Source organism: Arachis ipaensis, chromosome B2 (genome assembly GCF_059453495.1).
Source record: "Arachis ipaensis isolate K30076 ecotype BB chromosome B2, ASM5945349v1, whole genome shotgun sequence".
Classification (NCBI taxonomy): Eukaryota; Viridiplantae; Streptophyta; class Magnoliopsida; order Fabales; family Fabaceae; genus Arachis; species Arachis ipaensis.
This window is the reverse complement of record NC_142437.1, coordinates 116,591,217-116,729,739: the sequence shown is the minus strand read 5'-3', so window position 1 is coordinate 116,729,739 and position 138,523 is coordinate 116,591,217. Positions and strand designations below refer to the sequence as shown.

Genomic DNA, 138,523 nt, shown 5'->3' with positions numbered 1-138,523 from the left:
GTTCAGGTAATACCAATACAGGTGCAGTAGTCAACTTGTGCTTCAATGCCTGGAAACTCTCTTCACATTCCGGAGTCCAGATAAAAGGCGTATCCTTCCTAGTCAATTTAGTTAAAGGTAAGGCGAGCTGTGAAAATCCCTTAATAAATCTGCGATAATACCCCGCCAAACCTAAGAAACTCCTGATCTCTGTCACTGAAGTTGGTCGCTCCCAATTCATCACTGCTTCCACCTTAGCAGGATCCACAGCTATTCCCTGCTTACTCACCACGTGGCTGAGAAACTTCACTTCACTCTTCCAGAACTCACATTTAGATAACTTAGCATATAACTTCCTGTCTCTCAGAATTTGCAGCACAGTTCGCAAGTGTTCAGCATGTTCCTCTTCAGACTTAGAATAAACAAGAATGTCATCAATGAAGACAATAACAAACTTGTCCAGATACGGTCGGAAAATCCTGTTCATATAATCCATAAATACTGCCGGGGCATTAGTTAACCCAAAAGACATCACTGTATACTCATAATGATCATAACGTGTCCTGAAAGCAGTTTTCGGAATATCCTCGTCTCTAACCCTTATCTGATGATACCCAGATCGTAGGTCAATCTTAGAAAACACACCGACACCCTGTAACTGATCCATTAGATCATCGATTCTAGGCAACGGATATTTATTCTTCACAGTGATCTTATTCAATTGCCGATAATCGACACACAGCCGCATACTCCCATCCTTCTTCTTCACCAGTAACACTGGCGCTCCCCACGGAGAAACACTTGGTCGGATAAAATGCTTACCCAACAGATCTTCCAGCTGAGCCTTCAGTTCAGTCATTTCTAAAGGTGACATCCTATAAGGAGTAATTGAAATTGGACCGGATCCAGGTACCAACTCAATTGCAAATTCAACCTCTCGGTTAGGTGGGAATTCATTAATATCATCTGGAAACACATCTGGAAATTCACATACAACCGAAATCTTCTCTAAACTCTGATCATCACCTGATACTCCCGCAGTTAATAACATAATACCCTGACATTCAGTTCCAGAACAGTTTACTATCATAGAATTCAAATAGTAACTATTCACCACAACTGGTGCTTCTGACCCTTCCGGCATAAACTGTACTGACTTTTCAGAACAATCAAGTAAAACATGATTCTTGGATAACCAATCCAATCCCAAAATGAGATCAAGACCAGTCATAGGCAAACAAATCAAATTATGCACAAATTCACGATGTTGTACTCGAAAGGGAACTTGTGGACATCCTATCCTGGTCACCATAGCTTCATGAGTAGCATTATATACTTTCAAATCATAACCTAAAACCACCATTCTCAATCCTAATTCATGGGCCTTTTCAAATGCAATAAATGAATGACTTGCTCCTGAATCAAATAAAGCATTTAAAATTTTACCAGCCATTTCACAATTACCTCTAATCAGTGTCTCAGATCCCTCAGCACCTATGGTAGAAGTGGTGTATACTCTCCCTGGCTGCTGCACCTTACCAGTCTCATACTTCTTCTTCTCCGGGCATTTGGTGGCCATATTCCCGGGCTGTCCACAAGAATAGCATACTCCAAGTCCGAATCTGCACGGAACTCCAGGGTGATACCTTCCGCACTTCTGACAATTCAGATCTTGCTGTGGCTACTTCCCAAACCTTTTTCCTTGACTAGCATTGGTATTCGGCCTTATGTAATTACCTTGACCCTGAGTCTGCTGCGGAACAAAACCTCCACGCTTGAAATTCCTACCTCTCGGAGAAAAATTCCTCCCTGAAGGCCTCTGAAAAGGCACCCTCAAACTCCCTTTCTCTGCTGCCGCCTTCCTCACACAATCCTCAGCCACCCTACTCTTATTTACCAATTCAGAAAATACCCTGATCTCCATTGGGGCAACGAAGCTCAGAATATCGCTTCGAAGACCTCCCTCATATTTAATACACTTCCATTCAGTAAAATCTTCAGGCGCACCTTGATAGATACGAGAAAAGCGACATAACTCCTCAAATTTGCTGGTATACTCAGCAACAGTCATATGTCCCTGCTTTAACTGCATTAATTCAAGTTCCTTGGCATTTCTAGCTGAATTAGGAAAGTACTTCTTATAGAACTCTGTCCGGAAAACCTCCCAAGGAATCGTAGCACCATCAGGCTGCAGGATACATCGTGTTCCCTGCCACCAATACTGAGCTTCACCTTGCAACTGATAAGTTCCAAATTCAACCCATTGCTCTTCAGGAACTTGTTGTGCCTGTAATGCCCTTTCCATAGCCTGAATCCAATTATCTGTATCAGTGGGATTTGAGGTTCCTCTGAAGGTCGGAGGGTGAACTTTCAGAAATGTAGCAAGTGTCATAAGACCATCCTCATCATTATTATTCCCATGATTACCCTGATTTATCTGATTACCCAATGCCTCAGCTGTTGCCTGCATAGCTGCAGCCATATTTTCCAGGGCAGCCATAAAGTCTACTGGATCAGTCCCTATGGGGACAGGAGTAACGGTGCTTGTCCTACCTCTACCTCGCCCGCGACCGCGTCCGCGAGTCGACATCTGGTCCCTATACACACCAAACAAGTGATATTAAGTTGATCAGTCTCAATATCGCAGGTCTAATGCTTTAAGTTCCAAATGCATGCTCACAAACGTTTATGCCATATATATCAATCATATATCCTAATAGCACATAAACACATATACAGAGAATGCACAGAAGCACAATCAGTCCGTCTTTCAGGCTCTATAGGAACGAACTGCTCTGATACCATAATGTAACACCCTACCACACTAAGCTTTACGCTTAAGTCGTAAAACGAAGGTGGTGTGGTATTACGACCTCTAAAATAAAATGAGTACATATAATATCAGAAGAATTATAATATGCTAGGAGCCTTGAAGGAAAGGGGAAAATAAAAAAAATCGCACAATAAAGGCGCAACGCTCAAGGAACGAGTTAACTCACGTGATAAGAAAACCATAACTATCAAACATAAGATAATAGAAGTAGGAGTAGAATACCAAAGATACAAAATAACAAGCTCCTAACTCAGCCTGCGAAGTCAAGACTGGCCGGAGAATATTTACACATATATACATACATATCCAAAACCCAAAAGTACATATACACAATCCTGCCTCTCCATAAACCTCTAAGAGGATCAAAAAGAATAAGTCATGCGGAGAGAAAGCTAAGTACATATATATACATCATAGCATAACAAAATATCCCAGTAACCACTCCGCTTCAAGAGTCCAGACGCCTAACGGGATGCCTCTCGACCTGCATCTGAAAAACAACAACATAGTATAGAATGAGAACCGGAGGTTCTCAGTATGGTAAAGGTGCCGCACACATAATATATAAGGTCCTGGGAATGCCAGAGGCAATCCTAGAACGCCGACACTCAGATTATAGAGCTTAAAGTATTAAACAGAAGCCATAAAAGGTGGTTTCCTAAAAAAATATTTAATCCTAACTTAACTTAACCTTAAATCTAAGTCCTATACTGCCATTCCTCCATACCTCCAACTCCATCATGCATTTTCACAGACAAATAGACAGATAAAAGCAAACACAAGAAGGTTACAACTACTGCAGGTAACAAATACACATTTATCATGGCAAATACAGATAGGCACTGTAACACCCTACTACACAGTGTTTTATGCTTAAGTCATAGAACAGAGGTAGTGTGGTATTACAGACCTTTAATAGTAAGGATATACATATAATACTGAAAGAAATAATATACTAGGAGCCTTGAAACAGAGCGGGTAAACAAAAATCGCAAAATAAAAAGCGCAACGCTCAAGGAATAGGATTACTTGCGTGCTAAGAAACCTAATAGGAACATGATAAAACAATAAACGAAGGGATAAAGAAAAGCCAAGGAACAACATAACTAGCCTCTGACTCAGCCTGCGAAGCTAAGGCTGGCCGGAGGATACATATATACATATAAACATACATAAGTGTCCCCAAAATATACCAAAATACCAAAGTAAACTCCTATCTCTCCCTCAACCTCTAAGAGGAGCAGCATACATAAGTTACTTGGAGAGTAAGCTACACATATACATACATATATACAAATAGAAACCAAAATATACCCAAGGACTACTTCGCTTTCCAGAATCCAGACGCCTAGCGAGGAGCCTCTCGACCTGCATCTGAGAAACAACAATACAATATGGAATGAGAACCGGAGGTTCTCAGCATGGTAAAAGTGCCACGCGTATAAGAAATACGGTCCTGAGAATGCCATAGGCAATCCTAGAACTCCGTTATTCAATTAACCAACTTAAGTACTAAACAGAAGCCATAAACAGGGGTAGGTATTCTAAATCTGCCTAACTTACTCAAGTTCAAGCTTAACCTAACATCAAACCATTTCCTCCGTTTTCTCCATCCTTTCATCATTCAGAATGTAACAGAAACAAGCAACCAAACAAGTTCACGCACAAGTAATGATCAAATAGTACAAATAACAAGTATAACAAATAGCAGGTAATATATATCAATTAGGCATACCCAAAAAAATGCATAGCAATCAATACAAACAAATGCATATGATGCATGCCTGTCCTATGGCTGATGGGGCCCATCTGTCGGTTATCCAGCCAACCCGACAAGTCCGAAAACCTTAGACTGTCCCCCGTCGCGCATCCCCAAGAGTCTATGCATAGAGTTCACATTCAATCATCATATAATCACTCAATGGGGGCTATCCATACCCGGGAATTTATACGTGCCCGGTCACCCTTACGACGTAGGGTCAACAGAGTATCGAGATTCAACCTGGAACACGTGGTGGCGAGCCACGGCTCTTACCCAGGGAACTCGTATCTCAGATAGCATTATTCATAAGCCATTTCATAGTCATAATCATTATTTAATCATTCATCAAGCCATGGCATATTAACTCCTTTTATTAACAACCTCCCTTTCACATTTTTCATCGTCATTCCCTTATAATTCAACTTGATTACCCTTTCCGGGTCCTGACCAAACTTTTTATCAAACTCTTCTCATCCTTCTTAATATCGAATAATCTTAAAATCAACCCAACTCTAACATTAAATCAATCACATCACACGAGGATTGAACTTTAACTTCTCGAACTCATGACTATCACTAAGACATCCTCGACACTCTATTTTCTTTTCTATTTTTAATATAGCAAATGAACTCGGAATTGCACAAACTTTATGTCCAGGCGTTCATATTGAAATAAGCTTTCTAACAAACTAAATATCATAATTTTCTGATTTTTCTAGCCTCAGGAATAAAGGAAAAACCGTGACTGCTCTGCAGTGCATAAAACCAGAAAAACAGCAGCAGCATGTGATATTCAAAATTCAATATAAAATCCAAGTTAAATCCAATGACTTTGAAAATTAATGTAGTTAAAATTTACTCATCCAGGTTTCTTTCTCAATTGGTTCTGAGTCAATACCATTTTTAATGAAAAAGTTACATTACCTGGAAGTTAAGTAAAAATGAGACAAAATCTGTTTTAAAAACCAACAAGCTTAGTACCTTTCAATTGGAATAACTTTTATTACAAAACTCCAATTAAGCTAAATTTTGATTTGAGAACCCCTAGCTCATCTAAAAACAAGTGTGTCTTGGTTGCAACCCAATTTCTATTTAATTCTAAGAGTTACAAGCATTGGAAGTTGATGCATAGCTTGCTGAAATCTGTTTCTTTTTAGTTTTGACCACCAATATTCAAAAATTCACAGCTCCCAATCCTCAACTCTTAAAATTCTGAAATTTTAGAGAACTAAAGAAAGTTAATCAAATTTTATAACAAAATTGGTTTCGCTCCAAGACTCAACTCGTAAAAGTCGCAGCAAGACAAACAAGTTGCTGCCTGTTTGATCTTTTCTGCTGCTGGACAGATTTAACAACCTAACTTTAAAAATTTGCCATAAATTGTATATTTAACAAAAAAGTCCCAAAATTTCCAGTTTAGTTCCTTATATTCCCAAGTTTAGCCCAAACTTGGTCTCATGCAATTCCGATCATTACATAATTAGTTACAGCATATACAATACCACCACAACACAACTCTACATCCTTATTAACAAACACCAATTCTAATCCATCATAAATAAATATAAGAGCACACTATTAATAGCTTTCACACCTCATAATTCTAATATATAAATTCACTAACAAATCTATTCTAACAACATTACAAGGCTAATCATTAAATACAACAAACAATCCAACTTATTCTATGGTTCCTCTAACCTGAGTTTTCACAACACCGTAAATATTAAACGTGCGAAACTTAAACCATACCTTGGCCGATCACTTAATTCACCCAAGGCAGCTTCTCAACATAAAATCACAGCCCCTCCAAGCTCAATCAAACAGCCCCAAAGCAAGCCTTGTCACCAACAAAGCTCCAAGTAATCCAAATTCAAGTTCAATGCATAAACACCCTCTTAAACTACACCTAATACACATATATATGTTCCAATTCAGTTCTCTATTACCAAAAACAAGATTGAGCTAGGGTTAGGGTGTTCTTACCATACCCATATGCTCAATAGCTTGAGCCCACAAGTTCCGGAATCTAACTTGAACCTAGAACACAAAAATTAGACAAGATTCACTATAGGTTTTCAAGTTTACCAAAGAAAGAGGGATAGAGATTCTGAACTCAATAGAAGGCTTACCAGAGAAATTGTTTGGATAGAAAGGTAGAGCTCGACGCGCTGAGCGCGTGGCCGCGAACGGTGCGGCAATCGGAGCCCGGATGAGGAAGTTATGGTAGTTGGAAGGAATGGTGAGGGTTAGGTTTCTTCTCTTCTCCCCCTTGCTGTGTTTTTCGTTGCTGTGGTGAAATGGAGAAGATGAAGCTGCTGCTTCATTTATGTTAGGGGCCCGGTTGAACCCATGGGTCCGGTTTGGGCCCCGGTTCAACCGGTTCGGCCCTTCCGGTCCGATTTTGGGCCAAATTATCGAAATTGGTATCAAAATTTTCGTTTCGACGAGCTCTATCCTATTTCAATATTAGTTTTGTATTTTTAACTTTCCTAATTAAAATTCAATATATTAACTAATAATTTACCGATTTTAGCGGGGTTTACATCCTACCCACCTAATTAGGAATTTTGTCCTCAAAATTCAGAGGGAGTTACCTGAAAAGAGGTGTGGGTAGTCCTTTCGCATCTCTGATTCAAGCTCCCAGGTATGTTCTTCAATACCTGCCCGACTCCAAGCTACTTTCACCAAAGAAACTTCCTTTCCGCGGAGACGTTTGGTGCTGGTATCATCAATCCTAACCGGAGTTACTGGAAGCGTCAGGTCTTCTCTCACTTGGACTGATTCCGGTTCTAGGACATGACTAGGATCAAAAGTGTATTTACGAAGCTGCGATACATGGAACACGTCATGCAGGTTCGAAAGATGTGGTGGTAACGCGATCCTATACGCCACTGGTCCAATTCTCTTCAGGATTTCAAACGGTCCAATGTAACGGGGATTTAACTTCTTGGTTTTGATGGACCTCCCTATTCCAGTGGTTGGAGTAACCTTCAAGAAGACGTACTCTCCTTCCTCAAATTCTAGAGGCTTCCGTCTTCGGTCTGCATAGCTCTTCTGACGGCTTTGAGCTTCAAGCATTCGACTCCGAATTCTCTTTATTTGCTCAGTGGTTTCACTTACCATTTCAGGTCCTATCAAGCTCTTTTCTCCTGCTTCGTACCAACATAATGGAGACTGGCATTTTCTTCCATACAAAGCCTCATATGGAGCCATTCCAATACTTGCATGATAGCTATTGTTATAAGCAAATTCTACCAAAGGCATATATCGATCCCAGCTCGCCGGTTGATCCAAAACACAAGCTCTTAACATGTCTTCCAAGGTTTGGATTGTTCTTTCTGATTGGCCATCCGTCTGAGGATGATAGGCAGTGCTTAAGCTCAATTGAGTGCCAAAAGCTCGTTGAAATGCACCCCAGAACCGTGATGTAAAGCGAGGATCTCTATCCGATACAATGGTGGAAGGTACGCCATGTAACCTCACAATCTCCTTTATATATAAGCGCGCCAACTCCTCCATAGAACAACTTATCCGAATAGGCAGAAAATGAGCTGATTTGGTCAATCGGTCTATAACCACCCAAATAGCATCACAACCGGTCCGAGTCCTTGGTAAGCCCAAAACAAAATCCATAGCAATGCTCTCCCATTTCCACTGTGGAATCTCCAAAGGTTGAAGGGTTCCTGCTGGCTTTTGGTGTTCGATCTTAACTTTCTGACAAGTTAGGCATTTAGAAACATGTAACGCCACATCATTTTTCATTCCTGGCCACCAGAACATCGTTTTTAAGTCTTGGTACATCTTAGTGCTTCCAGGATGAATGGAGAACCCGCTCTTATGAGCTTCCTTCAATATGTTATGTCGCAAATCCCCAACATCTGGCACAATTATCCGGCCCTTGAACCTCCACAATCCATCTCTATCTTCTGACACTCTCCATTGCTTGCCTTTCTCAATCGCCGGCAAAATCTTATACAATTCTTGGTCGTTCTGATGAGCCTTTATCAGTTCAGCCTTGAATTCGCTTGAGATCTGTAATTGGCTTAAGCATAAAGTCCCAAACTCTTCTCTGATTCCCAATTTCAATCCTTCGAAGGCTCTCAACAACTCTTCCTCTCTCAGCATCATCCAAGCAGCACATAGGGATTTTCTACTCAAGGCATCCGCCACTACATTCGCCTTTCCCGGATGATAGTTTAGCTCGAAGTCATAATCCTTCAGAAGTTCCATCCACCTCCTCTGACGCATATTCAATTCTTTTTGTTCAAACAGGTACTTCAGACTCTTATGGTCCGAGAAGACTTGAAATTTCACTCCATAGAGATAATGCCTCCAAATCTTCAAGGCAAAGACAACGGCTGCAAGTTCCAAATCATGAGTCGGATAGTTTCTTTCATGAGGTCTTAATTGACGTGAGGCATAAGCTACAACCTTATGATGCTGCATCAACACGCATCCTAAACCTTTCAAGGATGCATCACAGTACACCTCGAATGGTTCTCTCGGCTCAGGCAACACTAGTACAGGGGCGGTAGTCAATATCTGCTTTAAGGCAAGGAAACTCTCCTCACACTCGGGAGTCCACACAAAAGGAACATCCTTCCTGGTCAGCTTCGTTAAGGGTAAAGAGAGCTGTGAAAACCCTTTAATGAACCTTCGATAATAACCCGCCAAGCCTAAGAAACTCCTGATTTCCGTCACTGAAGTTGGCCGCTCCCAATTCATCACCGCCTCAACCTTAGCGGGATCCACTGCTATTCCTTGTTTACTTACCACATGGCCAAGAAATTTCACCTCAGACTTCCAGAACTCACACTTGGATAGCTTGGCATACAACTTCCTATCCTTCAGAATTTGTAGCACTGTTCGCAAGTGTTCAGCATGCTCATCCTCAGTCTTAGAATAGATAAGAATGTCGTCAATAAACACAACAACAAACTTATCCAGATATGGATGGAAAATTCTGTTCATGTAATCCATGAATATCGCCGGAGCGTTAGTTAGTCCGAAGGACATCACGGTATATTCATAGTGGCCATAGCGCGTTCTGAAGGCAGTCTTTGGGATATCCTCATCTCTAACCCTTATCTGGTGGTATCCGGATCGTAGATCAATCTTGGAGAACACGCCAGCTCCCTGTAATTGGTCCATCAGGTCATCAATCCTTGGCAGCGGATATTTATTCTTCACTGTAACCTTATTCAGCTGCCTATAGTCAACACATAAGCGCATGGTTCCATCTTTCTTCTTCACCAATAATACTGGCGCACCCCACGGAGATACACTTGGTCGGATAAAATTCTTACCCAACAGATCCTCCAGTTGAGACTTCAATTCGGCCATTTCTAGAGGCGACATCCTGTAAGGAGCACTCGAGATTGGTCCGGCCCCAGGTACTAAATCAATAGCAAACTCAACTTCCCGTTTCGGTGGAAATTCATCAATATCATCAGGGAACACCTCCGGAAACTCACACACAACTGGGATTTGTTCCAAATCTTGATCATCACCCGAAACACCCGCAGCTAGCAACAATATCCCCTGACATTCAGCCCCAGAACAGTTCACCATCATGGAATTCAAGTAGTAGTTATTCACTACAACCGGCCCTTCAGTGTCTTCAGGCATGAAATACACTGTTTTCGCCGAGCAATCTAATAGAACGCGGTTCTTGGATAACCAGTCCAATCCCAGAATGAGATCAAGACCAGTCATCGTCAAACAAATTAAGTTATGCACGAAATCACGCCCTTGTACTCGAAAAGGAACTTGGGGGCACCCTAATCTAGTCACCATAGCCTCGTGGGTAGCATTATATACCTTTAAATCATACCCCAGTACTACTATTTTCAATCCTAGCTTATCAGCCTTCTCAAATGCAATAAAAGTATGTGAAGCTCCAGAATCAAACAAAGCATTCAAAGTTTTACCCGCCATCTCACATTTACCTCGGATCAATGCCTCTGACCCCTCAGCGCCTATAGAAGAAGTAGTGTATACCCTTCCTGGTTGCTGCACCCTGCCTGTCTCATATCTCTTCTTCTCGGGGCAACCACTAGCCAAGTGTCCCGGCTGCCCACAGGAGTAACAGACTCCAGTCCCAAACCTACATTGTCCTGAATGATACTTTCCACATCTGTGGCAACTCATATCCTGCTGTGGCTGCTTACCCTGTCTCCTTCCCTGATTAGCATTGGTATTAGGCCTCCTGGAGTTGCCTTGCCCCTGATTATTCTGAGGAACAAAGCTACCACGCTTGAACTGTCTGCCTCTGGGTGCAAAATTTCTCCCTGTGGTCCTCTGGAATGGCATCCTCATACCCCCTTTTTCTGCTGCAGCCCTTCTAACACAATCCTCTGCCACCCTGCTCCTATTTACCAACTCAGAAAACACCCGAATCTGCATAGGCGCCACAAAGCTCTGAATGTCACTCCTAAGGCCTCCTTCATACTTTATGCATTTCCACTCAGCAAAGTCCTCAGGAGCTCCCTGACAGATGCGTGAGAAGCGGCACAATTCCTCAAACTTACTGGTATACTCAGTGATGGTCATCTGTCCCTGTTTAAGCTGAAGGAGTTCGAGTTCTCTGGCATTTCTAACTGAAGTGGGGAAATATTTTTTATAGAATTCATCTCGGAACAACTCCCAAGATATCACAATCCCATCAGGTTGCAAAATGCGCCTCATGCCCTGCCACCAGTGCTGAGCTTCACCATGCAACTGATAGGTCCCAAACTCAACCCACTGCTCATCCGGAACCTGTTGAGCCTGTAATGCTCGCTCAATGGCCTGTATCCAATTATCAGCATCAGTCGGATTCGAGGTCCCTCTGAAAGTTGGAGGGTGAACCTTCAGGAAGGAATGCAGTGACATAGGACCATTCTCACCATTATTGCCATTATTTCCATTATTAATTTGATTTCCCAGGGCTTCAGCTGTTGCTTGCATTGCTGCTGCCATATTGCCTAATGCAGCCATGAAGTCTATAGGATTAGGAGTGTTTCCTGATGCCTCAGGCATGGCATTGCCTATTCGGCCTCTACCTCGCCCGCGTCCGCGTCCGCGAGTAGACATCTGGTCCCTATACACACCAAACAGGTGATATCAAGTTGATCAGTCTCAATATCGCAAGTTCAGTGCTTTAAGTCCCAAATGCATGCTCAGGAACGTTTATGCCACATACATCAATTAGATATCCTAATAGCACATAAACACATACACAGAGAATGCACAAAAGCACAATCAGTCCGTCCTCAGGCTCTATAGGAACGAACAGCTCTGATACCATAATGTAACACCCTACTACACAGTGTTTTATGCTTAAGTCATAGAACAGAGGTAGTGTGGTATTACAGACCTTTAATAGTAAGGATATACATATAATACTGAAAGAAATAATATACTAGGAGCCTTGAAACAGAGCGGGTAAACAAAAATCGCAAAATAAAAAGCGCAACGCTCAAGGAATAGGATTACTTGCGTGCTAAGAAACCTAATAGGAACATGATAAAACAATAAACGAAGGGATAAAGAAAAGCCAAGGAACAACATAACTAGCCTCTGACTCAGCCTGCGAAGCTAAGGCTGGCCGGAGGATACATATATACATATAAACATACATAAGTGTCCCCAAAATATACCAAAATACCAAAGTAAACTCCTATCTCTCCCTCAACCTCTAAGAGGAGCAGCATACATAAGTTACTTGGAGAGTAAGCTACACATATACATACATATATACAAATAGAAACCAAAATATACCCAAGGACTACTTCGCTTTCCAGAATCCAGACGCCTAGCGAGGAGCCTCTCGACCTGCATCTGAGAAACAACAATACAATATGGAATGAGAACCGGAGGTTCTCAGCATGGTAAAAGTGCCACGCGTATAAGAAATACGGTCCTGAGAATGCCATAGGCAATCCTAGAACTCCGTTATTCAATTAACCAACTTAAGTACTAAACAGAAGCCATAAACAGGGGTAGGTATTCTAAATCTGCCTAACTTACTCAAGTTCAAGCTTAACCTAACATCAAACCATTTCCTCCGTTTTCTCCATCCTTTCATCATTCAGAATGTAACAGAAACAAGCAACCAAACAAGTTCACGCACAAGTAATGATCAAATAGTACAAATAACAAGTATAACAAATAGCAGGTAATATATATCAATTAGGCATACCCAAAAAAATGCATAGCAATCAATACAAACAAATGCATATGATGCATGCCTGTCCTATGGCTGATGGGGCCCATCTGTCGGTTATCCAGCCAACCCGACAAGTCCGAAAACCTTAGACTGTCCCCCGTCGCGCATCCCCAAGAGTCTATGCATAGAGTTCACATTCAATCATCATATAATCACTCAATGGGGGCTATCCATACCCGGGAATTTATACGTGCCCGGTCACCCTTACGACGTAGGGTCAACAGAGTATCGAGATTCAACCTGGAACACGTGGTGGCGAGCCACGGCTCTTACCCAGGGAACTCGTATCTCAGATAGCATTATTCATAAGCCATTTCATAGTCATAATCATTATTTAATCATTCATCAAGCCATGGCATATTAACTCCTTTTATTAACAACCTCCCTTTCACATTTTTCATCGTCATTCCCTTATAATTCAACTTGATTACCCTTTCCGGGTCCTGACCAAACTTTTTATCAAACTCTTCTCATCCTTCTTAATATCGAATAATCTTAAAATCAACCCAACTCTAACATTAAATCAATCACATCACACGAGGATTGAACTTTAACTTCTCGAACTCATGACTATCACTAAGACATCCTCGACACTCTATTTTCTTTTCTATTTTTAATATAGCAAATGAACTCGGAATTGCACAAACTTTATGTCCAGGCGTTCATATTGAAATAAGCTTTCTAACAAACTAAATATCATAATTTTCTGATTTTTCTAGCCTCAGGAATAAAGGAAAAACCGTGACTGCTCTGCAGTGCATAAAACCAGAAAAACAGCAGCAGCATGTGATATTCAAAATTCAATATAAAATCCAAGTTAAATCCAATGACTTTGAAAATTAATGTAGTTAAAATTTACTCATCCAGGTTTCTTTCTCAATTGGTTCTGAGTCAATACCATTTTTAATGAAAAAGTTACATTACCTGGAAGTTAAGTAAAAATGAGACAAAATCTGTTTTAAAAACCAACAAGCTTAGTACCTTTCAATTGGAATAACTTTTATTACAAAACTCCAATTAAGCTAAATTTTGATTTGAGAACCCCTAGCTCATCTAAAAACAAGTGTGTCTTGGTTGCAACCCAATTTCTATTTAATTCTAAGAGTTACAAGCATTGGAAGTTGATGCATAGCTTGCTGAAATCTGTTTCTTTTTAGTTTTGACCACCAATATTCAAAAATTCACAGCTCCCAATCCTCAACTCTTAAAATTCTGAAATTTTAGAGAACTAAAGAAAGTTAATCAAATTTTATAACAAAATTGGTTTCGCTCCAAGACTCAACTCGTAAAAGTCGCAGCAAGACAAACAAGTTGCTGCCTGTTTGATCTTTTCTGCTGCTGGACAGATTTAACAACCTAACTTTAAAAATTTGCCATAAATTGTATATTTAACAAAAAAGTCCCAAAATTTCCAGTTTAGTTCCTTATATTCCCAAGTTTAGCCCAAACTTGGTCTCATGCAATTCCGATCATTACATAATTAGTTACAGCATATACAATACCACCACAACACAACTCTACATCCTTATTAACAAACACCAATTCTAATCCATCATAAATAAATATAAGAGCACACTATTAATAGCTTTCACACCTCATAATTCTAATATATAAATTCACTAACAAATCTATTCTAACAACATTACAAGGCTAATCATTAAATACAACAAACAATCCAACTTATTCTATGGTTCCTCTAACCTGAGTTTTCACAACACCGTAAATATTAAACGTGCGAAACTTAAACCATACCTTGGCCGATCACTTAATTCACCCAAGGCAGCTTCTCAACATAAAATCACAGCCCCTCCAAGCTCAATCAAACAGCCCCAAAGCAAGCCTTGTCACCAACAAAGCTCCAAGTAATCCAAATTCAAGTTCAATGCATAAACACCCTCTTAAACTACACCTAATACACATATATATGTTCCAATTCAGTTCTCTATTACCAAAAACAAGATTGAGCTAGGGTTAGGGTGTTCTTACCATACCCATATGCTCAATAGCTTGAGCCCACAAGTTCCGGAATCTAACTTGAACCTAGAACACAAAAATTAGACAAGATTCACTATAGGTTTTCAAGTTTACCAAAGAAAGAGGGATAGAGATTCTGAACTCAATAGAAGGCTTACCAGAGAAATTGTTTGGATAGAAAGGTAGAGCTCGACGCGCTGAGCGCGTGGCCGCGAACGGTGCGGCAATCGGAGCCCGGATGAGGAAGTTATGGTAGTTGGAAGGAATGGTGAGGGTTAGGTTTCTTCTCTTCTCCCCCTTGCTGTGTTTTTCGTTGCTGTGGTGAAATGGAGAAGATGAAGCTGCTGCTTCATTTATGTTAGGGGCCCGGTTGAACCCATGGGTCCGGTTTGGGCCCCGGTTCAACCGGTTCGGCCCTTCCGGTCCGATTTTGGGCCAAATTATCGAAATTGGTATCAAAATTTTCGTTTCGACGAGCTCTATCCTATTTCAATATTAGTTTTGTATTTTTAACTTTCCTAATTAAAATTCAATATATTAACTAATAATTTACCGATTTTAGCGGGGTTTACAGGCACTCCCAATTAGAGCACAAGCAAGTAATTCAAGTAATATGCATATGATGCATGCCTGTCCTATGGATGATGAGACTCATCTGTCGGTTATCCAGCTAACCCGACAAGTCTGAATTGTACTTAGACTGTCCCCCGACGTGCATCCCCAAGAGTCTATGCATAGTTTTTTCTCAAATAGTCAATAATACTCAATGGGGGTAATATTCCCGGGAATTTATATAGTGCCCGGTCACACACTTACGTCGTAGGATCAACAGAGTATCGAGTTTTTAACCTGGTACACGTGGTGGCAACCCACGGCACTTAATCCAGGGAATCTCGTATCTCAGATTATTCAAATTCATAAGCCATATAAATAATTCAATTATAATTCATCAACATCAACATCATTCTCAATCGCATTTCATTCATCATCATACATCAATCATATTCAATCCTTATCCTTCATTATCACACCTCCCATTCCGTCCATCAATAATTCCAATTCAAAACATAACTCATTCTTTTCTAAATGAATCAAACTTAAAACATGCTCATTTTCTTAATAACTCTAAATCAAACCATATAACCTTTGAATCTAAATCTTTTTAAATAATCATATAAACAAAATCTCTAATCTCTAATTTTTATAAAATTTTGGTAGCATCTCCTCTAAAACTCGGACTTTGCCACCCTGTTCGGGTCCAAACCTGCATTCTTTTCAATTCAACATTCTCTTCCTCATTATCATAAAAATCTCCACAAAAAATCTACCTCAGATCAACAATTAAACTCATACAATATTCAAATCCAACAACCAAAATTCAACTAAGAGTCATAGTTCACAAATCCTAGACTTTTAACACAAAATACCTCAAATCAATAATTCACCGAATCATTAATTAATCAACAAGCACCAAACCAACCATGTTCATCAACAATAACATTCAACTATAATTCTCTCCAAATTAACATAACAACATTCACCATCCAAAATTAATAACTAATTACCCAATAAACTTCAACCAATTATATTCATTAACAAATTACTAAATATTAAACATACACCTGCATTCCAACTTATCCTATGGTCATCTAGCCTAAGTTTTCACAGAACATTATATATTAAATGCAAGAAACCTAAACCATACCTTAGCCGATTCCCAAGTATTATTCCAAGAAAATTTTCCTAAAAGAACACAGCCCTCAAAACCTCAACTAATCCGCTTCCTCCAAGTTCCAGTATTCACAATTTCAAGCTCCAATTATTTATTTTCAACCTAATACACATTCATAACACATATATACCCAATTTAATACTCAAAGCTCAAATTTAATGAAATTAAAATAAAATTATCGTATCCTCACCTTACCCAAGCTTCACATAAGCAAGAGTGAACGTTTTTCTCAAGCTAATTGGATCCTAAAACATCAAAAATCAAAGAAACTCAACCTTCCCATTCAAAAATCCGAAAATTGGGGGAAAAGAGGGCTGAGAGTGATTAAACAAGTTACCAGTGAAATTGTTCCGGTAGAAATGTAGAGCTCGACGCGGTGGACGCGTGGCCGCAAACGGTGCGGCAATCGGAGCTCGGACGGAGAAGTTACGGGGGTTGGAAGGTTACCGTAAGGGTTCGGGAGTATTTTCTTCTCCCTGTGGCTTTTCACGCTGCAGCTGGTGAAATGAAGAAGAAGAGGCTTTCGGGCTCATTTAAAGTGTGGGTCCGGTTGGACCGACAGCCCGATTCGGCCCCGGTTCAACCGGTTCGGCCCGTTCGGTCCAATTTTGGACCATTTTTTCGAAATTGGTGTCAAAATTCTCGTTTCGATGAGCTCTATCCTAATTTAATATAATATTCACATTTCTAATCCTCCTTATTAAAAACTAATTTATTAACTAATTATCTACTAATTTAACCGGGGTTTACACTCTTCAACTCACGTGTTTATCATTCAGAGCAATATATGATATGTTATCCATTAAGCATTTATAGACCATGGTGTTATCATTATGCATAAATAAAAAAAATCCGTAATTAAGCTTAAGTCATTTACCTATTTGTGTGGTATATTGTAGTGTGAAATTACTTTCAATTTGTGTTGTGCAATGATATTATGGTTTAATTTAAGCTTTTATTTTAGAATTGTGTTATAATTTTATCTCATCATTTTCTCTTAGATATTAAGTTGTTGTATTTTTATTTATTATTATTGAAGCGGATGTGATATAAAATTTGTAAAAAAAAAAAACTCACATTCAATTTATTTTATTGTAGTCTTCTATTTATTTTTATTTTTTTATTCATTTTATTTTCTTTTTAAATATCATATAATTTATTATAATTTATACCAATTAATTAATTATAATTCATAATATCAGTTAGTTTAATTCATTAATTTATTATATACATGATAAAATAGATCATTTGTTACTTATACATTTATTTTTTTTTAAATCTAAATCTGAATAATTATATTTTCAGTTTTTGTTATGAATAAAATATTATTAGTAATGAATAATAATTAACGACTGATACTTTTAATCAAAGTGTTTGGATGATTTTTATATTTATTAATATTAATTATTGATTATTTTTTCATACATAAATTATATTATAATTTTATGTTAGTTCATAATTGATTAATGATTAATGTTCATGAAGCTATGTTACTCTAAATTTTATATTTTATAAATATTTTATTTAAATATAATTTTTTTACTCTAAATGAATATTTTATCAAATACTAATTAAAGTCATTCTTCCCTTTATTTTTACTAATCTATAATCTATTATCTAACTATTATATAAAATTAAAATCGTATTAATAAATTTAATATTAAAATTAATTTGGCTTTTTATTATTTAGAGTATTTTTCAGTCAATAATTTTATACTCTTTACTTTTTTTTTCAGTTTCATTTTGAATTTTAATTAGTACTCAAAGGTAGTGAAATTCTATTGATACTAAAATAAAGTTACAAAAGGGTCCATAGGGTGAATAAATAAAATAATGTGATACCCACGTTACAACATCCAAATAAAACAACTTAGGATCTAAAATGTTTATCTTTCTCTTTCTCGCCGTCTATTATATTATCTATTCTATCTATTCTATTATATGAAAATCGAATTTTTACCTTTAGTGATAGAATCAACGTAGTGTGCTTCTGCTTTATTTTGTTTAACTCATTAAAGACAATTCATTATGATGAATTAATCATATCAACTAATTGATTTGAATAGATATTTAAGTATCACATAATTTAAAATTATGTATATTAATTATTTGTTTTAATTTTATGATATATAAATTTAAGGAATAAATTAAAATAAGATAATTTATTACTTATTTAAATTGAATACAACAAATATAAATTAATTTAGTTAAAAATTTACTATTTTCTAATCTTCTATACATAAAAATGACAAAATAAAATTATAAAAATAATTTTTTTATCACTTTTGCTATTTTAATTTTATTTTCTTTGCTTTTTTATGTATAATTTTATTTTATATTAACTTTGTGTATTTAATAATAAAATATACTCATATTAATTCTATCATATAATATATTTTTCTCCTATATTAATCGAAAAATTTTAATAGTTATCAACTACATCTAATAAAATGACTGAGAAGTGAGAACTACAAGAAGTTAAACCCAAGTTTAAAATGCTGAAACAAAGAAAAGACAACAGTGGATATATGATTAGAGAAAAATGTATAATAATGATAAAATATACTAAAACTGAATTTTTTTCCAACTAATAAAAGTGAGGTGTTAATTCCTCATGAATTCATTTTTTCTCTAAAATAAAATCACTATTTTTTTCTAAATTTATTTTAGAAAAATATATTTATTATAATTATATTACAATTAACATTTAACGAATAATGCATGATTATACTAATTTAGAGAAATATTTTTATTATAATTATATAAAATCAATATTTAATACATTATCAACTAATAAAAGTGAGGTGTCAATTCCTCATGAATTCATTTTTCCTCCAAAATGAAAGCACTATTCTCTCTTCTAAATTTATTTTAGAAAAATATCTTTATTAATAATTATATTAAAATATTACAATTAGCATTTAATAAATAATGCATAATTATAATAATTTAGAAAAATAAAATAAAGTCCAATAATTTATCTTCCGACTGCACATGTTTGTAAAATAACCTTTAAGAAGGAGTCATGTATAGTAAATACGGTCGATGATTGTAAAATTGTATACTAACATTGATATAATATTATTTCATGTATATATTTTGCAGGCATCAAAGAAAAGTGTTGAGTTGTTTTTTAGTAGATTTAAATTATTTATTATTTATTAGAGAATTTTGTACATTAGAATTCTCTAATAATTTATTATTTATTTTGAGCTAATTTTGATATGTTCTTACTTGACAGTAAAACAACATATAAAAATTTGTTGGTGGGTCTAAGTATTATTAAGTTATTTATGGTCACATTGTGTATATATGTTTGATTTATTGAAGAAAATAGATTACTAAAACCAATTAATAACTATTTTAGAGTTAATATATTTAACACTAGCTTAAGAAAAAACAAATAATACATAACATGTTATATTTTTATTAATTAAATTATTATAATTTAAATTAATCTTAACAAAATAATTTAAAATTATAATTTCAATCTTATTACGTGCATGGCACGGGTTAATACACTTGTTCTATTATATAAAAATCAAATTTCTGCACTTAATGATGGAGCTGACGTGGCATGTTCTGGAGAGTGTTTCCTGATTTAATTATTTTAACTCATTTAATTCAATTTATTACAATGACTTAATTATATCAACTAGTTGATTTGATTAGATATTTAAATATTAATATAATTTATATTACTTAATTAATTATACTACATTAATTGTAATTCGTTATATTAGTGAATTGGTTTTTTCATTTATGAAGTCTAAAATAAAATAAAAAAATTTATTGTTTATTCTAATTAAATTCATTAAATTTAATTATATATTATATATGAATTAACGTTAATTTATAAATTATTTTACATTATAATATTCAATCAAATAAATTATAAATTACTTTAAATTATATACGAATGGAAAAATGGATTTAAATGTGGTTTATATAGTATAGATAGTATTAAATTAAAAACAATGCATTTTTAAGTGTTTTGGTATGACTTAATTATATCAGCTAATTGATTTGATTAGATATTTAAATATGAATGTAATTTATTATAGTATATAATACATTATTAATTTTACTACATTAATTGTAATCCCTTATATTAGTTAATTGGTTTATTCATTTATAAAGTATGAAATAAAATAAATAATTTATTGTTTATTCTAATTGAATTCATTAAATTTAATTATATTATATATAAATTAAAGATAATTTATAAATCACCTTATTTCCTTAGTCTTTTATATTCATGAATGGTTAAATTTTAAGTTTTATATTTCCGTAAGTAAAAGTAATATAAAGCAAAACTTTCTTTATTCTAAAACGGAATTATTATATGTATTATTAACTAATATCATCGTTAGATTTGATTTATTAAAAATATAAAATAATTTTATATAACAAATTATTAATTAAGCTCATTCTAAAACGTAAGCAAAATAAATTAATTTTTTAAACGGCCCAATGTGGATCTATAATTTATACAACAATCAAACAAAGCAAAGACTTTGTGAATGGTGATAAAAAGGGAATAAAAAAGTAGGGTCCACATCATGTCGACTTGCTTGCCTCCATTGTATCTTAATAAAATATGGACCTACGGAGACTAATCCCGATTACAAGTTGGACAGATAGAAAACCTATCCGGATCTCATACAATTAATTTCAACCCGCACCCAAAGTCCTCTTTTAGTCTTTTTGGGTCTTCTCTCTCCCAGCAAGCAAGCAAGCATATACGCCAGCAATGGAGAATGGCGGCTTGGCACTGGTAACTTCAGAACAGCGAAGACGAGAAGACTGGTTGCTCATACGACAACGGGATGATGACGGGGTTGTGCCGGCGAGGAGGTCGACGACGATCGGAGATGCTAGGGTGACCAGAGAGGTTAGATAGTGGATTGGCAATAAGAGACTTTCACGGATGTTGTGTCGTTCAGATCGCCGTCTCATTAGAATGCTCTCTATCTGTAACTGATGGAGGTGAGCTGCTGCAAGGAAGGCATGAATTCAAATCTTATTTTCATACCTTTTTTTTTACTCAGTACATTTTGATTTGTCATTATTTATGATTTAGAATAAGTGTTTTATTTTCAACTCAAATCTTTTTTCGTTTTTTAAATCATCAAGACAGATTTTTTCTTCTTTTGAATTATGGAGGATATGTGATTTTTGATGCACTCCAATTTTAAAATGATTTACTCAAAAATATACCTCTTCTTAGTTGCTATAAAATTCTAAAAGGTGTGGTCCTACAATCTTACCATACGTACTTGCTAGAATTTACGTTTGTTTTTATTTTTTTTACTAGAGAAAAAATGGTTAGGCAATATGATTTGTTGGAGATGATTGCACCGCCAAAAGAATATTGGAAGATTCATGTCAAAGTAACCAGACTTTGGTCTTTACCGAGATTCAAAGACTCCAAATCCATTAGCTCCATTGAAATGGTGTTAATGAATGAGCAGGTACTTCTAATTTTATTCATACACATAATTATTTCTTTGTTTTCATACACTTAGTCCCACATTTGTATGATCCTCACCCTCATAATTGTCATAATTTCAACCTCAACAGTTTTTGCTTTTCTTGGGACTATTCATTTAAAAATAGAATAAAAACAAAATCCAGTTCTGTATTTTCCTGCAAAAAAATATAAGCTTTTCATCATAAAAAAAAGATTCTGCAGTCAAAAACAAATTTAATATATAGCTCATATTGTATTTGGCCAATAAAAAGAGGGGTTTGGACATTTTTAGCAAGATTTTCATACGCAGTTATATAAAATTATAAATTTTAACTTGCAAAGACATGCACTAATGCCAAGATACATAATCACTAAATAATGCAGATTGGATATAAGAGTTTATGCCGACCAAAAACAACAAAGTTTGAGTCACTCTTGCTTTCACATCCTACAAAAAGCATAATGTATATCTTTGATAAAAAATAATACGCACATCACAACAAAATTGAGAATCAGATTATTTCTTCTTTGTTTATTATTCTCATCTTAAAGACTTAAATTTCCTAATTCCATATGGGTGACAACTAACAAGAGAGGTTTGTATTAGAAAAGTTTGTGCCAAGCATCTCCAGGTAGTGTTGACTATTGGAAACCAAGCAGTATAGCCTCCACTGATTTAACATTCAAAATTCTAGACTAAATCAATCACATTAAACAAAGATGTATATGGAGAGAAAAAAAGAGAGAAACATAATAAGAGCATGACTAACACATATGCATGTTTGTCATTAATCATAACCCTTTTTCTAAATAAGACTTAATTCTCATGCATGATTGTCATCATAATAATTGAAATCGCATAGCCTAATCCATTTAGCAACTTAAAAGTGGGGTTTTAACCAAGATTTTTGCAGCAAATACCGAAGAATATTACCAACGACTTCTCTTGAATACTCAAAGAGGATGTATGAATTTTTGAGATATAAGAACAGTAGGAGGAACAATTTATGCTACGTATAGAGATACATGCTTCACCCTTAGACTCTTGCAAGATGACAGAGAATTCATGGATGCAATTAAGGAAGCAAGCTCATGGGTCTCAGGATCATATGTTAGGAGGTTATTTGTCATTCTATTAACATCCAACAATATCTCAAGACCAGAACATGTCTGAAATAGATGTTAGCATGAACTCTCAGATGATATTTTGTATCAACAGAGAACCATGATGAACATGAGGGGTGAGTTTTTATTAATTGCAATTATAAAAGTTCTTCATTATTGATCATTTTTAGTTTGATTAAATTTTTATAGTATCGTATAATATGTAGAGTTAACTATGTCAGATGATGAGATTAAGCAGTTATGCTTAATGGATATAGACAAGATCTTACATTCCTATGATAAAACCTTGAAAGACTATCCTCCTATGCCTTTAGCAACTGAAGTTTGTAGTTCTTTGTTAACCGAAAGGGTTATCAGGGAAGAGCTAAACTTTAATAGGGATTATTTAAAGAAAAACGCCTCAGACATGTTAGCCATCGCAACACCTGAGTAGAAATATGCATTCGATAAAATTGTTACAGCTATATATTGTGATGAAAGGGCTTTTTCTTTGTATATGATCATGAGAGTACTGGGAAAACATTTCTCTAGAACCTTATGTCTGTTGAGATTCGCTCAAGGGGTGATATTGTGTTAAACATTGCTTCAAGTGGTATTGCATCTTTACTTCTTCCCAATGGAAGAACGATACACTCAAGGTTCAAAATACCATTGAATATAACTGAGGATTCTGTATGTAACATCAAACCTGGTTCCCCTCAAACAATTCTGATGTTGAAAGCCAAACTTATAATTTGGGATGAGACTCCAATGGTTAGTAGGTATTGCTATGAAGCGCTTGCTAAATACTTGGGTGATATCATGAGATTTTCTCTAACATATAACAAAGATTTGCTCTTTAGAGGAAAAGTGGTTGTACTAGGTGGAGACTTTAAACAATTTCTTCCTGTCATTCTACGAGGATCGAGACAAGATATCTTAACCGTGAATTCGTCTTACCTTTAAAAGTTTTGTCAGGTGCTCAAACTAACAAAAAACATGAGACTCTCTGTAGGGACGACTGCTTCAGATCAAGATGAGACAGAGCAATTTGGTGAGTGGTTATTGAAAGTTGGTGATGGTCTAATAGGTAACAATATGGATGGTGAATCTGAGATATGTCTTCCAGAAGATATTATTATTCCTTCTTCGGACCAGATATTTGATGAGTTGGTTCATTTTTCTTATCCAAATATTTTGGATAACATGTCCTGAAAGAATTTTTTCAAAGCAATAACTATACTGGCTCCCACGCTGGACATTGTTAAAGCTGTCAACAACCATCTGATGGCTATCATTCCTGGAAGAAAAAAATTATATCTCAGTTCAGATTCGATTTGTATGGATGAAGGGAATATGGAGAGCCAACTAGATCTCTATAGTCCTGAACTGAATAGCATAAATTGCTCTGGTTTGTCTCCACATAAATTAATACTTAAGGTTGGTTTTCTTGTGATGTTACTGAGGAATATTGACTAATCCAGTGGTCTTTGTAATGGTACAAAGCTACAAGTTAGGAAGTTTGGAAATCATGTCATAGAATGTGAAGTCTTAATGGGTAACAATGTTGCTCATATTGCTTTGATTCTAAGAATGAATATGGTACTAACAAATGAAACCATCCCAGTTAGATTCCAACGAAAACAGTTTCCAACCATGACAATTAATAAATCTCAAGGAAAAACTTTATCTCATGTTAGATTGTACTTGCCCAAACCAGTTTTTACACACGACCAACTATATATAGCACTTTCAAGAATTAAGAGTAAGAGAAGTTTAAAAATTTTACTTATAAATCACGTAGGAATGTCTGCAAATTCAACTATTAATATTGTTTATAGAGAAGTCTTTAAAAAAATAGAATTCTAAAGTAAATATTTTAATTTTATTTTAAATTCTGTATCAATGTATAATTATTTTACTTTAAAAAAGTATAAAATGATTATTACTCACTTTTTTAAGTTAAACTTTGATTTTGATCATAATTTTATAAATTTTTTAAAATAATAATTATTGTGTTTTTTTTTTAATATCTAATCATATAATTTTTATTTTATTTTTATAAATTTTTCCGTACTCAGCACGGTTCATACACAGTTGTAACTAAAATAAGTAACCAATTGTTAAGAAAAACTTACTGTCAAGGTTTAATGCCACACAAGCACATAAGAGGCCAAAAAGCAAAATTCTCTAAATGCACTTGTGTCGAAAATCAAATCATGATGCGATATATATAGTAAAAAAGAAGAGAATATTAATTTGCGGAAAATAACATCACTTATCAACAAGAGGTATATGCATAACAACTATCCAGAGCTTATTGATTCTTTACAAAATTAGCTCAAACCTGCTAATAATGGGTTTAAGTACATTGTACTACTCATCAATACAATTATTAAGGAGCTTATGTATCAGGGCAGATGATGAATTGTATTCTTTACATATAACACCAGTATGTAACTAATTTGAATTTATTAATATCGTCATCAAATATATATATATACCAAGTGGTGGGAGGTAAAGTTTGTATAAGGTAAAAAAATAAATAAGATAAAACTTGGGTGCCTTTGACATGAGGACATACACTAGCTAGGTCACTAGCTATCTATAAGTTTAGGGATACAAAAGTATAGCCAAACTGTTTTAACCTCCTGCCAGCAATCTTCATAGATAATTACTTATTTACTTATATCCCGAGACCATTCAGTGTAGGAATATCCTCTAACAATAGCTTCAGTTTCTGTAACATTTCACCACAATTAGAAAAATGAAAATTAACCAACAAGAGAACCCAAGGAGACACCAAATAAATATGAAAGATAAATGTTTTGTAAACAACTATTTTTTATGACTGCACCCAAAAAGAACTGTAAAATGTTAAGTTTGTAATACAATGTAACCACAAAAATGAAAAATCGTTATATAAAACGCAAAAAACACATCTTGTTTTTGGATTTATGTCACTATTACATAAAAGTAAAACTGGTTATTTACATAGGAGTTTCGAATATGAAATATCCTCCTTCTATTTAGCGGCTTAAGTAAGCCATTAACGTTAGCAAGTGAAGGTCAATTCTATAAAAGTTGCTAGAAAGAGGAAATCAAAGTCATAAACGTTAAAAAGATACCCCCTCCATTTTAAAAATTGATTAATTTTTCAATAAATCACCATGTAAAATTTGTGGGTTAGTTTGAAAGGCCATATACAATTGTATGTTCCACTCTTTACTTGTGTACAGATTTTATTTGTATTACTCTATTTCAAAAATATAGTACCTAAGAGTGATATTATAATCAAGTTATTGACCGTTGTCTATATAAATAAATTAATGTTAGAATAATTTGTATTTTCAAATAAAAGGAATATATAAATTAAGCCATATTTATATTATTATGTTCTAATTTACTAAATAGTTTGAAGATAAAAATATAATGTACACCTCAAAAAGTAACCTCTACATTTTTATTCTTTTTAACATTTAGATGTAGATGTAGGATTTATTTGAAAAGAAATATATATTAGTAAGAGAAGTGTGTAGAGAAAAAAAAAAATCCTTGAGAAGGAAAGAATTTCTACAAAATTCACACAATAGTCTTTCACTTCATTTTATTGATAACACATACACATTAAATGATACCCTTTAAAGATTGGACTTATTTGGGGAGCTTCTAAAAAAATATCATTTTTTAAGTTATCTTTTTTTAAAAGATTTTATAGAAAAGTAAAATAATTTTATGTTTGGATAACTCATGTAAAAAATTTTTTTATTTATCAATTATATTTGGATATAACCATATAAAAGTACTTTTTTGTTTATTTATTACGTGAAAAATATTTTTTTTTAAAAAAAAGATCTTTTAAAAAAAGAATATAAATGGTAGCTTTTCAAAAAAAATATTTTTTATTTTTTTAATATTTTTATTTTTATTATTAAAAATTTACCAAACATACTAAAAAATAAAAAAAGATTTTTTTTATGAACTTAATGACACCCAACCAAGCATAAGTGATTAAAGCTCTTGAGCAATTACACTATGTGGGAGAATTTGCAGAAAGTGATTAAGAAGGGTTATTATTACCGTAAGATATTGTGGAGGATCATCCATGCAAGAAGTACCTAAGATTATTTCTCTTTTGAGTTTTGTTGTCAACTTGTGGCAAACTCGTAGCTGAAAATTAACAGAATAGTTTCATTAGCTGATATTGCAAAATTGCAAAATCCCATAGATATTTACAGAAGTACCCGATCGTATTCTACCTCAGATCGAGTAGCTCCACCAATCATAAACACAAAGATTCGCTTTCCCATCTTCTTGAAATCAGCACCGCCGGTGTTCTTCAAAGTGGAGTCACTATAAAAGAAACAGGAAAGCTATAAGTTGAGGGTTGATACAAATTCATATCAAAGTACAATTCATTTTCTTTAAATAAACAAATTTGTGTTAAGGGTATGCTAGGAGGTGAAAAGAGGGAAATGAAAGGCTTCACGAGTAAAATGCAGTTTACTTTAATATTTTAAATCATTTTCTTTCCCTTTTTTTTTTTCTCGTATCTTAGCTAACAAAAATATCTTGCTCTCATTCTATGCAATGAGATTAATATTTCTCTATATTTAATTTAACTTTTTATGTTGATTAAATAATAGATTAAGAAAAAATAAACAATACTTAAACATCAATTTTAAGATAATAATTACAATTTCACTCAAATATATAGCTGTTATTACAAAATATCTTGTGAATTTTCTGTCCACTTTCATGTCACTCATTACAAACTACAAATTGTTTCTATATGATGCTAACATATTTGTTTGTCAAGAGGATCGGAACGATTCAATTATTTCTTTTTATAAAAGGAAAAATATATTACTCGAATTTTGTTCCTTGCGCTACAATGATGATCTAAATCTAGTTTATTTGAAAAAGAAAAGCGTATATAATTTGCTCAATACAATTGCTTTCTCTTTTACTTTTTGTTTCTATATTTTCTGCTATGATACACGTTAAATGGGTTTGATATTATTTTTAGGAGGAGAATTGATGCTTTTCATAAGTATAAACTAAGATATTTGTTCTGCTTGGCAAACTTAAAACCTAACGAACCCAGATGTTAGCAAATATTTTTTTTGGGAAAAAATTTGTTGGAAACGTAAGTGGCTTGCCTTTTGCCATTTTTTTCAAACAATGTTGGCCACCAAATAAAGGAAAATTCAAAGAAAGTTAGGCATCGTACTTAGAAGAAATTTGGCACTTTAAGTTGGTGATAGCTGGCGTTATAGTACTTGTTTTGAAGCCTATAAAAAGAGGCCTTTGGTGCATGAGTTAAGGGCATCAAAACAGTATCAATAATAAAAGCTTTTTGTGGTTTTAGTGTGATATTTTATAGTAAGTGTAATATTGTAAAGAGTGTGAAATATAAAATCATATTATTGTGAGGAATAAATACTGAATTATAGGTAGACTCTCTAGTACTCATTAGTACTTATAACAAGTGGTACCAGAGTCACTTAGTCTTAAGATAAAGTTCCATCTTAGTATGCTCTACGGTTATAGCACTGTCTTATTTTTTACGTCAGAAAAAGAGTTGTTCTTTGTTATTAGAGAATTATTTTTGGTTTCATATCCAAGATGTTGGTACCAAAATTTGAAAGAGAGAAATTTGACCGTTCAAATGATTTAAGCTTATGAAAGTTGAAGATGGAGTCTCTACTTGGCCATTACGGTATAGTAAATGCACTACAAGGTGAAAGTAAATTGCCAGCGTTGTTTTCTGAAAAAAAGAAAGAAAGAGGCAATGGCTAAAGCAGAGAGTATTATACGACTAAGTTTTGCAGACAATGTCTTGTAAGAGGTTATGAAAGAAACAACTGTTGATTCCTTATGGAAGGCTTTAGAGAATAAATATTCTATAAAGACCTCATCCAACAAGTTGTATCAACAGAAACAGTTGTACACCTTCAAGTATACTGGAAACAAGATGATCCCAGAGCATATAGATGACTCCAACAAAATGATATCCAATGTTGGAACATCCGGAGTAACAGTAGAAGATGTTTATCAAGCTATAATCCTATTGACGTCACTACCTTCCTCGTGCGATAATTTCTGTGATATCATGCTAGATGATAGATTCGAAATCACAGTGCAAAATGTCAAAGATGCACTGATGACAAAAAAACATCAGAAATTAATATCTGGATCCACGGTTAAATCACCCGCAGATGGATTATTTGTGACAAGAGGATGTAGTAAAGAAAGAGGATCTACAAGCTCGAGTAAGAGAGGATCAAAGTCTAGGAAGCACAAGTATGTTAAGTGCTTCCATTACCAGTAGCCAAAATACATTAGAAGAAATTGTCCATAAAGGACGAAGAAATTAGGAAATTCTGCCAACTTAATAATTGAGAGTTTTGATGACAGTGACACTGGTTTCTCTCTAACCATATTTACTGGCAACTACAGAGACGAGTAGATTATGGATTCTGGAACATCTTTTCACATGACACCTAGCAAAGATCTTTTTACTTCCTACAAAAATAGGAAAGAATGGGAGATAACAGACTAATTCTAGTTATAGATGAAGGAGAGGTACGAATCGGATCAGAAGATGGTAAAAGAACTAGATAGAAATCTGATTTCCTTGAGTGTCTTTGTCAAAAAAAATTACAAATTCACTTATGAAGGTGATTTTTTGAAGGTATTGAACGGCTCAATGGCGGTGATCAAAGAAAAGCTTCATGGTGGGATCTATCTTTTGCAAAAGAGCACAGTTAGTGAAAATGTTGTTGTCGTATCCTTAGAGAAAGGTGATAATGATGCTACACGACTGTGGCATATGAGACTTGGTCATATGAGTGAGAAAGAAATGTCTATACTTGTTAGCAAAGACTTGCTGAAAGGATTAGAAGAGTTGTAAACTTGGTTTTTGTGAAAACTATGTCTTTGAAAAATAGAAACGAGTAAAGTTCAACTCTGGTAAACATAATAACAAAGGGATATTGGAGTGTGTCCACTCAAACGTTTGGGGTCCTGCCCCAATCAACTCACTAGGTGGAGCTCATTATTTTCTCACATTGATCGATGATTATTCCAGAAAGGTCTAGGTTTTTTTCTTGAAGAAAAAAGATAAAGTGTTTGGCAAATTCAAGCAATGGAAGGCCATGGTTGAGAAGCAAACTGGACGGCTAGTTAAGAGATTAAGAACCGACAATGGTAGAGGATTTTGCAGTCAAGAATTTGCAGAGTTCTCCAGAAATACTAATATAGTGACGCACCATACTGTACATCACAGCAGAATGGAGTTGCAGAGCGTATGAGTAGAACACTTCTAGAACGTGCACGATGCATCAAAAAGAGGGATTGAATCTCTTCACAAAGATCAGATGTGGAAGTTGGTGGAACTTCCAAAGGGAAAAAAAGGGGATTAGATGCAAATGGGTCTTCAAAAGAAAGAAAGGTATTCCAGGTATTAAACCTCCCAGGTCCAAGGCAAGACTAGTAGCAAAATGCTATATTCAGAAGGAGGGTATCCACTTCAATTAAATATTCTCTCATGTTGCTAAAAATAGCTCTGTTCGAGGCATATTAGCTACTGTAAGTACGTTTGACTTATAGTTTGAACGGTTTGATGTAAAACGACTTTCTTACATGGTAAGTTAGAGGTAACAATCTACATGAGTCCGCTAGAAGGATTTATAGATCTTGAGAAAAAAGATAATGTTTTCTTGGTGAAGAAGTCATTGTACAATTTGAAGCAATCCCCTAAACAATGGAACAAGAGGTTTGATGCTTTTATGATTAGTATTGGTTATAACAGAAATCAATATGATAATTGCATCTACTCTAAGGAACTTCTAGATAGTTCACGAATTTATCTGTTGTTGTGTTTTGATGATATGCTAATTGCAGTAAATGATAAAGCTGAAATTAGTATGTGGAAAGCTCAGTTGGAAAAGGAATTCAAGATGAAGGATTGGTACAGTAAAAAAAAATTCTGCGAATGGAGATTCATAGGGAGAGGCATTGTGGTAGGTTGTGTTTAACACAACATAGTTACATTACAAAAGTACTACAACGCTTCAATATGGATCAAGTTAAACCAATTGGAACTCCGTTAGCTACCCATTTTAAGTTATCCTCAAAAGAATGTCTGAAAACAAGGAGGAAGTGAAGCTTATGTCTCGTATATCATACTCTAGTATTATTAGCAATCTCATGTATGTCATGGTATGCATTAGACCAGATATTTCACAAATAGTAAACGTAATCAGCAGATTTATGAGCAATCCTATAAAAGATACACTGGGAAGCTATGAAATGGATTATGAGATACTTGAGAGGCTCGACGAATGTATGTTTGGTGTTTGATGGTCAGAAGAACCGTGAAATTGTTGGCTATATTGATTCTAATTATGCAGGCGATTCAGATAAAAAGGAGGTCATTAACATCTTATATCTTTGCAGTCCTTGGATGTATAACTGAAGTTGGAAGGCGATGTTGCAGTCTACAGTTATATTATCTACAACTGAAGCTGAGTATATGGCATTGACTGAGGCTGTAAAAAAGGTATTTGGTTGTCTGGTCTTTTGGATAGTTTTGGATTGAATCAAGTAGTAGTACCAATTGTATATTGCAATAGTCAAAATGCTATTCACTTTGCTAAGAATTCAGTTTATCATGAAAGGACTAAGAATATTGACGTCTGGCTTCATTTTATCAGAGAAAGTATAAATACTGACGTTGTTATTATTCAAAAAATAACTACAGCTGAGAACTTAACAGACATGATGACTAAAAGTTTGTCTATTGACAAATTTAAACATTGTTTAAACTTAGTCAATGTTTGTAGAAGTTGAAAACTGTTGCAAAATGTAAGTCAAGGTGGAGATTGTTGGAAACGTAAGTGGATTGCCTTTTGTCACTTTCTTCATACAATGTTAGACACCGTATTTAGAAAAAAATTGGCACTTCTGTTAGTGATAGCTGGCACTTTAGTACTTGTTTTGGAGACTATAAAAGGCGGCCTTTGGTGCATGAGTTAAGGGCACCAAGACACAAGCAATAAAAAATTAAAGCTTCTTGTGGTTTTCTTTGTGTGATTTTTTATAGTAAGTAAAATATTGTAATGAGTGTATAATATAAAATAAAAATATTGTGAAGAATAAATATTGGATCTTAGTTAAATTTTTTAGTATTCCAGAAAAGTGTCTACTATGATCACACTATATTGTAACTATGATTAAATATAGTAAATATTTTTTAAATTTGGCCCGTGATTTTTCACTCGATAATTTTGGAGTTTTCCATGTTAAATTAAGAGTGTTATTTTGTTGCTGACATAGTACTATTTTATTGTTCACTGTACGAGTGCTATTTACTATATAGTCCTATCTACCTATACGGTTACCCTGTACAAAGTTACCGCACTTATAATTTTAGTTGTATTTACTCGTGATACTCTATATCAAACCCTTTCACTCACACTCATAGTATGTAATATGCTAGAGGTGTGCCTAACTCTGATTATCCATAACAAAAATAAGCTATCCTTACTAAACACAAGGGAAGAATTTCATGTCACCTTGAATATCCATCGTCTGATCCTCGACGTGCCCAGTTTGCGGTCCTCCTTGATTTGGGTCCGCCAGTAGTTGCAGCTGCCGCGGTGCGTTGGTTGGTTCCAACAGGAGCCTGTTTGGGAACAGGGGCTGGTTCATTTTTGCATGAATAATCACTCTTTGATAACTGCCCCTTATTGAGATCTTCAATGATCTCCTGCCAAACGCAGTACAATCTATACTTCAATTTTACATTGATCATATAACGTAAAGAACATTTGAATGAAGATGGCATTGAAGTATTTATTAGGAAAATATAAAGATTTCATGGCTCACATTAATTGGTCATTCGAGGATAAATGCCACCATTATGATAAGGAAGTTTACATTCGGTGATAACATAAATGCATGCATAAAACGTAGCTTAGGAAGCCTCATCTACGATTACATTTTCATATGCCACAGAATCTTTGTGCTTTCATTGGTATAAATGGCACTATATATATGAGAAGAGAATACAAATATGAGAAAACTAGTTTTGTCCAGATTTCAAGTGTGATACTCATTATGGTGCGCAACAGATAATTAACCAATACATTTGGTAATAAGAGTGTAAGACAGAGATGAAAATTAATTATGTCAACATCTATGTAACATAATTATGAAATTTAACTAAATTAACATGCAAAGTACTTGGAGTAACGGTGTTTTATAGTTTTATCATCATGATAGGAAAATTAATTTGGCAAAAGTTATTTAATTATTATTAGAATCGAATGATTTTAATTTAATTCTAAAAATCAATCTTTTATCTACACTTAAAATGTGAAATTTGGTTAACATGATATACAGGAGTGGGCTAATGACAAGAATAAAATAACAAAAGACTTAGATATCATACAAAAATTGAAGGATGTTATTTAACCGTAAGAATTATTATCCAAGATTTACCTAAAGTTATCAACATGTAATCTCTAGTGACGGAGTTTTCTAGTAAATAATCATAAATGGAAAACAATCAGGGAGAGCTCTCATGATATTTAGTCATACCTCTATCATGGGAAAAAATCGAACTAGTTGCCATGTTTCTTCTTCCTCGTCAGAACGATCTTTTCGTGCTGCTTGTTTTGTCTATGCAATACAAAAAGTTTACACATTGATCGTGAAGAGATTTTATTACAACATGGAATGCAAGGGAGCATTCTCTAATGAAAATATTAGTTTCATCCAGAAACATTTTAAAGCCGAATAATTGTCTCTTCACAAGCATAAAATGACTACTCCATTCATCCGAAAATAATAACTCAGATGTATATAATTTTTTCATTAATCAATGCGAGAGTTATTCTTCAACCTAGGGAGTAAACAAAATTACCTTTTGATTACTGAATTTGAGTGAGAAACCACTGCTGCTGGTAGTCGACTTCTTGTTTGCTGATCCCGCAAGTAATTGCACATTACTAATCACTTTCATGTCATCAGGTGATAATTTTGCCAACTGATTACAAACACAAATCAACCATTTAATGACATTTGATAGCCTGAACTTCTATATATAAGTTATATACAGTTATACACTTTTGTCAAAAAAAATTCTGTAGGGCATGTATATGGTAACTTCTTCCGTTTGACTTACAAAAATTACAGGTTGATAAATTCACACTGCCTGGAAAACCAGAACGGTCCACAAAAATAAAACATATCAGACTTCAAAATCTGATTTAATTTATTCACTTGGTATTTTTCATCTTGGTCTTGACAAATTTCATTTATATACCAAGAAAACTAATGATGTGACATCCAGAGGTAACCTATTCTTTTTGGTGTCTTAGACAACTTAGCTGGGTTTATGTAAGAGCAAGTCATAGATAAGTGTGTGAAAGTGAAATGATTTCCTGAGTTCTAAAAATGTGACATGAACATGTAGCAGGTCAAAGCTAGGCTCCCGCACATGAAAGTTCAATTCCATGATGAATTTTATCCACTAAACTTCAGACGGACATTTATCTGATCATAGTACTGAACGTCTTGTATTATAACCTTCGGAGGTATGCATAGAAAGAAGGATTTTCATGCTTATTATTAGGAAGTTATATCCATAACTTCCGTATAAGTAAGATTGGAGTTGAAGAATAATGAAAGAAGCATATTTTCACAGGACCTGCATTAGTTTTGTGGCTTTATCACCCTCGAACTTATCAGGATAGACAATTGCATAAATCATCAACAAGCGCAATTTATATTCCGGGCTTAGATCCTGCATGTGGTGCAAAATGTAAATAAAAGAAACTAAGGAAGTGTACATTATTGTATGTTAAGCAACAAATGATGTTGAGCCTTCAGTAAAAGACCTGCTTTTTTAGAAGATAGTTGATAACTTCCTTTGCTCCAGCATCCCCAAATACAAGATCTTGCTCTAATTGTCCTAGATCTCGAAGCTCATTTTCTCTTATAATTGTATTGATCTTTCCAGCTATCTGCATTGAATTTATCAAGAACAATTGTCCGTGTAAAGAAATATTTCTCTTATAAAAGTTCAATTCCCATTTATTAATAGCATAAAACTCAATGCATCAAAATTAAACCCAGCTAATTAGTAACCTTTATCATCATCTTGGAATAATCATGTAATCTTTTGCTTATGTCGTCTAACACTACGCTCAGCATGGATTTTCATAGAGGGTGTCCTTTGAGTCCTCTAAACACTACTGTTATAATTAAAGCTATACCCAAATATTGTTTCTAAGCAGTTCTCATAAAATTAAATAAAAATAGAAAGTTAAAATAGAAGATGGTAAAAAAATAACCTCCACATGGAGCGAAATCTTTTCCATTTGCTCAGTGTACTGAGGCAAGGCTTGAACCATTTTTTGCAAGTCACGTGTAGATAATTCATTACCATCTCTGCAGAGAATGAAATTTATACTTACTTAAGTATGTGGCACTAGCTTCATGTTTAAAAGAAATAGTCAAATAATTAAGTGAAAATGATAGAAGGAGAAAACTAATGAAAGCTTATAAGAGAAGGTTTGATATGTAACTTTATTGATGCCTCTAAAAAGACTATAATGTAATTCCGAGGCCTGCAATCCCCCTTTTTCCGAGCAAAAAATAGTTTACCCATGTACCTCTAACCAGAGGAATACCGATTCAATTCATTTGAACTATAATTCGTCAGAAGCTGGTTATCTTGAATTGTGACTTGAGAGAACTAAATTAAGGTTTTGCATGTCTTTAATATCCCAATATCACTGAAACTCCAGACCCGTATAAATTTCCAGTGCTTAAGTCTAAATCTGCATTATCTAATTAGTAATAATAGGAATAATTACTTTATGTATATATATTAGGCTGATCCACACATTCATCACCATTGGATTGGGTGTTTCAGCAGTTAAACCCAATGATAATTAATTATGAGTTCATGACTTATCCAATTTAAAATAAAAACACGTTTAACATTTCTCTAATTAATTCTTGTACTGTCGAAGGATTAACCATTAAAGGCGGATTCAGTAATATTTGTAATTACCTATGCTAACTTTCGTCATATAATCCTATCAATTGATAACTTTCACACAGAAGATAACGTTTAATGAAGTTGAGCTGGAAGACAGAATCAAATGAATGATGGCAATAAGGACCTTAGTTTGACCTTGTATTTTATGAATTGGCCAAAATTTACTATAAAGTATAAATGAAGGAGAAAGGTGTGAGTGCAAACCTTCCATGGAGTTGGGCAGCTTTGTTCTTTTGCACGAAGTTGGTAAACTTGTCATGCAATCTTTCACTAGCCTGAAATTTTAGTTTGTAAAAGAGTATTGGTACTTCACGTATTAACTATATTTGCGTGTAAGCTGATAACAGTGAACAAAAAAACATACATCTGCTATATGTGTATTGCGAAGTTCAGCCCAGACTGAATCATTTTCATCTAAAATGAACTCTTTTGTCTCAGGTGGGCCTCCTGATTTGCTGGGAATCTAAAACAAAATATAAATAGTAAAATGGACGCCAATAAGATACATATATGTCAATATTTAGAAATTATAATATGTGAATTCAATTAAAATTAATATTATATATAAAGTTTAGTAAAATAAATAACATAAACAATAAACTTTTCATTAGAAGAAAGACATATTAACCTCACTATTTTAATATAAACATAACTTATTATAAATACAACTAAATGTATTTAATTATTGGTTGATTGTATTATATCAATTAATTTATTTAAGTCTGAACTTTGGAAATTAGTATAAAAAGTAATAAAATATAATTAAGAGTATAACAAAATATTGCTATCAAATGTCCAACAGCAAAATGTAAAAACTTGTGTAAGGGAGGAAGCGGAGAGGAAAATTATACCTCTTGAACATATTTATTTCCATCCAAAGTCAACAAATCATGGCACATAGCATCATACGTCCATTCATGAATGACAGGAGCAATCTGTGAATGTTTTTCCGAAACATACATTTGTCAAACAGTGAGAAGCGTTCACAGCAAAGTTTTTAGAATTTTGTAGCACTTTTTTTTTTACATTTCTCACATGTATATTTTTCCCTTTTTAGTATTAAAAGTTAAGCTGCTCATAATATGTAATCTTGCTCATATTTTTAACCTGGTCTATGGACCTATCAACAATGATAAGGTCGCAGGTTTCGCTTTGTGGAAAGTTGGGAATAGTTGTTTTATATTTAGTAATCAAGTCCCAAACAGCATCTGCTAGCTTGGTAGGTACTAAATCACGATCTGTTGGTGTATAATCATCAGTTGCCTTTACAGAGCGATACCTCACATGTGGAAACTCCTAACATGATGGGAAACATTAGGATAGTATAATTAGATCAACCGTAATATGCTTGAACTGAAACTACGAGAACAGGTAAAATTGAAGAAGCTGAAAATAACAAAAGACAAGTAATTAATCCATTATAACCTCGATCTAAGTTCGTCACAAATACAGAATGGGACATGCGAAAGTAATACCTTCATTGAAGCGAAAACTGTAGCTAGTCGAGTTGCCATACTGTTCAAGCATGCATTGAATTTGCGAGTATTCTCCATCTTGCCATAAAGTTCTTGCAATGCTGTCTCATGATCGGTGATAAACGCCTGCGCGATATAGATCTCCGTTGATAAATAATTCCTTTATTGCATACTCAGAACATATTGTCAAAATGTCAAGAAAAATTTCTGTTTAAAAATAAATTAATATAATAACTAGTGTCAATCACACTAGTAGTACCAGTATATAATAACGTAATTACTATATAAATTATCAGAAAAATACTCTACTGCAGTGGTTTGCATCCTATTATTCTTTGTGTCTGATCTCTCTTTTCCTCAATGAAAAACTCTAAGTCTTAACATTTATAGGACATAAGGACATCAAAAAAACCATATAGTTAATTATTTTGGGTTATCTTTTGGACATACTGTACAAGAAATTTTGGAGAATCAAAGCAGGCTTAGAGTATAGTATATATTCTCCTAAATATAAATTTATTTTCCATGTATCAAGGACATAAATATCTTGTTAGGTAATATTATAAAAGCTCAATTCAATCGGAACAGAGCTATATAGTACATCATGTAATTCAAGCAATATGCATGCTCCCATGCACTGAACTGAAGCATGAACAGTTCTATCATTCCATACCTGACTATCAATAGGAAAATATTCCAAATTCATCTGAAAAATAAAACGATAAAAGAAAAGAACAGTTTTAGTAATTTGATGAAGAATATACCTTGATAGCTTAAAACAAGGGAAATAAAATCCTTACCTCTCTCAAGGCACCTATGCGGGGTAAAACACTTGTATCACACTTGATATGGTTTACAAGTTCCTTAGGGATTGGGTGACTGAAAAATACATACGCTCTGGAAAAGAAAATGGATTGGAAAAAGAAGAAGAAAAATTAAGAAAATAAAGGGAAAAATTAAAACAATTAGTTTGATTCTGATTAAGCTCATAAGTACAATATTTAAAAATTGGAAAAAGTAGAATTCTCCTCATACTTTCTGTATAGGGGCTCCCTTCCAGACATGTCAGACAAGAACATGACCACACTGCGTGCTAGCAAAAGAGATGTTTAATATGGATAAAAAATATGCATGTGAAAATGAAAGATATAACAGAAAAAAATATTGTTAAATATTTAAAATATAGAAAAAGTTACCAGCACTTTGCAAGTTTCAAATACTGATACTATAGCAGATAATTATATATGTTCAAAATTGTAAATGAAAGATCTAGTTTAATAGAAATTATAAATTTATATTTATTAGTCTATTTCTATGTTGTGCTTGTTTTCAGAGTATGTTTGGATGTTGTTTACTGAGGAGAAGAATGGCCAGCAGAGAAATCATAAAAAACTAATATACTATATATAGTTGAAATTGGTGATAAGATAGACACGAATACAAACTCCAATACACATTTACAAGTGGGGAATTTGCAAAATGAATACCAGAAAATGTAACATTATGTTATAATCGAAAACTAGTCCTTCAAGAATTAAAAAATAATTTCATTTTATTATATGATTCTTATAATACTACCTTTTGGCAACTCAAGAAAAAAAAAATCTAACTAAGACTAAATTACTTCTCTTTTGTAGGCTGGATGAAATAAACAGCATCCATAGATGGTAATGGCTGCCTTCTCCGAAAAAGGTCTTCCACCACTGCAATGAGATGTCGATAGTTTATATAATACCATATTTTGACAGTAACCAGAAAGCAAAATGTTGCACTATATTCTATATATAGTTGACTCAATGAATATTTGAAGAAAACTTCAAGGAAAATGAAAAGCAGAAAGCTAAGAAATTGAACAACTAAAGTTCAAATGAGCTTAACAAACATGGCTTAATGCTTGAAAAATATTAACGCAGATGATCTCAGCGTGCAGACTAGAATTAAGTGTATCATGTTTGATTTCTTGAAATTCTTGAAATTAAAGTGGCATTTGGTATCAATGGCATGTTTTTGCTTGTGCCATCGATCCGAGTAACTGAGTACTAAATAAGAAAAGCAAGAAAAAAGTACACTCAAAAAAGGCTATATATTATAAGGGTTCTTACAAGAAACGTCTTGGTCTGTGATATCCGCCATTTTGCATGAATGTGACATTACTTTAACTGTGACCTTGTCCATTATGAGCACCTGCCAGAATTAGAAAAAAAAAAACAAATGGTTAAAATCTGCTATCAACTTGAATTTAGATCAGAATTGAAGATATGCAAATATAAAATGTTAAGACACACCTTCCATGCTTTCGAATCCCCTGACTTTGCTGATCTAAGCATTTCATACAATAACCCTATGAGCATCCAGAACAACCATGAATAAGTTACGGAAGTAAAGCTAATTCATGGACATCTTGAATATACCCTTTTACATAGATTTAAATGATTTGATTAAATATTTAAAAGAATCTCCTATTAATTATTAGATTTTCCTATAGGTCACATATATGGAATACTATGTTCTGTCTTCTTCATCGGTGAACAAATTCCTTCCACAGCCAAGTTATAAGAAGATATTTCGCATGCATAATACTGTGTATTCTATTTTGAGCTTAGCATGAAAAATATGATTTCAGATGTAAATCATCTAATATTCCTTCCCAGGAATTTTTCTACACTTAAATCCTGCAAACATTTCAACAGGAAAAGCATATACCTGTTCATTTTCTAGAAAAAATTGAAAAATGAAGCATCCAGAAATTCAATAAATTCGCTCGGAGGAAAAAGAAAACTATCCGAATTCGAATTCTAGATCAAATGCATAGGAAATGAATAAATCTAGAATTCTAAGTGAGGATGCTCCGATACTGAGCTCTGCCTGGAGAAAGATTTGTCATATAAAGAGAAACTGGTCATCGAAGCTTCACAGCTAGCTAGCAAGGCAGAACCATAATGCATCTACGATATATTTTCTGAGCTAACATTTCTCGAAAAACAAACATAAACAAAAGAGGACAAGGAAAAATAAACTAAGTGAGAGACAGAAGGAAATGGATCTCACGATCGTGGCTGATTTGCTTGAACGGTTTGTACTCGGGCGTGTTGCTGTTAGATGTCTCCGAATCCGAAAGCGACATTGTTGTTTGCAGAAGCTGGTTGCGATTATCAGCTCCGGATGCAGATTCGAGAATCGACAATGGCGAAGAGAGATAGAGAGAGAAAGAGAAAGAGAGGAGAGAGAAAGTCGTTGGAACCGTTGAGGGAGAAAGAACGAGAGCGCTGAGAAAGTCCTTATAAGTGTGTGAGAGTTGGGGGGTGTGAACGTGTGATTTGGAACTCGAGTTTCGGTTACGTTTTTGCGCGCGTTGAGTCGAGCCAAATCCACTTTTATACTTGGTTTCATAATCATTGGTAATGGCTGTAATGGCTGTAATGCCCATTCTCCAATCTATTATATGATTTTTTTTTTCCTTTTTTTTTTCAATAAACTCAATGGATTTAATTTTGACACATTAATTTTTTTATATTATCATTTTTATGTTTTTGATAATTCTTTAAGTAGTTCATTAGATTCACTGATTATATTAGTGAGAATTTTTTTTTTTTTGTGCTTATGATAATTTATTATTAAATATCTATGTAAAACTTTTTTTGCTCTGAATATATTTTATGATTTTAGCTACTGTTTTCTTTTGTTTTGGTATTATGAGTTTAACTTTTTTATTTAACCAGGATATTTTCCTTCGAACATATATACTTACTAATTACTACTAACTTTTTTGGTTGATAGGTAGATACCTCAATGATTGGAATAACAAGCCCAAATTCTTATACTAAAACAAAGATTAAATTCTATACACACTTAATTAAATTAAAATATTATTGACGTGACATAGATGCATACACTTTTTAAGAAGTGCAATAGTTATTTAAAAAAATAAATAATGATCGTTTCTGAGAAAAATTGTCAATTATACTAAAATTAATTTAATTAGATTAATATTTAGGGAAAACTATTTTAGAATGTAAAAGAAATTAATTAAATTAAGGACAATAGTGTAAAAGGATTCGTAATTGAGTGTTTAGATAAGTAAAATAAATATTACTATATTAGGATCATATTACTCAGTTTTTTAATTCAAATTGATTAAATTTGTTAATTTATTTTCTAGTCTCTTGTGGACGTTGTGGTCAAGAATCTCTCTTAAATTCTTATAGCTTTATTAATCTCCTAGCTATAACTTACGCGAATAAAACATTATGTTTTTATGAAACTGTTAGTCGAAAAATATTTTCCATTAAGGTGAGTTAGTTTGAAGTAGTGAAGAGGTCGATTGAGGTGATTGACGGTTATCGAAAAGATGCACGTGCGGGCATCGGATGAAAGTACTCGACACGGATTCGATTTTAAGCACTCTATCAAATTGAACGAGAGAAATACACTCAAGTACACTCACATTTTCAGCGAATTCTTGAGTTTGCATTCGAGTTTAATTTCTATAGGGTCCTTCCATTGTCTTTAAATTCCATTTACATTTTCTATAAACTTTACTTTTCTTGTCAAATTTATGTTTCAAGCAACAATTTAAATTTCAAATGCAATTTATATTCTAGTATCTTTAATTTTCATGTCAAAAGCCCTTTGACCTAGTCGAAGGTATCTTTACCGCTTTCTTTTAATTTCAACGCAATCTTTTCCATTTCAGTCAATTCAATTTTTGAATTGCTTGTTTTTAACTTCTTTTCCCTTTTTACAAATTTTTATTTATTTGTTATTTTAATATTCATCTAATCGAAGAAGTTTTAATGCATTTATAGAAAACTGATACCTGCAAAAGAAGAGATCATTAGAATCAAACCATTATCGATTTGCTAAAAATTGACAAAACAAAAACTTACATAACAACTACATAAATTGCATATTTTTTTAAGTGTATTATAAATCAACATATAATTTAAATGGTAATACTAAAAGAGCCACGGGCTCTTTTTCCCTCATTTCCTCAATTACGCAGCTGAGCTCCAGGGAGAGGAAAGGAACGCCGAACCTTTACGGCAAAGTTCCAAATCCCGTAACTCCTCTACGTTTCTACTGGAACAATTTCATAGGTAACTCATTATTTTATACTCAGCCTTCATTTTCCCCAATTTTCGAGTTTTGAGAAGGGGTGTTGAATTTCTTTGATTTTTGATGTTTTAGGATCCAATTAGCTTGAGGAAAACGTTCATTCTTGCTTATGTGAAACTTGGGTAAGGTGAGGATACGATAATTTTATTTTAATTTCATTAAATTTGAGCTTTGAGTATTAAATTGGGTATATATGTGTTATGAATGTGTATTAGGTTGAAAATAAATAATTGGAGCTTGAAATTGTGAATACTGGAACTTGGAGGAAGCGGATTAGTTGAAGTTTTGAGGGCTGTGTTCTTTTAGGAAAATTTTCTTGGAATAATACTTGGGAATCGGCTAAGGTATGGTTTAGGTTTCTTGCATTTAATATATAATGTTCTGTGAAAACTTATGCTAGATGACCATAGGATAAGTTGGAATGCAGGTGTATATTTAATATTTAGTAATTTGTCGATAAATATAATTGGTTGAAGTTTATTGGATAATTAGTTATTAATTTTGGATGTTGAATGTTATTGTTGATGAACATGGTTGGTTTGGTGCTTGTTGATTAATTAATGATTCGATGAATTATTGATTTGAGGTATTTTGTGTTAAAAGCCTAGGATTTGTGAACTATGACTCTTAGTTGAATTTTGGTTGTTGGATTTGAATATTGTATGAGTTTAATTGTTGATCTGAGGTAGATTTTTTGTGGAGATTGTTATGATAATGAGGAAGGAAATGTTGAATTGAAAAGAATGCAGGTCTGGACTCGAATAGGGTGGCAAAGTCCGAGTTTTAGAGGAGATGCTGCCGAAATTTTATAAAAATTAGAGATTAGAGATTTTGTTTATATGATTATTTAAAAAGATTTAGATTCAAAGGTTATATGGTTTGATTTAGAGTTATTAAGAAAATGAGCATGCTTTAAGTTTGATTCATTTAGAAAAGAATGAATTATATTTTGAATTGGAACTATTGATGGACGGAATGGGAGGTGTGATAATGAAGGATAAGGATTGAATATGATTGATATATGATGATGAATGAAATGCGATTGAGAATGATGTTGATGTTGATGAATTATAATTGAATTATTTATATGGCTTATGAATTTGAATAATCTGAGATATGAGATTCCCTGGATTAAGTGCCGTGGCTTGCCACCACGTGTACCAGGTTGAAAACTCGATACTCTGTTGATCCTACGACGTAAGTGTGTGACCGGGCACTATATAAATTCCCGGGAATGTTACCCCCATTGAGTATTATTGATTATTTGAGAGAAAAACTATGCATAGACTCTTGGGGATGCACGTCGGGGGACAGTCTAAGTACAATTTAGACTTGTCGGGTTGGCTGGATAACCGACAGATGATCCTCATCAGCCATAGGACAGGCATGTATCATATGCATATTACTTGAATTACTTGCTTGTGCTCTAATTGGGTGTGCCTAACTGTATTTGCCATGCTAAATGTGTATTTGTTACCTGCAATAGTTGTAATTTTCTTGTGTTTGCCTTTATCTGTCTATCTGTCTGTGAAATGCATGATGGAGTTGGAGGTATGGAGGAATGGCAAAAATGGGATTTAGATTTAAGGTTAAGTTAAGTTAGGTCTAAATATCCTTAGTAAACCACCTTTTATGACTTCTGTTTAATACTTTAAGCTCTATAATTTGAGTGTCGGCGTTCTAGGATTGCCTCTGGCATTCCCAGGACCTTATATATTATGTGTGTGGCACCTTTACCATACTGAGAACCTCCGGTTCTCATTCCATACTATGTTGTTGTTTTTCAGATGCAGGTCGAGAGGCATCTCGTTAGGCGTCTGGACTCTTGAAGCGGAGTGGTTACTGGGATATTTTGTTATGCTATGATGTATATATATGTACTTAGCTTTCTCTCCGCATGACTAATTCTTTTTGATCCTCTTAGAGGTTTATGGAGAGGCAGGATTGTGTATATGTACTTTTGGGTTTTGGATATGTATGTATATATGTGTAAATATTCTCCGGCCAGTCTTGACTTCGCAGGCTGAGTCAGGAGCTTGTTATTTTGTATCTTTGGCACTCTATTCCTACTTCTGTTATCTTATGTTTGATAGTTATGGTTTTCTTAGCACGCAAGTTAACTCGTTCCTTGAACGTTGCGCTTTTATCTCGCGATTTTTATTTCTCCTATTCTTCAAGGCTCCTAGCATATTATAATTCTTCTGCTATTATATGTACTCATTCTATTTTAGAGGTCGTAATACCACACCACTTCTGTTTTACAGTTTAAGCGTAAAGCTTAGTGTGATAGGGTGTTACAAAAAGCATTGTGTTGCATTTGATTAAGAAAATGCTAATAATATGTTTAAACGATATTTTTTAAAGGTGGTTGTAGATAAAAAAATGTTGTAGTGTTATTGTCATAGAATAAGAAGACATTAGAGACAATTTATTTAATTTCTTCCTAGTATTGGAATTTAGTTTCACTTATTTTTCTTCAATCAACTAATAATCATCTTACAAAACACACCCTTAATTATTATTTTTTTAATTAATTCCGTAGTACTTAAGAGTTAAGATAACCCTTTTCCTTGCAGCACTGAATGGCTTCCTCAAATGTTTCCTCTGTCCCATACTTGAACTCAAATCCAGCGTCAATTAATTTCTGTGAGTTCAAATGTGGTACATTCTCACCCTTAATTTCCTTTATCGACCTAGAGAGATTGCAAAATGAAACTCTTAGGCATTAACTCATATAAACAATATAAAAAAAATATCAATATATTTTTTTTTAAGGACAATAAATACTTACTCTGGTGAAGGTATTTTAAATTCAGGGTGCTTTGAACGAATAATTTCAGCTATCTCTTCTAGAGTTACACTGCATGGTGAGCAATTGTATCTCCCTTTTGGATTTTGATGTTGAAGCAGAAAAATGTGTGCCCTTGCCAAGTCATCTACATGTGCTATTGGGAAACGAAGAAGAGTACCAAGTTGATCCAGGTTATCACGGCCTACACAATTAGCATCAATTTCCCTTTATCTATTAAGAACCTTACTAGATAAGTACACATATTTTTTTCATCATTTGAGAAAATCAACTTCAAAAAGATACAGAATGGGTAAAATTTAGATGAATTCGACATCAGTCAACCTATTAAGATTAGAACATATTAAGAACACTCGTAAAGTATATATAGATAGAGACCTGCTACACATACAAGCCTTTTTGGCTTACAAGCTATACAAGTTGCTTCAAGTTCAAGAAAAAAACACGCGCCCCTTCCACAACAGGTTCACTCTTCCTCTTCTTCCTCAATCAAAACGTAAACCATCAAGATTCAACGGACATTCGAAACAAACTATTACGATTCTGCAGAAACGTTCCAACTTCTCGCGAAGAGTAGAAGAAATCAAGAAGAAAAGATACAAATCTCCATCAAAATCACCAGAAAAAAGGAAGAAACATTATTCAAGGTACTGTTTTACTGTTCTTCTAGGTTTTTCTTCTAGATTGTCTCTGTCATGTGCCTCATCTTTAACCAGCAAAACATTAAAAGATTTCAGGAAGAAATATACTGCCTCCCCCTGTTTTGGGTGTATTTCTTAAATCCTTTGGGTGCATTTCTGTAATCCTTTGGGTGTATTTCTATAACCGTTTGGGTGTATTTCTATATCCTTTCTGTAACCGTTTGAGTGTATTTCTGTAATTGTTTGGATGTATTTATGTAATTGTTTGGGTGTATTTCTGAAGTTCCATTATCTTCAAAACGATTTCAAAGCTTGATTTCAGAAACCATGAAAATCGAAAAAAAGGAAGCAAAGAGACACAAAGGAGATCCAACAAATTTGGCAAAAAACTCGAAAAAAGAAACGAAATCTTTTGAAAAATGGAAGTTATATATTTGTGCATTAATTGATTTAAATTGATTTAAAATTCTATTAAAAAGGCACGTAACATAAGCAGCGTTTAATGGGTGAGTTTCGTTCAGACTTGTAAAGCTTGTAAATGCAAAACACTTGTATGTAGAGATTAATCCATATAGATAACGAGTTATAGGGAGAGAAAAATGCACACTGAGGTTAACATACTCTCTAGAAATTAGAAAACTTACCAAATAAAAGAGCCAGAGAGATGTGAACAGAATCAGGGAGTTTAGAACAAATGAAGGGTCCAAGAACCAAAGGAGGGATCAAAGACACAACTTCTAACCCATGTTGTTCTCCAAATTCAAGTGCTGCCTTCTCTGCCAGTGTCTTTGAAACACTGTTAAACCATAGAAATGGCTTTGTGTCACGAAGAAAATCAACATCACTCCAATAACTCTCATCCATTATTTCATGCTCCCTTGTGCGGTTATTATGGATCACAGCAGAGCCACTTGAGGTGTAAACAACTCTTTTAACAGTCTTAGAATTCAAACATGATTTTAGGATTCCCAAGACACCATCAACATTTGTTTTGATTATTGATTCTTGGGTTTGGTTTGATTGGGAAGAATAATTATTATCAATTGTTGGGCTAGAGGTTGCTGTGTGGAACACCCCAATGCATCCTTCAATTGCTGCATTGAAACTCTCTGGATTGTTGAGGTCAGCATTGAAAATTTGTAGCCTTTGAGGTGCACCAGGTAGATTTGTGAGGAAGGTAACATCTTTCTTGCTATTAGCTATAATTATTGACACAAAATAGAACAAAATTAAGTATATGTTGTGCTACAGAAATTGTTGCAAGAAAGTGAGAAATCTAACAAGTAATAATAGCCAAAGTGTGCTATGCAAAGTTAGAACAAAATAAAGAATACAAGCTAAGCTCCCTAACCAAACTAATCTATACACTACTAATGCACAATACTCATTTAAAAAAATGCTAAAATAAAAAAATCTCTCAAATTATTTTTTTGCTAAAAATAATATTATTAATTTATCAAATAAATTAGCCAGTGAGGTATAGTTCAAATGGCATAGTCTTCTTATATTCACTTAGAGGTTACAGGTTCGAATTTCACTCTTAACTTTAAAAAAAATTAAATGACAAAAATACTTTTAAAATATTTAAAAACATGCTAAAAATATCAAATATAAAGAAGAGATTAAGAATATTTTTGTCAACGAGTAAATAGTTCGAAGATATTTTGTGTGTTTTACTCTTTGAAAGGGTATCTCAAAACCATATTTCACCATTGAAACAGAGGGGTAACCCTAGTCACCTAACTAAATGGAAAATTTATATGAATTTCATTTGGGTATAGACACACTGTAAATAAAAATGATTGAGACAATCAGGGGGGAAAAATACTAGTGAATCCCATATTTTTTGTGGTGAAAATTGTAGATACCTAAATGAGATTTAAATAGCATTTTTTCATAAAAAATAGCATACTATTCTAAATTTAAAAAAATGAAAATAAAAAATCCTACCTGGACTTGATCTAATGGTAGTATTAACAGAGTAACCTTCATGAAGGAGTCTCTTGATGATAACTGAAGCAATGAATCCCGTACCTCCTGTAACACATACCCTTCCCTTCCTACCTTCCATTGATACAAAGAACTCCTTTCTTCTATTCTATATACTACGATATGCTTCTAAATATGATAGTTTCAATTCGCTTGATGATGGACTCTGAAATCAGAAACCTGCTTCTTCTTGTATATATTACATACAAAATTGAATTCTTAAAATTTACTTATTCAACTTTTCTATAAACTAGTATTTGTTTCTTATTTTTATTAACCAAATGGTAGTAATGTTTGTGGGTTAGGTGGAAAAGCTCTCGGCTAATTATATATGTTATCATCAAGTTTGCATCTCTAAACAAATACAAATAGACTTAGACTTAGTCTTTTAGGTTTGAATGTGAATTCTTTGTATAGAATTCTTTTTCTTAATCTTATGTTAAGATTTATTTATTTTAATAACAAAAATTAAAATTTGAACTTTTAGATCATATAATTTAATAATACTCCAGTATTATAAAATTATTTATTCAAAAATTTTGAAGTGATATGTAGATATATATAAATAGTTATAATTTATTTCTAACACATATATACTTGTTCGTAAAAAAAAAATAATTTAAAAACTTCAATAATTTTATTTAATTTTTTATGTACGATCTTAAAAGTTGTTGTCCGTATCGAAGGTATTAAAAGCGGTAGAATTCATAATAATAACCCAAAAATAAATATTAAATATTGTTCTTGTTATGATGCGTATGAATATATGATTAAAAAAATACTTATTTACAGACAAGTGATATAATCTAATTATGATGACGAAATTAACCTAATATCAAACTAAATATACATAAAATTACTTCTAGATGTACCTAAATACTATATTATTATTGTTATTATTATTATTATTATTATTATTATTATTATTATTAGTAGGATTAATTACGAATTTATTTTTAAGGTTTTTTTTTTATTTAAGTTCGTTTCTAAGGTTTAATTTTATTTTAAAATTATCCTTTTTCTAATTTTTAAACAAAAATACCTTTTGCATAGAAGCATGCTTTCTCTCATTTTTTCATAAATCCACCATTTTTACACCTTCAACTTTCAGAAATTTAAAATTTAAATAATTTTAAACAAGAACTGAACATATATACAATTAACAAGAAGATCAGAAGAATAAGAAGAATTAACAACAACAAAAATAACAAAATACTGACAGAGGTTGAAGAAGAATAATTAGCAACAAAAAAAATTATAGAAATTGAAAAAGAAGAATCAGCAACAACAAAAACAAGTATTGGCATGAGTATCGTCGAATTTAGTGTCGAACTGTACCGACGTATTTACTATCGGGTTTTCTGACGAAAAGGAGGAGAAATTCGTCGTTATAAAAGATTACCATCGAAAAAGGTTTTCCGCCTTTAAAGCTTATGGTAATTATTGGCGCGAAAATAGAACTCATCGACACCAATGTTACTGTCGGTATATACTGCCAGTATAACGGTTTAATGAAACGCGTCGTTTTGGTAATTTATTCTCGGAAAAATCTGCCAATAAAATTGGGATAAAATTCAAATGCGAATCTCTTCCCCCTCACTTGTATGAATGCTGTCTCTCTCTTCTCGTCTTCTCTCTCCCTCGCCATCGAATTATCACCGTCGCCACTGCCGGAAGCTCGTCGTCCTCGTTGCCACCGCCTGGAGCACCCGCTAGTGTCGCCGCTATACGTCGTCGTCGATTCTGCTGCTGTCACTGTTTTTGCCGCATCCTCTGCGTGGTTGGTGTTCACGTCTTCGTCACTGCCACCTCTATCACCACCATGTTAAAGAGACCTTGTAACCACTATCAGATTTATTATTGTTGGAATGGTTATTTTATTTTTGATATTAATTTGTGAGTTTAGCATTTTGTTAGGATTTTTGTTAAATCAATGGTGAAATATATTTAATGAAGTGTGTGATTAGGAGTTGTTATGTTAATTTAATGGATGTAAAAATTAAATAATGTTAGAGTAGATTAAGCAATGTGAGATTAAGAGTTCTTCAGTTGTTGGAAGATTTTAGTTGAGTTTAGTGAATGAGTTTCTTTCAATTGTATTAAACTTATGTCCCTTATTTTTGTCATGCCTCTTGTTAGTTCAGTAAAATTAGAATTAGATTCTAATTAATTAAAATAATGAGTTTTACTTATTATTTTAAGTTAGTTTTTGAATGAGTTTCAGCTTGCGAATTTAATACGTTATCCTTTTTATTAGGACGGTGCTATTTTCTCTGAGATAAGTTGGAGTTTGCTCTTCCTTTATTGTTTGTGCAGTAATATTCTAGGTTGGTTTTCTATCTCTGAATATAATGAGTTGTTTAAATTTTATGTTGGACGTACTTTTTCTAAGATATAGTTTTAGGACAGAAGTAGGAGAAGGTTGCGTAGTGATGCCTTCTCGAAACCCTTGCTTGTTGAAAAATGTGGAGTTATAAGAGGTTGTGCATAGGATTTGATGTTTTATTGAATAAGTGTATGTTATAATTTATACATGCATCTGTTTTCTCTGTGAAAACTGTTATACTTATTTAATAAATATATCTGAATTAAGGAGAAGTTCTGCAGAATTATCGTTTAAATTGTTTAAAATATATTTAATTTGTCAGAAAATGATAATTATATTTTGCAGGAGATTCTAATTATAGGATACACTCTGCCAAATTTTCTAAAAATTTTAATAAGTAGTGTTGTTGGTTGAATTTTAGGGTGTGTGTTGCAATATGATCCCAAGTCATCGTCTACGAATGTATGATAGGGGGTAACGGTGGAAGGAGTTTAAAACCTAAATTCTTTGAGGGTGTTGACGTATTTGTAGCGCATGTCGTTAGCATGGAATCGTTTAGGTCTGAAGGGGTATTTAGGTATCCATATCATAAGAGTCGCCTGACTAAGTGGTTAGGACTTGTGGACATAATGTTTTACCTCTATCGTAATGGGTTCAAAGATGGATATTGGATATGGACAAAATACAAAAAAGTGGACAAGTAGGAAATTAACCAGTCTGTCTCGAATTTGAATAGGTCCGATAGTCGATCGACAAAGGTTCAGGTGGTGAGAGAACTAAACATGAAAGAAATAAATTTGGAGGTTAACTAAGAGAGATAAATGAGATGGTGTTTGATGCAACAGGTGTTACAGAATTGGAAGAGATTGAACAAGAGCCTAACCCAGAGACAAAGAGATTTTATCATCTATTAAAATCTGCTGCAAAACCTTTGTTCGATGGGTGCATTCATTCGAGGTTGTCTGCAAGTGTTAGAATGATGAGTATTAAGTCGGAGTCAAATCATATCCACGAGTCTTTTGATAAGTGGACCACCCTGTCAGGACCAATGGCATCTCCAAAAACCACTACGAAGCAAAGAAGTTAGTTTCAAAATTAGGTCTAAATTCGGTGAAAATTGATTGTTGTTTAAATTGTTGTATGATGTATTATAAAAGGGATACAGACCTAACTGGATGTAGATTTTGTAGATCACCAAGGTTCCAAGTCGAGAGAGAATAGAGTGGTAAATGCTAGTTAAAGAGAGTTCCAATGAAATGGATGCACTACTTGCCCTTAATCCCTAGGCTGAAACGATTGTATGCGTCGATGAGTTCAGCCCCTCACATGACCTGACATAGTAATAACAAGAGAGATGATGGAATCATGACGCATCTATCACACGGAGAAGTTTGGAAGCATTTTGATTGGATTCATCCTACATTTGCGAGCGAGCCTAGAAACATTAGACTAGCATTGTGCTCTGATGGGTCCGCACCGAATTTCAATTTTGGTAATGCACTCTTGCTGGCCTGTGGTAGTGACACCTTATAACCTGAGTCCAGAAATTTGCATAAAGGAACCATACATGTTCCTAACTTGCATCATACCTGGTCCCAGCAATCCAAAGGCCAAAATAGATGTCTTCATGCAGCCCTTGGTGGATGAGTTAAAGGAATTATGGATCCATGGTGTAAAAACTTATAATATTGCAACCAAGACAAACTTCCAACTATATGCTACGTTGATATGGACCATTAACAACTTTCCTGCATGTGAGATGTTGTCAGGTTGGTCCATTCAAGGCAGAATGACATGTCCTATTTGTATGGAGGATACAAAAATATTTTGGTTGACGAATAGCAATAAGAATTCGTGGTTTGATTGTCATCGAAGATTCCTCAATATGGATCACCCTTTTCGGCACAACAAGGACTTGTTCAAAAAGAATAAAACTGAATAAGAAAAGGCACCTGTGAAGTTGGGTGATAGGCAAGTTTTGCATCATGTTAGTAGAATCCCAAGGATCGTCGATAACGGGGCAGGTTTGAGACCTCCGAGATATGGCAGGGAGCATAATTGGACTAAACAGAGTATATTTTGGAGTTGTCTTATTAGAAAGACAACTTGGTTCGACATTGTCTTGATGTGACGCACATTAAAAAAAACGTGTTTGATAATATCATGCACACAGTAATGGACGATGAGCAAACAAAGGATAACGATAAGACTAGGTTAAACTTGATGGACATTTGCAGGCGGCCAGATCTAAACTTAAAAAGACTTGAGAACGGGCAATGGGCTAAACCAAAGTCGGTATTCTCTCTAAGGAAGGACTAGAGATAAAATGTTAGTAAGTGGATAAGAGGATTCAGGTTTTCTAATGGTTACGCCTCTAACTTGAACAGGTGTGCAAACGTCTCACAGGGTAAACTTGCTGGGTTGAAGAATCATGATTGTCACGTCTTCATAGAGTCTTTGCTTCCTATCACGTTCAGAGAACTTCCAACCAACATTTGGAAACCCCTCACAAAAATAAGTGAGTTCTTTAGGGAGTTATGTTACAAAACTTAGCATTAATGATCTCACAGTTATGGACAAAAATATTTCCATCATACTTTATAAGTTAGAGAGGATATTCCCTCATTCACCTACCGTACAAAGTAATACTATGTGGGAAAATCTCCAATTTAGATGGATGTGCCCATTTGAGAGAATGATTGGTTTCATTCAAGTGCACTGCAAAGAACAGAGCTCGGATTGAAGGCAGCATCTGCGAAGCATTCCTAACTAAGGAAACATCTGCATTTTACTCATTTTATTTTCAGCCTCATATTGAATCACGTAGAATAAGGGTTAGAAAGAACGATGAGAGGGGAGAATCCTCGTCATGTGGAACAACATGCCCAATCTTTGCTTTGAAAGGAGTTGCAATGGGTGGGCAATGACTACTGGTTAGAGTAAAAGAAAATTGATGCTGCACATCTGCATGTGTTGTTTAACTGTGACCAAATTTCAGCTACCTCATATGAGGTTTTTAAGTATCCCTAAATATTGCAATTAGTAAGATATTAACTTCTTAATCTAATCAAAAAATTTTTAGCCTATTCTATCATATAGATTATTCCAAGAGATAAATCCTGATACCTCGTTGAACAATTTTTAACATTGATTCAGAGAATACATCAGTGTACATCTAACTGACACAACAGATTGAGAACTAGTTGCACTTAGTTAGGGCCCAATGAATAAGGGCACTAGCTATCCGATATACAATGTTAATGGATATTGGTTCCATTCTTTACAGTGGTTGATTAGAAAGAAAACAAATAATACCAAAATTTGGGTTTGTGGGGATTTAGGTAGTGGTCATTCTGATTAGTTTGGTGTATTGCATAACATAATCCAATTAGAGTATTTCTGTCGCACTACGTACAAGGTGTGCGTGTTTAAATGTGAATAGTACGATCCAAGTTCGCGACAAGGAATACGAAAGTGCAAGGACTACGATATCACTGAAGTTAATGTAACCAGGAAATATAGGCACTACGATCATTTTTTTATACCTCCAAATGCACGACAAATATATACTATTTGCCTTATCCGCGTTCATGCAAGTCTAGTTGGGTAGTTGTGGTTAAGACTGAATCAGAGGCTGCATTAAGTTTGATAATGAGACAAATGGTCAAGAACCTTACCAGATTGATAACCCAACTCCTTCAAAATTCAAAAATGGTGGTTGATACTGGTGATCTGATCACTCTTAGGTCGGCTGTTATAGATGATGACATCATTGACCTTGGAATAGATGACGACGCACTACCACCAGAGGACGACGATCTTCAACAAGAAGATGGGGTCGATGGTGACGAAGAAGAGGAAGACGAGTTCGATGATTAGAAAACTACCTCGGAAGAGGAGGATAGTGAACCAGACGAAGAAGATGATGAATCTGAATAGGGTTAATGTAAATATAGTTCTATCATATGTATTTCTTTATCAAAATTTGTGAAGAATGTAATATAATAAGTATTGTTTTAGATATTTCAACTACCATCATTCCATATTTTTAATTTGTATATTTGATATTTCACATCAGATTTAAAGCACTATTTCAATTATTAATTATCAGGGTACATTATAGATGGACAGAAAAAGATTATTAAAAAAAATAAAAAAACTACCGTTGGTACCAGCCAATTTTCCAAAAAAAAAGTTAAACAAATATTTATGTCGATATTACCGTCGGATTAATCTACCGGCAAGATGGCGCGAAGCCATATGTGATGGTGCCAATGTTACCGGCGAAAAATTTTTGCCGGTAACATTCAACAGATTTTGTTTTCTTGATAACTATATTCTATCGCTAAATCCGATACAAATTACTGTCAGACGCATGAATCCGACAGTAATTTTGTTACCGGCAATCTATTCCGTCGGATAAATACCGACGCAAATTCGACGGTAATTCCGATGGTACTCGACGTTTTTCCTGTAGTAAAGTAACAACAGAAATCATTACAAGAGACTTAGAGCACAGCGATGAAAGGCTGAAAAACAGAGCCTGAGGAGCACGAAGGGGGGCGACCACCGCCGTGAGCACTGCTGGCGGCAACGCGATGAGAAGAGGACAATGAAGACAAGGCGATGAGCACGACGGAAGAAGACCACAATAGACGATCAGCTGAAGAAGAAGGGAACAGTGGATGCCGCCGTTGTACCCTCGTCCTTAGCTTCTTCCTCTTTTAGCTTCCCTAGCCTCGTCCTTTGATTCTTCATTGATTTATAACCCTTCTCTTTCTCAACCTCTCTCCTCGCTTCTTCTTTCAACAATGACGGCGACAATAACACATTGGCTCGCTTACATCGCTTTCTGTTTTCTCATTCTTTATTTTCTCTTCTGTATCCTTTCCTGCTTCTCTCTCTTTCTGTTCTATCTTTTTTTTGAAGTTTTGTGTGTGAGAGAAGAAAATGGGTTAGAGAAGAAAAGAGTATTTTTATATAAAAAAAATGATATTAAAATTAAATTAAATTTTAAAGATGAATTTAAATAAAAAAATTTTAAAAACAAATTTAATATTCAAATTAAATTAAATTATATAAATCATAATCATACTTAACCGTATAAGATAATGATTCGATCAATTAATTAAACCATATTGAGTACGAATTATAATTCTAAAATAATTTTGTGAGAATTTAAAAGACAAATAACATTTCTCATTTATATTATATACATAATACGCAACGTTTAGCTACTAAACTACGGTTTTTTTTATGTGCAATATAAAAATACATATTTGTATATCTATAAATATCTATAAAAAACATAAAATGTATATCTAGAAAAAACATTTTTTTTTGTGACTTTTTAGGGCTTAATCATTTTGAATGCTTAATTGTTTTTATAATTTTTTCGAAGGGAGCTTGGTAGTCTTAAAATCTTAATAAGGAACAAAAAAGGGTTCTTTCCAAACACTAAAGACGGTTGATGTGCTGCAAATGATGACACTGCACCTATAATCTTCAAAAGCTAGGTGTCATGTACGTGGCATTACTACACGCTATATAGCAGATATATTACTAGAAGCAATTCTTTGATACAAACATTTACATAATTAACACTGATTCATTCCCCTACAAAGTACAAACTAAGAAAGAAAGCAAATGCAGTTGCAAAAGCATGTACAAGAAAAAAAAAAGAATCGATAATGTCGATCAACGGCCAAAATTCTTTTTTTTTTTCCTTCTCATTTTTTCTCATGATACCGTTATTTGTGAAGCGAACTTCAAATGAATTTGTTAAATTGTGTAATTTACATTTTCAGAATGCAGAATAGGACAAGGAGAGAAGAGGAGAGTTTCTGATCACATGAAGAGTGTATTTTTTTCTCTTAAATCTAGGTACATCATTTTTTAATCCAATCCTTTTTCATCACTACGTTCTTTCTTCATTTGGAATATGAAACTCCCCATTCTTCAAATTCAACTACTTTCATATATATTTGATCTTTTTTTTTTTTGATATAGATTGGAATGCTCTCTGTAACATCCTAACTTTTTGAATCAAGTCATTTTTTTAATAACTAATTAATTAATTAAAATGATAATGATTTAAGATTTGAATTTAAAATTTAAACATATAAAAGCACTAGTGGTAGTAAATCTCTAACCGACAGTAAACAACCTTTTTAAAACATAGTCATAACTAATTCTACATTTATTAGATTTAAATGATATTTTGTTATATGAAAAGATAAGAATACTAGCTCTATTTCTTAAGTTCAGTATAAAATCAAATTCAAATTAAATTGGGTAGATAAATCGGTTACGAGTTCAGAGTAGAAAATCGCGCTCTTATCAGCCAGCCTGATATACTAACAGTATTTCGGAAATATCTCAAACTGTGGTTATCCGATTGACTTCGTTTAAAATTCGTTTTAAAGCTAATTCAATTCTCTATAAATTTGTCTCTAATAGCTAATTCTAAATTCCAAACGTAGAAAAAGTTATAGGGCTCACAAAGTGACGATTCAGATTGAAGATTTCACCTAAATGCCTCCTAACATAATCTGCACATACTTGAGAGCTATTTGATCATTCATTTCTCATTCTATTCCCTTTTTCTATACAAAAAATTCTAGTATACACAAAGTCTAGCCATGAAACAAGTCTCTCTTCACTAACAAACCGCATCTATTTGCATCATCGGAATACCTAGCGGAACTTCACTCGAGGTAGGGGGTTTTGTGCTAATTTTTATATGTCATATCTTAAATGTTTTTGAACATATATGTTAGCATTGCACGTCATGATATAATGTCTCTTTTCTTCATACGCATTATGCATTATAATAACAATCTTATGTGCATTAAAGAATTGAGAGAATGATCCTTCGGTAAGGGAAGGTAACCCCAAAGACAAGATAATCGAGATGATCCTTCAGTAAGGGAAGGTGATCGGCAAACTTTTGAGAACCTTCGATAAGGGAAGGAAACTCCCATCAATTTTATATAATAAGATATCTTTGTTGATATAACTCTCTTCTTGTGTATGTCTAAATAACCTTGATTGTAAATTGAACTGAGGGAATGATCCTTTGGTAAGGGAAGGTGACCCCCAAAGACAAGATATCGATATGATCCTTCGGTAAGGGAAGGTGATCGCCAAAACGTTTGGGATAAGAACCTTCGGTAAGGGAAGGGGACTCCCACCTTTTATACCGGTTTGAGCTCAATAGCTTTCATAAAAGCTACGAGAAAAAGTAATGAAAAGTGTGATCATGATTGTTCTTCTTTTATCTTTTTTTATTTATGATTATGTTTATTATTGCATTCAAAGATCCTTCTTTTTTTCAAAGTTCCTTTTTGTATGATGTATAATATTGTTTAAAGATCTTTATTTTATTCAGATCTATTCTGTTTGACTTATCTATGGCAATGTTACTATTCTTCTCTTATTTATTATTTATTTTGTCTTGCTTTATGGCCTATGAGAATATCATACCAAGGTTCATGAGTTTACATTTATATGTTTTAAACACTATAGGCATTTTGTATGCATCACACATGTCATAGCATAAGTAAATGAGAAGCATCTAAAAGTCACACCACTCCGACTAACAAGGACTTTTGAAAATAATAATTGAATAACATTGCATTATCACTGTTTTTATATTAAAACTCGGAGTGGCTGGGGATGGATACGACGACACCATATAGATAAACTACTGAGAAACTTTTGTTTCTCACCCCTCTCTCCATACCATCTTCAGGAATGATGCAGTACGAAGTAATACAGTTGAGGTGAAAAGACAAGTGCACTAGTGGGAGCAAGCTATCGAGGACGTAGATACAAAACATTAAACGTTTACCTTAAGAAGGAAGAATATGCGATTGTTTTGGCCATAGTTAAACAAATTAAGAGAATTAGGATTTCCTATGTGTCTTGTTTTATCCTTATTGACTGATTGCAATTGTAACTATTATGTTTCCTTTTTTATTTGGTATGAGTAAAGCTTGTCATTGTTGTGCCTTCATGGTTTAGCACACCGGTTTTTCATGTTAGTATTTTCAAATCCACTTATATTTTTCAACTAGTAACTATTCTAATAAAAACTAATTATTCAATATTTTTATCTATAAATTATTTTATATAAATATTTCACATTTATTTTAAAAGAAAAATTTCGCAAAGTCTTTGAATATCAGCTATTAAATATAATTCAAATAAAGCTTAATTCAGTTTAAAAGTATTAGGGTGTTACACTCTCAAAGAGATTGGAAGTTGGAGAACCAAAGAAAAGTTCGAAAATACATCCTCACCAAGCAGCCTCCCTGATTTCTAAAAGGTAATAGTTTGCTGTCCTGGTTGTTTATAAGTTTTGAAGTTGTATTTTCTAAATTAGGGTTTAGGGTTTTTAGGGTTTAAATATATATTTAACTATGATAGTAATGTTATTGATGATTGATTAATCTAATGGTAGTATGGCTTCTTTCGAAGACAATTGAATTTTTTTTATAATTCATTAGTTTTTTTTTCATTTATTTAAAGATATAGATGAATTTGATAAATTGGTAACTTGGTCTTTCGGAATGCAGAATGCGACACAGAGAGAAGAGAAGGAGAGTTTCCCCGTTCGCATGAAGAGTTTTTTTCCCCTAAATCCAGATACGACCAATTTTTAATCCAATCTTTTTCATCACTACGTTCTTTCTTCATTTGGAATCCTTTTGTTTTTATCTTTTTCTTTTTTTGATATAGATTAGTACGTTGTCAAAGAGATTGGAAGTTGAAGGACCAAAGAAGAGTTTGAAAATACATTCTCGCTCGCCAAGCAGCCTCCTTGATTTTTAAATAATGTAATATATAAAAATAGTTTGTTGTCCTTGTTACGTATAGTTTTTGAAGTTATATTTTCCAAATTTCCCTTCATGGAAAGAATTAGAATATGAAGCGATAATAATTTTGGGATTATTGGGTTTGATATTATCTACATGGATGATTACGGACGATATAGTAGTGCATGTAGAATTAAACAAATTGTAAACGCACTTTCATTTTTTCCTTTCCTTGTTCTGATAACGGAATACGGAGAGAAGAGAGTTTTCTTTGCTTTAAAGAAAAGTATTGATCTCCATTATTTAGGGTGTAGTTTTATATTCAACACTGAAAAAGTATGTAACCGTCAAATGGAAGAACTAGGAAATGGGAATTCTTGAGTAATAGTGAAGAATGTACAATAATAGTGGCAAAGATGATAATGAAGAATGTGCTGAATGAGAGTTTTTGGAGTGATGTGGATTACCTTAGCTTCAAAGATTGATGGTTGGTACTATTCTGTTTCTAAGACGCTCGCAGAAAAAGAGCAGTGCTTGAATTTGGGAAAGAGAAGGGATTGTGTCATGGCCGAAAATGAACCATCACCGGCGCTCAAGGAAATAGTTCCATAACAAGCCTATCAGACTCAAATATAATTTAAATAAGAAAATTACAAATATTTTAAAATAAATTTTCAGTTTTTAAAATGAATAATTACATATTTTTAATAAAAAGTAAAATAAGTAAATATGAATGGATCCTGCCTGTGACATATGGAGCATATGACGTTTAAGAACTCAACAAAAATGAAGACCAATTGCAGATCATTACTCTTGAATAGAAGGCTCACACATTCAAGTATTTGTTCCTGAAAAATATTTTTAGAAAATGGAATGAGTTTTGCAACTCAGTGACTAGACAATACATCTATAATCCACATGAGACCATATAAACATTATCATAAAAATAATTTTAGTTAAAAAATAATAATTTATATGAATATGTGAATCAATAAGGGAGTTCTCATACAGAAATCAAATCAAAATAACTAATAATAAAATTCTAATTAAAATAGATATTAAAAAGTTCAATTAGTATTTCAAATACATGTTCATCAATAATTCTCAACAAAATAATAAAATTCTTGTCTAACAATAATTGTCATAACAAAATAGTAATTAATATTTATCAAAAAGATGTCATAGATTGACCAAATACAAGCTAAAACTAATTAATATTTTGCAATTTCGGATTGATGGCTAAACTTCAATGGCAAGGTGATTTCCATCAATATAAGAGACATTAGTGGAAGAATGGTAATAGAGGTATCTGCAGGTCGCTTCTGTTAATACAACATAGTAACATCAGGAAGGATCAAAGTAGACAAAGGAACAAGCTGAAACTGACCACACCAATGCTTCAAATTGCAGTTGTGGTTATTGTGCAATGTGGCACCTGCATGATGCAGTCCACAATTTAAAACCTTGAATCAAATCACAATCCAGTAAATACAGGTTTTGGCATAGAAGAGGTAAAAGATAATAGAGAGCAGTATAATTAACTAACAACAATGGAGGATACAAACATTTATTCCACTCGAAGCATGGAAAATGTAACTACTGCATAGATAATAGATATAATTTTCTTTTATCAAAATGAAATCTGAAACTTGCTATATATGCAAGGTTGCTCAATATAAAATATATAAAAAAAATATTAAAAAAATACTTTTATATTTTAAAAGAAATATTAATAATTCTTTTATTATTCTAAAAGAAATATTAATAATTACTTTCTCCATATATTGAAATTTTAAATAGCATCAATGTGATTCTTTTATGTATGTTATAAACACACTCCAATAAAAACAAGATTAGCATTTCAAATTTAATATTAATATCTGTATTCATAAGATCGTTTCTTTGAGAATTCATGCATCTATCATTTAAGCTTAAGTTCTAATTATTTTACATTACAAAATTTGTGTATAGTTTGTATTTGTTTAAAAAGCTAACGACCTGAGTAACATTTACATACATATACAAGTCAGTCATCAGCAAGATTTTCTTGATTAATTAAAAAAAAAAAAAACTTGAAGTGTTACTTAAATCAAAATTTGTGGTTCAAATTTACTCAATCTCAAATGAATTGAATAGCCGATTATCAATGTTTTTATATTAAAGTAGTTTCACAGTTAAATTGGAAAGAAAAAATGTCATTGTTACACCTTAGCTGTTATGGTCCTACATTTAATATGAAAATTTGATCGGCTAAGTTTATCCAAAACATACAATATTAAAAAAAATAAATAATAGAAGAAAATCAAGAAGTGAAAGAATGTACAAAAATCCAAGTAGGTGTATTGATATAAGCAAAAGGAATATAACAAGAAGGTTTGACATGTGTGGTAAAATCTTTTGGCAGCTTGTTAATGAAGAAACTGCTGCAAAAGAAAAAAGAAATTAAAAAAAGAGGGAATATTAATTTAGGATTGTTGAAAAGAGTTTCAAGAAGATAAGAGAGGCTCATAAAAAATCTGAAACAAAATAATACAACACAACATGCTTCCCATCTCAGAATTATGTTTATTGTTTACTTGTGCACCATCTGTCCTTTCCTCAAATTATCTGAAAATCTCACTATTTTCAGCTCTTTTTAATTTTAATTTTAATTTTTTAATTAAACAATCAGTATTTTGTTACATAAAAAAGTGCAAAAGAATAACATAAACATATAAAAGTAAATAAGTATAAGATAGAAATATCTTACGAGGTCATGCTGCAACAATTTGTTATATATGCACAATTTGCACTTAGTGTTCACCAAAGATCCGTAAATATTTTTTTATTAATCTCCTTCAAAAAAAAAACAGAGATTAGTGTAACAGAAATAAATAAAAATACACACAATAAAATGACCATAACGACTTTTATATATATTCTCTCTTTGATGGTTGAGGAAATTATTAGAAGCATATATGTGTCAAACACTTTATGCTCGCCAGAGAGTTTAATTTCATGTCACATGGATGGGATTTGAAGATAGCATTCATTCATTCATATCTTTTCAAAATTATATTAAACCTTAGCTTGTTAATAAACATTAGAGTAATTTCAAAATTATATCCCATGTCTGTATCATGGCTGAGAGAAAAAGAAGACAGCGACCACTATTTCTGACTTGAAAAAGGTACCTACCTAATTATCCCATCACTTACTCAATTTCAACCTACCTATTCCTATAATTCATTTTATTACTCCTCCTCTTCGCCTAAATCAAATAAGATATATATATATATATATATCACTGTTAATTGTTTTACCGAAATTGGAAACAAAGAGAACCAAACTGCACTAAAAATTTTAATCAATATAGCTGCTTGTTCATTTGGAAGCAAGATCATAAAATATACTTGATCCTGTTATCTTAAGCTCTCAGCATTGAACGAATCTAAATCTTTTACTATACTATACGAGATCTTAGTTGTTTTATATAATCATTGATTACTTTCCCTTTACCGATTACATTCTCACCTTGTAGTGATGTGTTTCTCGGGAATGATCGATGATTTTTAGTTATTTTGTAAGCCTCCGAGAGAATTGCCACTGTAGCTTGTGCAGCAGAATATGCAACCTCTGATCCAACCAAAGCTGACAGAAAAGCAGCCTGCAAATTTGAATAAGACACGTTAGACAGTTAAATAGAGATTCTAAAGAAATTATTTTGTGAAGCACATAGGCAATTCAATACTGGCAGAAAATTAGTAAATGTTATTTAAGTTAATCATCATCCCCCTCCTTCACAAGCTCCCTCCCCTGGCCATAACCCTCCATATACTCCAATAGTCCACCAGGAACACCAAGATCATCACCTTCTCCATATGTACCAACACCAATTTCTCAACCACCTTATCATACTCCAACTCCACCACAGGCTCCTTCCCCTGCTCATAACAACCATGACCTAATCCTCCATATGTTCCATCACCAATTTCTCAAGCTCCTTCGCCTGCTACCCACAACAACCATCACCCAAACCCTCCAAAAATACCATCACCACTTTCCCACCCTCCCTATAGTGCTGCTGCTCCAACACCAACATCATCACAACCACCATACAATACTTCCCCTGTTTAATATAAGAAACTACTCATTTGTACTTAGAGAAAAACAAAAGATAAAAGAAAGAGTAACCAATGACTGAGACAATATAACAAACAGAAAGAGCGCAAAGCTGAATAACAAGCTTAGTGATAAATATAACAAACATAAGGCATAAAGAACAAATATAAAGTGAAATAATTCTCAAAAATTCAAATTCAAAGTAACAACAGGAATGCTATTTGCGTGACCTAAACTTGTCAATGGGAAGGATATGTAAGCAGGTGCTAAAATAGAGCAGAAAAAAGAACGGTAGAATCATCAATACCTACAGAAGAATGCCAAAAACGAGAATCTCACCAAAAACACGAGCAGTGATAATCGAACAGTGACTGGTGGTGATGAACGCGAGCAGAGAGGATCGAAGCTCGACGAAAAGAGAAGTAGAGGATCGAAGCTCAACAAGCAGATGATCGAATCTCAACGAGTAGAGAATCGAAACTCAACGAGGAGAGGAGCAGAGGATCGAAGCATATTGACGAGCAGAGAAGATCGAAGCACATGATCACGAGAAGAAAAAATCGAAGCTCATTAGCAAGCAGAGATTGAGATCGAATCTCAATAAAGAAACGCGCGTCATCATCGAATGGATTGAAGAACAACAGAGGAACGAAACATTTGGAATGGATTGAGGATTTTGTGATTTTGTTAGGGTTGTGGTTTTAGGAACGAAACATTTTGGAATGGATTGGGGTTTTCTTCTCCCTCTTTTTCTCTTTCTCTGCACAATATAGTTTATTTTTGTTTTTTAAAAAATATTAAAAAATTTTAAGCAACACTTGAAATGTGAAGTCTAAAATAAATCTAAAGGCAACTTTTAAAAAAAGTAATATATTATTTTTATAATAGTTGTTTTTGTATATTTAATATAGCAACATTTGATAAGTGTAATATATAAATATTATAAATGTTGTTTGTTTAATTTATTAAAGCAACGTTTTTTATATGTTTTTTAAATTGATCAAAAATAACACTTATTAACAAGGTGTTGTATTAGCTTTATTTTTTTGCAATAAATTTTAAGTGATGCTTTTAACCACTTTAGACAACACTTTTTAAGAGTTATTTATCGCACATGTTGCAATAGCTCAAAAATATTGTAGTGACTTCATCAAAAATATATATGGTCTCATGTATAGTTTCGAAAGTATAAACTTCATAAAAATGAATTATTCAATTTTAATAAATCAATTATTCTAATCAATTTTAAATCGTTCTAGACAAATATAGTGATTATAATTCAAAGATCATAATAGATATATGTCAAAATAATTATAGATGCATAATCAAACAATTATAAATGTAAAGCCTACTCACAACAAGGTCCTAAGGGACCAAAGAGGCCGAACTCGGGTGCCAAATTAAAAGTGTACAAAAGAGCGCGGAACTTGAACTGGGACAGTGCAGCAACTTCAATTCTTACGATAGCAACAATGGCCATGACACCAGCCAAAGGCAGTATATTCAAATTGAATGAAAGACAAATACAAATATAGTTCTGAAAATCCAAAACAGAATAGAGGCAAAAAATAAATCAGAATAAGAGCAAGACAGAGAAACGAAATGGCGGCAGCGATAAGGTGAAATTGGAACAGATCAAGGGAAGAAACTAGACCAGAACAGTGGCAAGACAGTGTTGCCGGCAAGTTTGGAAGTTGTAGCATTTTTTCCGGCAACAGTAAAAGCTACACTGGAGAAGCAAAACAGCAGTGGCATTAGATCCTCTCCTCCAGCAGTGGCATCAGTAACTCCGACGAAAACAGGGAGGCCAGGGGTCAGCCACGGTGGAGCAAGTTAGGGGATGAAGTAGCTCCGAGTGCACCAACGACGGCAACAGCAGAAGCCTCCATTGTCACCTCCTCTCGCGATTGCCACCTTCCTTCCCTCCATCTTGTAGCTCTCTCACCCTCTCTTCGTTCTCTACGCTTTCCGCTGCAACGACAAGGTCTCCCTCCAACGGCGATTTCTTCGGCGGCGACGACAGCAAGGCGGCACGACAGCGAGCTGAATACGGCTGGGCGAGACGGGTGTGGTGTCGGCGCGACGGCAAGTTGGACTACGGTGAGGTGCGACGCCAGTGCAGTAGCCCTCTCCCTCCTCTTCTTCTTTCTCTCCTCCTCTCCTTCACTCTCTCGATCTCCATCTTCCTTTTTTTTCTTTTCTCAGCTCGTGGGTGTGTGCTGTGAGGAAGAGGGTGTGAGGGGAGTGTGTGTGCGGCAGTGAGAGGTGAGTGAGTGTGTTAGAAGAGGGTTAGAGTTTGGTTTGGAAAAAGAAAGGGAATAAGGGTATTGTAGGGATTTTACATTTTACCCTCCTTATAAAAATTTTCGCCCTCGAAAATTGATATAATCTGCAAAACTTTACATGGTTTTAGCACTTTACTGAACATGAGAAATGTGTATAACGAGGTGCAAAAGTTACAAGATAGGATCCTGATAAAACGATGTCGTTGGCATATCCCTACTCTCGTTCTCTTGACAACTCAGATATTCATAGCCTTCTTCACGTCGTTCATCAATCTTTTCTAAATACAATCTTGGTTCTGTAGTACATATCCATGGTAGCAACCAGTCTTATGTCAAGTGTTTGAATTACAACTTTTCGAACTTCAGCATCGATTAACTGTGTCCTAAAGAACTAACGTATCGCTTGCTACATCTGGGAATTGCACGTGACATTGAAACAATCACGAGTTTGCTTAAAAGGATTCAAAACTTAGGCAGAAAAGAGCAAACATCACAGATGGTGTTTGCAAGAATTTCGGGGAGATGCGTAGGATCGCAACTAAACAAGGATATACAAAAACAGTGAAGCATGCCAAAAAGAGAATCAATCGCATCTTAGCAAGGAAATCTGAATCAAAAAACTTTAATATAACAATAAAAGAAAAGATGGTGTATAAAGTCAAAACAAGTTTATGTTGGATCAAAGAAGTACGAAGTTCACAAGAGATGACCACTAAAATCAACGGTAATATTCACAAAGATTTAAGAGAATGATTAGGAACACAATCAAATAGGACATCCATCAACAATGGGTAAAACTAAGAGAGAATCATTAAAAGCATAAATGCTATCACGTCAAACAAATTCAAGTTGAAGCAAAAATGCAAGGTTTATAAATTGAAGATTAATAAGGGTTAGGGTAAAGGTTTTTTTTTTCCTTTTTTTTCCCTCAAGAACTATAGAGGATACCTCGATGCACAATTATGCAAGGATATGCATAAACAAAAAGATAATATCAATAACAGAGAAAGCAAAGCAAAACATAAATTAAAATTCGATATCACATCTCGGGATAAACAACTTAACAGTCATAAAAATAAAACAGCAACTATCATAAAATCAGTATGCTTCCCTTTTTTCTTTTTTTTTTGAAACCTTAAACTAAGTGCCTTTGAGATTATTATCATTACCTTGGACATTAAATAATTATGCCAATAAAATTTGATATCTCCTAACTCTAAATAATAGATAGGTTATTTAAAACATGACAATTGTTGTCCCTTATGCCAAAATTCACACATACATTCAACTCATTTTTGTCATTGTTGAAAAATAAAGTTAAATAATTTCCTATAATCATACAGCTAGACTTGGTATGAAGTTACATATAAATTCACATATAAAATAATGACAATAATAAAACTAAAATTTAAAATACTAACAATTAACACACTATGATCAATTATAATAACTATTTTTCCTTTTTTTTTAATAAATAGAAAATACACATGCAAATATCACCATAGTTACAGAAAAAGGTTGACTATCTTTTATGTGAAAAGGAGAACAACAACTATAAACTATAAGTTGTCAATTATGAACCCGTCATTTTATATAGACAAATATCTACATCTGTTATGCAGCAGTTTTCAACTGATATTAATGATTCTTAAAAAGTTAATATGCATAAGAATAAAAATAATGAAAATCGGAGCATATAATCATCAATGGTTGGAGGAAGATGTGGAACCCTTGTAAAAGAAATTTCTCAAAAGAAAAAAAAGAAGGAAAAAAAACTTGAAGTAATGGTGATGTTTTATGTATACAATACACTCTGATAGAAGCCAAAATGCCAAATGTTGAAATACTTTGACAACTTCACAAACAGTCAAGAAATATAATAATTAAATACTTAAATAAGTGTAGAGCAAGAGAACTGAATTTCCATAATTGACATAGAGGTTAATTATTAAGATTCAAGAGAAGGAAATATTCAAATAAATACTCAATAATACTAATAATAAAATTAGCAATAACTTTGTTACAAGAGAATAGACATTTCAAAGTATTAATCTTTCAATAAAAAAAAATTAACTTATTGAAAAATTTACTAAAATAGTCTTCAAATATTATGATTATTCTAATAAAATCTCAAATTATTTTAATATTGATTCCCACTTATAAATTTAAAAGCAACAAAATTCACAAAAATTCTATATTGTCACATTAAAATAAATAATATATTTTTCATCCTAGTGAAAATTTAATTAAAGTATCATTGCATAGCTCAAGTACATAATTTTACTTACACTATTTTATTCCACGAACCCAACCAAATGTAAATCATGAAACATCAGATAATTTAAAAAAATTCGTATAAGTAATTTATTTTGCTTTAAGAAATTAGATATCTAGTCTTTTTATCAGAAATCGTCAACAATTCTTTCCAATCTCTAAGATCTACAATCCAAATATCATAAAGGCACTACAAATCAAGAAAACCAATCTCCCTAAATCTCTAAGAATAAGAACAATAGTTGAGAATAAGAAAATTTTCAGAAAAGCAAGGGTTAAGAAAATTCTCAGGTTTCAGATCATAGTCAAAAGCAAAATTCATCTTATAATCACCAACCAAAAGGCAAGCGTTCACAATCTTTCTCTCAACTTATCAAGCAGGAAATAGTTCCGTGACAAAAAGTCATGTTTAGCAACAAGAACCATAACAGAAACAGATCATCAAATTAGAAAAACACAACTAAACTTCTACATTGAAAAAGACTTTCGATCCAACTAATTGATCACCCAAATAATTCACTACCCTTAAGCAAAGAAAATCAACAATCGAACAAATAACAATAACACTCTATTCATATGTTTCATCACATAGTCCTTCTTGAGCAACTAAATAACAGTTTTCAAAATCATTGATTTGGAAAAAAAGAATCAAAAGCTAATCAAAATTATGTTAGCTTCAAAGATCATCAACATAATAAAAAAAAATACCAATATCACTTATCAATCCAGAACAAAGCATTTCGATCAAAAACTCAGCAATTTCATGCAATCCACAAATCCAAATACAATTCTATAAGGAAATCAGATGGTAATTAACAGCAAACATAAATCAAATCTTTTAAGTAACTCAGAAACTATTGACATTAGGAATCATAGAGAACAACCCAAAGACGAAGAAGATTAAAGCACACATTCACAAAATCGGAGAACATTAGAACTAGCTACGAGAGAAATCACGAACCGGAACCAAAACTGAGACCATTCCAAAAACACATTCGAGAAAATCTACCAAAGGATATGGCAAGAATGGGTGCAAAAGGACATGAGTAGTAAGAAGAGGCAAAGGAAGCATGATCTCAATAATCAGAAGACAACAATGACATAGAGGACAAAGAGAACATTCTTATAGGCCTTTGATAGTGCCACAATTTGTATAAATAGGCGCGCTTCTATTTATATAATTGTGATCCTACCATAGGACACTTGCTCCATATTACACAGATGAAACCTAAGCTCTGATACCACTTTGTCAGGGTCGAAAATGAACCATGACCAGCGCTCAAGGAAACAGTTCCATAGCAAGGCTATCAGACTCAAATATAATTTAAATAAGAAAATTACAAATATTTTAAAATAAATTTCAAGTTTCTAAAATGAATAATAAAATATTTTTAAATAAAGGTAAAATAAGTAAATATGGATGGATCCTGCCTGTGACATATGGAGCATATGACGTCTAAGAACTCAACAAAAATGAAGTACCAATTGCAGATCATTACTCTTGAATAGAAGGCTCACACATTCAAGTATTTGTTCCTGAAAAATATTTTTAGAAAATAGAATGAGTTTTACAACTCAATGACTAGACAATACATCTATAATCCACATGAGACCATATAAATATTATCATAAAAATAATTTTAGTTAGAAAATAATAATTTATATGAATATGTGAATCAATAAGGGAGTTCTCATACAGAAATCAAATCAAATAATCCACACTTGGGCGGCTCCACCTCTAAGGGTAGCCCTTTCCTCTCGTGTGTCCTAACAGAATAACAGATCTAACGTGTGGCCTACACGTTAGGCTAGCAACACCCCTGCTAGCTGGAGTCTGAGTTAGATGCATCTAAGTTAACGTCATAACCGCCGTTAACTACGGTTTTCTAATACGAGCCTCTCAAACCAATTCAAAACATATAATTTCAAATACAACAAATTTTTGATCTTTCAAATATATAAGGTATCGAATCAAATCAAATCATATTATACTTTCTCATCATAATCCTTTCCAATCATACTTTTTCAATCAAAACACATTTCAAATATATTTCACAATCTTTAAACTAAGTAAATACCAACAAATACTTTAATGCTTCAAAAACAGATATTCAAGTAAACTCAAACATTTTAGAATAATGCAAAATTTATCAAAAATATATATGGTCTCAAAAACAGATATTCAGATAAGATCAAACAATTTAAAATAATGAAAAACTTCATTAAAAGTATATATAGTCTCATGTATAGTTTCGAAAGTATAAACTTCATAAAAATAAATTATTCAATTTTAATAAATCAATTATTCTAATCAATTTTAAACCGTTTTAGACAAACACAGTGAGTATAATTCAAATATGTCAAAATAATTATAGATGCATAATCAAACAATTATAAATGTATAGTAAAGCCTACTCACAACATGGTCCTAAGGGACCGAAGAGGCCGAACTCGGGTGCCAAATTAAAAGGGTACAAAAGAGCGCGGAACTTGAACTGGGACAGTGCAGCAACTTCAATTCTTACGATAGCAACAATGGCCACGACACCAGCCAAAGGCAGTATATTCAAATTGAATGAAAGACAAATACAAATATAGTTCTGAAAATCCAAAACAGAATAGAGGCAAAAAAAATAAATCAGAATAAGAGCAAGACAGAGAAACGAAATGGCGGCAGCGATAAGGTAAAATTGGAACAGATCAAGGGAAGAAACTAGACCAGAACAGTGGCAAGACAGTGTTACCGGCAAGTTTGGAAGTTGTAGCATGTTTTCCGGCAACAGTAAAATCTACACTGGAGAAGCAAAACAGCAGTGGCATTAGATCCTCTCCTCCAACAGTGGCATCAGTAACTCCAACGAAAACAGGGAGGGCAAGGTGGAGCAAGTTAGGGGATGAAGTAGCTCCAAGTGCACCAGCGACGGCAACAGCAGAAGCCTCCATCGTCACCTCCTCTCACGACTGCCACCTTCCTTCCCTCCATCTTGTAGCTCTCTCACCCTCTCTTCGTTCTCTACGCTTTCCGCTGCAACGACAAGGTCTCCCTCCAACGGCAATTTCTTCGGCGGCGACGACAGCAAGGCGGCACGACAGCGAGCTGAATGCGGCTGGGCGAGACGGGTGTGGTGGCGGCGCGACGGCAAGTTGGACTACGGTGAGGCGCGACGCCAGTGCAGTAGCCCTCTCCCTCCTCTTCTTCTTTCTCTCCTCCTCTCCTTCACTCTCTCTATCTCCATCTTCCTTTTTTTTTCTTTTCTCAGCTCGTGGGTGTGTGCTGTGAGGAAGAGGGTGTGAGGGGAGTATGTGTACGGCAGTGAGAGGTGAGTGAGTGTGTTAGAAGAGGGTTAGGGTTTGGTTTGAAAAAAGAAAAGGAATAAGGGTGTTGTAGAGATTTTACAGATTGGATGTTGTGACTTTTGTTCCAACGTTTGTTCTTGGACCTTTTATTTGTCCTAAGCTTCCTGGTTCTGTTCATGCTTCATTGTCCTTGGCATTTGGTAAGCAATGCAATTTTTTCACAATCTTCATCATATGGACTTCATCCATTTTAAAACTAATATTATTTGTACTACTTTGTGGAAATACTAATATTATTTAATTTGTACCACTTTGTGGAAATGTTATAAAACTATATCATTTAGAAAAACAAGATCTACCCTTGACTAATATTCAAGAGACTTTAAAGATGACGAGAATAATAATAGATGTTTATTTTGGTATTCATTTTAGCCATACATTAGGTCAACAATCATTCCTATCATTATTGGATTTTGTATAATCTCACTCCTCCAATTGAGAGCTATACTTAATTTAATAATGCAACGATTATTATATGAATACCAAAGGTTAATAGTATAAAATACATATATATTTGGTATTGGTAATAAAATTTGATTATAAAAAAAAAAAAAGAGTGATTATTCTGTTATATTGTGCAGGTGACAAAGGTCCATTTGGTTCGTTCCTTCAGTCTCCTATGGTGCATGTGGTGACGTGGCTAGAGCCCATATATTTCTACTTGAACATCCTAATCCAAAAGGGAGGTATAATTGTTCATCATCTTTGGTTACTGTTGAAACAATATCTCAAGTTTCTTCTAAATACCCGGAATTTCAGCTGTCAACACTAGAGTCAGTTTTGTTACACTTCTCTATGTTCTTTTGGTTTACACATGAAATAGACATGCATAAATATAACTTAATTAGTTATATGTTCTTGCATTGCAGCAAGTTAATTGAAGCAAATTAAAGGTGCCAAGTTACGAAATTTATCATCAAGGAAACTCCCAGATTCTGGATTTGTATTCAAGCTAAGTATGGACTTGACGAAATGGTTGATGATGCAATTCGACCTTGGAAAGAAAAGGGTTAGATGTGAGGTTGTTTATTTATGTATGTATCCGTTTTAGGGTTTGAACCATGAACAAAAAAATAAAATGGATCCCGCTAGGGAGACAATGGACTATTTGTACAATGTGTACAATGGATTATTGAGTTACAAAATAAATATTTCTCGTACTATCTAGAATAACCATCTGAGTACTAGTGATAATAAACATCTTCCCAAAATCTTAACGGATCTAGCGCTCTAATACCATGTCATGATACCACTCATCCCAAAAGTTTCAGCTGATGAGAAAAGGTAACACTAATAATTATATCTCTAATACTCTCGAAACCTCCACTGTACACGTTATATAAATATTCCATTAGCTCCTCGTACTTTTCCAAATAAAATCTATGATTAACATTTTGCTTATTTGAATACTTCAATATTCAGACTTTTATGTAGTGCTCAGCGCATTTTTAAGAATAGGTGAGTTCTATGGTACCTTTGTTATGGTGCCTAAATTACCTAACTTCCCTTTTAAAGTAAAAAATAAAATGTTTAAAATAAAAAGTAAATCATGTAAAATTTATTAAATATTATTTATTTACCTTTTTTAGTAATTTAGGTATAAAGTAATAGGCACCATAGCATTCACCATTTTTTTATTTGAAAAGTTCTGCACAGTGTCAGTATTAAAAGAATAAAACTAAAAATTTATCTTTCTTTTTTTCTTTATAAAGTTACTCCACACACACACACGAGGAAAAAATATAAATATAGTTTTATTGTATTTTTTCTTGCTGTATACTCTAAAATTCAAAAGTGCTGTACATTTTAAGGTGAAAAAAAAGGTCAAGTGATATTTCTCAAAAGTAAAAAGAAAGAAATATATTATCCACCAAAATTTTTTAGAAAAATAAAAAATGAAATATGTTGGATTAGTCAAACTCTTCTAGAGTACACATTTTTGACTAGCTACACATTCAACCTTTAACTTGGACCACAAATTAAGATATTCCTATCCATCCTAATGTATATATAATTTAACATATAATAAATACATAAATATATAAAATATAAAATGTATAATATATATATAAAAAATTAATTTAAATATATATGTATTTTTTTTTGTTTTATAATGTATGATTTTTATATTGTTAGTTTAATTTATGTTTGAATGTGATTATAGTTACATAAATTATAAGATTTAATTTTATTTATTAAAATTTAATGGTTATAAAGACAAGACGGCAGATCAAGATTTAATTTTGTACTGTCCGCGAGTAAGTGGGACGAGCCGGACATCCCAACCCATGACAATACGCAAGTCGCTAATTTAAAATTGATTGACAAAAACAATTAGAAACAAAAAACTGATACATATATAGCCTAATCACACATACACCTTATTGACAACTTTTGATGTTTGAAAAGAAGAGACTTTCTAAGCTAATCCTACGGCACAGCCAAGGGGGTGTCCGATGAATAAGTAGGAATACACTAATTGACGGCACTAATATTAATTAAAAAATGTGACTTCAATAGTAATAATTAGATATATTTTAAGCAAATCGAAAAAAAAAGTAGATATAGTTTAAATCTAATAATGTATAGACAGGTATATTATATGAAAATGAATTGGCATAAGATAATTAGATAGTGACAAATATGTTTTGCATAAGATAATTATCTCTCGCTGGGGTTGGTGGAAGAGGTATAGCAACTAACACCCAGGAAGTAAGCAATTTTATGGTCAAGTTAGTGTAGGTCTCAATTTTAAGTATCATCACAGAATTTTATGAGTCTAGCTACATATCATTATCTATACATAATTTAGTAAACCAAATGCATAAAAAAAAAAAAAAAATCTAGTTGTTTAGTCAAAATTTCTAGTATATTAAATCAAATAAAATCAAATCAATTTTAATGTTACGTTCAACAAGAAGCTAAAACACTTAGTCAACATATGACCGAAGTTAATTAAGTAAGAATCAATACAAATACACTTAAACTTTTCTCATTCAGAGTCCATCAAGACATCAAAGTAATCAGAATAAGAAGCATAGCATAGTGAAGAAGGTAACATTAAATGGCAGAGGGTAAAGGAAGAGTGTGTGTCACTGGAGGAACAGGGTTCATTGCTTCAATTATCATCAGAAATCTCCTTCAGGAAGGTTACTATGTTAACACTACTGTTAGATCTGGTCCAGGTTAGTTTTTCAAATTTTTTTAATTTCTTTAAATATATTGTTATAAAATTCTTAAAAGCTAAACAGTGTTATTGTATTTTGGCACCATAGCTAATAGCAAGAAAGATGTAAGCTTCCTCACAAATCTTCCCGGAGCATCCGAAAGGCTCCAAATCTTCAACGCTGATCTCAGCAACCCAGAGAGTTTCGGCGAATCGATTGTAGGCTGCGTCGGCGTGATCCACACCGCAAGCCCGGTCGATTTCCAAGTAAACGAGCCACCGGAAACCGTTATCAAGAGAAGCGTTGATGGTGCAATTGGAATCCTAAAAGCATGCTTGGATTCAAAGACGGTGAAGAGAGTGGTTTACACTTCAAGTGGCTCCGCTGTCATGCACAACAGATCAGGTATTGTAACAAACTCTAACGATCAGACTAACAGAAACGGTTACTTTCTTAACTGACTAACTAACTAACTAACTGTCATAATTAATAATACAACCAATATTTAGATTATTTATTAATAAAATAATGGTATCAAAATTATTAACCATAAATTTCATAATAACAGGGGCACAGGACATGGATGAGAGTTATTGGAGTGATGTGGATTTTCTCAATGAGACGAAGCAGTTTTCTTGGTCTTATGCGATTTCTAAGACTTTGGCTGAGAAGGCTGTACTTGAATTTGGAGAGAAGAATGGATTGGAAGTTGTGTCTTTGATTCCTCCTTTTGTTCTTGGACCATTCATCTGTGCTAAACTTCCTATTTCAGTTCATACCTCTCTGTCTCTGTTATTTAGTAAGTTAATTAATTTTGCATGATTTAATTATGTAGTCTTTTTTATTGTTGGGTGAAAACTCAAGTACAGTCAACTTCACGTGAAGTTGATAGCTGAGAGCGGTTAGATGATTTGACTAATTTGACTAAATTTTCATTTAACGGCTCTCAACTATCAATTTCACGTGAAGTTGACTGCACATGAATTTCCACCTTATTGTTAGTAAAAAATAGAAAAATACACAGATCTTAATATAAATTAATAAGATAATATAATACTATCATAATATAACATTAATCCTTTCTTTTTAAAATAGGTGGTTTTTTTTTTTTTTGAGCATTATCCATCATGAGCAGTGCTAAGTAATTAAGTGGTTAGGTATAAGGGCTTTTCATGAATTCATTCTATTTGTTGTTTAGCATACCAATATAAAATAAAATTTGTACAGATATGATAACGAAAATTCTTATTTGTTTGATGGTATAAATTATTAATTTCTTGTTCCATTATATCTGTCTATTATTTATTATTTCCCTTTTTCTTTTCTCCATAAAATACAAAAAAATAATGTGTCAGTCTTCTTTCATATACCTACTTTTCTTTTACCATTTATGTTTGATTAAATCATGAATTACATGTCATTATCGGATTCATAATTAATATCAAATTTAAAATGCATTGGTTTTTCAACTTACAGCACTAGAACTTATATCCACCATAAAATATAATAATAAAAGAAGTGGTAATTAAAGTGCCTCCACTATAATCTCCTATGATTAGTAAACTATAAAATTCTTAATCAAAATCTTGATGGTGCAGATGACAGTGATAATTTTGGTGCTCTTCTTCGTTTCCCTATAGCACATGTAGATGATTTGGCAAGAGCACACATTTTTCTGTTTGAGCATCCAAATCCAAAAGGGAGATACAATTGCTCACCAAGCAGTGTTACTCTTCAAGAGATAGCCGAATTTATTCGTTCAAAGCACCCTGAATATAAACTACCTTCTCCAGAGTAAGTGTTCTTCATTGTTCTTAATGGCATGCTTTTAATTTGGATTTCATTATAAAAACTAATATTAATGAGTTTTATTTGTACACTCTAGGTCAATAAAGGAAATTAAGGGTGAGAATATACCACATATGAACTCAAAGAAATTAATTGATGCTGGATTTAAGTTCAAGTATGGGACAGAGGAAACGTTTGAGGAAGCCATTCAATGCTGCAAGGAAAAGGGTTATCTTAAATAAAGTTTACCACGGAACTAATTAGTGGAAAGGCAATAAAATGTTTGAGAAGATTGCTTTTGGTTTACTAAAGAAAAACAATTAGATGGTGCATGACATGTAGGTCAATCTATGAATGATGTTTTTCTTTGAATGTTATCGAAATAAGTTAATATAATGAAAAGTCCATTTTGTTTCTTTTCCTTTTTTTTTTTTTTTGGGTACGGTTAAGTTGCCCTTTTTATATATAGAAGGTTATAAGTTATGATAAATTGCATGAAGAAAAATTAAAGCAAGCAAATATATGATATATTGAATGGTCCAAAGTGTTCAACTATTAGGTAGCGTTTGGTAGAGAGACAGAGACGGAAAGATTGAGACTGAGAGACAGAGACTAAGAGACAGAAATTGAAATAAATCTCAGTATTCTATTTGATGCAAAATGGGAGACAAAAATTAAAACAAGAATGAAACTCTAATTTAATTTGCACAAAGAGTAAAATTGGAATTAATTAATTAAAATGAAGGTATTTTAGGTATAAAATGTTATTAAAGTTTCAGTCTCCATCTCTAAAAATTTTAGTCTCCTGTATCCTTACTTTTTGGAGGTACTGAAATACTGAAATTTTGGAGATAGAGACAAAAATTTTAATACCAGTCTCTAAACCAACAAACATGATACTGAATCTCAGTATCTCAATCTCTGTCTCAATACCTCAAAACAAACGCTACTTAAGGTTTTGCTAATATAGTACATGATATTCTATGTTTTATTATTACTTATTAATTATTAATAGTATATCTGATAGGAAAAAAAAATAACATCTAGTACGTTAGCGAAAACTTTTTTATGATAACAATAAATATACCTATAGGTCTCTTGATAAATATAGGTCTAGAAAATTAAATTACACAGGAAAATTACTTTTACAAAGTAGTTTATCCTCATTTATATAGATTATGAAAATTATTTAAAAGCATTTCATGAAATTACTTATTGTCAACATTTTTGTAATATATATCGTTTATTATATAATAATTACCCCAACCAAATATTCATTAAGTGGTTCATATATAATCTCATCTCCTATACTTATATATATATGAATCACGGACATTCACACAAAACAAAACACGAAACACATGGATTAACTAATTTTAAATTTATGTTTGAGAGGGGACACCATACATATACAAAATATAAAAAAATTAAATAAATTACAATAATATCTAAAGATTTTATTGGCATTAAATTATAAATTAATTTTTAAAATATTTTTTATATATTTCTTTTAATTATATAGAGCATTTTAGATAAGTTTTATATTACTAGTTAATGATATATATACTATTTTAATTTTTTTGTCAATTTCAAACATATTAGTCAAAAATAAAGTTGGGCATTCCAATGTCTTTAAATTAAGTGTGTTCAAAAAATAATTTTATATTTTATTAACATACAATTATACATAAAAGATATACTTATTAAATAAATATCGAACAAGTATTATGTCATAAATATATTCCATATAAATGTTTTTTAAAAGAGTTCAACTATCTTAGCTCTAAGAATATATGTAAAATTATAAACTGAATTTTTTTATTAAATATATAAAAAATTTAAATTTTTTATTACATTTATTTTATATTTATTAAAAAATTAAAAACATTTTTTAATAATAATTTTATCATGTACATACACTTAAAGCACCTATTAACTAAACCCTTCGTAAAATTATATAACACAGAAGCTTCTCATACAACTCTAAAAGGATTAAATACGTACATCAGCTCCAATCCAAAAATTACAGGCTGTTGTCCTCGATTTAAAATCAGAACCACCCTTATTTTATTGTTAACCCATCACACCTTAACTTACCATTTGTTATCACTAATCAATAATATAACATATTTCAAAAGATGACTATTTCAGTGCTTGATTGATATAGTATTTGATGTGCTTAATTTTACATCTTCATCATAACTAGGTTGCTATATAAATGCCTTAGTGTAATGCCTTAGTGTATAGCTTTTAAGAATTTTATAACAATATATTTAAAGAAATTAAAAAAAAATTGAAAAGCTAACCTGGACCAGATCTAACAGTAGTGTTAACATAGTAACCTTCCTGAAGGAGATTTCTGATGATAATTGAAGCAATGAACCCTGTTCCTCCAGTGACACACACACTCTTCCTTTACCCTCTGCCATTTAGTGTTACCTTCTTCACTATGCTATGCTTCTTATTCTGATTACTTTGATCTCTTGATGGACTCTGAATGAGAAAAGTTTACGTGTATATGTATTCATTCAGTGATTCTTACTTAGTTAACTTCGGTCATATGTTGACAAAGTGTTTTAAGATTAAAATTGATTTTATTTTATTTGATTTAATATACTAGAAATTTTGACTAAACAACTAGATTTTTATTTTTTTTTATGAATTTGATTTACTAAATTATGTACAGATAATGACGTTGCTAGAGTCACAAAATTCTGTGATGATTGATACTTAAAATTGAGACCTACACTAACTTGACCATAAAATTGCTTACTTCCTGCTGCGTGTTAGTTGCTATATATAACTCTTCACCAACCCCAGCGAGAGATAATTATCTTATGCAAAACATATTATCTTATTATGCCATTCATTTTCATATAATATACCTGTCTATACATTATTAAATTTAAACTATATCTACTTTTTTTTTTTTTTCGATTTGCTTAAAATATATCTAATTATTACTATTGGAGTCACATTTTTAATTAATATTAGTGCTGTCAATTATTGTATGCCGCACGATTAGCTTAGAAAGTCTTTTTTGTTTGTTATTACTTTTCTTTTTCAAAAATCAAAAGTTGCAATAATGGTGTATGCGTGGTTAGGCTATATATATTTATGAGGTTTTTTTTTCATCAATCAATTTTAAATCAGCGACTTGTCAATTGCCTTGGTTAGTAGGAGCCTACCACGCTGGGGCTTATCTGTATATTCGCAGTAATTATCCACGTCCGATCTAAATTTTGCGAATATTATCCGATTCGTATAGTCATCGGATTTCGGATCGGATCCGATCCGATCCGATTCGTACTATGGTAGGATCGGATTATGGATTTGACAGTGATATCCGCGAATCCAATCCGTAAATTCGCATATCCGCACATCACATATAAATATCATAGTTTAAGAAAATAATCCTTAATGTGATATAAATTTTAGTGTGTTGTTTTATGAATTTTATGATATCTTGTTTTTTATTTTTTATGTTGTACTTCAACTTAGAATAATTAAACTTAAATCTTGTGTTATTATTTTTTTGTTATTCAAGAGAACTTTTATTGATAATATTTTACAATTAAATATGCTTAAACAGGTGAAAAATAAATTTTTTTTTTGTAAAAACAGCCAAATGAAATTTGAAAACTTTTTTTTTTGAATTATGCGGATATACTCAATATCCGATCCACATACTTCCGGATATCGTATTCGATCCGATCCGTGTGCAGCCCTATAGGACGCAGGGGCTAGCGATCCCCAATTAATATTCTTTAGTTTGAAATGCTTAGTTGTTAATTATTTATAGATTTAATTACTCTATTGGTCCCTATAGTTTCGCGAAATTTTTAATTAGGTCTCTATACTTTTTTTCTTTTAATTGAGTCCTTGCACCAATTTTTTTTAATTGGTCCCTACACTTTTTTTTCCTTTTATTTAGGTCCCTATACTAATTCTTTTTTTTTTTTAGTTGGATCCCTATAAAATTAAGCCAATTACTATTAAAAGAGATTTAATTGAAAAAAATTAGTATAGGGACCCAATTAAAAAGAAAAAAAGTATAGAGACCTAATTGAAAATTTCATGAAACTATAGAGACCAATAGAGTAATTAAACTTTATTTATAAGTAAAATGGACCTAATATTCTTGTTATGAACAAATGTTGTGTGTTTTTTATACCCCTTGATGCTTACTTTAATTTGTGGTCCGAATTAAAGATTGGATGTGTACCTAGTCAAAATTGTTCCCATTATTCCATTATATTATTTGGAATATTTAAGCCAATACTCTAGAAGAGTTTGACTAATCCAACATATTTCTTTCTAAAATATGTATTTTACTCACAAAAGTTAAGGTATGATTAATGTATGTGTGGAGTAAACTTATAAAGAAAAAAAAGGAAAGATTAATCTTTAGTTTTATTCTTTTAATAGTGTGTGTAGAATTCATGAATGAGTTCTATTATGAATTATGTGTTTACACTATCAAAGCCTTTGCCAGTATACATAGCCATGTAGAGCAACCAAGAAAATAAAAAAGAGATGGTTACTAAACTTAACCATCCTAACAAATTTATGCTGCACCTAATAACAGATTATAACAGATTTAGTATTAGTTTGGATTAGTTTTTCTAATGAAAAAAAATACTCTTTAAAAAAAGTATTTTTATTTAAAAAAATAAATTATTTTTTAAAATTAACAATATCTTATTTAAAAAAAAACAAAAACAAAAGATATTTTTAATATTTAAATACTTTTTTAAAAATCAATCTAAACTGAGTCTTAATCTATTTCTATTATTTCTGTAAGCTTAAACTCCTTAACACAAATAAAAGTCTGAATCCGGTAAAATTAAAGGGTTGAAATAAGCAAAATGTTAATTAATCATAAGAGTAGTCAATTATAAGATTTTTTTTTTCAAAGTTCAAACCTAGAACCGACACATAACTAAACAACCTCACATGTAACCCTTTTCTTTGCAACATCTAATTGCATCATCAACCATTTCCTCAAGTCCATACTTGAATTCAAATCCAGCATCTTTGAGCTTCTTTGATGATAAATTTTGTAACTTGGCACCTTCAGTTTGCTTCAACTTGCTACATTGGAAGAACATAAACATACAAATTTAATTTATTTCAATGAAACCGAAGGAAAATCATTAACTAATTAAGTTATATATATGCATGTCTATTTCTTTTCTTGTTTAAAAAGAACATGATAGAGAAGTGTAACAATACTCACTCTAGTGTTGACAGCTGAAATTCGGGGTATTTAGAAGAAACAACTTGAGACATTGTTTCAACAGTAACCAAAGATGATGAGCAATTATACCTCCCTTTTGGATTAGGATGTTCAAGTAGAAATATATGGGCTCTAGCCACGTCATCCACATGCACCATTGGTGCCTGAAGGAGCGAACCAAATGGACCTCTGTCACCTGCACAATAATTAAATTTATCATAACAGAATCATCCATTTTTTTATGTATAATCAAATTTTATTAGAACACTAAATATATATGTATTTTTATACTATTGAGTAACTTTCGGTATTCATATTCTATTGCTGTGTAATGAGAGGAAAGATTGTTGACCTAATGTATGGTCAAAATGAGTTTATTATTTTTATGGAGATTCTCTCGTGCTTCACTGCTTTGTAAATTTGTGTTGAAATTCTCTAAAAAAAACTAATTTACTGGAGTATTTTTTTGAGATAGGATCTACCTCTTTATATTTGAGTTAGGCAAGTGGTAATAGGCAAGATAATTTTTTTTTTTTAAGAAAAATTGTCCTAATAACAAACTTGATGGATTAATATTAAGAAAAATACTATATATTCAAGTCTTTTTGTTAACTAAGTTTAATAATAATGTTTGGGTGAGTGGGTCAGTAAGAGTAATGAAAATAATTTTTGTTCATATTAAATCAATTTAGTTAGAATTGATTAATAAAAAGACTTGAATATTAAACCAACTTAGTTAGACTTGGTTAACAAAAATATTTGAATGTGTAGCATATAGTGCAATTTTTCTTGTCAATCTTTAAAGTCTCTTGAATATTAGTTAAGAGTAGATCTTTTTTTTTTTTCAATGATATAGTTTTATAACACTTCCACAGTGTGTTACAAATAATATAATATTAGTATTTCCTCCATTTAGATAGTAGTTTTAATATTTTAGGTATATTTATAAATTAATGTATCTAAATATATATCTACAATATGCTCTAGATATTATATATGAATACTAAAAAAAAAAAAAGATTGGATCCTTACCAAATGCCAAGGACAATGAAGCATGAACTGAACTAGGAAGCTTAGGACAAATAAAAGGTCCAAGAACAAACGTTGGAACCAAAGTCACAACATCCAATCCACTCTCCTCCCCAAATTCAAGCACTGCTTTTTCTGTGAGTGTCTTAGAAACAGAATAGAACCAACCATCAATCTTTGAAGCTCTAAGGTAATCCACATCACTCCAAAAACTCTCATCCAACACAACTTCTTCATGATCATCTTTGCCACTGTTATGGTACAAAACAGCAGAGGAACTTGAAGTGTAGATTACTCTCTTCACAGTTTTGGAATTGAGACATGCCTTGAGAATTCCTAGTGCTCCATCAGTGGTTCTTTTTATCATAACTTCTTCAGGTTCTTTTAATTCAAATTCCACTGGACTTGCAACATGGAAAACTCCAATGCATCCTTCAATGGCTGCACTGAAACTTTCTGGATTGCTGAGATCAGCACTCAGAATTTGAAGATTCTGTGATGCTCCAGGTAAATTAGTAAGAAAGCTAATGTCTCTCTTGTGTTCTGCTTTATTGTTTAAAAGATAAGCAAAGTTAATATTTTAGTTTAAAGTGAGTTAAATTTAATTGCAAATAATGGTCCTTGCTAAATACCTCTAATTATAACAAGAATTCTGATAAAGGTCTATTTAGCTTTAATTTTCATTGTCAATTTTAGTAATTTCTATTTTTAAGATTTTATAAAAGAAAACATAGAAAATAAAATTAAAAACAAAATTTTATTGCTTTTTACTTTTTAATTTATAAAATCTTCAAAAGACAAATTTTTTTGGTAATGAACATAGACTTCTGATTCAAAATTTTTTGTAAAATTAAGTTCACAAAAACAAGTAAATATTCTTAAAATCCTTGAAGGCTTCAAATTCAGATATCAGATCCTATGTAGTTTGTAGTAATTAAGAGTTTAATACCACTAATTAGATCATCAGCAAAACACAACAAATATTGAAAGAAGATAGCATAGAGGAAATTTTGTTCTACTTTGAACCTGGGTTGGATCTGACAGTGGTATTAACAGAGTAACCATGTTGAAGGAGGTTCTTGATGATCCATGAACCTATAAACCCTGTGCCTCCAGTCACACACACTCTTCCTTTACTTTCTTCCATGTTCTCTATCTCACACTTTTTCTCTTGCATATGCACATGGCTTAAACTTCAATGGATATGAAGGGGAAAAAAAAGGTAGTTGAGTACATAGGAATTAAATTCTGGTTGTTTGTATTTTTCTCTCTCATTTTCCATGTTAATTGGTGTTTTTTGGAAAAGCTGGTTGTTTGTACTTGGTGAGAGTGGATACTTTCGTGTAAAGAAAAAATTGGATGGTGTCAATTGTTTAATCTAATCTTTTATTTCTCTCTCATATTTATTTTTAGTTTCACTTATAAAATTAATGGTAAGAGATCACACTTTATTCCCTCAAGTGTCAACAAAAATTGAGAGGATTCATTTCCATACTTTGTGCAAATAATTGATGTTACAATAAGGAGATCGAAGGAACTAACAAACTATTTACTTATTTAGTGTCTAACTTATGAATTTCTAAAAGAAAATTTATAATTAATGCATTGGTAAAGTAATTTACTATGCAACTAATGTTTGGAAAAGCTTTTATGAAAAGATTTTTTTTTAAATATTTTTTTAAAAGATATTTAGAAAAAGTAAAAGTAAAAAATATTTTTTATTTAATAATTATATTACAATAAATATTTTTTTATTTATTTATAGTATTAAAAATTATTTCTTTTAAGTAAATAAATCTTAAAAAAGAGATAAATTATAATTTTTAACTTTTTTAGCATTTTTATTTTTATTATTAAAATTTTATTAAACATACTAAAAAATAAAAAATAAAATATTTTTTAATAATTTAATAACACTCAAACAAACTCGATATATAATATTGATGTAGGAATAACTTCTTAACTTAAAAGTCATATTTGGCTCGGGGCACATTGTAGTTGGGTTTATTGACACAAAGTTAAACCTTTTTCAGAAATGTATTTTTCAACAAAATTATTGATAAGTTAAAATAAATTATACTTTAAAATATATTTGTTTAGATTCTTTAATGAATTATTAAATAATCTATTTTGATGGTGTTATTTTAATAAAGAGACACAATGAAACAAAGCTATTTTGTAGATTATTTCACCATGGTGGTGTAGGTGGGTGATCGTGGTGCTTATGGCGGAGACAATGAATATGAAGAGGGTGGTTTACAGATGTTAGAGGCATATATAGAACTCAAAAAAGATAAAAGTACAAGTATATGATTATAACAACATATCCAAAAGATGAGAAGAATGTACACTACCATTAAGCTAATATTGAAAATGGAAAACACATGAATGATTGATAGGGCAAAATATTTAATAATAGTGTATGTTTAGTTAGAAAATAAAATTTCTCAAAGATTAGTTTTTATAGATGATTTTAGTCAAACAACTCATCTATAAAAGATTCATCCAATAGTTACCCAAAACCATCCACGTATAAAAAGTAAAAAACTGAAAATGCATCACAACAACAATATTCCAAGTTTCCAACCATATAACAATGGTAGCTACATTATTACAATAGGTTGAAACCAAAATAAAAATTCAAACCAAATAGTCATGCAAGCACACACACACTGACACCCATAGTTTAATAGTGATATTACATAAAATGTTTGCCAGATTGAATAAAGTAGCACACAAGGCAACAATTTTATTTGGAAACTGGACCTTTGAGATGGCGATATTTATTAATCTTCCACATCTTAAGGCCCTTTATTATAAATAGCAGAAAAATTGAACAAGAACTCCCCAGTTTTCTCTCTGCTGCATTCCACGCTCAACTAGACCTCTGTTAAACATGAAACAAAATAGGTCAATAATAAAAAAGATGAATTCCTAAACTAGTAAGAATTTTATCAGATCCATTATGTACCACTTTATCTGTGGTTGTAGTCCCTTGAAAGATTCTTGATAACTGTATGAAAAGAAACAGATGGTCACTTTGCATAATCGATTGTGGAAGTAAAGTAAGAATTGATTTTGAGGTACAACAATCAAACAAAATAAGATTAGCAAGAAAGCATTTACTCAAGCAATCATATCACGCCATTTACATTTTGTGCTGCTAATTCAATCAACTTGTGTTAATAGTTTAAAGTTAATCCCCAATGACTGGAAGTTCAAATTCACATGAATAAAACTTGAAGCATAGAAATAGAAAATCAAATTGAATACATAAGAAAGAAAAAAACAAGTGACATCTTTTAATGCCACTCAAATTAAAAAATATGAACTAATAGTTGCATACCTGATCCTGTGATAAATCAAGAGAAGGACATCTTTCAATGCCACCGCTCAAATTTGTCTTCAGCTTTATGTAGTTTGGAATTGTCTTTAGTTTTGAGCAGTTTATAATTGACAAAGAAGAAAGCGAAGGCATGATGACCTTTGCGCAATCGCCATCATCACCTATTCCAATCCAGTTTTCCCAGTTATTCAGCTTTTCAAAGCAAAGTTCTTGCAATTTTGGAAATGCCTCGGATGATGAGGAACTGGAGCTTTCAGCACCAGCAGCAGCATTGTTCAACTGAATTCCAAGAAATCCAGAACCAACCATGTTCACTTTGGACATATTCTTTATGGTAAGCGATTGAAGTGCTAACAGTTTTCCAAGAGGAGGCAGATCACTGCAGTTACTACAATCAGCTAGCATCACATGTGTCAGATTCTGCAATGCTGTCATCCAATTGGGGAATGATTCGCCTTGGTAGTAAAATATCCCAAGGCCTTGCAATCCAGGAGGCGCTTCCAAAGCTTCAAGCACAGCTTCATCTTTTTGCTCCGGTCCAACAAAAGAAAACCAGAGTTCCAAGCCAAGCAAATCTTTCTTGTTCTTCAGACTTGCTTTTTTAGCACCAGAGACATCAGCTTCAGCACCCAACCCATCTATGGTAATATGCCCTCTAATCTTGTTTAGATTCTCCAAATCTCCAAGATTGCAAGCTTTGCTATTATTAGCACTAGAATTGCCAAAGAAACGATTCAATCTTCTGAGCATGGTTAAAGTCGCAATCCCCTTGGGTAAGTAGCTAAGACTTGTTGTCCAAAGAATCTCAAGATATAGTAGGTTCACTAATTTCCCAATGTCTTTAGGTAACTTTTGAAGACTATCACATCCATTAAGATTTAGAGTTTGCAAGTGAAGCAAACTACATATTGCTTTAGGCAATTTCTTTAAATCATGATTGAAGGATAAGTCAAGGTACCTTAGATGAAGCAACTGAGCTATGTTTGGGGGAAGCTCTTTTATGGAACATGAGCTCAAGTGTAGCGCCCTGAGCCTTTTGGTACGGCGTAGTAGATTAGCAGTGTTTATTGGATCTGGAAAGGAATACTGATCGGACAAAATCATCAAAGTGTGGAGTTTCTCTGCCCTTGGAATGGACTCTGGCAAAGAAGCTTGAACTCCAACATTTAAGGTATAATGCCGCGTGATGAGACCCTCCTCGGTAGGCTCCTTCTCATAATAACCAAGGAACCTGCTTTGGTATTCGCCTCCTACATGGGATTTGAGAAAGTCTCCCATCCGGCCCTCCAATCTGAACTTGAAGTTACCATTATCATCTATTTTTGATTCTTTAAAGATGTAACGATCTAACAATTCTTTTATGCATCTCCAAGCTTGTTTCTCCATATCATCTTCATCTTGATCTGAAGAAGAAATGAATCCTTGTGCCATCCAAAGTTTAATGAGAGTGTCTGCATCTATTGAGTAATTCTTTGGAAAGATACAACAATACAATAAGCATTGTCTTAAGATAGGGGAGATACTAAAAAATCTAGAATTCCATGGATAATACGACAGCCTGTGTATTAGATCGCCCATATCAACACTTTTCAGTGCTTCTGGTTCTGGCCATTCTTCCACGGGTCCACTGCTGCGCATGACTGCACCAAGAGACTTGGCGATGTATGGTGACCCATTACACATATTTATAATGTTGCTCCTAAATTCATTCGGGATTTTAGCTTCTGAAGTAACCCATGCATAATCCTTGAAAATTAACCAGCAAGCTTCTTCAGAAAGACCACCTAGTTCGATGATGTCTGTTGACAAGGAGCCGGCGTTGTGCGCGACTTCCTGGTTCCTTGTGGTTATCAAGATCCTACTTCCTGGATCACAAAACTTGAAGAGCTTCTTTAGATGTAACCAATGCTGAGGGTTTTCCTGACTGACGTCGTCCAGCACAACAAGGCATCTTTTCTTCTCAACGATTTGGCGAAATCTCAGTTGTAATACTTCAGTCTCAACGTTATACACCACGTCATTAGTGAAAATCTCAATGAAGACTTTGAGAAATTTTATCAGATTAAAATCCTCGGATTCAGATATCCATGCACGGATTTCGAAATGATCCCGCACTAATGGAAGTTGAAAAGCATAATTGGCCACTGCAGTCTTTCCTATTCCAGGAGCGCCTACAATGGAAATGACTCGAATATCCTCAGAGGAGTTGTTGTTTCTGAATGGGTCGAACAGCTTGATCAACAGAAATTCTTTTTCATAATCCCGGTCATAAAGTGCATGTGAACGTGGTTGAAATCCGATTTCCATGACAGCGAGCTTTATGAAGCGGTCCCAGTCTATAGATAATCCAGGTTGGAAGAGGTCCAGGTGTCTAGATACGACTTCAAGTTCCTCGATCATGCGTTCCAACCTCCGACGACTTGGCGGGACTGGATTACAAAAACAAAGCCCCTCAACTCGTGCCACCTTCACTTCTTCCAATAGGTCCATCACGTCATAGCATTTGTCCTTAACTTCTTCAATCATCGACCTCGAATCTTCATTGTCCAGTTTCACCTCTGCATCTTCAGCGACACCCAGCAAAATATTGCACAGAGTTAACAACCTTCCTTCATCCACCTTCTTGCCATGTGTACTTTTCGATAACTCAGATTTTAGGCGGATCAATGTAGAGTGCATGGTCTGCTATATCACTGGAGTGAACAAAAAAGAATGTATGCAGTGACGGACCGAGAAAATTTATGTTGGGGGCAAAAATAATACACATTATTATCAAAAGATATATTAATTTAAATTTAAAATATAAAAATGCATATTCATTATTCGAATACAAAAAAAATCAAAAATTACATTAGCCGCTAACTTTTTTCGCTTCAATTCTAAGAACTTCTTTTTATTAGAAGAGAAGACTAATAGAGTGACTTTAGATTCTAGTGGTAGCTTTCTTTTAAAATATTTTTTCATTATTATTTCTAAAAATAAAAAATATATATTTTAAGTTAGTAAATTGATCAATTTATATGCAACATAATTACGTATAATAGAATAGAACGAAAGATAAACAAATAAATAATAAGGATCACTAAATTGAGAATAAAATAAAATATATAAATTTATGAAGAGAATAAAAAATAGATTAATACCTAAATTATAATTATTTGAATTAAAATTTGCAATTGAAAATATCAAAAAGAGAAACAATGAAATTGAAAGATACATAGAGTCATAGAGAGCTATATAAAACAAAATAGAGAATTTAAAATTTACCTTTTGATGAAGCGAAGATGACCACTAGATAAAGAATAGAAAAAGAAGATTGAAAATATGAAACTAAAAAAAGGGTTTAAGAGAATAAATGAGTGACGGCTGAAATTTGAAAATAGAAGAAGACTAAATTTAATTAGGTTAATTATAGTCAAAATAATAGAAAGATAAAATGGGTTTAGGACTTTTAATAATTGGACTTAGTTTATTTATAGTGGGGTCATTTAAAATTTAAAATGGGGCATATATATATATATATATACAAGTGCCCCCCATCATGATGCTTGGGTCCGTGCCTGAATGCATGTCCTCTGCTTCCGAATTCTGATTAGAGAAATTATTAGTTGTGAGTAGATTCTTATTCAAATCGCTCCTATTACAGCCAAGTATAAATTCCCTTACTTCTTTTGTCCTTTTACCCCTATTCACGCCATTCCAAAGTATAAATCCCTTTAGCTCTTTTTCCCCACCTCAAGTAATTCTACAAGGGTAATTCAATTTCACGACACTAAAAGATTTTTTACACTTAACTAGGCACATTGTGAAGAAGAATGTCTTTAGTGCACTGAAAAAAGTACTGTACCTACACCAGTACCATAGCTCGAGCAGGGAAGATCATGCAGATATTCTCAGCACATGTAAGAAATCTATGGAACGAATGGGAGATCCGTGTGCTGGTTTTACTGAGCCTAACATTCCAAGTTATCCTCATCATATTCGGTTCTAAGAGGAAACATGCCAGAAGCAGCTTCATCAGCATAATTGTCTGGTTAATATACCTCTCAGCAGATTGGATCGCTACAGTTTCCCTTGGAACTCTTGCCAACAACCTTGGGGACGAGAATGGAGGAAAAGAAGAGGACAGGAACAAAATGCTGCAGTCTCTGTTGGCACCCTTTTTGCTCTTGCATCTCGGTGGCCCTGACACAATAACTGCTTATGCCTTAGAAGACAACACCTTATGGCTAAGGCACTTGCTTGGCCTCCTTGTCCAAGCTTCGGTAGCATTTTACATCTTCCTATTATCTTGGACCACTGGCGCTTTATCTATCATTACCGTGCCGGTGATTGTCTCTGGGATTGAAAAGTATGCTGAGCGCACTTGGGTTCTGAGATCAACTAGCTCTGACCAATTTGAAGATTCTCTAATCTTAGCTCCAACTCCGCAGCCCCTGGATTTGAAGCATGTTCCAGATGATTCTGAGCTTCAATTCCTTCATCAAGGGTATTCCTTGTTTCCGATGCTCAAGCGACTCTATGCAAGTCTAAGTCTTCGGTTCGCATAAGGACAACGAAACTACTCATTGATGGTAAAGAAGAACGAAAAGGATGAAATTATCGATGTCCAACAACAGAGTTATCGTGCTTTTAAGTTGGTTGAGGTCCAACTATCATTTCTTTATGATGTTTTGTATACCAAGGCTCCTGTAATTTATTCTCTACCTGGCCTCGTCTTTCGATCCATCAGCATCTTCTCTATTGTGTCTGCTTTGGTAGCATTTGTTGTCTTTGTTGACACTAATCACTTGTCAAAGGTTGATGTTTGCATAACATATGCCTTATTTGTTGGTGCCGTTTCACTTGAGCTTTATGCATTTATTTCGCTCATTCTTTCGGACTGGACTATGCGATGGCTAACCAAGAAGAAAAGCTCACTGCAGAGCTTCATAATCTGTTGGGCTTCGCATCAAGGTCGAAAGAGGTGGTCAGGTTGCATGTCTCAACACAACTTACTGAGCTTTTGCATGAAGAAGAGGGTAGCAAACTTTATTGGAATTGACTTGATTTTCAGAATCTACCTTGGGATTGAATTGTACTGGCAAAGGCAATGGAAGCAAGTAGATAACAATTTGAAGAAGCTAATCTTTCAAGAAATCGAAGAAAGACACAAGGAATACGATGAGAGTAGATTCGACTATAACCATCTCAAGGAATTGCTCTCATATAGGGGTAATCATGCTCTCACCTTTGATCAGATTGGTTGGAGTGTAGAGGTTGAATTTGGTCACAGCCTCCTCATTTGGCACATAGCAACTGATATATGCTATGATGCTGCTTCAGAAGATGATAAGAACAACAACTACAATTGCAAAGAGAGCAAGAGTTTATCGGATTACATGCTGTATGTTCTACTAATGCGTCCATTCTTGCTGCCTAAATGGATAGACAGGATCACCCATGTTCGAGATTCGTTTAGGGAAGCCATAAGGATATTGCAGCGAAAGCAGTTTCCGGTAAAAGATTATGCAGATGCTTCCAGAATGCTGATCCAAATGTATAGACAGAGTTATCAGCCGCTCGAAAATCAAAGAAGGGACAAGAGTGGCAAGTATGTGCTGATTGAGGGCTGCCGTCTTGCTTCGCAGTTACAGGATCTTGGATGTTCATGGGAAATGATTTGTAAAGTGTGGATAGAGATGTTGACTTATGCTGCAAGTAATTGCGAATGGGGGGTGCACGCGCAGCAGCTTCGGAGGGGAGGAGAATTGCTCACACATGTTTGTCTTCTCATGGCGGATCTTGGCTTAAACCAACAATTTGATATTGGAAGGCAGGGACTTCATAAAGAAAGCCAAAATGATGGATGGGGATGGGTCAAATGTAAAATTGTTGATCCTTATGGATACTAGTTTTATTGTGATGCCAATTTCTCTCTAGGATAGAATTCAATCTGTTCATTTCAATTTGAACCAATGCTGAGTGTTCTCTTGTTGTCACTGAAAAGTAATTATTACCAATAATAAAGCAAGCGTGATTTACAAAATCGAGAAACTGTTGAACAAATTGTCGGTTTTAATATTCATTTTATTACTCCTTTGCAGTTCATGTTTCTGGATTTAATTAATTTTTAAAATTTTGATTAATCTAAAATGATCTTTCAAATTTTTTTGCATAAGAACAATAATTTAAAAAGTCATATTAACCCAATGCATTTTTTTTCTCAGGTTCAGGTTATACTTTAGGTTGACATGAAAAATCACAGCCTAGATGAACTATTTTCTTTTAGTAATTTCATTAAAAAAAATGAAATTCTAAAAAAAATAAAAAGTAAAAAATAAGAAAGAGAACAAGGAAAATCAACACCACATACATCATTCAGCATTCTTCTTTTAGTTCAGTAAATCATCAACTCGAGTCTTGTCACAATTGCACATAAATTTACTACATTGTTTTTCGGTGACAGAATCTGAGAACAAATTCAAATTTAAAAAAACAGAACATCATAACATCATATAAAGTTTAATTTGTTACATCACTTATAAGAACTGAGAAATCTAGTTTTTAGGCAACCCCATCCATCATCTTGGCTTTCTACGCTGCTTTCCTTGCGGCCAATGTCAAATTGTTTGCTCAAACCAAGTTCCGCCATGAGAAGACAAACATGAGTCAGAAATTCTCCTCCTCTTCGGAGTTGCTGAGCATGCGCCCCCCCAGTCACACTGACTTGCAGCATAAGTAAGCATCTCTAACCACACATCACAAATTATGTCACATGGACTGTATATATTTTGAAGCTGTAAAGCAAGGCGGCACCCTTCATGTAGCAAAGACTTGCCAGCCTTTTCCCTTCGGAGTTGTTCGAGTGGCCGGTGACTCTGCGTGTTCATTTGAATCAGCAATTTCGAAGCGCTTGCAGCATCTTTCACCGATAGCTGCTCGCGCTGCAATATCCTTATGGCTTCCCTGAAAGTGTTCCGAATGTGTGTAATCCTGTTGATCCATTTAGGCAGCATGAAGGGACGCATGAGTAAAAGATACAACATATAATTGGAAATCCTCTTACTCGCTTCCCATTTTTTCATTTGATATTCTGCTGCTTTTCTAGAATGATAGCATATGTCGGTTGCAATATGCCAGATGAGTATGCTATGACCGAATTCAACCTCAACGCCCCACCGTATCTCTCCGTGAAACCTCAAAGCATGGTCACCTTTATAAGAAAGCAATTCCTTGAGAAAATTGTAGTCAAATTTCTTTTGACCGTACTCCCTTTGATTTCTTTTGAGCTGTATAAAGATAAACTGTTTGAGATCAGTATCTACATCTTCCCATGTCCTTTGCCAGTATAATTCCATCAGAAAATAGCTTCTGAAAAGAAAATTATTTCCAAGACATCTTGTTACCCTCTTCTTTATGCAAAAATTCAACAAGTTGTGTTGAGCTAATTCTCCTGACCACCTTTTCTGACAAAGAAACAAAGCCCGGCGTATGAAATTCTGCAGTGAACTTTGCTTGTTGACTAGCCAATTCAAAGTCCAATCAGAGAAAACAAGGGACACAAGTGCATAAAGCTCAAGTAAAATAGCCCCAATAAATAAACAATATGTTATAGAAATGTCAACCCCTGAGTACTCATGCGCATGAACATTGAGGAAGACAGCACATGAAGCTAGAGCAGAAACTGTGGATAGAACACTAATGAATCGCAAAATGAGCCCCGGTAGAGTGTAAATTGTAGTTGCTTTTGTGTAAAGCAAGTCATACAAAAAACCCGGACCTCAACCAATTTAAAAGCATAATTACTCTGTTTCTCCTCATCCTCCTCGTCCTCCACATGTTCCTTTTTCACCATCATTTTGTAGAAAATCGTGCTGTGGCAAAGCCTCCTCCTTATCGTCATCGTAGCCTGTGTCTTGAAGATCAGACCTCTTTTCAAGATTCAATTGCCAAGGCAGAGAAACTACACCCTCTAATGATTTTTCTGAGTCTTCCGACACAGCTCCAACAAATCTTACCAGCCTTCTATGTCGTATGAAGAGGATCAGGACGTTGGATTTGAGCTCTTGCGCAATAAAAGAGCTTCCATTGAAAGCAGATGAATTGCTACATCTAAGGTACCTTAACCTGTCTTTCAATCATGAGCTAAAGAAGTTGCCTTCTGCAATAACTAATTTGCTTAATTGGCAAACTTCAAATCTTAACGGATGTGATACTCTTCAGAAACTGCTAAAAAGTGTAGGAAAATTAATTTGCTTAATTTTGCACTGCGGTGAAAGAAGCTGTTTCTTTAGTTCTACAACATCCACCTATTATTATGAGATGCCATTGGACGATGTTCAGAATATGGGATAAGAAAAATCATGATCTAGATGAACTATTTTCTTTTACTCATTTCATTAAAAAAGAATCTATAAATAGTTCGGCATTCTTCTTTTAATGCAAATTGCATAACTAACTAAACATTGGTTGCTCAAAGACAGAATATAAAAACAGGTTACTAAAAAACAGAACATCAGAGTTTGTTACATCACTTAGAAGTAAGAACCGAGAAATTTACTTCTTACGCATCCCCATCCATCATTTTGGCTTTCAACGGTAACTCCCTTCCGCCCAATATCGAATTGTTCATTTAAACCAAGGTCCGCCATGAGAAGACAAACATGAGTGAGAAACTCTCCTCCTCTTCGAAGTTGCTGAGCGTGCGCCGTCCAGTCACATTGACTTGCAGCATAAGCAAGCATCTCTATCCACACCTCACAAATCATCTCCCAGGAACATCCAAGATCTTCTATCTGTGAAGCAAGTCGACATCCTTCGTGTAACAAAGACTTGCCCCTCTTTTCCTTACTAAGTTGTTCAAGCGGCTGGTGACTCTGTGTGTGCATCTGAATCAGCACTCTTGAAGCGCTTGCAGCATCTTTCACGGATGGATGCTTCCGCTGCAATATCCTTATGGCTTCCCGGAAGGTATTTCGAACATGTGTAATCCTATCAATCCATTTAGGCAGCATCACTGGACGCATGAGTAGAAGATACAACATATAATTGGATATCTTTTTACTCGCTTCGGCTTCGCGCTTGTGGTCCTTGTACTTGTCTGGCATAGAATGATAGCATATGTTAGTTGCAATATGCCAAATAAGTACACTGTGGTCAAATTCAACCTCAACGCTCCAGCCAATGTCTTTGCATTTGTTCTTAAGCAAAGCATTGTCACCTTTACAAGAAAGCAATTTTTTGAGAAAGTTGTAATCAAATCCCTCTCTGTCGTATTCCTTTTGCTTTTCTACGAGATTTTGAAAGATCAACTGTTTAAGATCAGCATCTGCATCTTTCCATGCCCTTTGCCGGTACAATTCCAGCACAAAATAGCTTCTGAAAAGAAAATCACTTCCAATGCAACTTATCACCCTCTTCTTCATGCAAAAGTTCAACAAGTTGTGTTGAGCTAACTTCCCTGACCACCTTTTCTGAAAATGATACAAAACCCAGCTTATGAAATTCTGCAGTGAACTCTGTTTCTTGATTAGCCAACGCAATGTCCAGTCAGAGAAAACAAGCGACACAAGTGCATAAAGCTCAAGTGAAATGGCACCGATAAATAAACAATATGTTATATAGATGTCAACGCTTGAGTAGTTGCGAGAGTCAACGAGGACAACACATGAAGCTAGTGCAGACACTATGGAGAGAACACTAATGAATCGAAGAATGAGTCCAGGCAGAGAATAAATTGAAGTTGCTTTTGTATAAAGCAAGTCATACAAAAATCCCAATTGAACTTCAACCAATTTAAAAGCATAATTACTGTGTTGTTGGCCGTCCTTGTTGTCCTCCTTTTCTTCCTTTCCCATCACCGATCTGAAAGCTCGTTGACCCTCTGAGTATGTAAGGCTTAGATTCGCGTATAGACGCTTGAGAACAGGAAGCAAGTAGTATCCTTTGTCAACATACTCAATCTCAAGATCGCCATAAGAAATGTTCAGTTTGGGGGCTTGAATGGCCGGAGCGGAAAGCAGAGAATCTTCAAGTTGGTCCGGGCTAGCTGACCTCAGAACCCAAGTGCGCTCTGCATACTTTATGATCCCGGAAACAAACACCGGTATGGCTATAAAAGTCAAAGCGCTGCTGCTCCAAGATCTTAAGTAGATGTAAAAGGCGACGGAAACTTGGACAAGTAGACCGAGCAAATGCCTTAGCCATAAGGTGTTGTCTTCTAAGGCATAAGCAGTGATTGTGTCAGGGCCGCCGAGATGCAAGAGGAGGAAAGGAGCCCAAAGGGCCTGCAACGCGTGATTCCTATCTTGTTTGCCTGCGTCTCCCTGGTCGTTGGCAAGCGTGCCCAGCGAGACTGTGGCTAACCAATCTGCTGAAAGATATGTTACCCAAACGACGAAGCTGATGAAGCCGCCACTGGCATGCTTCCTCCAAGAGCCACATATGATGAGGATAACTTGCCATGTCAGGCTTATCAAAACCAGTGTCCGGAGCTCCCATTCGTTCCACACATGTCGCACGTGTGCTGGGAAGATCTCCATGTTACTCTTCTTAATTAAAATACACTTTAAGTGAGAACATGAACCTCTCCAAGCTCATCTGTGACGGTCTTTATGGTGCAGCACTGCTGAAAAGACTCATTTGGTTTGGTAAAGCTTATCAAACCTGGCTTTTAAAACGGTGGCTTTCTAAAAACTTACATGCTAAATCAAACTAAAAATAGGTAAGTACAAGGGTCATCCTTAAACACTTAAACACTCTTTGCTAATTCATCAAATTTTAATTCTTCATTTATTATATTTTATATAAATCATTTGAATTTAAAACCTATTAATCAGTTTAATTATTTTTTAGTAAATTTTAGATTTTTTTATTTCAGATATTAGATATTGAGCTCATAGTTGTCAGAACCGAACCGGTGATCGAACCGATCAGATTACTGGGTCACTAGATTATTGGTTCAACCGGTGAGTCACTGGTTGAACCGTTTAACCCGGTCCTATATAAATAAAAAATAACTAAAAATTTAAAATACATATTTTCACTAATATTTTAAGAATATTAAATTATTTTAAAATAATATGAAACAGAAATAATAAGTATTTTGTTATTTTTATTCTATTATAAATATTTTTATTTTGTTTTTGTATTAAAATAACTATTATTTTTAAATTTCAATAATTTATTAATTAGTTTATATCTATTATATTATTATATATTACAAGTATTTATTAAAAAAATAATATTAATATATATTATATAATTATGAAAAAAAAGAATAAGTGAGTTTATAATTATTGTTAAATAAAAATATAATTAAAAAGATCAAGTTTATAACTAAAATTAAAAAAAATAAAATAAAAGTAGATTAGTTGATAACAGATACTTATATATATATTATAATTTGCGTATAAATGTATAAGAAGCATAGTAGCCTAGCGGTTGTGAGTGTCTCATAGTTCACTGAGGTTAGGGGTTCGAACCCTCCCTCCACCAACATTTTGAATAAATTTGTATTTTCAATCGGTTCGGTCGGACCGGTCTTGACCGAGTTTTGACCGGTTTTCAACGGTTTATAGCGGGTCTGACTGGTTCGTATCGATTCTCTTTCTTATACGGTCTAATTATCGGACCGGACCGGTATAGGGTCCGGTTTACCGGTTTTTCGGTTGAACCGGCCGGTCCGGTCCGGTTTTTACAACAGTGATTGAGCTGAAGTACAAAACAAAAAATATATGAATATTAAAAGCATAGCGTCTGTGTAAAAAAATAAAGCAGCTGGACTTTGAAATTAAAGTAAATAATAAATAAAAAATGAATTGAAAATTTATGTACTAAATTCAGAACAATCATATTCATGTAATTGTCAGAATCTCATCTCAAGCTTTATCAAACTTATTTGAAAAATCTTGCCACCAAAGTTGCGTCATGTAGACAGGAAGGGAGAAGAAGCGATGGCAAAGCTTGATGGTTAGGTGCACAAACTCTTCATTGTAGAATCTATACCCAACTTGCAACTTCACACTCTCGTTTGTATTGTAGTCATCAGGGCCCAAGGGACCAAAAGAAATCAGATCAACCTTCATGGCATCAAGGTTCAATAAAGAATAATGACTTGGAATTTGCGAACGACTAGGAAGAGGAGGCGGTGGCAGCAGGATAAACTATGATTATGGATGTAGAAAAATTGGGTTTTTAGAACAAACACTATTTCCTTGTCACTATCACTAACAAAACCAGTTTGAACCTATTTCTTGTTCGTCTTTGACTCTTTCAAAAACCAAACACTCACTGGTACATAAGATGCAACCCTCGAACCACCAATATCGGTTCTTCGATTACGCCTTGATCTCGTCCCAGAATCCAATTCACATGAACAAGAAGATAAAGAAGTACCGTCAATGTCTACAAACTCAATATAATGCTCCATCACTTGTTGGCCTTTTGCGCTACAATCTTTCCATGACAATCAATCATAGCACGAATATGCTCGTCATCTTTTAGTCAAAAATAGAAATCAATACCTAACTTTTCTTATGTGCCTCATTCATGAATCATGATTAACCCATATTCACTAGAATAAAACTTTTAAGCTAAATCAATGATTGCAACCGCCAAGTATGCATTATAATTGGATCATTGCATTCAAAAGATGCACCGTCATCGTTATATCTAATTGTTACATACATACAGACAACAACAACAACAACAATAACAACAACAATTACTTACGTTTAATAGTCATTTTGTGAGAAATGTGAGAATGAGATGTGGTGACATTTGTTGCAAATGGCTTATCGTACTTGTAGGCAACATTCTATTTCCATTTACGCAAGTACTGCATGCAAAAATCGAATAACTAAACTGACACATTTTCGCAGTCCAGGAAGTCGAAAATGTCCCTTCATTTTTGCAGTCGATGTTGGCAAAAAATGTTGTATCATTTTTCATTGGCAGGGTTGGTGAACATGCTTTCCATTTTCACAATTTGAAGCAGCGAAAACATTAAAATATTTTTACCTCATTTTTGTTGTCAGCAGCATCAAGAAATGTTGAAATATTTGTTTTCATAGTTTCAACCTACAAAAAGGCCACTAAATATGTAATTTGGTAAATGCCTGCGCTGCTTTGTCAAGGGTCAACAAGCCACCGGAGAAATTTTGCCATAAATGGCTAACAATGGAGGCATACAAGGAAACCTACAATCATCATATCAACCCAATTCTCAGCCAACGATTGTGGAAGAAAGCTGATGAATATAACAGACCTCATGCACCTAAAATTAAGAGAAAACTAGGAAAGTTCCAAATGAAGAGAAGAATAGATGCAAATGAAAAAGGTGGAGGATCTAAAAAATCCAAAGCTGCCCCTAGAGTTGATGCCATATGTGGAGACAACATACATAAGAAAAGACAACGTAGGTCATTCACATGTAGCTTTTGTGATGATAAAGGACACACAAGGCGAGGTTGCAAGCATAAAAGGGTGGCTAATACTGCTAGAGGTGTTCAAGACCCGGCCCGAACCGAAATCCGACCCAGATTCGAGGCATATTTTGCCGAGTTTGGGTTTGCAATAGCTATCTGATGAGAGAGGTACTGTCGATCTAGAATTTCTCAAAATAAGATCACTTCGTTGCAAGTATAGATAAATCAACAACTAACTCTCAACATCAAAGTTTAGTATTTTCAATTCAAAACATATAAATCGAGAGTCTTTCAACCTCGGGTCATTCTCCCTAGGACGGAATTGAGAGTGTTTCTCTTTCGATTGTTAAGGGGACAAAAGGGGGTTTTGCAATCAAAGAACTAAAGATTAAAGGAACTAATAAATCAAAGAACTAATGAATGATCAACATTGGCATCAATGCAAATAAAAAGGAAACAAGATCAAAACTAGTGAAAATGCTAAGATATGCATAAAAGAGCTTTGACTTGGGAACGAGGATTCAAGAAATCCTATCATTGCCATAACCACAACTATGATAATTATGATGAGTCAATCTCACTTAGTTAACCCCAAACATCGAGGAGTAAGTCAAGCAAGCATAATTGACCTTAATCCATAAGTCCTAGCTAACTTACCAAACTAGTTGATAAAAAGCTAGCGTCAATGGAAACAAGTCAACTAACTACCCAAGAATTACCACTAAATGTCGGACATTATGACTCTAGTATCCTAGGAACTCAAACCACAAGCCAAGGTGGGAAAATCTACTCAAAATCTAGAGTTGCCATTTTCACAAACACCTTGTGTGCATAAAAGTAAAACATGAAAAATTGCAAGGAAAAATAACAAACTATAACCAACTATCAACAATACCAAACATAAATAAACAATTAAATATAAAGGAAGCATGAAACATAAAATTCATTGATCAAAACTTCAAGAAACACAAAATTACAAATATGAACAAAGTAACTTGAACCATGGGAAAATGAAAATAAAGACAATTTAATTAAAGATGAATTAAAGAGTACTTATAATTAAAGATGATCAAAATCCAAAATTTAGCTTGCTATAAAATGCTACAATGGAGATGAAGATGAAATCCTAAGAGAGCAATGCTACACTACTCCTATTCCTACTCCTAATTACTCTCTAAGACTATGAAAAATAAAATCTAAATCCTAATGTAAGCTAATGTCTTGATATGTGTTGATATCCCCTTCATATAGCACTTCAATTCAGCATCCAAGCCTTCCAAAATGGCCCAAAAGGCCTCAGAATTCGCAAAGCACGTGTTTTATTAATGAAATCACGTGTTGGGTCCTGTGCGGACGCACAGATGTGTGCGTCCGCACACTTGGCTGAAAGTTGACCTGTGCGTGCGCACGCACACTTCGCTGTGTGTGATTTTCCTTGTTTTCTTCATGTTTTCTCCCTTGTTCATGTTTTCTTCCACTTTTGGCTATCCATTCTTGCCTCCAAGGCCTGATATCACTCAACGAACATGTCATGGCATCAAATAGAATAAAAGTGGAATTAAATTGCTCATTTCAAGCACAAAATTGCATGTTTTCACATTTAGGATCAAATGGGAGACAAAACACAAAAGTATGCTATTTTTGTGCTTAAGTGTGAGTTCATGTGCTAGAATCCATCCAAATTGAGTAAAAATATATCAAAAAATATGGACTCATCACTATCCTGTATTATTTTCGAGTAGAGTTCGGGTCACCGGCTCGACCGGAATTTATTCTTTTACAATAAAAATATATATTTTAGAGTAAAATTAGTAATGTCATATTATACTTCAATTAATATTTTTTATGTCATACACTACTCTTTTTATTTTAAAATAATTTATTTTGATATAAATATGATATAACATTTGTTAAATTTAATTTTTAAAAATAAAATTTTATTAGTTTAACATGTAAAATTTACAAATTTGTATATACTAATTTTACATCGGGTCTACCCGGTTTAACCTGGTTTGTTTCATGTCACTTTTGGATCGGGTCAAAATAGACCCGGTGGCCTTTTAGGGCCGGGTCCAAGTCTACTTAAGCACGGCCCAACCTAGCCCATGAACATCCCTAGTTGCTGCCGCTACTACTGCTAAGACCAAGCAAGGCAATGAAGGTGCCCCTGATAATGCTCCAGCTGATAATGCTGACTAGTAAAGCTCCACCTATTGATAATGCTGATAATGTTCCACCTATTAATAATGCTGATAATGTTGATAATGCTCCACCTATTGCTGCATCAGCTCCTGAGGTCCAATATGTGGAGATTGATCTATCACAGTCTACTAGCTCTAAGCCAGATGATTTATAGCAAATGAGTAAATATTTGGGTTGATGATATTATTGTAAGTGCTCATTCACTTATAAAGACCTTTATTGTCTTGTAGGTTACTGCACCATCAAGGCCACGAAAGTTACCTCCAAGAAGAAGATCTTTTCCACTACCAACCTCTGTCCCATTGAATTCAATGCAGAATGCTAGTTCAGGAACAACAATTAGGCTTGTCAATTTTATAAAGTTTGTTCCTACTCCAGGCTTCAAGGTTTTAAGGAATAAGAATTAAAGACTTTGAATCAATGTATATAGGATTTTATTTTTTGTGAAAAAAAAATAGGCATTGTTTGATTTAAGATGTGCAATTTGAAAATTTGTTATTTTGGTATAGCCATATAAATGTGTGAAAACAATAGATCATTGCTCTCTTTTTACATTATGTTTGGTAATTTGAACCTTCGTAATTATATAAATATGACTCCTTACGGTTATTTATTGTTTTCAACTTTACACTAAGGTCCAGTTTGGGTAAACAACTTAATTAAGTTATTTTTGAAGAAATAGCTTAAACAATAAATGTTTATATTAAAAGTAGCTTATAAATAAGTTATTTTGTGTTTGGTTTTTTAGTTCTAAAAGTACTTATTTTAAGAGAAAAGTGATAAAAAGCTTTTTATTATGAGAGAAGTCTTTTTTTAAACTTCTCCTTAAGCACCAAAATAGCTTTTTAGAAAGTTACAATTTTACTTTGAAAATTGTACCAGGCATTAATACCACATATTTTCATAAGTTAAAAGTTAAAAAAATCACTTATGAACCTATCCAAACGGACCCTAATTGCTTAAATCCTAAACATTCATGAATCTGACACTATTATAGGACATACACTTTGCATACATTTCATATACTCTTGTACAGAATATTGTAATAACTTTAGATTTTTTCATTCACAAATATCATTTATTACATATATAATCACATAGTACATTCAAATTTCACATAACATTACTATAAAGAACACTATCATTACAAGCAGAACCAACACTAATAAATGAAGAATCATTTTTTGACTTCTAACATCATTTTCCAACTTTTCTATTCTCCAGGCAAAGTTCAGCGCCAGTTCATCAGTTTGACAAACAGGCTATGATTTTTCAACTGCTTCATCTTGTCTAGTGTCTACCCATACAAATAACCCACACCACCTCTTTTCATTGGTCTGAAATAAACAAACAAAAAATTATAAATGCTACAGAAATAAAAAAGAACTAACACTCTAACAAATTAACTCACATTATAGTTGGGACAACTAAAAAATAATTTATTTGGATTCGAATCCGTCCCAAACCATCGCCAAAACTAGACAACAGCCATAACCATACCATTCTGGCACCTGCGATGTCCTCCCATGGTTAACTGTCCTCGACCAATACCCATTAGAAGGGGACCGAATCGAACTGCTCGCAACACTGCTCCCACCTCCCATTATAGTTTCTGAACCTCAAGTAATTGTAGATGATCATACCTGATGCATAGCATCATTACCTTAATTTTCTTAGTTAATTATTATGAGAAATGAATAATTCTTTATTTATATTGCTTGATATTGAAGAATTTATAAATCTATTAAGAACACTACTTTGAGTACTTTGGCCTTATGTTTTGCAAGGAAGTGAGACACTAATTCAGCACAAAGAGAACAAGCAAGGAAAGTGTGGCATAGCGTGTGAAGCAAGTTATAAAATTCCTAAAATACCCTTATTTCTCTTTCTTCCAAACCAAAACCCTAACCCTAATTTTGACACAACACACTCCCTCACACACACTCACCAAAACCCTAGCCGCCCTTACCCCTTACCCAACAGTAGAACAAAAGAACAGAAAGGGAAAAGAGAATAGGGGAGAACCAAAGAGGGAAGAGAATAGGAAGGAAGGGAGGTGGCGCCGGTGGGCGTCACTGCCACCGTCGCCGCCGTCGTGTCGTTGCGAGGAAGGCCAGAATCGAGGGAGAGAGAGCCGCGCGAGGCGAAGGAGGCGTCACCATCCTATGGAGCCCGCGTCGCCGTTGTCACCATCGAGGTCTTCATCGTTGCCATCCATGGAGGTTCACGAACAGAGGGAAGACGCACCGTTCTACCCAAAGCTGCTGTGGGAAAGGTCATCGCCGACAAGCCCAGCCACCATCGTCGCCGTTCATGCCTCTGTTTCACGCCGCCAGATCTGTCGCCGTCGTCAGGAGAGAAACAGAATGTGCGTGGGGAGAGAAGGGATCACAGGGAGGTTCCGCCGCCGTTGGAACTCCGCTGCTGCTGCTACCATGACCACCGTGCCTCTGCCACCAAGAAACGCCTAGCCGCCGCCGTTGAAGCCAGCCTCGCCGTCATTGTCGAGTTGCAGATTTGGAGCTTCAAAGAGAGAGGAGTTCCTGCTGAGAGAGAAACGCCAAGGAGGAGGGACCGTCCGCTGCTGCGCTGTTCCTGTCGCCGTTCGGATGTACCTGAACCAAGCAATTGTCCTTGCCGCCGGAGTTGTTGGTGCTGCTAGAGCTGAACCATTCCTGTCATTATCCCGGTCCAGTCTTTTTCCTTGATTCTGCTCTAGCTTTCATGTCCTATTATGCCACCATTTAATCTGTCTTGTCCTTGTTTTAATTTGATTTTAGTTTTGCCTGTTTCAGATTCCCATAACTATCGCCAGCTCCATCTTGTCGCTACTCTGGTCCAAATTTTGTGCTCATTCATTTTATTCTACTTCAATCCTTCTCACCTTGAATTTGGCACTCCGGGTTCGGTATTTTCGGTCCCTTGGTACCACATTGTGAGTAGGTTTTACATTTATAATTGTTTGGCTTTACGTCTATAATTATTTTGATATATGGTGCTTTGAACTTAGTTATACTTACAAAGATTATTATCAAAATATTTTAAATTGGTTTTACTAATTGATTTATTAGAACTAAATATTTATCTTTGTTAAGTTCATTTTAATATGCACATGAGACTATATATTTTTATGAGACTATATGTATGTTTGAAGAAGTTTTATATTATTTTAATGCATTTGATTTTACTCAAATATGTATTCTTGAAGCATTAAAATTTTGTTGGTACTCACTTATTTTGGAATTGTGAAATATGTTTGAAATGCCTTAAGATTGAGAAAATATGATTGAATATGATTTGGATGAGAAAGTATTATCTGATTTGATTTGATTCGATACCTTATATATTTGAAAGATCAAAGATTTGTTGTATTTGAAATTATATATTTTGAATTGGTTTTGGGAGGCTCGTATTAGAAAACCGTAGTTAACGGCGGTTATGACGTTAACCTAGATGCATCTGGCTCAGACCTTAGCTAGCAGGGGGTGTAGGCCACACATTGGATCTGTTATTCCGTACAGACATACTAGAGAAAAGGGCTACCCATGGAGGTGGAGCCGCCCAAGTGTGGACTTTTGATTTGATTTCTGTATGAGAACTCCCTTATTGATTCACTTATTATTATCAACTATCATTTTCTAATTAAAAATTACTTTGATGATAATGTTTGTATAGTCTCATGTCGACTATAGATGTATTGTCTAGTCACTGAGTTTTAAAACTCACCCCGTTTTTCTAAAATATTTTTCAGGAACAAATATTTGACTATGTCAGACTTTCTATTCAAGAGTAACAGTTTGCAATGAGTACCTATTCTTTGTTGAATTTCTAGAAGTATATGCTCCATATGTCACAGACAGGATCCAACCATTCTTAGTTATTTTTAAAAATTTTTGTTAAAAATATATAACTATTTATTTTAGAACTAGTGAAATATTTGTAACTTGCTTATTCAACTTATATTTGAGTATGTTAGGTCTGCTACAGGATTATTTTTCTGAGCGCTGATCATGACTCATTTTGGATCGTGACACAAGTGGGAAGCAAGTGTGTGTGGTGTGGCATGCAAAGAAAGTGTTGTTGGCGTGTCCAAAACTACACACCTTCGAGCCTTTTTATCCACCAACCTTGGCATGTCATGGGCGTGCCTGGGAAGTGGCACGCTGGGCCAACTTCCTAGAAGGTGTCCAAAGACTTCTCAAACTGGCGTGTGGCTGGCGTGTCAAGAGGCACATGCCTTCGAGCCCACAATCATCCCCAACCTAGTGTATGACTGGCGTGTCTGGGAAGTGGCATGCTGGGCTAACTTCCCAGAGAACAAATTTGCTTCATCATTGGCGTGTAATTGGTATATGGCTGGCATGCCTCTAACCACACGCCCTCAAGCCACAATCCTCTTCATCATTGGTGTGCAAATGGCGTGTGTCTAGCGTGCCCAGAACCACACACCCTCAAATCCACAATCCTCCTCAATCTTGGTGTGTCACTGGCGTGTGGCTGGCGTGGCCAGAACCACATGCCTTCGAGCCTCAATCTACCTCAATGTGGCATGGGAGATGGCGTGTCTGGGAAGTGGTACGCTGGGCCAACTTCCCAGAAGGCAACCTGCTTCATTATAGCATGCACTATGGCTTGTGGAGTAACGTGGCTACAATCACACGCCTTCGTGCCATAATCTTCTCTAGTTGAGCGTGCGAATGGGCGTGTGGCTATGGAAGTGGCACACTGGGCCATCAGTACAGAGGACATTCAATTATTCTTCACCATGGGCGTGCCACCAAAGTGGCATTTGCATGGCACGCCACTCAACATCATCCCAGTTGACAAAGATGGACCCATGATTCTTGAAGTCAAAGACCCAATTGCAAACAAGAGCGTGATTAGTGAGCTAGAAATGTAATTTTGATATAATTTGATTTGAATTTGAGTTTGCATTTGAGTGTTTGGGTAGTATATAAACTCCCAGGAAACACTTGTAATGGGGACTTCTTTTCACTTCTTCCATTTTTCTTTTTCATTCTTCTTCTGTAATCTATGAGTAGCTAACTTCGCTTTCATTCGGGAAAGGAGCTCTATTATATTCAATGGATCAAATGTGATTTATTCTTCATCTTCAATTCATCTTTTAATTGCTTCTTTAGAAAGAACCTTCATTCTTCATTTCAAATATTCAAATATCTTGGAAAAGAACTTGAATCTAACTTGAATTCTATGAGAACTTGGAAAAGGAATCATAGGATCTTAGCTTGAAGATCTTTCTCCCAATTCTTATGAATTCTAGATTTGGATTTGATATGTGACATTTAATCAACCAAAATCTAGATTCATGAAATTGTGTGGTTCTAAATAAGAGAATATGCTTCATATCTTCTTATGAGTAATTAGATCAAGGAATTGGCAATTGATCAAGTTAAGAGAGACTGAATTACCAAGGAATTGAAATTCAATCACTTATGATTTGTCAAGGAATTCGCTTCATGCGTTTCTTAATCTAACTAACTTTTCAATCAACACGCGAATATATAACTGCCTTTTTTGAAAGGATTTTGTTTCTACTTTCAAATTTTCTCAACGTTTTCGATCTACGTTCTCTTTCATCTCTGCATTTCTCTTCGTTCGTTCTCTACGTTTTTGAAATCAAGCTCTAAAATCAGTTTTGAACAGTTATCTCATTGTTAAAGATAATGAATCATTCAAGTTCAGATTGTCAATTGAACCAGAACAAAATTGATTATTATTTTGAATCCAATCAAGTGGCTGGGGTGTGGTTCGATTCTAGTTAATGTTTTCGTTAGTAGTTTATGATTCTATAGGTGAATAATGTTGTTTTTGTTTATGAAAATTGTTGTTCATCGTTGATGGTTTGAATTGAATATAATGTAAAAGTTCTGTATTAAAGAAAATATTTTTCTGTATTTGCAGCAAATTTCGGTATAACATGAAGATATTTGAGTGTATTGTTTAAGAATTTTCGGTGTATATGTGCTGATAAGTTCTGAATAATTCAAAACTCTTATTTTTCCTCCTCCTCATCTTCTGCTGCTTCTTCTTCTTCTTTTTCATCATCATCATCTTTTTTTTTTCTAATTCATATTTTTTTCTTGTTTTATCTTCTCAAATTTCTTCTTGTTTTACTCTCTTAACAAGAATAAAAACAAAAAAAAAATCAAACAAAGAAGAAGAAGAAACGCATAATGGTACAAATTTACTTAGAAGAAGATGAACTTACATTCATTCAACTAAAAGAAAGAAAGAAATAAGAAAAAAAATGCAATATTAGAGGAAACTTTTTTCTGTATTTGTAGCAAATTTAGATGTAATACGAAGATATTTGAATGTATTGTTTAAGAACTTTCGATGTATGTATACTGATAAGTTCTACATAATTCAAAACTCTTTCTCTTTCTCCTCCTCATCTTCTGCTACTTCTTTTTTTTCATCATCATCACTTTTTTTCCTTCTTGTTTTCTTATTCATCTTTTTATTTTTGTTTTACCTTCTCAAATTTCTTCTTGTTTTATTCTCTTAATAAGAATAAAAACAAAAAAAAATCAAATAAAGAAGAAGAAAAAATACATAATGCTGCAAAATTACTTAGAAGATGATGAACTCACATTCATTCAACTAAAAGTAAGAAAGAAATAAAGAAAAAAAGAAGAAAAAAATACAGCATTAGAGGAAATATTTTTCTGTATTTGCAGTAAATTTGAGTATAACACGAAGATATTTGAGTGTATTGTTTAAAATTTTCGATGTATGTGTGTTGATAAGTTTTGCATAATTCAAAACTCTTCCTCTTCCTCCTCTTCATCTTCTTATTTCACTTTTCGCGACGATTTTCAGAGATTTTGATCCATATTTAAATTTTGAGCATTGTGGTTTTGATTGAGAGAAAAGAATCGTTTGCGTTATTTAAGAGTTAGGAAGCACATGTTTACACGCAATCTAAACTGAAGGTCATTTTTGTTAGATTTGGACCAACTTGTATAAATTTATATACCAAAAAATTTGTATGTGTAATAGATCTCTATTTAATAATAAAGATTTAATGTCATTAATATATTTTTGTTTAATTATTCTCTTCAACTGAGGGACCCGCACTTTTATCGCTGCAAGTGCAATCCTGCAACTGCTGCCATGCCAATAATAACACGCGACATGTCAATACGTGTGGTCCATATGACCATATATACCATAGACTTTTCCAATAGAATATGCCGCTCCTTTTTTAAATGTTAGCTGCACAAAATTACCAAGGTGTCGGTTTAGGTTACCTATCCGCTTAAGACAGTAACATTAACATATGTCTACTGTGTATTTATTAAAAGGTAAAAATTCAAGTTTAAATATATAATTATGAAAGTCATAGTTAAAAATAATTAAATAATTTGATTAAACTATTATTTAATTATTTTTAATTATTAATTTATAAAAATAAAAAATATTATTTATATATTAAAATTAACTTTAAAAATTAATTATTAATATATTTATATTTATATATAAATATATAAATTGTTTAAATTATTTATAATATATATTTATAATATTTTTATTAATAAATTATAACTTAAATAGTATCGTTTTCTTACTTATTTAAAAGATTACGAGTTCGAATTTTCGTATCTTGTAGTAAAAAAAATATATTTATAATATTTTTATTCCTAATATGTTTTTAAATTATCATTATCAATAATGTTCTAATTCTAACCCGTCTCTTTACTCTTTAGTCTTTGCTCTTCTAGTCTTCTTGTACCACTGTCCTCTTCCTCCATCACCGATACCTTTACCGCCGCCACGCCCTCCTCTATCATCCTCTCCTTCTCTCACTCTTCCAGTAGAACATGCCACCGGAAACATGCACATCCTGCAAGGTCAAAGATTCCATCATCTCGACGCTTTCGTGTGCCATTTGATCCAAAAGACTCAGAGACTTAGCTAGGAGTTTCGGGTCTGTGTTGTGCTATGGCGAACAACGGGGATACAGTGATCATGGCGGGGGCAAAGCTTTTGGAGAACATGGTGGTGGTGGATAGGAGAACGTGGTCGATCCTGGATTTCATAGAGGATGCAGAGACACGACACTTGGATAATCCAGCTGTGAAGAAGTGGTTTCAAGGAATGAAAGATCTATGCTACGACATGTTGGATGTATCCGAAGAACTACAAATTCAGCAAGCAAAGAAAGTTCGGTTTCTAGGCCTCCACCTTACACGCCGCAAGATGAAAAACATCATTCATGAATTTGATGCTTTAATTCAACAATTTGGCCAGTTGAGGCTTCGTCGAAGCTCAGAGTTACTCGTACCGACCACGAGTCTAGTACGTACTATTCCATCCCCAACTTTTGATAGCGAAACTACTAGAACTTTAATTTCTAAATTAATCAACGTGGAAGATGACGAAGGAGATGGTATTCAATGCATATCCATTGTTGGAATGGGAGGAATAGGAAAAACTACTTTGGCTAAATTTGTGTTCAACGAAGTGAGAACTCGCTATCGTGTCGCGGTATGGATATCTGTCGATCAACAATTCAATGTGAAACGAATTGCTGCGGATATTATACATTTTTTTGGTAATGAAGTGCTCATCGATGAAATGGAAGTATTAGAACTTGAAATTCGTCGAATCACTACCCAATTGAGATGCCTTTTTGTTCTGGACGACGTCTGGAGTGTCGATCGAAACGAATGGTTGCACCTAAAGAGATTGTTCAGTCACTGTGCCAAAGGAAGTAGAATATTGATAACCACACGGTCGAAGAAAGTGGCAGAAGCAGCAGAATCCGCACCAACCAACATCGTGTCTTTGAGTCCTCTCTCAGATGAAGATTCTTTGTCACTTTTCAAACATTTTGCACAAGGTGGCGAAGACATTGGAAACGAGAATGAGGAGATGGAACTTGGTGCCTATACAATGGAATGGATGCCGATCTATTCTATAATGCCTCCTGCTCTGAGACAATGCTTGTTGTATTGTTCCATCTTCCCTAAGAATCACTCCATAGATGTGGACAAACTTATCAAACTCTGGATGGCGCAGGGTCATATTTCATCTGATGAAGAAGACAAAATGGAAAAAGAAGGCAGGGAATATGTTCAACAATTGCGACATCATTCTGTGTTCAGTGAGTTTGAACAGGATGACGATGGCAGCTTCAAGTGCAAATTGGACGGTGGAGTCAGTGACTTTGTCCAAACTCTTGCAGAGAGTGAATGCCACATAATGTTTCTTGAGGGTGGAGTGGAGAAGGAAGTTCCCACAGAAAAACGTGTTGAAACGGAGCCCCGTCTTCGACGTCATTGTACCCTGAGTCTTGTAGATCAAACTTTACCGGAGTCAATTGCCAATGCAGAGAAACTACGCACTCTTATCATTTTGTCTGATTCTTCCAACATAGATCCATCCAATCTTTCCAGCCTACTTTTCCGTATGAAGAGGCTCAGAGCGTTAGATATGAGATCTTGTTCAATAAAAGAACTTCCATTGAAGGCAGCTGCATTGCTTCATCTAAGGTACCTTAATTTATCTTTCAATCATGAGTTGAAGAAGCTGCCTCAATCAATATGTAATTTGCTTAATTTGCAAACTTTGAATCTCAATGGATGTGATAGTCTTCGAAAACTACCAAAAAGTATAGGAAAATTAATCAAGTTGAGACATCTTGAGATTCTCTGGACAACAAGCCTTAGCTACCTACCAAAAGGGATTGCAAGCTTAACCTTGCTGAGAACCTTAAATCGGTTCTTCGGGACCAGCGGCAGTGCTAGCAGCAAAGAATGCAGCCTTGGAGATTTGGAAAATCTAAACAATATCCAAGGGTGTATTACCATAGATGGATTGAGTGGTGAAAGTGAAATTTCTGAAGCTACAAGAGCAGGTCTAAAGAACAAGAAAGATTTGCTTGGCTTGGAATTGTGGTTTTCTAACGCAGGATCGAAGGACAAGGATCAAATCCTACTGGATAATTTAGAAGCACCTCCTCAACTGCAATTCCTTGGAGTATTTTACTACGGAGGTAGATCATTCCCCAACTGGATGATTGAATTGAATGAACTAAAACATCTAGTGCTTATTAACTGTAGTGAATGCAATGTTTTGCCCCCTCTTGGGAAACTGCCATGCCTTGAATCACTCGAGATCAAGAATATGCCGAATGTGAAGATGGTAGGTTTTGAATTTCTGGGAATAGGACTAAATCATGAGGATGCTGGCAATGAAGGTTCCTCGTCTATGATTGCATTTCCCAGATTGCAAAAGCTTCACTTCGTAAAGTTGGGTTACTGGGAAGAGTGGAATGGAATCAATGGTAATGGTGGAGATGATGAGAAGGTTATGCCTCTATTGTCTTCTTTGTCAGTTCTAAACTGTAAAGAGTTAAGAGCACTTCCTGACTACATAAAGAAGAAGGAAAATCTGAAACCTGTTATTAGAGAATGTCCTTTGCTACCAGGAAACACAGAGAAGCAAGAATAGATGAAGAATATGGATCTCAAGAAACAAAGCAGATTAATGTAAGCTATTCTTCAACTGTCCTATAGTAAACATTGTTAGAGCTAATATTTTTTGTTACGTAGCTATATTTCTTTGTCAAATATCTGGACTCTGCATACCATGCAACTGTGATTTCATAGCTTCAGTTATGATTATTTTACAACTCAAGGTTATGGGCGGCAGTTTAATGTGCACTAGTTAATGATAGGCCATAAATTTCAGCATTCAGTTTATAATGTTTTTGAAGCAATCTTCTGTTTTATGTGTTTCAGTCAACGGTAGATAGAATCAGCACTAATATTGTAATATTATTGAAGTTACTTGTTCAATATATATATATATATACACGTACTTTTATTGTAGGGCATGTTTTTAGGAGTTTAATTTTGATAGTCGTCCAATAATATATCCGTTCTTTTGAATGAACATTCATGTAGTTAATGTCAAAACTAGTTACTTTTAGTGATTTGGTTCATTTTGTTTAGTTTTTCAGTTTTTGTTAGAAAAGTGGTTCTTAATACGTGCTTTCATATCTGTAGTTTGTGTCGTATATGAGTTATTAATTTTGTATATATTATCTCCTACTAGTTTAAGAGATCATCTTTATGACTTTATTGCTGAATATTTTTTTTTTTTGTTTTCGTCTCACCTGTGGATGAAGGTCCATTTTAATGTTCCACTACTGTGCAGTCTCCAAATATTGCAGAGCTGTGTGTGGTAAACATTTCTGCTCTGTATCCAAAGGGTACTTAAGAAGTTGAAGATGGCAGGTCTCTGGTGCCAAAAGTCGAATTTCTCAAATAAATTGTCTCCTTTAGTTTTTAATTTCAGTTTAGCAAATATTTGAGTTCAGATTTTATGGTGTAATAATAAGTTATGGCTCCTCAGAACTTGTACAAATGTACAATACATGATTTGGAATACGATTTTGTGGCCTTTTCTGTTTAAGTGAAATTGGTGTATTGTGTAATAAAATTTTACATTAGTAATAAGTAATCATACAGTAAAATAAAATTCTTATCCTACGTGCACATAAAGTATTATGTATTAAATATATTAGTTGAAAATTGTCTTTGAAAATATGTTATTTTAAAATTTTAAAATTTAATTTATCCAAATAATTGTGGTAAAATTTAAAAATTTTATTTTTATTCTAGAAGTAACAATAAATATGTATAAAAAATATATTTAAAATTATTTTTTAAAATATTATAAATTATTTTTATTATCTTTTGAGAGTGTTTAAGGAAAGAATTTAATTTTTCTGTTCTATAAATATAAAAGAAGATTGCAATTATAATCCATTGTAGTAAAAAATGTATAAATTTAATTGAATAATAATAAAAATCTTAAATTTTTATTCATTTCATTCCATAGATAATTGTTATTGAAATAGAACTTTCTAATGGATTCTGTATAGTTTGTTTTTTCACGTAAAACGTGGATGCTTGTAGTGATTATGTTCACCTTAAAAACTATTACATCTTGTAGTAGTTTATATTTTATATAGATATAAAAAAATTACAAACACTTATGTTGTCTTCAAAAGTTCTAATATGATAAATTTAGATGTTAATTATTTTATTTAAATAACTTGTCATATATATATAATTTATTTTTATCCATAATCTAATTATATAATTCCTTTTATAAGAGTAAATAGTCAAAATCGTCTCTGAAAAATACTCCGATCTCCATTTTAGTTCTCGAAAGATAAAGTTAATCGAAATCGTCCCTGAAAGATATACGATTAGTCACGTTAGTCCTTCCGTTAGTTGGATGATGACGTGTCACGTTAAGTGCCACGTGGCATATGATGACATGGGGAGCTAATGCCACGTATCACAAGATGATTGGTTGACGTGTCAGCTCAGTGACATCTGGTATGCCACGTGGCACTTGACATGTAAAAAAGTTATTTATAATCAAAATAGTTTTTGAAAGTTTAGACGTAGGTCATTTTCATCCCTGAAACTTTAAAAATTAATCAAATTAGTTCTTATATAATTTTTTTTATTTTTTCTTGATAATATTAAATTTAAAATATTTTTTGATACTACTAATTTTAATAGAAATATAATTGACAATCAAAAAATTAGTAATTGTATCTTTTCTTCTTAAAAATTTTTTCAATAAAATTATCTCTCTCCTTTAATTCTTGTCAAAATCTCTCCTATTCTTTTCTATTCTAAAATATTTTTCTTACACTATTACATTTTGCTAGAAAATATATATATATATATATATATATACTCAAAATTGAAATGTAGGTATTTGTTAACTTAAACAAAGTTATATGCTCAAAATCAAAATTTATGTATGTTAACCAAAACAAAGTTAATAAAAATTTATACATCTTTTTTTTTTCATTACGGTATTACTTTTATTTAGGTTAACATACATAAATTTTGATTTTGAGCATATCAAATTATTGTTGATTATATATTTAAAAATTTAATATTTAAAATTTTACTAAATAATATAGTAATTATTTTAAATTTTAAATCTTTTAAATTTTTTAAAATTATAATTTTTATTATTGTTTATAGAGATAAGTACGATTTTGGTCCCTCACGTTGAGGGTTAGAATCGAAATCGTCCCTCGTGTATATTTTGATTTAAAATCATCCTTAAAGTCGTATTTAAATTTAAAATCGTCCTTTACAGTGTAAACTTTTTCTAAATGACGACAGTACCCTTCTGAACTTGAAGTGTTACGCACGAAACACTTCACCCCTTCATATGCTTCCAAACCCTCAACGTAAACACCAAAACTAATCAGAACGTTTCACTTCACCAATGTAGTTGCACCGTGCCCTAAGTAAGAATCTGAAACGACAGAAGGTGTTCTTGGACTGAAGATCGAAGCCGAGTCTGGTTCACTGGAAGGCAGGGTCGTGCACAGGCATTCAGGTATGTTTCACTGTTTACTGAGATTAGGGATAAACATCACTGTGCGGTTTATTTTTTAATTTTTTCTTCTATTTCTGTGATATGGCACTGTAGGTTGTTGGAGAAGACAATGGTGTACTTTAAACTGAAAGTCTACCATGGGGGGTTGTTTACCTATCGGAATGGGCCGTTACAGTATGTGGGGGGAGAAACAACAGTGATAGAAGAGATTGATGGTGATCGGTGGTCCGTATTTGAAGCCTATGCAGAGTTAAGGCAGTTTGGTTATGTGCAGGAGAATATCCCTTTGTTGTGGTTCAAGGATCCTACACACGAAGACTTGGAGAAAAATTTGAAGTTGTTTAAATCTGATGCAGATTCCATTGCTATGTGCAAAATAGCTGAGTTAAGAGATTATGTTGAGTTGTATGTAGTGCACAAGGTTGAGGAGGAAGACGTGTTTCCTGCTTCTGGCTACATTGATGTTGGGGGGGATCATAGGATGGATGATGAGGGACAACAGCTGGTTGTGTATGGAGGAGAACATGCTGGTTTAAAACATGCTGAAGCAGCTGCTGATATCTCTGGGGCAGAGAATAGTGAGAGTGGTGATGATGTTAATCTGGAAGCTGATGTTAATCTGGAAGCTGATATGAGTAACTATAGTGATAGTGACAGCGTTGATTCAGAGTATAAACCATCTGAGGAAGAGGAGGAGACTGAAGATGATTCGAACTTTAGCAACAGTGAAGATGAGCTTGATCCTGATGTTAGTGGATTTCAAGATGTTAATGTGGTGAATAAAAAAAGTAGGGCAGTGAAAAAGAAGGGTGTCGCAACTAATAACTTTGGAGACGAGGATGTAGCAAGGAGTGATGAATTAGAGAATGACCACGAGGTTGGAGGTGATGTCTCAGATTCAGAGAACCAGGGACAGAGTTATCCAGTTCACAAGCATAAAAAAGATATGAGCCAATACAAGTGGGAAGTGGGCACAGTGTATGCATCCAGAGAAGAGTTCAAGGACACTGTGACTGCATATGCTGTGCAGACAGCTAGGGCGATCACATTTAGGAAATGTGATCTGCAGAGAGTTAGGGCAGTTTGTACTGGCGAGTGTCCGTTTTGGGTATATGCTGCAAAAATGAAAAAAGAGGATACTTGGCAGCTTCGCAGCATGAATTTGAGTCACACTTGTACACAGGCACACAGGGTGGGGATTTTGCACTCAAGATGGCTTGGCAAGGCATTCAAGAAGAAGGTCATTTCAAATTCGAAGGTGAAGATTAGAGAGTTAGTGTCAAAGGCTTAAAAGAAGTGGAACTTGATTGTCACCAAGTCAATGGCAACGAGGACCAAGCAGATTGCACTAGATGAAATCCAGGGAACCTTCCGAGAGCAGTATAAGAGGATATATGACTATGCACATGAGGTGATGCGGGCAAATCCAGGGTCCTCCGTTCGCATACAGGTGCAGAGGTTTCCTGAACAAGATAATGCAGCAGAATCCTCATCCATGACCAGCTACTGTATCTTTCAGAGAATCTATATATGCTTGGAAGCATGCAAGCAGAACTTCAGCCATTGTAGGAGCTTCATTGGTTTGGACGGCTGTTTTTTGAAGACACCCCAGGGGGGACAATTGCTCACTGCCATTGGTTGGGATCCAAACGACCAAATGCTGCTCCTTGCATATGCGGTTGTAGAGGTCGAGACGAAGGACTCATGGACTTGGTTCCTACATCATCTTGCATCTGACATTGGTATTGAGAAAATGGGAAGAACTACTTTCATGTCTGACCAGCAGAAAGTAAGCAACTGTTACCACATTGACTTATGTACATTGAAGTTGTGTATTACTGCATCTAAATATTTTACTAACTGTATGCTCCTCCATATTCTGCTTGCAGGGTTTGTTGCCAGCATATGATGAAGTTATACCAGGTGTGGAGAATCGATTCTGTGTGAGGCACCTGTACAGCAATTTCAGAAAAAAGTTCCCAGGGTTACAATTGAAGCAACTAATGTGGAGGTGTGCTAAGGCAACCCACTGGAGGGACTGGGAGAGGAACATGGCTGAACTGAAAGCTGTTAATCAGGAAGCATATAGGTACCTAAATGCTATCCCTCCTAGGTATTGGTCTAGATCTAGGTTTACCTATAATTCTAAAGTAGATACACTGGTAAACAATATGTCTGAAAGCTTTAATGCTGCCATAGTTGATGCTAGAGAGAAACCTATACTTACAATGTTAGAGGAGATCAGGGTTAAACTAATGACTAGGTGGGCAGAGAATAGGGATCTGGCTCAGAACTATGCAGGGACAATCTTACCTAGGATTAGAATCAAGTTGGAGAGGAGCTCTAAATCTGCTGGAGAATAGCGGCCATATTGGTCTGCAGCTCAAAAATATGAGGTTGTGAGTGGGTTAGATAAGTTTGCTGTTGACTTAGGATCCTTTGAGTGCTCATGTAGAAGGTGGCAGTTGAGTGGTATACCCTATGTCCATGCGATTAGCTGCATCAAGTTCAAGGGATTTGGCTTGGAACCTTATGTGGCCGACTGCTACAAGAGAGAAACATACCTGAAGTGCTACGAAGCAGTAATACACCCATTGAACGGACCCGATCTATGGGAGATTACCCCACATCCTGATGTGATGCCTCCCCCATACAGAAGGACTAGTCACAGGCCAGTAAAAAAAAAGGAAACAATCTGCTGGAGATGAAGAACAGAGCAGCCGCACTCACATGTCCAGGAAGGGGGAGAAACAAAGGTGCTCTATATGTGGTGTTGTTGGACATAATAAGAGCCGATGCCCTAAACCTATTGAGAATGAGGTATGTTGATTAATGTTTTACATTGCTTGTCTCAGATTTTTCATTAAGCCTTATGTTCATCTATATTAACTGCAACTGTTTCATAGGCCCAAAATTCCAAGAATCTAAGCAAAGGCAAGCAATCCAGGGGAAGCAACAAGTCAAACCGTCTTGCTGTTAAGGGAGGAAAGAAAACTGCATCTACACAGCCCACTCCTAAGCTCACTGTCAAGAGAAAAGTTGCCTTAGCAACACAGCCACCAACTTCAGCCCAGTCCAACACTATAACACAGCCAAAAAGGCCTAGAGGCAGGCCCAAGGAGACCATCAAGCCCACATCTTCAGCCTAACATGATCCACCATCCAAGAGGATTTCAAGCCCAAAAACCTCAGCACCTTCTGCATCCTCATCACAGCCAACCACCACAACTCTTCCAGCATCTCAGCCATCCATTGCCACAGCTTCAAGCCAACCCACTGGGCACATCTCTGTCAGCCTTACTGGAGGACCTCATGTTTCTCCCAGGAAACTGAAGTTAATGGCAAAGTTGCCTCCAAAAAAATGGGGATTGCTTTAGGGAAATGACAACACTTAGCATCAATGTGTCATAGTTATATACCATGGATGTTGGTTTATTTTGTTTTAAGTTTGTGTTAAGGTTTTGGTTAAACAGTGTGAACTTGTTGGTTACTTTTTGTTGCTTATGTTCTGCTTGTTAAGGTTCTGGTCAAACTCTTGTACTGAATTATTGGCTTCTTCCCAGCCAATCCTTTTGATGGTTACTTTATTTTGAGTTAAGTTTCTTTTAAGGTTCTGCTAATGTCAAACACTTATCATGTATTCAGACATTTACCATTTTAATGACACTGTTATGTTATTGATCAGTAATTGAACTCATGTTTGTGCCAAAAAAAAAGTTTCAATCTCATTTCATTATCCAACCATGCTTACAAAACAATCATATATACATGTTGAAATAGATTCAACATAACACAATCAGGAATCCTCCTAATAGATAAACTCTAACCCAATTCACCAACAATAACAACAGCGGAATACACGTACACATGTTTCATACCAGGTTTAATGGAATTACACACTGTTGTGTTGCTTTAGACCAACTCTGCAACAACAAACAAAGAAACCCAACCCACCCAAAAAATCCTAACACTGCAACGACCTTCAGCTTCCACTCTGCCGCTTTGGTTCTTGATTTCATCATCGAAAGCTTCTTCCTTATTCTAGCAACTTCTGAATGTTCCACCTCTGTCTCTGGATCTGCCCAACGAAAGAAATTGCAGCCTTGTTGCACCTGCACATACCCACCAAGATCATCCACCATTCCATCACCCAATAGACCCAATTTAGAGGAAAAGTAACAAAACAAACCTCGAAGTAGACACAACCCCAAAATCTGCAACCTGGGTTCTCCTTGGTCCCTGAGATTCGCAACACTGGCTTCTCACCATAGGAACAAAGTAGCAGCCTACCATGTGACGAAGCCCTGCTACGAGACGAGGTTGAGCTTTGTGCAGCCATGGCGTTCTCCCTCCAGCAGGTCCTCCACGGTGATCTCTGCTCTGCAACAGTGGCTTCCATGATACTTTACCCTTTCTTCCTTTCAATTCAATGTAAATGCCTTGCGTCGTTATCAGGCAGTTATGACCACCGAAAACAATTATATATATATATATATATATATATATATATATATATATATATATATATATATATATATATATATATATATATATATAATTGTTTTCGGTGGTCATAACTGCCTGATAACGACGCAAGGCATTTACATCCGAAAATGTTATAAAGGACGATTTTAAATTTAAATACGACTTTAAGGATGATTTTAAATCAAAATATACACGAGGGACGATTTCGATTCTGACCCTCAACGTGAGGGACCAAAATCGTACTTATCCCTTTAATTTATATAGTAAAACTCAATAATTAAAAAACTTATTTATGGAATCACTTTTTAAATCTTAATATTCTAATATAATTTTTTAAATATTTCATTTAAAACAAAAGGAATTTTATTTTAATACGAAGCATATCTATTTATATAATGTACTAGTGCGGAGTAGCCTGTGTTATGCATAGGTATAATGTTTCCTATTTCATTTTATCTCATTGATTTGTGAAATTAAAAGAAAAAGAGTAAAGTATCGGTTTTGTCCCCAACGTTCGGGATAAGTCCTATTTGTATTCCTAATGTTTAAATCGTCTTATTTGTATCCCTAACATTTATAAAAAGTGATTCAATGTTATCCTACTATCAATTATACTAACAAATCAGATTATATTTTTTAATTATTCTCACTTGGATGTATTCATTTTCAATTAGGTCTCACTTAGATGTGTTCGATTTTAATATTATACTCACTATTTGTGTTTAGATTCAATTATGTCCCTAGAAAAGTGAATTATGTAAATGTTGTAGGAATTAGTTTCAACATTTGATGAGTTATTTTTCGAAGTAGATCATCGATTCTATCCCAGATATTTGTATTCTAACTTCAAGAAGAGATTTTTAAAACTCAAACTAAAGCGCTCATGATGTGTAATTGACGGCAGGATAACATTGAATCTCTTTTATAAACGTTAGGGATATAAATATGACGATTTAAACGTTAGGGACACAAATAAGATTTACCCCAAATTTTGGGGACAAAAACAATACTTACTCAAAGAAAAATTATATAATCTATCTCAAACATATGAAACACACAAAAATTTATTATGATCTTTGCACATATTACGTTTAAAAAGCAATTCGTTTATAATAATAATAATAATAATAATAATAATAATAATAATAATAATAATAATTAAGCAACGAATTTTTAATATTTTATAAAATTTAAAATTGAAGCAAAATTTGTGGATCTTTTTGAATTTTGACTCTAAGCATTACTATCATTGCATAATAATGGTCTATGTTATTAAAATACTGATGTTTCAATTTTTTTAATGGAATATCTTATATGTGACCCAAGAAATCAAATAGAGGGGGAAAACCCGCCGAAAATTTGCACGAGACATTGAGACAAAATGAAAAGAAATCTTAAAAAAGGGCCGTGTTCCAAAATATATATAAAAATGATGATCTTCGGGAAAATGACAAAATGAAATGAAGTCTAAAAAAAGACTATGTTCATTCTAAAATATGTATAAAAAATAATGACTTTCATAAAAAGGACAAAAATGAAACGAAATCTTAAAAAAAGACTGTTCCAAATTATACATAAAAAATAATGACCTTCTTGAAAAGGATAAAATACTTAAATGAAATGAAATCTTAAAAAAAGACCGTGTTTCAAAGTATATATATTGAAAAGGATGACCACCTTTCACAAAATGAAATGAAGTCTAAAGAAAGACCAAGTTCAAAAATATATATAAAAAATGATGACCCTATTTTCAAAGTGTATATATATATATATAAAATATAAAAAAAAAATACATTTTCTCAAAATAAATATAAACAATGGCAAATGATAATTAATAAAAAAAAAATATGAAGCGTAACGTTTTCTAGAAAATTAACCAATGAATTAGTAAGTTTTGAATTTTTATTTAGAAAAAAAATATAAATTGGATTTTAAAAATTTTATATCGAATACTTTTTATTCCTAACAAAATTTTAAATCTTGCCTACTTTTTAAGTGGGTTGTTGAAGAAGAAAAAGAAATGCCACTTTCATTTAAAAACATTACTGCAACTTTCTGTCCAGCAAACTTGCCGGCAAGTGGGTTGTTAAAGATGAGTAAAATATTTTAAACGACCGGAGCACTTAATTGTAAATACTTTTTTATTTATTTCTCTTTATCTTATCATAATTGTAAAGATCAAGGGGAAAAAAAGAAATATATTGAAATCTGTGTTTGCATTTGATTCTGGAGAATATTCTAACATTTTTAGAAAAAAAAAATATAAGATACCAATATATTATTTGTTAACTTATTGTTAATAATAATTAATTATTATATTTTAAATACATATATAAAGAGACACATTCAAAAAATATATTTATTGTTGTGATATGACTTATTACATCTTATGTGGATGCCCATTTTTCATAAGATAGAGTTTTTCAAGGATGAATGAATTTAATGTAGTTTAAAAAAGGGAAGCCTTGCACATGTATAAATAGGAGCATAGGCTGAGGCCTTTGAACACACACAAAAGCAATAAACAATTTTCTCTCTCTTTATGTTGCAATACTTCTTTCTCTCTCTTTATATTATTTTATATTTGTTACCTCTTTTTATTTATCTATTTAGTTATTTTATAACATGTTATCAGCACGAAACTCTAACGAAATTTTAGGAAGACTCCAGGTAACAAATTTTTATTATGTCGAAACTCTTTCATCTTGAATATAATACTTTTGATATATTTGGAAACAATTATTTACTATGGATACTAGATGCTAAAATCCATCTTGATTCAATGGATCTTGAAGATACCATTAAGGTTGAAAATAATACATCCCAGAAGGATAAAGCCAAAGTCATATTTTTCCTTCATCGTCATCTTGAAGTATGATTGAAAAATGAATATCCCACATTAAAAGATCCTGCAGATCTGTAGAAAGACCTTGAAGAAAAGTACAATCATGTGATACTTCCTCAAACCCAATATGTTAGAGAAAATTTTCTCGACATTCCATGTCTCGAATGTGCTCCTGCAGCAGCAGTATCGAGAAAAAGAAATTAAAAATATTCTGAGTTAATTTCTTGCCTTCTTGTTGCTAATCGCAACAATGAGTTACTTTTGAGAAATCATGAAGCGCGCCCAGTTGGCGCCGCCCTATTTCCTGAAGCAAATGCGACAAATTATAACCCCAGAAGAGACAAATGGCAAGATTTTGATAACAAGAAAAATTATGGAAGGAAAAGAAATTATGTTCACAAGAAATGATCTCACCAGAAGTGGGATAAAGAAAGGAACAATGGGCAAAATAGATTAATTGAGGATAAATGCTTCCGTTGTAGTGGAAAGGGCCATTGGTCACGTACCTGTCGTACCCCAAGGCACCTAATTGATCTATAAAGAAAGGAAACAAATTTTGTTTCAAATGATGAAAATTCCACCACTCATTATGATGTATCTAATTTCTTTAAGGATTCTAAAGGAAATATTGGCTATTTGATCAATGATGGAATAGTTTGATATATGTATGTGTTTGTTAAGTATTCATGTAAATAATTTTACTGTGTATGTACTTCTACTCATTTTATTATTATTATCATTTGTGTTTGAAGAGAAATGGCAAGGACATATTCTGAAGATATTTGCCTTGCGGATAGTGCAAGTTCGCACACTATTCTTAAAAGTGATATATATTTTACCCATCTTGTGCCAAAAGAAGAGTATGTTAATACTATTATTGGCTCGGGCAATGTGATAGAAGGCTCCGGAAGAGCTATAATTTTGTTTCCCGGAGGAACAAAATTTATAATAAATAATGCACTATTATCTACGAAGTCTCTAAGAAACTTGTTGAGTTTCAAAGATATTCGCCGAAATGGATATCATATTGAGACAATGAATGAGGAAAATCATGAGTATTTATGTATTACAACTCATGATTTAAATAAAAAGATTATATTAGAAAAGTTACCCTCACTTTCATCTGGATTGTATTATACCAAGATTAGTGCAATTGAATCACATGCCATTGTAAACCAGAAGTTTACTAGTCCAAATGAATTCATAACTTGGCACGACCGATTGGGTCATCCGGGAACAACCATGATGAGAAGAATTATTGAAAACTCTCATGGACATTTACTAAAGAACCAGAAGATTCTTAAATCTAGTGAATTTTGTTGTGCTGCATGTTCTCAAGGGAAGTTAATTTTAAGGCCATCACCAGTAAAGATTGGATTTGAGTCCCCTGAATTCCTAGAAAGGATTCAAGGTGATATATGTGGACCTATTCATCCACCATGTGGATCTTTTAGATATTTTATGATCCTAATAGATGCATCTTCAAGATGGTCACATGTGTGCTTATTATCTTCTCGCAACCTGGCGTTTGCGAGATTACTGGCTCAAATTATTCGATTAAAAGAACAATTTCCAGAAAATCCAATCAAAGCAATTCGTCTTGATAATGCTGGTGAATTTACTTCCCAAGCATTTGATGCTTATTGTATGGCTAATGGAATAAGTGTTGAACATCCAGTAGCTTATGTTCACACACAAAATGGGTTAGCAGAATCACTTATTAAACGCCTCCAATTGATTGCTAGACCCTTGCTTATGAGAACAAATCTCCCAACCTCGGTTTGGGGGCATGCTATTTTACATGCCGCAGCACTTATTCGTTTGAGGCCAACGAGTTACCATCGGTTCTCTCCTATGCAATTAGCTTTTGGCCAGCAGCCAAATGTCTCCCATTTAAGAATATTTGGGTGTGCGATATATGTTCCCATTGCACCACCTAATCGTACCAAAATGGGACCCCAAAGAAAATTGGGGATATATGTTGGATATGATTCTCCCTCTATAGTGAGGTATCTTGAGATACAAATGGGAGATGTATTTAAAGCCCGGTTTGCGGATTGTCATTTTGATGAATCAAAATTTCCAACATTAGGGGGAGAGAATAAGCTTCCTGAAAATGAACTTAATTGGAATGCATCATCGTTGATGCATTTAGATCCTCGATCAGGGCAATGTGAACTAGAAGTTCAAAAGATTATACATTTGCAAAGAATAGCAAATGACTTGCCTGATGCATTTTCCGATACAAAGAGGATAACTAAATCTTATATACCAGCCGAAAATGCCCCAATTCGAATTGATGTCCCAGTAGGACAAGTAGCCACTGAAGCAAATTCACGCCAGAAGCGTGGCAGGGCGGAAAATGCCCCAATTCGAATTGATGTCCCAGTAGGACCAATAGCCACTGAAGCAAATACACGCCAGAAGCGTGGCAGGCCTGTCGGTTCCAAAGATAAAAATCCTCGAAAGAGAAAAGAGGTAAATATTCCTGTTGAAAAAGACATAGTAAAGACACCTGCAGTTGTCCAAAATTCTGATATAACGCCAGAAGACGTTCAGGTACCTGAAAATTGTGAAAATGACGAGATCTCGATAAATTATGTCTTTACAGGAGAGAAATGGGACCGAAATAAGACAATTGTCAATGAAATATTTGCATATAATGTGGCATTGAATATCATGCATGAAAGTAAGGATCTTGAGCCAAGATCAGTCGAAGAATGTCGACAAAGGAATGATTGGCTAAAATTGAAAGAAGCCATGAAAGCTGAGTTAGACTCACTTGCAAAACGTGAAGTCTTTGGACCTGTAGTCCGTACACCAGAAGATGTAAAACCTGTTGGATACCGATGGGTATTTGTGAGAAAACGAAATGAGAAAAATGAAGTTGTGCGCTATAAAGCCCGACTTGTGGCACAAGGTTTTTCACAAAAGCCCGGTATAGATTATGAAGAAACCTATTCCCATGTAGTGGATGCGATAACATTGCGTTATTTGGTCAGTTTATCTGCATATCATAAACTGCATATGCATTTGATGGATGTGGTAACAGCCTATTTATACGGCTCATTAGATCGTGATATCTATATGAAAATCCCTGAAGGACTAAAGAGATCTAAACCATCCAATGAATATTCACAGGGGTTATACTCAGTTAAATTGCAAATATCTTTATACGGTCTAAAGCAATCTGAACGAATATGGTATAATCGTCTTACTGAGTATCTGGCCAAAAATGGATTCAAAAATGATGATATTTGTCCATGTGTTTTCATAAAGAAATCCGCATCTGGATTCATTATAATTGCTGTGTACGTTGATGATTTAAATATCATTGGAACTCTTGAAGAGATTCCAACAATTATAAAAATTCTAAAGGAAGAGTTTGAGATGAAAGATCTTGGAAGGACTAAATTTTGTCTCGGCCTGCAGATCGAGCATACAAAAAATGGGATCTTTATTCATCAAGCGACATACACAGAGAAGATCTTGAAAAGATTTTATATGGATAAGTCACATCCATTAAGTACCCCAATGATTGTAAGATCTTTAGATGTGGAAAAGGATCAATTCCGTCCTAAAGAAGAGAATGAAGATATCCTTGGTCCTGAAGTACCATATCTTAGTACCATTGGAGCGCTAATGTATCTTGCCAATAATACGCGACCTGACATATCATTCGCGGTGAATTTACTAGCAAGATATAGTTCCTCTCCAACCAGAAGACATTGGAGTGGAATCAAACAGATCTTTCGATATCTTCATGGAACGGTTGATATGGGATTGTTTTATCCCTATGGATCCAAGTCACAATTAGTTGGCTATGCAGATGCTGGATATTTGTCTGATCCACATAAAGGGAGATCTCAAACAGGATACCTATTCACGTATGGTGGTACAGCTATATCATGGAGGTCCACGAAACAAACGATAGCAACAACCTCCTCTAATCATGCTGAAATACTAGCGATACATGAAGTTAGTCGCAAATGTTTTTAGCTGAGGAGTGTGATCCAATATATTCTGTCATCATGTGGACTGATTGATCAGAAGATAGCTCCAACTGTCCTGTTTGAAGATAATACAGCATGTATTGCTCAACTTAAAGGCGGATATATCAAAAGTGATAGAACAAAGCATATTTCTCCCAAATTCTTCTTCACTCATGATCTTCAAAATCAAGGAACAATTGATATCCAACAGATCCGCTCAAGTGATAATCTGGCAGATTTATTCACAAAGTCACTCCCAAAATCTTCTTTTGAAAGATTGGTACATCAGATTGGGATGCGCCGATTTCGAGATATAAAATAATGTCGGCAAGAGGGGGAGACTGTACTCTTTTTTCCTTGGTCAGGTTTTTTCCCATTGGGTTTTTCTTGACAAAGTTTTTAATGAGGCAATCCCCATCACAAAGGATATTGTACTCTTTTTCCTTCACTAAAGTTTTTTTCCCATTGGGTTTTCTTTAGTAAGGTTTTAACGAGGCAATAATCCTAAATGGTCATCCAAGGGGGAGTGTTGTGATAAGAATGGCTTATCACATCTTATGTGGATACCCATTTTTCATAAGATAGAGTTTCCCAAGGATGAATGAATTTAATGTAGTTTAAAAAAAGGAAGCCTTGCACATGTATAAATAAGAGCATAGGCTGAGGCCTTTGAACACACACAAAAGCAATAAACAATTCTCTCTCTCTTTATGTTGCAATACTTCTTTCTCTCTCTTTATATTATTTTATATTTGTTACCTCTTTTTATTTATCTATTTAGTTATTTTATAACATTTATAAAGATATTTTAAGACATTTTTGTTGAACATAATTATAAAAAAGATATTTTTATTAAACACATCTATAAAAACACTTCTATTAAATATAATTATAAATAAGAGTTAACAGAAATTAATAGAAATATTGTTGTTAACGTAACGAAATTGTTTTAGAAATAGTAAAAAGTAACATCATTTTCATATTTGATGTGTTAAACTTAAATGCGAAGTATTTATCAAAAACCTGTATTTTGGCGGTATAAGATTTTCACACCTTAGCCAATTTTGATCAAAGATAAATTTGTGATATTTGAATCACAAAATTTTAATAGTTAGATGACTTGGATGGCATAATTTTTGTCTGTTTATTTTATTATAAGGGATAATTTACTTTTATCTACTATCTATTATATATAATGGGAATTCAAGTTTATTGTACAAATTTTTATTCTTAAAATATCTTCTATCATGTATATCTATATAAAAGGTACCTTCTGAACTGCCTAAGATTCAAATTCAAGATTTCTTTGTTAAAACATAAGTTCATGTTAGTACTTATTAATTTAATACACTAGTTAATATATGAAAAATGCAAGAAAAATTAGTAACATATTTGGTTATTAATCCTGGTCTACCAAACCTACTAGCTTCAAATTATAGCTCATAGGCCCATATTACTAACTCAACTCATTCCAAGAAACACGCTTACCAAAAATCCGTACAGCCCACCAGTTTAGTTTCTTTCTCTTCCCATTAAAATACAATTTATATTTCGCTTTGCATACAGGAATCCATTATTAACAGCAACCTATTAGTTAGCGGCAAATTCTTAAAGAGAGTTCTGATTTGTGACGGATAAATTCTTGATCTATCAAATTGAGAGATATCGTGAAAAAAATACTATTTATATCTCACAAAGACTTTCCTCGTTAAATAGTAGTCGTATGGCATGATTAAAGGTATCTTTGGATGTAGAGTACATCTTCATAATAGTCTTTGAGATTTACGATATTATCCAATTTGATCCTCAAAATTTCAATTTCATTATAGTGATCTCCCAGATTAAACTCCGGACACCATAATAGTCCCTGAACTCATCTCTAATAATGATTCAGTGATTTAGTGCTGATGTGGCTATTATGTGTCACATTGGACCCACTTTGACCCCACACCCCTCCCCTCCTTCCCCTCCCTCTCCATCACACTCTTCTCCTCCACCACCCTCTTCTCCTTCCTTTTGCCCACCGCCACAAGCATGTTCTCATCGAGCCTTTCTTTAACTCTGCTGACTCCATCGTCAAGGCCTCTACCACCGCCTTCAGCTTTGTCGTCCCAACCGATACTACCGACAACAACATCTCTTCCGACAAATTTCTCAACAACGATGCCGTTGGCTCATCCCCAACCCAAACTACGGCTCAAAGCTCATGGACGCCCTAAGAAACTCAACAAGAGAAAGAAGAAGAATGGTAGCCACAGTAATACTTTACCACTACTCGTGTCTGGACGGTGCTTTTGCTGCTCTGGCGGCACACCTCTATTTTAAGGCAATTTCTCTCCATTTACTATTCTTCATCAACATCGTCTACCGCACTCTCAACCGCCACGATCTTTCTTTATCTCGCTCAAATCTCCCATCTCTACCTTCTCGATTTCATTGGCCCTTTTCATTTTATTCGTGATATCTTTGCAAAGCTCAAAGGTATTAACTATTCTCTTTTTCCATTTCGTCCTTTGCTACATCTTTCTACTTAAACAAAAATACATACTAAAGAGTGTCTTGAATAATATGGTTGTGATTTTAATTTGACATGAGTGTATCGAATTGTATGTAGAGTGATCATTTTGGACCATCACAAAACTGCACTTGAGAGGCTAAGGAGTGAAAATTAGGGGCTGAGAATGTTAATAAAGTGATCGATATGGAGAAGAGTAGGACAACTATTGCCTTGGATTATTTCAAAGAGAAGCTTATGAATCATGATGTTGTTAACCACCAGTCTGTGCTCAATGAATTTAAGCCTGTTTGTCAACTCTCTCAGTACATTGAAGATGGGAGGGTGCGGCGGAGAGGGAAGGGAAGGAGAGGAGGGTGACAAAGGAGTAAGGTGTGAGATCAAAGAGGGACTAAAGTGGGTCCAGCGTAACACATGATAGCCACATCAGCACTGAATCTTGAGTCATCACCGAAAATGAGTTCAGAGACTACTATGATGTCTACAGCTCAATCTATAAGACCCTATAGTAAAATTGGAACCTTAAAAACCAAATTAAATAATTCTGCAAATCTCAAAAACTATTACGAAAATTTACATGGAAGCAACATGGAAGAGTGTTGGAGTAGTAAATAAAAGAGATAATATCAGATATCTCCTTCTTTACTTTACATTTGCGTTTGGCCTCGGTGTTATCTTCAAGACTGTGTCGATCGTAATAATAATCATATTAGATGTATATCTCCACCAGTATAAAATAGATACTAAAAATAAGTTAAACAATACATATATTTGTACATAAATATATGGTGGTTGATTTTAGTAGTTAACTTTGATGTACAAATAATATTTTTATGATAATAAATATAAATTAGAAGACCCCAGATTTTTGAAAATTAAATAATTAGCTATTTATGAGTTATTATATTTATTGAATTTTGTTTTTAAGAAAATTATTTCTAACAAAAATAATTAAATAAAATTTTATGATTATTAAAATTTAATTCAATTATGACTTATTCTATTAGTTTAAAATATTTATTAAAAATTATTTTAATAGACAAAATATTTAAATTAACTTTTATAATTGTTATTATTATTATTATTATTATTATTATTATTTTATTAAAGTTTAAGAAAAAAAAAAGAATGGCCGAAGCCATTAAGAGAACAAAGAAAGAAATAGAATGTGATTTACTATGCTTATTATACTTACTATGCTTATTATATATATATATAAAACCAATGAGGTATGTCCTTTTTGATGACACCTAACCCTTTTCTTAATAAAAGCTTCAGCACTAATCCATTCTTTCTTTTAAATCATGAACAAGTCAATTAAGAAACAAAAAGAAAAGAAACGTGGCTTGTATATATATAACACTTTGACACCTAATGAGGTTTAGTATCACAAAATTCTCATTCAATACCCTTAACCTTTAATTACATTCATTTCTTTCATATCACCAAATGAACGAGAAAAAAAAAGAGAGAGAAACACCGTGAGAGAGAGAAGAGAACGGAAACCATGGAACCGTGAGTTTCCAACTTCGATTACTTACGATCCGCAACTCCAATAAAAAATCTAATTCGATAAAAGTGTTTGTATCCTTCTCTACTACACGTTGACGTTATTTTTGTCCGGTAGAAGTTGACGGTGACGTAGCTCTTCTTCCCTTTGAGTTCGGCCAACTGGAGTTCTAGGAGACACAGATGATTTCTGACGCTTTCCTTTTCAACAGTTCGGTCAAAAGTTTCTCCAGAATTTTTGTGGATTTTGATTTCATACAGAGGTGGGAAATTTTATTTTGAAATTAACTGTTTTAAATTATGAATGCCACGAAAATCTAGTGGACATTTGCAAATAATTTATGATTGCTTGGAATGACTGAATGATGAGTTTGAATTGAGACTGTGATTGATATTAGTTTTCTAATTTTGATGAAGTTGTTAAAATTCTGATTTTGTGTGATTGTGATAAATTGGTTGAGTTGTGACTGTGAAAGGTGATTAAATTAGTGTTACTTATTAAATTGTAATATGATGAGTTAATTATAGAAGAAATTGTCGTACTGATAATTGTTGAATGGAGTTGGATTTGAGTTTGGTTTGGAAGTTATGAATCTGAGGGAGCTCGCATGGGTGGTGAAATTCAATTTTTAAGAGGAGATTCTGCCTAATTTTATGTAAAAGTAACAAAAAAAGTGAAATAAAATCTGATTTATAAATTTATTTTGAAATATGATTTTATAGTTGTTACGGTGGGTAACCGGAGATTAATGGGCTGGATGGCGTTGGTTGGCCCAAACGTATGAAGGAGGTGGCTTTCGAGTGGATCTGCTACTCGGTGTTCCTCCGTCCGATGTGTACGTGTGAGAGAATGGGGGGTGGTACCTGCAAGGACACTCCGATGCTAAGTTAGCAAGAGTGTGAGCAGGTTTAGAGAGTATTGGAACTTAGAGATACCTGAATGGTGTCAGTGTATTTATAGTGGTGAACCAATAACCACCGCTGAAGTAGTGCCACCTTTTTAGGTGGATAACCGTTCCCATATCTTAGGGAGGTTAAGATATGGCTCTATGAAGTGGTTAGAGAGTTTCTAGGGGCAGTTACTCATTCGAATGAGTGTTATCTGCCAGCTAACCCTCGTATCCGACTTCTTTGGAGCAGGTCGTGTTCAGTACCGACTTCTTGGGATGAAGGCTGGTACTGGGGGAGAGCCAACCCTTTGGGTTGGGCTTCTTTGCTTGGATCCTGGGCCTTTATTATTGGGTCAGGGTATGAACAGTGCCCCTACTCGAGCCCAATTTCTTTTTAAGATTTGGGTTCGAGTATTCTACTCGGGGTCGTAGCCGATTTGTAAGAGGTCCGACGTGATGATTTGAAACCGACGTGACTTTTCGTGACCTTTTGGTTCTGACAGTTACGTCTAATCAAGCGTCGTGTCCGTTAGGGGTGTGCATAGGGATTCAATAGCCTTGGTAACGGTGCATCTTCATTAATGACTGCCCCTATTTTACCATTATGCCCCTAACGTTCTTATAAATACTTTCCCTCTCTTTCATTGTTTCGTTTCTGCGATCTTTCAAATTTCCCTTGCATTCGTTCGTACTGCATTCTTGTGCTTTCGAAGGCTTTTTCTTCCAACCCTCATTTCCAGATAAAGGTTAGTTCTTTAATATGCCTTTGTAGATAAATTTGATTTGCAGACTTTAGTTTCGCATCCCCCTTCCTTTAGAGACCGTGTTGGTGATTTTTCTTTTCCCCTTGTAGGTTTTGTCACCCATTTTTTAGAAAAAGAAATGGCTTCTGTAGATGCTCTCTCTCACTGGGTCGATGTCACAGTCTTGGGGGAGGAACCCTCAGTCGATTCTGAGTTTATCACCCATCTTCGTACTCGCCACAGAATTTGTTCTTCTGAGGAAGACGAGCCGAAGTATGAGTTAGTGGCCCCGGGTCCAGAAGACCGGGTTTGCTTTGGGAGGGCTAATGAGGCGGCCTCCCATTTTTTCTTTATGTATGAGTGTATGATCACCCGTTTGGGTATTTTTCTTCCTTTTTCAGACTTTGAGGTGTCTGTTTTACGTCATTGCCGAGTCGCTCCTACCCAGCTTCACCCCAACTCTTGGGGCTTTTTGAAAATTTATCAATTCATCAGCCAAGCTTTAGAGTTCCCGATTTCTTTAAAGATTTTTTTCCATCTTTTTCATATGACGAAACCCTTTAGTGGGCTAAACAATAAACAACAGTGGGTATCGTTCCGAGCCATACAAGGTAGGAGGATTTTCACCCTTTTTGATGAATCCTTCCACGACTTCAAAAACTATTTTTTCAAAGTGCAAGCTGTAGAGGGTCACCACTCCTTTTTCCTGGATGATAATTCTTCCCCCCGCTTTCCTTTATACTGGTTGGAGGCCTCCCCTTGTGAAAAATATGGTCTTGACGACCTGGATGATGTGGAGGCAGCCATTGTGGGGTTCCTCCGAGAAGTTTGGGGGAGGTCTCCATACTTGGACACGAAAAAGTTTCTCCAGGGGTCTCCGAGTTTTATCCAGGCGCAAATAGGTAGCTTTCATTTGGTTTTCCGACTTGTCTGATTAATTCTTCCGACTTGTCTAATCTATCAATTGTTGCTTTTTTTCAGAAATGGCAAAAACAAATGCCCAGGAGTCTTACCAAAGAGTTCAGGAGGCCAAGGCGAGGTCTCGTGCCAGGTCTGGTGGCGCTAGGGCGGTTGTCTCTCCTCCTCCTCCTTCTCGGAACGTCGGGACTCCCTCCCAACCTATTGTGATTTTCTCTTCTGCTTCCTCTCTGCCACCCCCCTCCGTCTGACCTACTCCTGAACCAGAGAAGAGGAAGCGTAAGACCTTAGAGTCTGGCGCTTCTGGTGAGGCGGGCGCTCTTGCGTTCGTCCGAAAGAACATTTATCCCCATGCTCGTATGAGCATGGATGATGTTTCTGTTCGGCACTACCTCACTGCTGTGGTTGAGGAGAGTCTCAAGACGGCGGGAGTTTATGGTAAACTCTTAGATATATTTGAGAAGACTCCTCTCAGCTCTTTAGGGACGACCTCGAGGGTCGAGGAGCTGGAAGGCAGGCTTCGCATATATCAAGAGCACGAGAGGGAGTTGAAGGGGAAAGTCGCCAAGCTGAAGGAGGAGAGGGACAGCCTCCGGGAGAAGGAGAATAAGTTGCAAGCCCAATGCAACATGGAGGTGGATTTGAGGAAGGCAGCGCAAGCCAGCTACAACAGTTTATTTGCTGATCTTGTGTCTGTAAAGAATGACTTGCTGAATGCCTGGAAGGCCTATACCGAGTTGGAGGACTCTATTGCGGATGGTGCTGATGAGGCTTGGAGGGTTTTTAAGGAGCAGGTCGGAGTCATTGCTCCTGACTTGGACCTTTCTCCTTTGGACCCTGATAAGATTGTTATTGATGGTGCCATCGTGGATCCTCCTGTCCCCGTGGTGGAGTCCGAGTCCGATTTGAAGACTCGGGGGCAGAGGATCATAGAGTCCCCTCCTCGCTCTAAGGACGCTCCGAGCTCTTCTACCGCTCCTCCGACTTTCTCTCCAACTCCTGGTCCTGGTGGTGGTGATCCTTCTACTCCTCTTGCAAAGAAGTAATTTGTTGGCTATTGGGGGTCCGGCTTGTGGGCCCCCCCTTTTTTAAACTCTTTATATTTATTTGTTGATGTTTGAACAATTTTTGGCCTTTTAAGGCCGTAAACAAAATAGTTTTATCATACCCTTTTTTGATAAGGGTTTAATTTTAACGATTAAATAAATACCCTTTTTGGATAAGGGTTTTGAGTTACCTTGTGCGCGCATGCTTTTCTATTCGTAGTTCTTTTGACTTTCGATCTTTTCTGGAAAAAAACATTTTCTTTGGGCTTGTCTGCTTTTCTGAATCTTTTTGATCTTCAGGGCAGCCTTATAATCTTTTCTTAGTTTTTTCCTATCTCTTTTTGTTATTCCTAGTACTCAATTTTGTTTCATTGAGCTTTTCGTGACTTAGGCTACTTTTGCGATTCATTTTAGTTTTACTCGGTTTCGCATTCCGACTTATGAGTCGGACTGCTCCCGAGTTTATCATGATCGACTTCCATAGCCTCTTTACGCCGACTTGTACCTCGTCGTTTTATCCTGACGACCATCTAGGTCGGTTGATGGGATTTTCACGTTTTGTCGAGTTTAAATCGGCGCGTTTCGTAGAAAGAGAATAAAAAAGGGAATTTAAAAGAGATATTAAAATGAAAGAGATCTTTATTAATTGAGGAGGTACCTTATTGCTACTAAGGGCTTTTGACAATCTATTTTCCCTTAGCCCCTACTGTGATGGCTCGTTAAAAACCCTTTTCAGAAAAAACCCTTTGATTTTGGGAAAAAATCATGAAATTGGGAAAAGAGTACATCAGGGAGTAGGGTTCGCTTTTAGCTGTAGTACCTTTTCATATTACAAGCATGCCATGATCTTGGTAACTCGTTGCCGTCGAAGTCGGTTATCCTATAATAGCCTTTTCCTAAGACCTCGTTGATCTTGTATGGTCCTTTCCAATTAGCAGCGAGCTTTCCTTCCCCCGATTTGTTGACTCCAATGTCGTTTCTGATTAGGACCAAGTCATCTGGGGTGAAACTCCTTCGAATGACTTTTTTGTTGTATCTTGCAGTCATCCTTTGCTTCAACGCTACTTCTCTTATCTGGGCTTCTTCTCGGACTTCGGGGAGCAAGTCGAGCTCCTCTTTGTGCCCCTGTATATTCCCGATCTCGTCGTGGAAAATCACTCTTGGGCTTTGCTCATTGACCTCTATTGGGATCATGGCTTCTACGCCATAAACTAGTCGGAAGGGTGTTTCTCCAGTGGCGGATTGAGGGGTTGTTCTGTAAGCCCATAGTACTTGTGGGAGCTCTTCAGCCCAAGCTCCTTTCGCATCTTGTAATCTTTTCTTCAGCCCTGCCAGTATGACTTTGTTGGCTGCTTCGGCTTGCCCATTGGCTTGTGGGTGTTCTACCGAGGTGAACTGGTGTTTGATGTTCATACCGGCTGCTAGGCTTCTAAAGGTGGAGTCGGTAAACTGGGTTCCATTATCTGTGGTAATGGAATAAGGTATCCCATACCTTGTGATGATATTTTTGTAGAGGAACCTCCGACTTCTTTGTGCAGTGATGGTGGCCAGTGGTTCTGCTTCTATCCACTTTGTGAAATAATCTATTCCCACTATTAGGTACTTGACTTGTCCTGGCGCCTGGGGAAAAGGACCTAACAGATCCATTCCCCATTTTGCAAAGGGCCATGGAGAAGTGATACTAATGAGCTCCTCTGGGGGGGCCACATGGAAATTTGCATGCATTTGACATGGTTGGCACTTTTTCACAAAGTCTGTGGCATCTTTCTGCAAGGTTGGCCAGTAGAATCCAGCTCGGATCACCTTTCTGGCTAATGACCTGGCTCCGAGATGGTTCCTGCAGATTCCACTATGTACTTCCTCTAATACCTCGGTGGTTCTTGAGGTCGGTACACATTTTAACAATGGTGTTGATATCCCCCTTCTATAGAGAATATTTTTCACCAAGGTATAGTGTTGTGCTTCCCTTCGGATTTTCTTGGCCTCCCTTTCCTCTTTGGGGAGGATGTCGAATTTCAGGTATTCGACTAAGGGGTTCATCCATCCGAGGTTTAATCCGACCACTTCGAAGACTTCTTGTTTGTCTTCTATTTTTACCACTGAAGGTTCCTGGAGAGTCTCTTGAATCAGGCTTCTGTTGTTTCCTCCTGGCTTGGTACTTGCTAACTTGGATAGGGCGTCTGCTCTGCTGTTTAGATCCCGAGTTATGTGTTTCACCTCGGTTTCTGTAAAGCGCCCAAGGTGCTCCAAAGTTTTTTTCCAAGTACCTCTTCATGTTTGGGTCCTTTGCCTGATATTCTCCACTTATTTGGGAGGTCACCACTTGGGAGTCGCTGTATATCATCACCTTTGTAGCACCGACTTCTTCTGCCAGCTTTAGTCCTGCGATCAAGGCTTCATACTCTGCCTGATTATTTGAAGCTGGGAATTCGAACTTGAGGGAAACCTCTATCTGGGTTCCCCTTTCATCTACCAATATTATGCCTGCACCACTTCCTGTTTTGTTGGAGGATCCATCTACATAGAGTTCCCATGTAGTTGGTTTATCCTCTTGATCTCCTGCGTATTCTGCAATGAAGTCGGTGAGGCACTGGGCTTTAATCGCCGTCCGAGTTTCATACTTCAAGTCGAACTCGGAGAGTTCTATTGCCCATTGAACCATTCTTCCTGTAACATCCGTCTTTTGGAGGATTTGCTTCATGGGTTGGTTCGTGCGGACTCTTATTGTGTGAGCTTGAAAGTAAGGCCGTAGTCTTCGTGAGGCTACCACTAAGGAGTAGGCAAATTTCTCTAGTTTGTGGTACCTTAGCTCAGGGCCCTGTAGAACTTTACTGATGAAATAGATTGGGTGTTGACCGTCCTCGTCTTCTCTTATCAAGGCTGCTGAGACAGCCTTGTCTGCCACGGATAGGTATAAGACGAGGTCTTTTCCGACTACAGGTCAGGTCAAAATAGGAGGTTGGCTCAAAAACTTTTTGAACTCCTGGAACGCCTCCTCGCATTCGGGAGTCCATTCAAACTGGCGTCCCTTTCTCAAGAGAGAGAACAGTGGAAGGGATCTTAGTGCTGATCCTGCCAAAAACCTGGAGAGAGCTGCAAGTCGGCCGTTAAGTTGTTGGACTTCTCTTAAACAAGTCGGACTTCTCATTTCTAGGATAGCTCTGCACTTATCGGGATTGGCTTCGATCCCTCTTTGCGTTAGCATGAATCCCAGAAATTTTCCTGCCTCCACCGCGAAGGCGCACTTTGCAGGATTTAGTCTCATCCCGTGCGACCTTATGGTGTCAAAGACTTGTGAAAGGTCAGGCAAGAGGTCGACTTCTTTCTTGGTCTTTACCAGCATATCATCGACATATACTTCCATTAAGCTCCCTAGGTGGGAGGCAAACACCTTATTCATCAACCTCTGGTAGGTGGCTCCTGCATTTTTTAATCCGAATGGCATGACCACGTAGCAAAAGTTGGCTCTGGGTGTGATGAATGATGTCTTCTCTTGGTCTGGCTCATACATCGGGATTTGGTTGTACCCCGAGTAGGCATCCATGAACGACAAGTATTGATACCCCGAGCTAGAGTCTACTAGGGCATCAATGCTTGGTAGTGGATAAGGGTCCTTGGGACATGCCTTATTTAAGTCGGTATAGTCGACGCACATCCTCCATTTGCCATTTTATTTTTTGACTAGCACTACATTGGCTAGCCATGTTGGGTATTTGACTTCTCTGATGAAGCCAGCTTCCAGGAGTGCCTGTACTTGCTCTTCCACTACTAGGGCTCGCTCTGGGCCGAGCTTGCGTCTTCTTTGTTGCACAGGTCGGGACCCCGAGTAGACCGAGAATTTGTGGGACACATAACTCGGGATCTATCCCAGGCATGTCGGAGGCCTTCTAGGCGAAGAGATCAGAATTATCTCTTAGGAGCTTAGTCAACCCTTGTCTTAGGGTTTCCCCTAGGTTGGCTCCTATGTGGGTGGTTTTTCCTTTCTCTTCGCCGACCTGAATCTCCTCGGTTTTTCCCCCGGGCTGTGGTCGCAGCTCTTCTTTAATCCTTGCTCCACCGAGCTCTATTGTGTGGATTTCTTTGTTCTTTCCTCTCAGGTTTAGGCTTTCATTGTAGCATTTCCTTGCCAACTTCTGGTCTCCCCTCACCGTTGCTATCCCCGCTGAGGTCGGGAATTTCATGCAGAGGTGGGGCGTCGATACCACCGCTCCGAGTCGATTAAGGGTAGCTCTGCCAATTAAAGCATTATAGGCTGACCCCACGTCAATGACTATGAAGTCTATACTCAGAGTCTTTGATTTTTTCCCCTTTCCAAAGGTGGTGTGGAGGGGCAAAAATCCTACTGGCTTTATGGGCGTGTCGCCTAATCCGTACAAGGTGTCGGGGTAGGCTCTTAACTCTTTCTCATCTAATCCCAGTTTGTCAAAAGCGGGCTTAAAGAGGATGTCCGCTGAACTTCCTTGGTCTACTAGTGTTTTGTGGAGATGGGCATTTGCCAGGATTATGGTGATTACCACTGGGTCATCGTGCCCCGGGATTATTCCTTGCCCATCCTCCTTTGTGAATGAAATGGTAGGGAGGTCGGATGACTGCTCTCCGACCTGGTAAACTCTCTTGAGATGTCTTTTTCGAGAAGATTTTGTGAGTCCCCC

At 34.5% G+C, this 138,523-nt stretch overlaps 10 protein-coding genes, 1 long non-coding RNA gene and 1 pseudogene across 13 annotated transcripts; 5 read left to right on the top strand and 7 right to left on the bottom strand.

Moving 5' to 3' along the window:
* Nucleotides 1–25,526: 25,526 nt before the first annotated feature.
* Nucleotides 25,527–40,965, bottom strand: LOC107628542 (protein transport Sec1a-like). Its single transcript, XM_016331183.3, has 21 exons — nucleotides 40,671–40,965; nucleotides 39,908–39,963; nucleotides 39,725–39,806; nucleotides 39,247–39,325; nucleotides 38,658–38,708; nucleotides 38,423–38,519; nucleotides 38,296–38,328; nucleotides 37,623–37,748; nucleotides 37,255–37,443; nucleotides 36,999–37,082; nucleotides 36,512–36,610; nucleotides 36,352–36,422; nucleotides 35,435–35,531; nucleotides 34,979–35,104; nucleotides 34,789–34,884; nucleotides 34,003–34,125; nucleotides 33,678–33,758; nucleotides 32,651–32,844; nucleotides 27,329–27,422; nucleotides 27,150–27,239; nucleotides 25,527–25,809 (listed from the first exon to the last, which is right to left on the bottom strand). Exons 1-21 carry the CDS (start codon nucleotides 40,744–40,746, stop codon nucleotides 25,756–25,758), a joined length of 1,998 nt encoding a protein of 665 aa, XP_016186669.1. The 5' UTR covers nucleotides 40,747–40,965; the 3' UTR covers nucleotides 25,527–25,755.
* A 4,113-nt stretch (nucleotides 40,966–45,078) lies between these two features.
* On the bottom strand, nucleotides 45,079–48,562 carry LOC107625961 (vestitone reductase). The gene is made up of 4 exons (XM_016328714.3): nucleotides 48,138–48,562; nucleotides 46,832–47,386; nucleotides 45,529–45,730; nucleotides 45,079–45,430 (listed from the first exon to the last, which is right to left on the bottom strand). The coding sequence occupies exons 1-4, from the start codon at nucleotides 48,256–48,258 to the stop codon at nucleotides 45,283–45,285; spliced, it is 1,026 nt and encodes a 341-aa protein (XP_016184200.1). The 5' UTR covers nucleotides 48,259–48,562; the 3' UTR covers nucleotides 45,079–45,282.
* A 23,165-nt stretch (nucleotides 48,563–71,727) lies between these two features.
* LOC148575339 (uncharacterized) lies at nucleotides 71,728–72,484 on the top strand. The gene is made up of 3 exons (XR_015904814.1): nucleotides 71,728–71,826; nucleotides 71,920–72,024; nucleotides 72,208–72,484. It is a non-coding gene; the product is annotated as an uncharacterized LOC148575339 (long non-coding RNA).
* A 1,479-nt stretch (nucleotides 72,485–73,963) lies between these two features.
* On the top strand, nucleotides 73,964–76,709 carry LOC107625962 (vestitone reductase). The gene is made up of 5 exons (XM_016328715.3): nucleotides 73,964–74,523; nucleotides 74,614–74,910; nucleotides 75,074–75,304; nucleotides 76,104–76,299; nucleotides 76,391–76,709. The coding sequence occupies exons 1-5, from the start codon at nucleotides 74,403–74,405 to the stop codon at nucleotides 76,533–76,535; spliced, it is 990 nt and encodes a 329-aa protein (XP_016184201.1). The 5' UTR covers nucleotides 73,964–74,402; the 3' UTR covers nucleotides 76,536–76,709.
* A 4,421-nt stretch (nucleotides 76,710–81,130) lies between these two features.
* Nucleotides 81,131–83,887, bottom strand: LOC107625960 (vestitone reductase). Of its 2 annotated transcripts, none has more exons than XM_088503935.1 (4): nucleotides 83,588–83,887; nucleotides 82,565–83,107; nucleotides 81,533–81,728; nucleotides 81,131–81,387 (listed from the first exon to the last, which is right to left on the bottom strand). In XM_088503935.1, the coding sequence occupies exons 1-4, from the start codon at nucleotides 83,736–83,738 to the stop codon at nucleotides 81,246–81,248; spliced, it is 1,032 nt and encodes a 343-aa protein (XP_088360061.1). In that variant the 5' UTR covers nucleotides 83,739–83,887; the 3' UTR covers nucleotides 81,131–81,245. The 2 variants fall into 2 exon arrangements, with proteins under 2 accessions (XP_088360061.1, XP_088360060.1); XM_088503934.1 differs by having other exon boundaries at nucleotides 82,565–83,104; nucleotides 83,588–83,874.
* Nucleotides 83,888–85,077: 1,190 nt separating this feature from the next.
* LOC148575338 (putative disease resistance protein RGA1) lies at nucleotides 85,078–88,590 on the bottom strand. Its single transcript, XM_088503933.1, has 3 exons — nucleotides 85,908–88,590; nucleotides 85,533–85,574; nucleotides 85,078–85,448 (listed from the first exon to the last, which is right to left on the bottom strand). Exons 1-3 carry the CDS (start codon nucleotides 88,584–88,586, stop codon nucleotides 85,437–85,439), a joined length of 2,733 nt encoding a protein of 910 aa, XP_088360059.1. The 5' UTR covers nucleotides 88,587–88,590; the 3' UTR covers nucleotides 85,078–85,436.
* A 975-nt stretch (nucleotides 88,591–89,565) lies between these two features.
* LOC107627832 (uncharacterized) lies at nucleotides 89,566–91,955 on the top strand. The gene has a single exon (XM_016330651.2). The coding sequence runs from the start codon at nucleotides 90,479–90,481 to the stop codon at nucleotides 91,799–91,801; it is 1,323 nt and encodes a 440-aa protein (XP_016186137.1). The 5' UTR covers nucleotides 89,566–90,478; the 3' UTR covers nucleotides 91,802–91,955.
* A 449-nt stretch (nucleotides 91,956–92,404) lies between these two features.
* LOC110269048 (uncharacterized) lies at nucleotides 92,405–94,141 on the bottom strand (annotated as a pseudogene).
* A 116-nt stretch (nucleotides 94,142–94,257) lies between these two features.
* LOC110269307 (uncharacterized) lies at nucleotides 94,258–96,608 on the bottom strand. Its single transcript, XM_021117060.2, has one exon. It carries the CDS (start codon nucleotides 96,428–96,430, stop codon nucleotides 94,424–94,426), a length of 2,007 nt encoding a protein of 668 aa, XP_020972719.2. The 5' UTR covers nucleotides 96,431–96,608; the 3' UTR covers nucleotides 94,258–94,423.
* Nucleotides 96,609–109,187: 12,579 nt separating this feature from the next.
* LOC107625959 (putative disease resistance RPP13-like protein 1) lies at nucleotides 109,188–113,029 on the top strand. 2 transcript variants are annotated; one of them, XM_016328710.3, is made up of 2 exons: nucleotides 109,188–112,035; nucleotides 112,677–113,029. In XM_016328710.3, exon 1 carries the CDS (start codon nucleotides 109,484–109,486, stop codon nucleotides 111,995–111,997), a length of 2,514 nt encoding a protein of 837 aa, XP_016184196.1. In that variant the 5' UTR covers nucleotides 109,188–109,483; the 3' UTR covers nucleotides 111,998–112,035; nucleotides 112,677–113,029. The 2 variants fall into 2 exon arrangements, with proteins under 2 accessions (XP_016184196.1, XP_016184198.1); XM_016328712.3 differs by having other exon boundaries at nucleotides 109,196–112,035; nucleotides 112,706–113,029.
* A 3,220-nt stretch (nucleotides 113,030–116,249) lies between these two features.
* Nucleotides 116,250–117,291, top strand: LOC107627831 (uncharacterized). Its single transcript, XM_016330650.3, has 2 exons — nucleotides 116,250–116,717; nucleotides 116,818–117,291. Exons 1-2 carry the CDS (start codon nucleotides 116,250–116,252, stop codon nucleotides 117,289–117,291), a joined length of 942 nt encoding a protein of 313 aa, XP_016186136.1.
* A 1,509-nt stretch (nucleotides 117,292–118,800) lies between these two features.
* On the bottom strand, nucleotides 118,801–119,327 carry LOC110269306 (uncharacterized). The gene is made up of 2 exons (XM_021117059.1): nucleotides 119,118–119,327; nucleotides 118,801–119,040 (listed from the first exon to the last, which is right to left on the bottom strand). Exons 1-2 carry the CDS (start codon nucleotides 119,325–119,327, stop codon nucleotides 118,801–118,803), a joined length of 450 nt encoding a protein of 149 aa, XP_020972718.1.
* Nucleotides 119,328–138,523: the final 19,196 nt, after the last annotated feature.

Coding starts and splice junctions, on each gene's coding strand:
- LOC107625960 (XM_088503935.1), bottom strand. CDS start 83,738: ATGCAAGAGAAAAAGTGTGAGATAGAGAACATGGAAGAAAGTAAAGGA. Junction 83,108..83,587: donor CACTGTCAGATCCAACCCAG/GTTCAAAGTAGA, acceptor TAAACAATAAAG/CAGAACACAAGAGAGACATT. Junction 81,729..82,564: donor TTCATTGTCCTTGGCATTTG/GTAAGGATCCAA, acceptor ATTATTGTGCAG/GTGACAGAGGTCCATTTGGT.
- LOC107628542 (XM_016331183.3), bottom strand. CDS start 40,746: ATGTCGCTTTCGGATTCGGAGACATCTAACAGCAACACGCCCGAGTAC. Junction 37,083..37,254: donor TTGATAGGTCCATAGACCAG/GTTAAAAATATG, acceptor AAACATTCACAG/ATTGCTCCTGTCATTCATGA. Junction 33,759..34,002: donor TCAAATTCAGTAATCAAAAG/GTAATTTTGTTT, acceptor TGTATTGCATAG/ACAAAACAAGCAGCACGAAA.
- LOC107627832 (XM_016330651.2), top strand. CDS start 90,479: ATGGTAAAGAAGAACGAAAAGGATGAAATTATCGATGTCCAACAACAG.
- LOC107625961 (XM_016328714.3), bottom strand. CDS start 48,258: ATGGAAGGTAGGAAGGGAAGGGTATGTGTTACAGGAGGTACGGGATTC. Junction 45,731..46,831: donor CTCTCTGGCTCTTTTATTTG/GTAAGTTTTCTA, acceptor CTAATTGTGTAG/GCCGTGATAACCTGGATCAA. Junction 45,431..45,528: donor TTTAAAATACCTTCACCAGA/GTAAGTATTTAT, acceptor CAATCTCTCTAG/GTCGATAAAGGAAATTAAGG.
- LOC148575338 (XM_088503933.1), bottom strand. CDS start 88,586: ATGCACTCTACATTGATCCGCCTAAAATCTGAGTTATCGAAAAGTACA. Junction 85,575..85,907: donor TTGATTTATCACAGGATCAG/GTATGCAACTAT, acceptor CTTTTCATACAG/TTATCAAGAATCTTTCAAGG.
- LOC110269306 (XM_021117059.1), bottom strand. CDS start 119,327: ATGGAAGCCACTGTTGCAGAGCAGAGATCACCGTGGAGGACCTGCTGG. Junction 119,041..119,117: donor GGGGTTGTGTCTACTTCGAG/GTTTGTTTTGTT, acceptor GGGTATGTGCAG/GTGCAACAAGGCTGCAATTT.
- LOC110269307 (XM_021117060.2), bottom strand. CDS start 96,430: ATGGAGATCTTCCCAGCACACGTGCGACATGTGTGGAACGAATGGGAG.
- LOC107627831 (XM_016330650.3), top strand. CDS start 116,250: ATGGCAACGAGGACCAAGCAGATTGCACTAGATGAAATCCAGGGAACC. Junction 116,718..116,817: donor TCATGTCTGACCAGCAGAAA/GTAAGCAACTGT, acceptor TTCTGCTTGCAG/GGTTTGTTGCCAGCATATGA.
- LOC107625959 (XM_016328710.3), top strand. CDS start 109,484: ATGGCGAACAACGGGGATACAGTGATCATGGCGGGGGCAAAGCTTTTG.
- LOC107625962 (XM_016328715.3), top strand. CDS start 74,403: ATGGCAGAGGGTAAAGGAAGAGTGTGTGTCACTGGAGGAACAGGGTTC. Junction 74,524..74,613: donor TACTGTTAGATCTGGTCCAG/GTTAGTTTTTCA, acceptor TTGGCACCATAG/CTAATAGCAAGAAAGATGTA. Junction 76,300..76,390: donor TATAAACTACCTTCTCCAGA/GTAAGTGTTCTT, acceptor TGTACACTCTAG/GTCAATAAAGGAAATTAAGG.